Genomic DNA, 144,179 nt, shown 5'->3' on the forward strand with positions numbered 1-144,179 from the left:
AAAAAAAATCGCCAAAAAATGAAGATTAAAAAATTCGATATCTCCTAAAGTAATTGGAATTTTTTATCTCCGCAGGCGGTTCTGAAGAGAGGACGTAAGATAGCATATAATGAAAGTTATTTCATATTTGTACGATTTTTTTTGGCGCTAATCCGTACAATACATATTACCTAAAATTTAACCATTATTGAAGTTTTTAACAATTTTAACATTATTCATTGTTGTATTAGACCTCAAAAACTCTGCCCGAGTCGTTTCCGCGCTCTGTGTGCTTCGCGCGGGAAACGCGGCCTCCTGTGGGGGCAGCTGCAAGAAGCGCGCCAGTCGTCGCTTGCCCGGTTCAGAAGCTGCGTCCGCGCGACATGGGTTCCTCACCGCTTTGTTCGTCTGACTTAGTTTTAATAATGTAAGTACATCCTAATCCTTTTCCATCGGACCTGTGGCCAGCCTCACCTCGGTGCAACTTTTAAGAGCTTACAGCTTAACGTAATTCTTTCCTTCACAACTGCGCATTCGCGGGTTTTCAGTTTTCCCACCTTTCTAGTGTACGGACCGCAGACGAGTCCATCCTCTATTTGTGAACGGCTTGACTTTTGCCCACTCAGGGCCCATTCAAGGACATGTGCAGATGCTTAACCTAACTTAATTTGGATTTTTGCTGTAGGCCACGTTCCCATGTGAGATACCCTCCGTATCGTATTGAACCCCATTTCAGTGCCTATTCATAATGTAAACGAACTGAACTTTTCTCTTAGCGAGACGTGTTAGGTGTCTATTTCCACGCTTATACCCTGAACCCGGTGAATTGTAATTTAGTGTTCGTAGTGTTAATCATATCGTGTTTGTCTCCCTGAAGTGCTCTGTCGTGTATTAGTGTTCATCGTATTACATCATGGACTTAAATGTCTTGCAGAATGTAAATCTCTTAAATTATGTCATATGTTAATTATAAAAAAATACAAAGTTATTTGACAATAGAGCCTTCCGCTCCAATCCTCCCACTCAGCCTCCCCAATGCTTCTTTCTCTTGTCCTCAAGCTCCGATATTTAGCTCCGCTCATACGCTAGCTGCAGCTCATGGCCAGTAGTCCAGCGTGCTAAACATGTTTACTACGGAGGCCCCTTAAGTTCACCATGGTTAATGAACACAGTTAATTTGCCTTGAGGCTAGGGGTCCTAACAAATTTATGTCACAAGAATGAATCACATAATTACAAGAAAGTCAAATATTAATCAGTGGAGTGGTTACAGCAAATAACGAACAATCTCCAGCTTGATTTATATTTTAGAACTAATTATTTACTTCATAATTACCCAGAGAATTTTTGAACCTTTAGCCTTTTGTTTACCATCTTCAGTCAAGTAAAAAAAAACAACCTTTTTGTACGATTTTGGCGTGAGGTGATCCCCTTCCGGCAGTCTTCTTCAAGCGCGATCCGGGGAAGGTGTTCTGTCTGTGGTAGCATTATCTTTGCGGTCACAGATTCTTAATTTTGGCAGGTAATTTATATTCTCAACCCAAACCTTTTTCTTAAAAAAAAATTTGGTTGTCTGTAAAGTCGGTTTACGGACGATAGTTTAACGTGACGTCATAACAAAACATTGATGAAATGATTGATCCAGAAGAAAAGGAAATATCATATTCGGCATGAGACTGAGCCGTAATAGGTTTTTGCAACCAAACCATTTAGGCATTAAAAATATTATATTCTTTGAGGAAGAATTCTTTTTTAATTTTTCAACCTTTTGCATGATAAAATCTACCTCTGCATACTTTTATGAATAAAATTGTATCATTTTTATTGAGTTATCACTATTTTGTATGGATGCAAAGGAGTTAAAGAAATGTGCAATTGAATTAATAAATTTACTTTTATTTGCATTCATTAATTCAAATATATTTATTACTTTTGAAATGTTGCGTGCCCCATATTTATTTTTACAAGTACAAAAAAAAAATTTCGCAGCTGCCGGGTTTCGAACCGACAAACTTTTGATTAAGTTAGGTACGCTAACCAAACGCACAAGAGGCCATACTAAGGTAATGTAATTTCAAATGTTATATATCTCATATCTAATATATAAAATTCTCGTGTCACAGTTTTCGTTGCCATACTCCTCCGAAACGGCTTGACCGATTTTGATGAAATTTTTTGTGCTTATCCGGTATCTATGAGAATCGGCCAACATCTATTTTTCATCCCCCTAAATGTTAGGGGTAGTCCACCCCTAAATTTTTTTTTATTTCCAGTTTTTGGTAGGAAATCACCATGGCAACGGCTGTTGCTTTGTTGATGCTTCATTCGTCTCTATGGCAACGGCTATTTCATTGTTAGTGCAGTCCTCATCACCGTTGAAATTTTGCAAGTACTTTAAATATCAAAAATTGCCCTTTTTTTTTCAAGTATATATATTTTACAGACTTGAAACTTCACAGTAATGTTCCTTATGTTACACAGGATGACATTTTCCAAAAATTAGATCCCATAGCATAGGTGGTTAAAACCAGGCAACAGTGGGTACTTTGTTTGCATGAGAACAGTATTTTGCATTGTTAATGCCTTCTGCATCTCCATGGCAACGGGAATCGCGCGGCAGTGGCGTACCCACAAGGAGGGCATGTATAATGAGCGGCGCAAGAGTGATATGCCTGTAGACTGCTGTAGCGAAGTACGGGTACATCAGTTTTATGTTGCGTGCACGAGTCGGGAAACCATCGGTATAGCCGTGCGAAGCCGGGTCGGGCAGCTAGTATATATATAAACTTTGTTCACAGTAGGGGTGAAATGTTAACACGATTTTATAACAAATACGCATCCCAAATACACCAAACTTATTTATAATGTGTTACAATATTTTTTAAACCATTGTGCAAAAGATCCCTGGTGTAATTTGAATTATTATGTGTAACTGTAAAACACCATTGTTGGTTCAAAACGTATTTGAATTTTCAACATCACTTTTAAATAACCGTACTGATTGTGCTGAAAATCGGTGGACGATCGTTAAATTACATAATATTAATAATTCAAACGACGAAAATATGATTGAAAAGACAAATCGATGGTTGTTCCAATCGAGTGGAAGAGAGATGCCACGCATGCATACAATGAGCATGAAGAGAGATGCCACGCATGCGTACAATGAGCAAACAAGACACATCCGTAGTGGGACACTTTTTCGTGCATGCAGCCGGCGTTCATCGATTTATTAGACGTTGTCACGTCAAAAACCCCATATGTCGCTGTCACTTTACAGTGCAGCATTTAACCTGGCCGTCTTAGCTTCACTCCGCCTGTAAATCCCAGCACGCAGAAGTGTTGTACAGACAAATTTCACACATAATGTTCACCTTGTCATCACTAGGATCATCCCAGGTCTCAAACCCGAGACAATGGGTCGTGGGTGGTTGCATTTGGTGCCCCTTCATGTAGGACAATTCAATAATATTTAAACAATTTTTCTTGGAAGGAGCTGGACTGTATGCACAAAACGGCCACTTTGTGCCCAAACCCCAAACCCCAAACCCTCCCCTTTTCACCCATCAATCACTAACCCCCCCCCCCCCCCCCCCACACACACACACACAAAATTCCCCCGCAGCTTTAGCTTCGCTGCCCCCGGTGAATACTGGTAGACTTCAGGGGTTCAGCGATTCAGCACTATGCACCACAATACACGTGTGCGTTGTTTTTTTTTAAGCCCCACCGTCTTCCTGGCTCTGAGACCATCTTTGACTACGCGAGCCAGCATCTCCCTCATGGGAGTCTTTCGGTAACGTCAGAAGGTACAATCCATGTTTCTTGTTTGCAGTTTTTTTTTTTGCATCGTAAGTCTCTGAAGAGAACATGGCATATCGTCCTACGAGAAAAAACTAAGATATTTATTTTATTCCATACCAACATGTAGTATTGTTAGAGTATTTTCTGTGGTTGTCTCTTTCACCTTGTACGTGAAACTACTCGTGAAGCAAAACCCTAAATTTCTAGCATGTTCTACTCCTTTATCCACTTCTTGTTTTCTACCACTGCTAGGTTTGGTTCTCGGCAGTAATAGGGTTTTCCCAGTATAGGTGATGGCAGTACCTTTTTGCCTCAGCTCTCTTACATTCTGGGCGGTCTTTCCCGTGTCTCCTTTGCAGACTCCTGAGATGCGCGCCTTACTCTGCTTGCTGCGGTAGTCTGTGCACTGCTTTGAGACCCCGCTGAAACCCTTGCATTGGCCAGTACGCAGCATCCAAGTCCCAAAAGAATATGATTTCTGTATAATCTTAAAGAACATTTTAAAATCAATCTCGAACGCTCCTACTTACAAAAATTATAGTCTAGGGACATTAAGCAAGTAAGAAGTTAAGTGCATTTTAGAATTTAATATTTACTGTAACTGGCCAGATTTGATAGTTAATAACTAGAGACCTGCAAAATTCGCGGATTCATTGACATTTAGGATAGACTCTACAGTCCTTTAAATACTCGCGGAAATGACACCTGTTCATTGGCTACTGACGCGTGAGACGTCTCAACTAGGCTGTCCGTAATCCGGCACTTTCTTGGTTTAGTGTTTCCCATTGGCTCACAGTTCCCCGTTTAAAATGTGGGCCAATCGCAGAAGCGGTACGAAGGTATAGTTGTTTTGATGCTAGTCTATCGGGATAAATACTTTTTTTTTAAATGGAATTTACTTAAACAATTTATCTAACAACGTGATTGTTATCTCTCAAAGCACATAATTGCAAAAAAACAAAACATATTAAAAGGTAATAGATATACCATGAGATACCTGGTTAATATTTACTATTAGTTAATTTCTATCCCCACTTTTACAATCCACACGTTGTGACCAGAGTTTCAGTTGGTAGCTGTAAATTTTACTTTGTTTCATTACTTTCACCTCCGAGGTGTTCTAGATAATTTAGGTATAGTTTTATTTGTGGCTTATAACCAGTATGCATTTCCTGCAATTTTATAAAAATTACAAACACACACACACACACACCTATATATGTACATATACACTTTGAAGTAATGGGACAAAAACTATTTATTAGATTATTCAAAACTATTTAATTTTTTTAATTGTATATAATTACTAAATTTTTTTAAACAAAAGCATAGAATAAATATATATGAATTGAATGTTAATTTAAAAAGACAAAATTAGGTACGTAGTTCAGGCGATTTTTCGATGATGTATTGAGGTATTGACTTCCATTTTGGTGTAATGCATTGTATTGATTTCCATTTTGATGTAATGCACAGTATTGTCTTCCGATTCGGTGTAACGCAGTACATTGACTTCAATTTCATTGTTATTTCTGTTTTATCACTATTCACTACATAATCTTGAGTCTATGTATAGAATATGATGGACAGATAAAATAACTGAAGCCTTGGTTGTGTGAAGAAACAAAAAAAGTTAAGGTTATCCTACCCACCACTGCTGTGCATAAAAACACAATCCAACAATCTGGGACATAGCAGATGCACAACTTACTTCAGACCCTAATTAACTGCAATCCTTTCGCCTGTGTGTGGCTTGATTGTTGCATTGGCGTTTCGTGTTTTATGGTTTTAGAAATCTACTGCATGAAAAAGATTGCAAAAATACTTGGGTAGAGAAAAATTCATGGTTAGAAATACAATTACTAATTAAAGAATGCACAGTAATAGTAACAAAGAAGTTAAATAGTTTTTAGCGATGGGCCAATAAAATCTCCAAATATTATCCAATCCTTAGTATTCGAAGGATTCAATGTTCAAGGAAAAACATTTGAAAAAAAAAATACAAGAGGAAATAATGTAAATTAAAAAATTCAACACTTATAACCTCCCGAGTTTTATGTGCTAGGTCAATTTTTTTCCTTCAAACCTATCCTGTTACCATTACCAAAGATAGTGTTCTTTTATTAATTATATAAATTACAATATATATTGATTTTGGAAACTTAGTTTGTGAAACAAACATTTTAAGGATTGAATGTGACGTCAGCCGGGGCTTCGCCCCATGAGCCTAGTCAGTCTCCGTTTCCTCAACATCCCCCTCCCCTTCCCTGGCATTTGTACCGCCATGTACGTAGTCGTGTGTTTGAATTGCGCGCCACGAACACCACAAGAGGGCGCTTAGAAGCAGTGCTGCGACCCCCTAAATTGCTACGTTTAATATTAATTGTAAACCCTTTTTGTTTGTTCTCATTCATCTTTGCCCCAGTGTTGTGCAGTTTACTTGTGTTTCTTTAATTTAAATATGTTACTTGAAATAACCACAGACGTTGCCCGGGCGGACCCGAACCGGCACGGACTTGGACGAGGGTAGGAATGTTTTTATATAAATTATCATTAACTAAGTAAATATTAAAAAACTTTAAACTGCCAGTAATTTTTATATATTTTTAAGGTTGATCTGTAATTTGCTTAACTTTCGCCGGGGCACGGAATCGTAGGATGTAATAACGGTAATTGTGTTAGCGCGAAGGGCGCCATGTTGCCACCTGCGAGCGATGAGCTCAGCCCAGTCCATCTTCATCACTGACCGAGAGCAGACGCGCCAGCACCCCGGGGACCTCAACCATTGTGCATCACTGACCAAGTAATTCTGTATCGTTAATTCTTTCTAAATCGCTTTCGTTCGTCATCCTCGGGGCCGCTCTCGGTCAGCGGGCTGCATAATTAATTAATTGCCTCAGTCGAGTTTTTAACCATCGTGTAATAAGCATACTTTGCAGCATGGCCACGTGTGTGGTCCATGCCTTCACCTAAGTCGATTCGTGCCTCAGGCTTTTTAACCGTGTGACGTGTAACGGACGTGGAGAGAAACGTGTTAGTGAAATTAAATCTGGGAATAAATATAAACTGAGTATTTTATTTAACCACGTGGTGAGTGAGCCTACTTAGCCTAGGAGTGTGGCGTGCCCGACGCCTAGAGCGGGCCAGGTCTGGATAGGTAGGGTAGAAAGGGCTGGTAACTCGTCCCCACTTGGGCCACGTAACGCCCTGAGAGAGAGACTCCGCCGGGTCCACGTGCCCTTCCACGTGGTGGCGCCCATACTTAACATCTTAAAATCACCGGGAACGTGCGCACAGCCCTCAAATGCTACAATACCATGGTTGATATTTTTATTATCTTGTATATTTTTTTTTTTTTTTAGAAGAGACCTAGATTCGGATTCGAGGAGTGAGTATATTCCAAGTATTTTTTGGGATTCAAATTCGAGAAATATGATATTTGACCCCTCACTAATTTTAATGAAAAGGAATGGAGAATGGTATGAATAAAACTCACTCTACAATGTAAAACTGTCTGCACAAACATATTTGGAGCATTAATTTAACTTGTAAGTGAATTCAGGGATGGATCTAGGAGTTCCTTCACCCAGGGCAGACATTGTGGGCTTTTCTTCCCCCTTCCAACAGCAATGAACGTACCAGGCATAATTTATTTTGCATCTTGCATACATTATATGATAAATTAATGCTATTTTCCCCCTGCTTGATTTTGCTTCCTGTTTTCAGCTCCTCATGAAATGTTCCTTTCATACAAGTTAAAAATCGGATTAAATTCTGAGTGTAGCAGTAGCATTTCCAGTAACGCACACACAGCATACGGTTGTGTGGCGTTTGATGTCCGAACTCCAAATAACACTCGTCTAACCTGAGCCTGGCTCTACCCTCTCCACCCTTGCTCACTCACTTCTCCCTCACTCGCATCCCTTCACCTATTCCCAGCTTCTACACAAGCACGCCACACAGACTCACTAGAAAAAAACATCACTGACAATGAGCACATAAGAGCAAAATACTAGTAGATAGTTCTGTAATTTTTGTCTATTCACCTTTTATTTTTTTTACTTTCTGTAGTCAACAAAAATTTTTTGTCTGCCCATCCTGCAAACCCCCACCCAATCTGTTCCCAAGTAAGTTAGCACAATTACCAATGGTGATATCTGATATGTGAAATTTAATTTGGTCAAGTTTAAAGAATAGTTTCAAACATAGATAAGCTAATAAAATTTAAAAGTTTATTGCTGAAGTTATCATCAATTTGAATAACATGTTCATGATAACTAGGCCATAACCATCTCAAGACAAATAATGACAAAAATATTTATTTTAACCAAAAAATTAAGAAATTATGGCAAAAACACCAAACATCCACAAAATATTATGCAATTTAAATCAATACAGGCATCATTCACGTAGCAACTACATTAATTTACAACATAGTGAAAAATTAAAATTCAAAAATTATATTTTAAGTTTATAAACTGTAGCCATGCCTCTCTTGAAATATCCTGTTGTAAACAATTTGAGCACTGAAGCAGCTCAAAACATACACTTTAAATGTGGTCAGAAGATTTAGTTTTTAATACAGTACTACAAACATTACAGTATTGCAGAATAATGAAGCTCATTATAATTTACTCAAAATGCTGTAAGAAAAAAGGATGTGACATATTTTTTTTTACCAAAACTAACAAAACTGTCATATAAGAAACATTCCAATGAAGACAGCGATGTTCTAGCAAGGAGTTCAGCTGTTTCCAAAACATTTTTGTCAGATAATTACAGTGAAACATCATTACAACATCATTTTAAAAGATTTCTCGCTTAGAAGTACGTATGGATTTTTAGATTTTAGTACCAGTTCAATATAAAGTACCTACTTTCCATTATGTATTAAATACCAGAACTGTGTAAATAGTACATATACGTAATGTGATTTCACTGTACAGTAACACTTATCTCCTCTGTGCATTTTATATGAAAAAATATAAATCACATTAAAAAAAACATTAAGTTATAGTGTTAACTTTCTTACTATACTTAATTCAAGATGGCACAGCTTAGAGTAGTATGTATTCACTATATATTTTTTGTATTTTATTACAGTTTCCCTGCTTAGTAGGCAATAAAACACAACACATGAACAAAAAAAAGGTTTTACCAACAAAAAAATATAAATACAATAATACTGGCGGGGGGAAGGGGTTAAGCCATGACTGATGTAATCACACCACTGTATGTACATAGTGTATTTCACGTTAAAACAAATGTACACCTTATAGTCTTTGATAACAAACTTAATGCTCCACTGACTACACGCCACTTGCCTAACAGGTTCACGAGCGGGGCTTGAAAGCCAGCTTACGACTCTTCACCACGGACCACTTGTGGCGCTTCATGTAGTACACCACCGCCAGAAGCAGAGAGAAGATCATTATGGACTGCAACAGAATTGCAAGCATTCAGTCCAGTTAACCAGAAAAAACCAGAAGAAAAGGAAAATAATGCAGAGGTAATTAGAGCTGTGCCGATACGAATCTGCATAAGCTGATTTTGCTGATATTTAGTTGAACCAGTGTTTATAAAAGCCTACTAGTGACACAAAAGTTTGGAAAATATTATTTTATTTTTAGAAAAGCAGCTGTCCTTCCGAAAGATTATAAAGGAAAAATGTGGGCTTAAAATCATTTTATGTATATATATATATATATATATATATATATATATATATACACATATACATATATACACACACACACACACACACACACACACACACAGTCAAACCTCTATCTATCGAACTTGCATGTATCGATTGTCCGTGTTTATCGTATACTTTCTACGGTCCCGGAAAAATTGCCATACAACTAAGGTTAAAAAAGTCCGCTTGTACCGATGTTCGAATTATCGTTTTGTCCGCATTGATCGTACAAAATATGTGGTCCCGTCACTATAAATTATAATAGATGATCGTTTAACCATAAAGATTTTGCAGAAATAACCATTTCTTAGAAAGAAACCGTCATAAAAACAGTAACGATAGTATACCGTAGTAAAAATCACCTTAAATCTGCAGCCAAGTAATGGAGCACGTAAATATGAAGAAAAGACAAATGAAAAACAACTTACGAAGAAATATGGATGATTTACCATAACTACAGTACAAACCCAATTGTTATCTTACGATAATTACCATAAAAAGAACTAAAGATTCTTTGTCGATACCATAATTACTACAGAAACACGATAGCTACCACATTTGCACTACAGTTACCGTAACAACCGAGATGTATATTTACCGTGACGGTAATATATTTATTTATGACATATTAAAATTAAAGAACGTTATTGAAACAAAGGATGTTAAATTTTTATATGTATGTTTGGCACATGTTGCGAAGAAATAATGCGATCTGAAAGAATGCAGTACTACTACGAAAAGTGAAAAGAGTAGTCGTGGATTTTTAGGTTATGGCAGTCTCTTGTTTTTCAGTAATATCAGCCGAAAATTAACAAGCGTATCGGAAGTCGGCAGAAATGCCGATTCAACTAAATATTGGCAAAATCGGCTTCTTCAGTACAGCTCTACATTTGATGACATGAGTAAACATATTTCAGACTTCAGGATATTGAAAAAGACTTTAATTTCCATGTAGATTTATTGTGCGTATGTTTTTTTTTGCAAGTGTAAATTGAATTAAGTAAAATACTTCCATTTTTATTTATTTTTCAACTGATTTAACTTTAATGACAAGTAACTGATATATTTCTGACACTAATTTTGAGATTGAAATATTATTTTTTAAAAATTCTTAGAGGGAAGTCCACATCTATTGAATGTCCACATTTACTGAATTTTTTTGTTGGTCCCCTGAAAAACGATAGATAGAGGTTTGACTGTGTTTATCTGTGTGTGTGTGTGTGTGTGTATTTTTTTTTCCCATTTTAGTTTACTAAACCATACAATTTTCCTTGACTTCAAAGGCCTTCACATCTACCGAGTTATCCATAATATAGTGGAAATAAAATTCTCAGTTCTAAAGATATCATAAATTGGTATACAGTAGAACCCCTGTCATACACTTTTCAACGGAGGGCACAAAAATGGTGTATGATGCGGGAAAGTGTATGAAAAGGGAATGGCAATAATAAAAAAAAATTTCAATCTAGCATACCAGCCCAATGTCAGATTAAACTTAAATACATAATGTGTAAATAATTGCATCATATTAATGAAAGATATGAATTCATCATTATATATACATATAATAACACTACCAGAAATGTAAAATACAGTCCATAATCAAGTAAAGCAGTCCTTTCTTGGAGAGGGGAAAAGTCACCAAGCCTAAATTAGAAATAAAAAAATTAGGCTATTGTAAAAAGAAAAACAGAAATTTTTGCTGGTTTGTTTCATTTTACAAACAACTTTATGCAACAGAACAATTTTCAATAAAATTTTAACTTGAGAAACGTAAAATATAAAACAATCCGATCGTAAGAAAACAATAACAAACAAGTATATTCAGTTCAAAGATTAATGAATAGTGATGGGTCGATTCCGATTCCGGAATCGGTCGGTCCCACCGATTCCAGTATAATCGTGGGATTCAGAATACAATGGTTTTGGAATTGACCATGACCGATTCCTGCATTGTTTTTAAGTTTACAAAATACATCTCCTACGCAACGTAAGAAAATACTAAAATGAATGCAAATATAATTTTTAAACTACATAATACAATCTTTTTTACGGAACTGATTTACGAATTACGGTAATTAACGATTTATTTACTTGCACCGCCATTTTCCCTATAGTACAAATGCAGTATCTACTTTCCCGCTTTAAACGAAAGCATTTTTCGGAAATTACGTTGCAGCAGCACTGCATTTAATAGTAAACCTTCAAAACTAACTAGACAAAACCATAAATGTTTAAAGAAAATTATGTAAATGTAAACGGCAAGTAAAATAACGTAAACGTTAACAACTTGATCATGGCAGCTACATTTGCCATTGTAAACAACCTAATTTTTTGTTTGTGCTACCGGCCATGGTAAACCATACGGCCATGAACCAAATCTTTGGTGACGTGAACGTGAAAATTAAGATGTTTCACATCTCTGCACTTTAAACTGTACAGAATTAAATGAAATAATTTTTGAACGAGATTTTACCCAAATTGACAGTGGATTACTGCGACCATATGAAAATAAGTTTAAAAGCAACATAACCAAATTGCTGTAAATCGGCGTTCTTGTGCGTGTTCAGCGATGCTCTTTTTACATTAGATATATTTTGGAAAGGCAGTTGGCTAATCTGAATTTCCAAACATTGCTGCTGAAACGTTCGTAAATTTTTATTACCAGACATAAACAATCTTTTGAAAGTAGTTGTGTTTAACAGAATAGTTTCCGATAAATTTTTGAAATGAATTAAATGTTAACACGCAATTTTTTTAAGAGTTTAATTATTTTGTGTAAGAAAATCTCACCATAAAATGTGGAAATTTTGAGATGCTAAACATGCACAGAATGTTCTTAGTCAAGAACCGAAAATTTATTTTCTCTTTACGGTTGTGAAGAACTGCAAGACTGGATGGATTTATTCTTTTCACCAAGTGAGATGGTCCCTTGAAATATGTATCAACGAGGTTATATTGTCATTTTATTTGGATCATTATTTACTTGCGCTTGAAAATAAAATTCTTAACCTAAACGTACAAACCTCTTTTTTTACAATTAATTAATTGAGTTGATAATGTAAGGTATCAAAAGTTGGTTAAGTTATAACATTATTTACAAAATACCGTATTTACTCGTGTATAGCGCGCACCACAATTTTGGAACAAATTCCAAAGAAAAAAATTTTTTTTCCCCATAAATAAATTTTAATAAAATTTTGTGGTACCTGTTAAGTAATTACTTATGAAACAATGATTATTTACATTGATGTGTGGTGATGTGTCAGGAAAATACTTAAATTAAATACTCTTCCACCTGAAAAAGCGAAACTTTTGTGGCATACTGTACCATCTGAAACGACAAGGGCAAGCTAACTCTGCTGTGTAGACGAAAGATAATGAAGCGCTGTATCGTCACAACTGGTACGATGGTGGGGGTAGGGAGGGAGGCAGGCAGGAACAGGACTATAACCATCAAGTAACTTGATAGTTGACAGGACTAAACACCACCTCTCCCGTCACCCTTGCTAAGCTGGCGCCGACGACTAGATGACTCACCTCGCGTGCGCACGCGTGTGTGTGCGTGTGTGTGTGTGTGTTTGTGAAAGAGAGGCCTTGTTGCTTGTGTGTATGCATGGGGGCTGGCCAGAAAAAAAACACACCCGGCAGTTAACGACTACCACTCCTCCTTCCCGCCCACCCCCCTTTTTTTCTGTGTATAGCGCGCATCCTTGATTTTTTTCCTTTACTTGAGGGAAAAAAGGGCGCGCTATACACGAGTATATACGGTACGTCATAAGACATCTTTGATTATTGGCAGTGTTTGAACACATGTTTCGTCTAACTATATGCAAGGTTAAAAGGCCAAATTGTGCTAGAAATTCAAGGTAGCATAACTTGATGGTAATGAACATACTTTTTAACATTATATAAGCTGTATATAATGTTAATTTCTGCACAGAAAATGAAACACAATTATATCAATAATATATATATTATATATAATTATGCAATTATATTTTTAAAATCATAAACAACCTTTTTTTTCTGAGTATATTACTCTGTTGAACATTGTCAGCTAAAAATTAAGGAATCGGAATCGGATCGAAGAATCGACCCTTTAATTTAAGAATCGAAAATGGAATTGGAATCGGTATATTTTAGGAATCGGCCCAACACTATTAATGAATGCACAAAATATGAGATCCGTGCCTTGGTAAATCGCGTGCACCATTTTCAATATCATTCGCGCCACTAGTCTCGCTTGGTGCTGGCCATAGATGCTAATAGCGAAGTGCACAGTCTTCCCGATACTATTCATATCTATGGTGCGATAAAGTTATTTTCTTACGTTTGCAAAGGTAAACAATGAACGTTTTTCAAAATAAAAGCATTAAAATGTAGTTTATCAGGAGGAATATAACAAAAAAATTTGTGAATTTTAGGACTTTTCCGCTTCGTAAAAACGTATGAAACGGGAAATTAAAGATTTTATAAGTGTATGTTCCGGGAAAGTAAACCATTGTAAATATAGAACTTTCGGCGGGACCAAAATTAATCGGTGTATGACACGGGAAAATGTATGAAACGGGAACGTATCATCGAGGTTCTACTGTAATTGCTTTTACTTATTTACTTGAAACAAATAACTATCATATAGAAAACATATGTGAACTTAATATGCTTATGGTACATCAACAAACAGAAGGAACACAATATTGCTCTCAAATATGGCTATAATAACTCAATCTAAACTAAATTTTTTAGGCTCGACTACAGAAAAATAATCAACTGTGGACTCAACTCAACGGTACTATTGCTGAAGTCTGCTCAACTCCACACAAAAATGTGCAGACTCATCCATCTCTAACTAATATAGTGTTACAAACTGCATCAGTTATATAAAAATAAAACAGTAAGAGTACACAACTTAGCACCAAAAGACAAGACAATCACAATCTTGTAACATATCCATATCACTAAAACTGCATGAATATACTCTTTTGCTGCGATACCTATAGCAAATTAAAACAAAAAACATGCACACTGCAGATATTATCTCACAGGAAAGCTACTCCAAATAAATAAATAAATGAAGAAGAAGAAAAAAAACTAAAAATTACAAATACATACATTTTTTTGTTAGTACAAAAACAATTTATAATAAGTTGAAAACGCAGCCAGAATCACCATAAAAAAATTGAACATCACAAAGACTACTGGTAATCCAAGTTATGATAACGCTACTTGACAATACCTGGGTTAGTACTAACAGCACTGTATCATATCCTTTAAAATTAAATAAATAGATGCACTGCAATAACGCAACTGTAGAAAGTACGGTAAATTTTCCCAAGTACCGTAACACGAATCTGTAAGTTACATACAAGGGACACAGAAAAAGAAACAAACATTTAACAGGAACTTCAAGCTGTTCAACAGGGCAAGGCTAACGAATGCAGTGCCGTGTCCCAAGCGCATACCTTGATTAGTTTGTGCTTTCTCTCGTCGTGTTCGGGCTCTGCGCACCACTTCAGGAACGTGGACACGTCCTTGGCCAACTGGCTGGCCGTGGCCGGGGTCCCGTCGGGGTACTCGATCACCTGTGCACGCCACCTCACGCTCACTGCACTGTCTGCAACCCCAGGAGAGCGGATGACCGGAGGGATCCGGGTGGCATGGAACACCTCCCGATTGCCGTGTTCACCCGAAAATAATGTGACTGAATACAATGCGACCCCAAACTTTTTTGAGTACGAATTTATGAACAAGACTTTTTGGATTTGAAATCACTTTTAAGTACTTGGCACTTGAAAATTACATATTAAAAATATTAAATTTATTCCCTTGACTCTTTCTGGTACCACTTTTGTCATTAGAGTTGATTCACATAGCCTTTTTTTGAAACACCAAGCCAAAGAAAAGTTTTACGACTAATTCAAAGGCAGTTGTTCAGAAAGCAATGTTAATAATTAAAAACGGTAACACCGAAATCTGTTTATAAAACAAAATTGATTTAATTTAAAACCAAAAGATTTTATCGCTACCAATCCGGCATGGCCACGGTCCCGAACATGCTAGATTAAAGACAGTTCACAATACTGTGACTATTAAAAATGCAGGAATTCTCTGTGACAAAGAGCCGACAACTGCCCACCTCATTATACAGCGCCTGAGCCATGCTTATAGCTCCTCCGACGAAGTACGGGTTGTAGTACTGTCCTTCTCTGATCACTGCTCCGGCTGGAGGGTCGCAGTAACCCGTCAGCAAGTGGAAAATGTAGTCCTGCAAGAAGCAAACACATATTCATTTAATACAAAACATATTTACCATTTTAGTGAACCAAATTTAAAAAAAAATTTGAAGAAAATTTGTTGGTAAATTATGACACGCCCAAATTTTACTTGAGAACTTTGTTTGACAATAATAAGTATTATTTTCCCATTGCTCAGACACATATCCAAGAAAAAAATTAAAGTTCATCAGAAATGTTGGCTAGACATGTAACCAAAGAAACTTATCCCTGTTTAAACATAAAATGTGTATGGTTTAAAAAAAGTATGTAATCAGAATACAAACATTCAAAATAAAATAAAACCAGAAATAACCTACTCTTCAATAATTACACATAGTAGGCAAATTAACTGCCTTAATATATAAAAAAAGAAGGTACTACATATCAGTTTCATAACGTTTACTTGAAGAATAAATATTTTCAAATTTTATGCCCGTTATAAAAATCTTTTTTTTTTAAAAATCAATGTTTTATATAAAAAATAATTTTTGTTAGCATAATTACTAATAGAGAAAGGAAATGAATCATTATCTTAATCCATGAACATAATAAATGAGGTTAGTTACACCCTGTCTCGGATGACGCGCCGCAACACGGTCATACCTCGCCGCCGTGACGAGCTAGCGTGATGTAGCTCAGGTCTGGCGGATAGGCTCCGTTGTTGGCGGCACGGGCTGCCTCCTCGTTCTCGTACGGGCTGGGGACGTAGTCAGACAGCTTTCCCGGCCTCATGAAGTACTCTCCCAGTTCATTGGGGCCATCTTTCACCTGCAAATTTCACCAGCTGACGGTTTCAGAAGTACGCGCACACATGTACGCTTGTATTACTCGCCAATTCACAAACACCAGGCATCACAAACAGGTTACCACTTACTGTGGCACTGCAGGGAGGGAGCAGGAGGTCCCAAAGAAACCAACGTCACTCTGGCGAAAGCAACTATCCCATAGCGTTGAAAAAAAATCACTGCTTGATTTTCGACCAAAACAAGTCTATACAATTATGTAAAATTAAAAATTTCACTCATCGCTGAATTACAGAAACAAACCACACCTCAACATTCAGAACTATGGATTGTATTGTTATCAATAAAAACAGTGATAATCTAACGGGAGGGAATATTGATACGCCGAACTATCGACATATTTTTCAGTTGGGAATATAACAGAATAAGTACCAATATAACTATGAAAACCCTGCTAGACGAGTGGATGAGCAACGCCTCGGCTAAGTGCAGGCGACACTCACCATCACCTCAGCGGCCTCCGCCTTGGCTTCCGTCTCCGTGTGGGACACGCCCACCAGGTTGCGGTACGCTATGAACCGGAGGCTGTGGCACGCCGCACACACTTGCTTGTACACTTCGTAGCCTCTGCGAATGCTGCAGGACACACCACATACAAACACTACCACTCGTAGACGTTCACGTGCAGGTTCACTGGCTATCAATTTGAAAAAAATATCATCCCACTTGCTGAAAATATTTAAAAAGAAATACAAGTGTACACAAGCAAAAAATTTCCATCTTATTGGAACTATCCTAAAAAATATAGACGGGTTATTTCAATATAGACGGGTTATTTCGAACAATGATGGTCATAAAACACTAGGTTAGGTGCATTAACGAAACTGATTGACTGCAATAAGATATTTAGTGTACCTGTCTGCAAATAAGTCTTTTCATTAGAGGACTGAGAGTTTTCGAAAAATATTCAATATTTGTAAATAATTTGATGCATAAATTTCAAAATGCATGTTTAAAAAAAAAAGTAATGTGGGGGTAATTAAAAAGTGTGAATGGTTGGTAAGGTCAGAATAGCTTAGTTGCAAATTGGTAATTCCTAAGCAAACATTAAAAATGTTTGAAAGTATTTTCAATGTAGCTAACCTAACCTAATCACCATTTGACTTAAGTTCTCCAAAACATAAACACATGGACCCACACGGGAAAAGCAAAACATGTCGGCGACCACATCAATGCACAGGTATTACAAATGACTTTTTGAGAGTGAATAGAGAAACCTCTTTAGTGTTTGAAAAAAGTATTTTATGAATTTTATTTACAGAAAAGCCATGACATGAAAATTTTACCTCTTGGACTCCTGTGATATGTGTGTGTGTGTGTGTGTGTGTGTGTGTGTGTGGGGGGGGGGGGGGATGTTTCATTTTATATTACAATTTTATCCAAACCTATTCAATATTTGTGAATATTGTGATGGTTGAAATTCAATACAAATGAAAAAAGAAAAAAAAAAAGAAGATAGAAATTCATACTTGTAAGAAGCTATAGAATGTATGGTAATGAGGCCATATACCTTCAATACAAGACAATTGACCTATATATTATGTAACACAACTTTACACTTTTTACTTAAATATCTACCAAAGCCCATTCAAAGGAACCATCCCAGTATTTGACTGGAACAGTTTTGGAAAACCACATGCAAGCCTGCAAACAATTTTTAAAAGATCCAAGATTATATGTTTTTTAAAATTCATTTATTTGTACAGATAATTCTTCATGCAGTGTAAATATTTTTACCCAATTGTCTATGGGAGTTGGGTATCAAATTGTAATATTTTAATTCTTTTACTGTATTGGTAGGAATGTTAGTAAAAACAAAATTTATTAACAGGAATGACATGTGAAATAGGTCAGTTCCAAAATATTGCTTATGAATACTGCATAAAATATTGCTGGCACAAGAACCCAAAAGGAATTACTGCCAATTAGCAAAATTTAAGAAATTATTTGGCCAACAGATGTTGCTTTAACATTGGACTATCCTTATGTCTATGTAAAGATGATCATTGAGTTGCTGCAATATCTTCAAAACTACGAGCTGAAACATCCAATATTATAAAATCCTTCAAGAAACATAAATATACAAATTGCATTCGTCTTAAGTTACCAATACAATTTCCCGTTCAATTTAAAAAATACAAAATAAGAAATTTAAGTGATCTTTTAATTCCTTCGAGAACTTTAGAATTCCATCTCGCTTTTCGGTTTCCCCATATGATAATCCTGTCCGTGTAAAGTACCTGGCATGATCTAGGGATGAAAAGTATCCTCTGTGGCTCCACGGTAGCTTGGGCGAGTGCAGCTCGAGATCGGACGCCTTCACCGACCGGTCGAGAGCAAACAGCAGAGAGCCAGCCCCACCGGTGATCACACCCAGCGTCACATATAACTACGAGCACAAACAGGGGCCATACACCATTCCTGCCTTGATTTAGTTGTGCATGCTGCCACTTGGAGCGCTGAACACTGCCACAGTTGTAAAATATCTCTTGTCTACTCTTTTGGACTTCTCATTGTGAAACACATTTTAACCACATTTACGTGCATAAATTTCACTACATATTGCTATCTCAGTGCTACAACTGAAATACATTGAGGATTAATGTTTACAGGTTATGTAATCTTTTCTCTACAAAGATAAAAAAATGTACATATAAATATTGCAACTAAAATTATGGACAAAACAGTAACTCGTATGTATTTCAAAGAAAACTGAAGCCATGAACTGACCGTTTTACGACCTCTGGTCCAACTCGCGCTGGCGAAGTTCGAAACCTGGAACACAGTGAAAGTTGCACTCTGTACAAAATAATTGCTACAAGCCCACATTCAACACGTCTTATTAATAACACGAACGGAAATTACATTTTATTTATTAAACGTTACTTAATTTTAGACGTATCAATGATTTTTTTATGTAACATATTTCACTAAACCTGCCAATAATCAAGTTATCCAAACTACAAACATAAGTAAAATCAAGTACTACATTTCTGTGTTTACCTGATTTCTAATAATTCCAGAATTAGATTTTAAAAGACCTGCTCTGCAAACCCTCTGTACAGTAGCCGCCATGATGGACAGCAGAAGGCAATCTGGAAAAATGTTCCGAAATTAAAAACGTACTATAAAATTTCAAATAAAAAACAAATTACGTTTGTAATGCAGATTAATGTGCAATGCGAAGTTAATCGCATGAAAGTTTTATTTTACATTTATATTTACTGAACGCCATCTATTTCTTTCATTTCGTGACGTCATGTGTAGCGCCCTGCCATTTCTCCTCGGAAGCTTGAGAAACGCATCAAACGATCAGTGTGCGTGATGAAGTGATTGTTTGACAGCTTGTGCGTAGTTTAACTAGCCTTTCAACATGAGTGCTGGTATGCCGGAGCTGGGAAGTAAAATTAATATTATTACCAAGGCTGATATCAGATATGAAGGAAGATTATTTACTGTGGATCCGGAGAAGTGCACGATTGCGTTAGCAAATGGTAAGCAAAACGTTTTAACATGGACCCCTCCGTATTGTTTTTAATAGTTTCCTTAATAAAAATTTAATTTGTTCATTTCTTTCAAGATTGTTAACAGAAACATGTATTTTTTAAGAGACGTGAAGTAGTAGGTATATAATTTCTGTTCGTGTTTTCAGCTATCTTATTGACACTCATTCTAACGCAACGTTAACGGAAGTTCACTAGCCTTACGTTTCATCTTGCTTGTAGGGAGGAGGCCAAGGGAAACAGTCAACTATTTGCTTCGTTGTTTTTGTAATTTTCTTGCGTGGTTGATTTTCTATTTTACTTTGGGTGCATTTGACTTAAGCTCGACGTTTGCAGTTTGGTAGAGTCAAATGGGCATGCAGTAAAGACCTCGTTTAGTTAGCTCGAACTAACGTCACTGGTTTAGTCATTAGAATTGATAAGTAACATAATACAGTGGGTTTAAAAGGAATTTTATAGCTATTTTCGTTTTATATAGACGGTTCATGTTAACTAGTCAATAAAACTTATCTTGGAGCATTGCCCTTTACAAAAGTATTACATAAAAATCTAGAATGGTTTGAATACGAATGATAATTGTACTAGTCTGCAGTCAAATAGGTTGTTTGCAGTGTAATATTCTGAGTTATGAAATGATTTTTTTTTTATTTTAAATATTTCTTTGGTGGTCAATATGGGTTAGTTCTGTCAGGTACATATTTCAAACATCGACAAAAAAAATTTTTCGCACTACATTTTGGTTCAACATGTTTGCAAGGGGTCACTTAGTTGAGTGATCAGATCACTTTCCTCTTTAAGTGGTGGATTTTGTAAGCGTGTGGGTTTTCTTTGGGTACCTGCTACAGTTTTCCCCACCCATTCATTTCATTAGTGATCGATTCTAATTGCCGCTGGCATTTTTAATATTCAGATTTCAAAGGTATTGAAAGCTGCAGTACATTTTTTTTCTTTATATCTAGGCAGTGATCAGTTGGATATCACTTATGTATCCATATTAGGCTGGAATTTGTCTCACCCCTCAGTAACTTGACTCAGTTTTATTAGCGAAAAATGGCCCTACCTAGTAAATCTGAATGGAAGCCTTTTTTCTATATTTCTGTAAAAAAAAATCTGTTTTTACTGCCTGACAATTTTTCCAATAGTTTTTGGAGAGGTCATATTAATACTAAAGTAGTTTACCATTGAAATGAATGCATAGGATAGGTATAAATATTGCAAAAACTAATACGTATCGTGAGACTGGCAGGTTGTGTTAGCTAAATATATAATTCTTTAAAATAGTGTGGATGGTAGGTAAAACATGATACCCTTTATATATTACCTGTATAATTGTATTATATACTTGAATTCCACCCAGTTTAATAGGTATTAAGTTACTACATTTATATAATTGTTTATTTTTACTATGATAATACAGTGTACCGTAAAGTGTACTTCTGCCCTACATATTCTAATAAAGAACACGATAATGGAGATATATTGTGTTCTGTACCATGTCATTTCCACAAACATAACTCTTGCTAAACAAGCATGTAAATATTCTCTGTCCAAAACACCCAATGGCCTTGTTCTGTATGAACATGTGGGTTGTAATTACTTCAGCACTGTCTTGTTGGCGACTTCATCAGTGTCCCTGCCGTATCACAATGTAAGATTATTAAAAAAAAAGGTGAATATCGTACATCACGGCATTTCCGCAAGGTACAAATAAAATTACTAAAATATTATTTGGCTACACTGTGCCATTTATTGGTGTGTTTGGCACAGATTTTAAATTTTAAGTTAAAATTTTCATTTTTAAAATTTTTGCATTTTTATTCTTATTTAATTTTTGTCAGACTTCTGTACTCTTATCAAACCTTTTTCATCCTAGTTCTCTTTCCCTTGTTTTCGGCGCACTCTAGTGGCCATGTCCTAAGTGTCTCCCTCTCTCTTCTTTGGCCGCCAGAGCGCACTCTTGTTCCTCCCCCCTTTATCTCCATGCTGGTTGCAAGTCACTTAGCGCGTGATTTGCGAGTCGAAGTTAAACTTGGTTCGACTGCGCCTCCGTAGAGCGCGCTGCGCTCGACGGCTATAGAGGTTTTTACCAAGCAACAGACCTTTGTTTTACCTTGCCTCGGACGTCTTCGGCTCCGTTCGGCACTGAGCCATATCTCTCCCCCCCCCCCCCCCCCCTCCCTCTCGGCCTTCCGGGACCCAGCATCCTTTTTTTAGACAATCTAGCCGCCATGATGGAATTAATTCGCGGGCTGTTGGGCTGACTACATCGGCGTCTCTAACGAGCTGCACGTAGGGATGGCAAAATTTTTCCACATATCAGTGTATCGGGTTTTCGATATATCGCTTGAATTTTACTGATACCGATAAAATATCGTCTTGAAAATATTGATATACCGTAATTGATATTTTTGATATATCTGTCTTTTATACTAGACAAACTTTTATCTGTGCTTTACTTATTCTAAAATCATTATTTAATATTTAAGTGAATGTTTTATTGAGTTTTTTGACAGAAGGAATCACTTAATACAATTTTAGCTATTTATAGTCAAAGTAAATTAATCTAAATTTTATTTTTTATTATTAAATGATACTTTCTACATTATTTTTTCGCTCCAACTCTTTTTTTTAAAGTAATTTTCATGGATTGTTATTTTATACACATTTATGAGGATGTTAAGCGAAAAATTCGTAGAAAAGAGAATAATGAACTATAATGATTGAAAATTCATAGATTGTATTTAATTTTGCTGGTAAGAGCAAGTAGGTAATTTTATTATAATTAGCTGACAATACATTAATATATTCATATATTTTGTCAAACTTAGCATTTATTCTTTAGTTATCTAAGCTTTTATTCTTAATTTTATATACTATGGACTCTGCAGGTTTATTTACACACATACATACTTATAAAGACATGCATTTTTAATATAAACACCAAAAATTGTGTACCTCATTGATAATGCCAATAAAATACAACTTAAATCTATGGAAAATATTGTATACAAAGAAAATCCTATTTAAACATTAAGAAAGAAATTGAAAGACCTACTTCCAATATTTTGATGGCAGTCCATTTAAAAATAAAATTTGGACAACAGTTCTCCACTCAGACGGTTTCTTTTTTCCGTGATAGTGTTCCCTGCCTTAGAAAAAAGTCTTTCTGCAGGTACTGAGGTGGCAAGCACACTTAGATATTCCCTTGCTAATAGATATATTTTTAGATAAACATTTTTTTTATATCCTCCCAAAGTTATAATGGACTAGCTTTATGGTTGGCTGCAACTGGTGTGGACAAGAACAGCGATATTTCGGAGTCCAAATCAACACTGGATGTCAACTGGGTTGCAGCCATTTTCTTTGCACTCTTCAATGCTAGGGTCTTATGGTGTGACCATAAGTCTGTGGAATCCGTATGTACATCCACTTCAGGTTCTGAATCCGAAGATGATTGTACATATTCTGTTACTGTGGCAAGAAGCTTTTTTATTTTATTCAGAGCTCTCGCTGATGAGGCTGGTTGCAAAAAATGAATGTTTTTAAATCTAGAATCTAAAAACATAGACAAAGCAAGTAAATGCACCTGCTCTCGGTCTTTAAATCTCTCGCCAAATTTGATCAGAAGACTGGACTTCAGATTGATGCCGATTTTTAGCTTTGGGACACTTGAAGTCATTGACTGAAGAAAGCAATTCAGCAGAGGTATTGCTATGCCCCTATGGCATAGGTTTCGCCAGAGGTTTCTCTTGTCAGATGCTCCAAATAAGACAATAAGTTCTTCACTTCTTTGGCACTTTCAAAGCTCCAAAGCAGTCAACATAGGTGGAGAATCAGGTCTAGAAACAAGAATACTGCTGACAATGTTTGAAAGGATTAAAAAACGGTCTATCATGTAGTATGTGGAGTTCCAGCGTGTCTGGACATGCAAAATAATTTTTAAAATGTATCCCGTAAATATCCCTCTCATCTTTTGCTCCTCTCTCAATTGGTCACTGGCATTTACTGAGCGCTTGATAAACTTTACAATATCTATAATTTTTTTTATCAACTGTTCTAAGCCTACAGTTTTTTTCATGGCAGATTATCATCAAGTTAATTGAATGTGCTAAGCATCGGACATGCTTATTTTTTCCAAATGAGTCAACTGCTGCTTTTACCATTGCTGCCTCAATATCGGTTACTACACAAAAAACCTTTTCTTTTGGTATAGACCACTGGTTCAAGACTCACAATATCTGGCTACCTAAATAATCTCCTGTGAGATGCCCCTAATTCAGATACACCAAGTGTTTCAATATCATGAAGTGGTATAAATGTAAGTAGATACTTAAATACTTTGGTAAAGTATCGGTGCACTTAAAATTTTTATGTATGCGATAAATTAGACTTGGTTCATAGTTTCTCCAGCCATACCTTTGCAAGTCTTACAATTTATGAATTTGTGTATGAAGTTATGTACATATCTGTGGGGTAAACAACAAACTAAAACAAATAATTAGTGTCTAGTCAAATCATTAAATAAAACCTTTAAGTAAAAAATTATGTGAAACAGAGGGATGTAGAATTGATTATACAGCAATATTAATAAGGTTGGATTTGACAGTTACTGAACAGGTGATCAGATAAATTCCTGTGTTAAGACATTGCTGCTTATGTAAGACTGACTCAAGGGCAATGGTTGGTTTCCACCCTTCTCCTGGCTCGCTGCTAGAGGGGTGGGTAATTGATGTGCTAGGGAAAATTTGAAAAGATTCTACTGTTTTTTCTCTCATACATGCATTACCACATAGGCAATACATTTTTTACTACCTTCCAAATACTTACTGCATACTTATTTAAACACTTTCATATTAACAAGATTAACCATTCCACTTATTTTCTGTTACAATTATATTCAAATTTTATGAATTCCTACTTGTACCAAAATTGCTATTTTTGGTCTAAAATTCTAATCATTTGTATTTTCTCTATCAGCATTACAAACTATAATTTCCTTTGTTCTTTCATTGAAGTATGTTATCATTGGCCAGCATCAGTGATGTCATATTATTTCCCCCCCCCCCCCCCCCCCCCCCCTTTTTTATTGGCCAAAAATATGTTCTGCATACAGCTAGATCACAATAGTAAGATAGCATTTTTTTCTTCACAAAAAGTGAAAATTAGTTAATTAGCTTGATCAGAATGGGAAATAACCCAACTGACAATGTTTTCAAACAGCAATTTTTAACAGTTGTTTACAAAGTGACTGCACATCTATTAATCATAGAGTTCTAAGCCTGACAGAAGAATGGACAGAAAAAAAATTTGCTCTTATTGGCTAGATATCGTGTGACTGGCACTGAATGCGGTGAACTGGTTTATTTCCAACTGGTATTTTTGGAATTTAACAAAATTTCTGAAAAATGTTCTTTTTTTAAATTCAGTTTTTGTTTGGGTTGTTAATGATTGACTATCCTGCAAAAAAAAAATATTTTTTTTTAGTGAATTCATTGCTACAACCCCCCTCTTCCACTCCACTCGATTGAGCAGTTAACTGGGTCTCCCTCACATACCTGATGCGTTAATTATTTGAAATGTAAGTTGAAGCCTTTCAGGTGGATGCATGTATCCCACATGCTTGACACACACTTAAGATTAAATAAAATTAAATACCCAACATTTGTAAACATTTTTTTTTTTTTGCAGGATTAAGATCTGCAATGCACAGAACACCATTTTCATATTTAATTTTTTTTCATAGTCAAACCTCTAACTTTACAATTTTAGTCTAGCTAGTAATTGTTAAACTTAGCTGCTTTTTTAAGTATTGATTTGTCCACAAATTATTTTGCTTGGATATTAGTCGCTATATGTACATTCTGTGCAATTTTTTGGATAACTATTGAAGCATATTCAAGAGATTTAAGTGCAATTGGAATTATTTTGAAATTAATAGTTAAATCATTTATATTTTTTAATATCAATTTTAATTATTTTATTATAATGAAGGTTTGCTAGAGAATGATTCCATACAGTGCACAATTATCTGAATATTTAATCAAAGTTGCAATGAATTTTTTTTTATGAAAGTTAATGCATGCTTTAGCCATGCATAGTGATGTCTTAAATTTAATATTTTGTGGTTTTTGTCTAATTCATGTTTTACTAGTGTTCTGTTTGTGTTTTGTGGGTCAATTATTTAAAATTTAAGGTGAAGGTCAGCTTAGGTTAGCCACTTTGAGAATAAGAAATTTATTAAAATATTAAAAGTATTTTTTAAAATTTAAACCTTTATCCTAATTAGAAACTTGCTAGTTGAGAATTGTTTTGAAATTGAAGTAGGGAGTGTTGATTTCCTGCATTTAAAACAATTGAATATTAATGGAAAATTATTAAAACTGCTGTAATTAGTTTTATAGCAGTTTAAAATAATTTCTTTAAGTTTTTCATCCTAAGGTTTTCGTGGAATTAACTTAATTTACTTTCCCACTTAGAATTTTTACAGGTTGAGAGGATTGAAATTGCCCCCTTTGCAGGATAATCAAGCATGTTGGTAGTACTCTAAACTTTAAGATTAGTTGTTTTAAAAGCCCAAACATTTTATCTTTTACAAATATAGCTTTGTCTTGTACATTTTTTTTATAGCAGATGTGTGCGTTTCCCCAATTTCAGTGCGTTCTTACGGAACTGAGGACCGCGAGACACTGGCCCCCGTGCCGCCCCAAAACCAGATCTACGATTACATCCTCTTCAGGGGCAGAGACATTAAAGACATTGGTTATGTGAACAACAGCGTCAACACGCTCCCGAATGATCCAGCCATTGTTCAGGTAACATTTGTTAAGACTGATACAGAACATTTTTTTAAGTGTACTATAATATATTTGTGTGTTTGAAAAGTTTATAGTTAGCATGTTACTATAGCAAACACGGGCTGTAGTACCTAGAAAGTGCCTTGAGATTGGCTGTAATGGTTGTTTATTTTATGGACTAAGACTTTGTTCTTTGTCCTACATTAGTTTAATATTTGTACGTAGTCCACATTAGCTCACGTAAATTTTTAATGGAATTAATGCATCTTCCCACTAAAATGCTGTCTGAACAAAAGGAGACGAATGTCTTAAAATTATAGGAAATGTCACAATCCCACGCTATAAAAATATTTGGGGAGTCTTAAAAATGTGGCAAATATTTAATACTTCTAGATAGGTAGTTTTATTTCAACTAAGGTAAGATGTAGGAAGTTTTTCAATTTTTGTTTCCATTTAGATTGAATTTAAATATACCATAAAAGTTGCTAATACATCTGACAAAAATGTCAAAAATAATTTCAAATATTTTATAGAAGTAATAAAAAAGTACCCATTGTTTATTTTCTAGAAATTATTTTGCATTATTTTATTGTGTTTGTGATATATATAATTTCTGTTGGTTTTTCAGTAATAACTTTTTTTTTTAACATTTAACAAAATATGGTTTTGTAGCCATATACCTTCAAATTACCCCACTTGAAGTAGATTGAAAATGATTTTTAAATTTTTTGTGGTGAAAGTATTTTAAAAATCATATTTCAATACTTCTGTGGATGCTATGTATACCTATTTAATATGTAAAATTTAAATAGTAGAAGTATGTGATTTAAAAAAAACCAAAATGTCACATGTGTTTTACATTTTGAACATTATTACTTTATATTTATTAGGTGGTTAATTTGAAAAGTAGGCGTGTTAAGGGGTAAACATAAAATGAACAAAATTCAATCTGCTACACTTGTGTTTATAGGTTGGTTTTACTCTTTTTTTGCTCCCTAGGAGTTGTAAGAGTCTGGAGCAAATGAACCTAGGTAAAAAAAAAGATACCTCGTAAACAAAGTGAATGTTAAGGTTTTTTTTTAATCTGGCACATAGCAGAGTTCTTAAAAAATTCAGTTGAGAATCTACACTAATCTGAAGACTATACTGGATTTTGGCAATACCTAATATCGTGCCACAAATGAGTGTATGTTTTTTAAAAATGTAAGATCATCACTTACATACCCTATATAACCTGTAGCAATTAAAGAAATACATCTAACCAATATAATTTTTACTAAATATATATAAATAGACTATCATCATTGTTTTATGTAATGCGAAAGTTATTCATTGTAAAATCCGCAATACACTGAACAGTACGAACAGCACAGAAGCAGATGACTCGACCTCCCTCGAGGTCTTGGGAGCGACCTGCCCCCCACAGGTAGAGCCACCATATCTGCACAAGGGGGTACCTCCTCGAGAGTTGACAGGTCAAACCAACCCTATAATGGGCAGTTGCGAGAAGCTCAGAAGTCTCACTTTTTCCCGTACCGTTTAGTTGACACTGTGGAAGTGTTGACTCAGCTGACTGGGGGGGTGCGCTGGCAGATGTCGTGCCCTCAGACGCTGGCGTCGCCCGCGTACCAGCCGGCGGGCTACTCGCTGCCGGTGATGGGGCCCATGGCCACGGGGCTGTCGCAGTACGCGTCGCCGTACGGGGCGCTGGGCGTGATGCCGGGCCTCGCCGGCGCCGGCTTGGGCCTGGGCGGGCACGACCCCCGCTCGCTCGCCAAGCAAAGTGAGTTGGTAAACCCGGTGCAGGCGCAGGACTCCTCCGCCGCCGACGACCAAGGTGTGCAACTCCACACTACGTTCTGCTATCCGCTTGGGCATGACGTTCAAACTGCTTGCCTGCCTGTCTCGCTAGTGGCTAGTTCTGGTTGTGGTGCATGGTGTTGCTGCTTTCATTCAAAGATTTAATGTTAATTACCACTGAATAAGGTATTAAAATTATAACTGCATGGTACTTTTATTTAAATTGTTAGTTTGGACATATACCATCGCTAGAGACCCGTGAATTTTGCGGATTCATTTCGTGTTATGCTAAAATTCAAATAATTATACCTTAGTGCTGCTTCTGTCATTGTTTCTTGTTAATCTGGAGGACTGAGGGCCAATTAGAGACCCTCACTCATAGAAATGTCGAAACACAGGCCACCCAGTCGAGACGACTCACAAGTCAACGGCCAATGAACAGTTGGCATTTGCCAGAGTGTGTAGAGGATAGTGGAGTCTATCCTGGATGTCATTGAATCCGCGAAATTCACGGGTCTCTAACCATTGCTTGCCTGAACAGTTGTCATTGTGAAAACCTGAAGAATGTGACACAAAGATGAACACACACACATACGCACAGTTTGTCTGTATTTAGTTTTTTTTTTTTCCTGCAGTCATCAGTCCTCTGTGATTGGTGGTTTTGGTGATATTTTTCTAATTCCTTCCGTGGAATTCTCTGTTTACATTTAACATTGGCTGATATTTGGTTTTCTTTGTGTTTATGTAGGACATACAGTTCAAACTAGCAATGGCTCATGTCCAAAATAAGAATCTCTATCTGTCCCGGTTTTGGTCTTTGTTAAAATACAATTTCTTGGTCCTCAAATTATAAAAAAAATTTTTTTTTTTCAGTTACAGAATTTGTGAAAGTGTAGTTTTACAGAAATAATTTTATGAAGCCATATAGTTAAAAGAATTATAATTCTGTTTAGTTAATTATATTTAGTTGCAATGTAAGACTTTAGGTGTAACCAGGGGCAGAGAATATGTTTTTAAAATGGAGCTTTGCTCAATTCGTTTTTTTTTACCAATTATATCTCGACAAACTCAAACTAAAAACATTGCAAAACTAATTTCCAGAGCTAAGCTCATTAGTACCTTTTCTAGACACTACTACAGTAAAACTAGTTACTAGGGAATACAAAAATAACAGAAATGTTAAGCACACATTTTTTCACATCTTAATACTATACTAAAAAGGATGCTCTTTGTTCATGGATATAAATTCCAATAATTATGAAAATTCCCTACCCACTGCAGAATTTATCTTCGTCATTTATTCATTGGATACTATAAATTTATATTTGAAACTATTTTGATTAGTCTTGTGCTGTCAGCGAAGACTGTAGTACTTTCACAATAAAACAGCTGCAAGAGTGCTACAATGCAGCTGAATAACCTAATGCAATAACTCTTACTCTTATGCTCAGCATCTGGTTGGTCTGTGAAGGGCCTGAGTAAGGTCAGAAGAGAGGCAAAGAAAGATATGACATAACATGTCATGTCATAATTTAAGGTTGTGAGCTATAATGAAGTAGCAAACATTCAGCAAGAGTGAAACAGGATGAAGAAGTGTGAGACTGATGGGGGAAAAAAAGAAAAAAAAAAAAAAAAAAAAGAAGAGGAATTTGAAACATAATTTTTTTATTTTATTAAACTTTGGCACCAGGAGCGCAAAATTATTTAATCTGGTTGGTGCTTCAACTAAAGGAGCTTGGTTCTAACGCATGCTATGGTTCTTAAAGTAACTTAGCTCAATGTAAAATTTGTACGAGTGTGCTGCTATGAGCAAGCTTATTTGTCCAACTGGATGAAACATAAGTCTAAAATTTATACTCTATAATTTAAGAACACACAATACTGAGCTGTATTCATGTATGAACACTCATTTCTATTTCAGTAGTGCATTATTTAAATACCAGTAAAAGGACAATAAATAGTTAACTGTTGTCATCAGTGGTCTAATTCTGAATTATTAAATATGTTTAGGTGAAATACTAACCTCTGGTAGGACAAATGAAATACTAAGCTCTGGTAGGACAAATAATAATCTGAGAACATGGCCGCACATCCAATGACCGACTATGCAACTGGCCAGGCACTCGGCTACTTGTAGTGCCGAAGCCACAGCACCAAATAAAATGTCCATATTTATAGTTCACACAAACATTAGCAAAATAATTTTATTGAAATAAAAATTTATAGTGCATGTGGCAGTATTATGCTATAGTGAGTGTTATTTCTCCAGTTCACTGTGCTTTAACTGAAATAATTTAAAATTAAAACTGCAAAGTAAGGTGTGTGTTTAGATTTATTATAATTTTTTTTGCATTAAATACACAATTAAAATTTTGTTTAATGTAGTTGCAAGCTGTCGGTGCATGGAATGGAAATGTATATACAGGCATTATTGTCAGTATGTATGTAGTAAAGGAAACTCTCTTGATGGCTCCAGAGATATCCTCAGTTTTCCATTTGTGAAGTTATAGTGACAATTCAATGTTCACATAAAGGTATACATTCTTCTATTAGTTGCATGAAAATTGAATCTTGTAAGTTGATGCAGATTTTATCATAATTGATGCAGGCAGTGATTCTACAGACTCTTGGCTGTCCTTCACCGGTAAAACTACCAAGTAGTCTCGTACACTCAAGTTTCTTGCCACAATATTAGATTTATTTATTACAGTTAATATTTTTTCGTTTTTCTATGATACAAAAAAATACAAATAAAAAATTACTGAAGTTTTAAAAGTTTGGATGACAAATGTAAAGAAACTTGATTACTCGCCTGGAGTTGGGACGGAATACTCGTTACGGAGAGAACACCCTCTATGTGCAGGCAGCTGGGAGTTTCCATCACTTGTAGTGTTTGTCATTTACCTTCATCACTAGTATATTTCTTATTTACATTAACTATTCTTTTAATTACATATAAATTAATTTCATGTTGACAGTTTCAGATAATTTAATGGCAAATGCAAATTGCAGGAATAAATTTACTTATTATAAATGTCTTTTTAAGATGGACCCATGTGCATGCTATAGGACCTCAATTTTACATTCCTCTCATTTACACTTAAGCCTTAAGCTGATGGTTGCTCCCTGACCGACATGTTTACAGTGCATTGCGTTCCTGTTTACACCACAAAGAAATTATTGCTCTCCTCGAGTTGCACTTTTCTGCTGTTTTTAAAATTGCTTAGTACATAACTCTTGGCCTTGCTCAAAGGAAGACATTTATGGAAACACTGCTTAGCAATTTATTGGATATTCAGTCTAATACCTTAAACATTAATGTTCCATGTGTTAAAAATGTTTTACTAAAGACCAAACTTCCTTAACTAAGATTACTGCCAATACATTTATTCCTACCTACCTTGCCTGTGGTCATGTTTTATTACTGAGCACAGACTAATGGTGTACCTTTTTTTTTAATATGTATAGGCAATGTGGCAATTGTATTTAATAGTTACACATTGGTGCATATATATACACAATGATGCATTTATATATAATATATATAATATATATAATTATATATATTTATAATTATATAATTATATATATATAATTATATATATTTATAATTATATAATTATTTATATAAATATATATATATAGGTGTCCGAAAAGTCTTTCCCTGATTACCCAAATTAATAACATCGGCTAGAAGTAAGATAAAAATATGAAACTGGTGATGAAATGTTGAGAAACTATCAAGTTTTTTCAAACATCTGTACACTTCCACATGAGCACCTTTGGTAGCACGTAGCACATCTAGTCGATAGTCGACATTCAATTTACGTCCACACATTAGCCAACATCGTTGGAGGGATCGATGCATTGACACTGGTTATCCGTTGTTGCAGGGTTGCAATATCTGGTACATGTGTTCGGTAGACCTCGTCATTGACATAACCCCATAAAAAGAATTCTAATGGGGTTATGTCAGGAGAGCGTGGAGGCCAAACCGTTGGTCCATCACGACCGATCCATCGTCCAGGAAAGGTCATATCAAGATAGGCACGGACCTCCAAACCCCAATGCGGTGATGCACCATCTTGTTGAAACATGACATCAGGGTGATACTCAAGCAGCTGAGGAACAGCATAAATTTGTAACATGTCCAAATACACTGGAGAGGTGATGGTTGCCTTAGCAAAAAAGAATGGCCTGATAATTCTGACATGCAATAGCGTGCACCAAAAATTCACTTTTGGACTTCCTCTGGTACACTCCATCACCTCGCCAGGGGGCTGTGAACCCCAAATGCGCACGTTATGGCGATTCACTACTCCACTGACAAAAAAAAGGTCGCCTCGTCAGAAAAGGCAATTCATTGGAGATAGCCATTATCGTCCTCCATACGTGATAAATTTTTGACCGCAAATTCATAGACATGTACTGTCATTGGGCAACAGAGCCTGAACGATTTGCACTTTTTTATGCACGAAACATTAAATGCTTGTGTAAGATATCGTGGAGAGAGCATTTTGGCATCTGTAATTCACGTGAGGCCCTTCGCACCGATTTCTTCGGACTTCGCAGAAATGACTGTCTCACAGCTTCCACACTTTCAGCTAAGGTTGATGGTCGACCAGACTTCGGAAGGTCAGCAACCGATCTTGTGGTCTTGAAATTCTCATACCACGTCTTAATGCTCTTGACATCGGGGGGAATCTTTCTATATGTGGTTTGGAACTTTCTATGCACTGTTATTGGTGATCGTGTCTCGTGGTACCACAGGACAAACTGTGCTTTCTCCTGATTGGTAATTATGTCCGGCTTCCTGGGCACCACACCTCGGACAATGCACACATACTGCGAACCTATAAAAAACTTGAGTTATGACCAAACATTTTTACACCACTTTCATATTTTTATTTATCGTACTTCTAGCCGAAGTTATAGATTTGTTATCAGGGAAAGACTTTTCGGACATCCTGTGTATATAAATTTATGTGCCTACACAAAAACCACTTTTTTTTTTACATTATTTTCAACAGGGATTTTCAACTTGTAAAGGCCCAAAGGCCACATTGGAATATTTGGGCATGATTGTGGGCCGTACTTTAATAATAGGCAAATTTTCATAAAACTCGGCAAATAGTTTAGTTAAAATAGAGGTTTAATCATTTTAATAGCTTCAACACTTTAATATTTATAACCAGAGAAAGTTAATTTTGAAGTGAACCATAATAGGAGTGTTTAGTCTTCAGATATTAGTTACATAAATGACTAAAAAATACTTATCTTACAAAATTACCTTATTTCCGCCATTATTTTCTTTTTAAAAATGTAAAAGGGATTCTCCTGTATTTGGTTTATATTGTCACTAATTGTGCTGTTTTTATCAATATAACACATTGTGTGTGCAATTATAGGCTCTTAGGGTTTATTGGCATATTTATTTTAAGATTAATCCCTGCATGTGTGTGTGTGTGTGTAAATCATGTAGGATATTGTTATGCAAATTCTCTTCAGAAATACAGATAATTCATTCACCATGCATTGAAACAGTTTCTTTTGACAAATTTTGTACTGTAATTGTTTCCCTCGTTAAGTGATTTGATTAGTGTTGTAAACTCCAGTAGCTCATGTTGTATTCTGGTGGTGAAGTAAATGTTGCAATAGTTATCAAGTTAAAAAAATATATATATTTACGGTTAATCCAAAGACTATACAGGATGTTAAATGATGTAAAACTATTGTACCTAACCTGTATACTATTACATGACTGATATTAAAAGTATTAATATTAGCATGACTGCTTGATACATAGTTGTGACTTTATAGATAATGATCCATCTAAAGATATTAAACATATCTGAGTAATTGTAAACCCATGAATGTTTCAGAAACTTAATCATTAAACATTTAAGTATTTTGTGTGTTGGTCAATGTCAGTGTTGTAGATACGGGTATAAACTTTTTTTTTGGTTGGTTGTTTGATGGAAACTTTGTGGTAGTCAAAGGCAGCAGTTTACACTATAATGCCCTTGCATAGCAGAAATATTTTATTTCCTGGTGAGCTGTGTGCACACACGCTCATATGCACTTAACACTTAAGATGCCATAACGCTCAAACTTATACCAAAAGTGCCATTAGTCAGTAAATTGTCCTTCTGTTTGGCCATGATCATCTGCTGTAGTTCTTGATGTGCTTTAGCATTTAATTTACACACTCATAAGGCTAAACAAAGAAATATTAAAAAAAATAAAAGCTCACAGAAGGGGGAGCATTTACCTGCATTAATTTAAATGATTACAAGGCAGCAATACCTTATTTAATTTCATTAGTTGTGTATGATTAATGAGTAGACTAGGAAAGATTTTTGCCTTGCAATCAAAATTGCTATTGAGAGGCTGCAAGTTAAATTGCATGTCGCAACCTGCAGGAATGAAATAATTGATGAGGATTCAATTGCAGAGAGGTATGGTTTGATTCGCCATTTGTGTTAAATCGGACATAATTGTAAATTTCATAATTTTTAAAGTTTTATAAAAGTTAAATTAAAAATAGTTGCAAGTTTTTGTTTTCTAATTCAGTGTTTACTCATTTTGTGGGTTTTTGAGGAAAGATGATGCTTATCAAATTTATTTGATAAGGTTTTGAACAGCTTTAGTGAAGGTAAATCATTTACTTAGTGGCTGGCATGGGGGTGGGTTTGCAAGCAGCATGCCACAGTTTGGTACCGATGCTTACCGCACGAAGGCATGGAGTGTTGCATGTGCTTCCGAGGTCGGCGGTGCCTGCCAAGTTGTGTGGCTCTGTCGCGCTGGCGGACGCCGGCAATAGGTTCCAGTCGGGTAGTCTCTTTCCTAGACCTGATCACGGGCTCGCCGCGCTCCGCCACCCCGCTGCTGTCGCGCAAGTCCCCCACGGTGGACCAGGGGGTGCAGGTGAGCCAGCCGGGCGCTGGCCCGGGCAAGGACGAGAGCAAGCAGCCGCCAGCCCGCCCCATACAGCCGCCGTCCGCCAGGGAGGGGTGCGTACCGGTGGTGTCCTTGAGTATTGTGCTTCTGTGAATCAGTTCTCTTGCTCATTCTTTTGAATACACTTGTATAACTCTGGGTAGTCATTCGTAAATGAATTTCTTAAATTAAAAAAAAATTATTGATAAACGTAAAAGCCAATTTAATTTTCAGCCGTAGCATGAAGAGCATGTAATGGTGTGTTGTACATGTGTCCTTTATAGTAAAAACTGTTTATTTGTTGGAAATTATTTTTCAAAATACATAAATTCTTTTTTTTTCCTGAGAAGTCTAGAAACTTAAGGTTTTATTTACCAAAGTTTTAATTATTGATTAATAAGTCTTAAAATAAAGAATTTTATGATAAAGGCTACATAAATTAGTTACAGTAAAACCCTGTTATAATGTTCCTCCATATAATGTTTTCCTTCTTATAATGTCATATTTTTAAAGTCCTAATATTTCCCCCATAAGGACAATGTATTTATTTCCTGCATATAACGTTCATAAATAGTGTAATTTCCTACTTATAATATTTGCTTTCTAACATTCAATAAATGGGGAAAAAATGTTTCAAACCAAATTATTCCAACACTTACGATAAAGTTTCCTTTATGTATGTTTACAATCACTGCCATACAATACATGAAGTTTGTTAAAATACAATTTTGTGCAATACAGTAGAGCACCCCTCAACCGGAATCATTGGGGGGAGGTCTATTCCGGTTATGGGAAAATTCCGGTTAAGGGGAGTTGCGGTAGGGCCGGCCTCCGAGCCGGATGAATGACCTTCATTGTTCATTCTAGCAAGCTGGAAAGCGGGTGTTTCTTATCTCTGTGGGTGGGTGGGTGCTTGCATGCGAAGAGGAAGATGTAGAGGGTTCGGGGGAGGTAGTAGGACAACAGCTGCAGTGTTGTGTTACTTCTGTGTTGACGTGCTAGTGATTCACACTTCCTGGAGAGTGTAAAGTCACTGCCACGCACAGTTTACATTTCACATACACAAGAATAACACTTCAAGCATCTCGTTTAAAAACACAGAGATAGAGAAATACAGATAAATGTAGACTGTTTAACCATATATTAACGTATAAATATATACATAATACATATTTGTACACTAAATTATTGTCTACAAACTGAAAGCATCACACGTTGGAAGTAAATGTTACTGGCTATCACGTGTGTCAGCGTGTGTACACTCGGGCCGGCCGGAATTTTCCGTTTACTTGACATAGTGAAACAATAAAATTAAACTACTTACAGCATTAACATCTTTATAGTAATTCACGTCCGACGCGAAAACCAGCGGTGTATTTACGCAATGCGCGGGAAAGACTGGCTATAATTAGCTCTCTGACAGACGTACGCGCGCGCGCCTACAAGACAGGCAAAAGCAAAAACTCCTCGTTCCAGTGCGGAAATGTTTTAATTTTTTTTTGGAAAATTAGTTCCGGATATCGGGAGTTCCGTTTGTGGGAATTACGGTTGAGGGGTGCTCTACTGTATACTGAAGGTACACAATGTTCATAGTTACGTGTCAGTTGGCACCCTTAGTCAACTGTTCTCTTCCTTGCCATTCCAGTGGGTATTCAGATGCACGTACATAGTCCTACGATATTTAAGTTCCCAACCATTGAGCGAGGGCACAACTAAAAGGGTTTTCTATTGCTTACAAATAATTTTTTTTTCATTCATACGTAGGAATCACAAAATTAAACATTTTCAGGTGGCAAAGGAGTAGACGTTCTCACTCTTAATGTTGTCATCATGAATCGTGAGATAATTTTACAAAAAATGTGGCAGTCTATCTTTAAAGACAAACAAAATTTAACCTGGGAACAAGATGAAGTTGAAAAATTGTTGGCTTGTTTCAGAAAATTAATGTTTTAAGTATACTATCTTTGGTTTTAACATTAAAGTTGTTTACATAGCGTAGTGAGTCCATTGGTACAAAGCTCGAACATTGTTAAGTGCTAAATTGAGATTTTCTGATTATAATGTTTTCCTGCTTATAATGTTTTTTCTTGTGCTCCCTTGAAAAACATAACAGGTTTCTACTGTAATTTCAAAATTGTATATTGCACATTTCAGTGGGGAGGTGTGGGTTGAGTGTGCGAGCAACGAATCGTTACAGACAGTGTGGCCACGTCTGCATGATTACATGGTGACTGTGTGAATTCAATTGTTGTGCCATATTGGTTAAACGCCCAAAACATTGGCTGAAGTGTGGTGTTTGCAGCGTGGAAACCGTTTTAAATGACTTTGATTATTAGTTTCCATTTTTAACAACTGATATTCTAATCCATTCTTACTAACCATCCTTGGACATGGTCTAGCACCATTTCCACAATGTTTTTAGCGGAACCAGATGGTGATGGCAAGGTTAAAAATAATAGTTTAAAAAACTAAAAAAAACATGCTTTTATAGAAAATCCAACTACAAATAGTTGGTGATAGCCTGAGGTGGGACACTGCGCAGGGTACGAAGAGGGGAGGGGGTAGCGAGGACTCTTGTAATTCGGCCACGCACGCCTGGCATGCCTTACGTCAATGGACGCCATGTGACGTCAAGTGGCTGCGTGTGACAGCCAGTCCACTACGAACCTGGCGTGCATCACGAACTTCTCGTGTTCATAACACTGTCTTTGGATTTTTATCACTGTCCAGGTTCAGCATGTTGCAGCATTAGTAGCAGTTTTATATCTTCCTCATACCTCTGGTTACACTTACTAATGCTGGTTTAAGCTGCTACGTGTATGTGCCGTGCTGGTTGTGCAGTGGGAGGGGTGTTGCAGGCGGGTGGCGGGACGAGGAGTGATCGGCCAGCAGCCGCTGCACATGCAGCCCGGCCAGTACCAGCCGCTGCCGCAGCGGGAGAAGGAGAGCAGCGGACAGAAGCTGTCCTCGGGCGGGCAGCGAGACCAGCCCCTGCACTCGCTGGAGCAGCGAGACCAGTCCCAGGTACTTCCTCGTCAACAACCACCGTTCAGCACTTGCACTGTTCCTCCCCCGTGCGACGTGCTGCGCGCAGTCGGACCCTCTCTTCCTGAACACGCGTGCAGGCCATGGCAGCCGTCACCGCCCAGCCGATTGTGCGTCATGCGTTCCCCCGGGGCAACCATTTGTCTACATAAATGTTACATTTTATGTTCATTTGTACAAATTAGGCAAATATGCCTTAATATTTTTGTGGTGTCTGACTGGGTCGTTTTTTTGTTTCTACAGCTGGGAAATATTTAAGAACTGTCACATTTTTTGAAATTTTACTTCATAAAAATCTGCAAGGGAAAAAAATAGAAGCTACAAGTTAACTTTTTCATTTGATTGGGCAGATGAACCACCAGCCTCCAGGACACATGGCCCTTCCTCAGAGAATCCAGCACCAGCAGCACCAGCAACAACACCAGCAGCACCAACAACACCAGCAACATCAGCACCAACAACACCAGCAACACCAGCAACAGCAGCAGCGCGGTGGCTGGATGAACAGAGGCGGCGTGCGCCGGGGCAGGGGACGCGGCCAGAACTTCAACCGCTCCATGCCCCCGGCGGGCAAGCCCAAGAACACCCTGAAGTTCGAGGGTGACTACGACTTCGAGCAGGCCAACACGGAGTTCGACAAGCTCATGAGCCAGCTGGTCAAAACCAAGATAAGTGAGTCTATTCCCTGTTTACATATCTGGTAGGTTGAGATTAAAACCTTATACCAACTCTTACCAATGAAAATATTTATTTTCAGCATTATATCATTTTCTCTCATGCATGTTTTTTTTTATCTGGTAGTCTAGATGATGTTAATGCTGATGAAAATTTTTTTGTGATAAATCATATAGCCTTTTAAGAATACTGTGATCTGGATAAAGTATTGATAATTAGCGAAGAATAGGGAAACTTAACATTTAATATATAGTAGGCCTGTAGGAAAGAGGGAGAAACCAATCTGCCTGGTTACTAAAAATTAATTTTAGTAAAGTGTCATGAATACTAAAATTAATCAAAAACCCTTGGTAACCCTAATAATATACTTACGAAGAATTTTTAAATTAAATTTAAGCCATTTACAGTCTTCTGTTTTGATTTTAGTATTCTCAACTTAGATGAAAATTAGATTTGATACTTTATTATTTTTTTTAGAGCGGTTCTCTGGAGTTGGCTTACTGCTATCTTCTCCCCTGTTATTTTTAATGGTTTTGACTGTTTAGTTTCTTTGCATAGTTTTGGGAGATATAAATTACTGAAAGATTGTTTTGCCAAATGTCTTAAACAGGTGATTGTTTGATATTGAGATCCTCGTGGCATGAGTTGGCGAGTCCTCTGGAGTGCTGAAGTGTGGTGTTGCTGGTGTGCAGCCGTTGAAGCAGAGCCCGGGAGCACCACCGAGGTCAAGGTGAACGGGGACAGCGACAAGAAGGAAGACTCCGGCAACGAGACTGGCGTGGGCGAAGGCGAGACCGAGGAAGAGCACGAGATCTTCTATGACAAGAACAAATCTTTCTTCGACAACATCAGCTGCGAGGCCGTAGAAAGGAGTAAAGGGTTGGTGTTCTCTGCCACATACACATATCTAGTTGATCAAAAAAGAATTTATTAGGTAAAAATTTATCAAGAACAATAGTTTTAAGTACAACTATGATACTTTACTGTTAAATTTGGCATACTGGGTTTGCGTTGCTACGGACGAAAAGTCTCAAGATTTATGTAAAGAAAATTCTAAAATTGATCTGAATCACGTGCTCGTTTAGTTGAAGATTAGTAACGAATAACTTTCAACCACTAACTCAGTAAATCAATTTACATTTACCTGCTAAACTATTTTCCCTTAACTCATTGTTAGTGTTATCTCAATGTTCTCCAACCCCAAAAGGTATGTGTGTGTAACACATCATATTGCTGTACGTTGAGAAGGTACAATGTCAGCATTGGATACTGGAAGCCAGATGCACATGACTGATTTGCCGCCACATTGACATGCAGCAGAAATTGGTAGTTTCTCAGTTTGTCCAGCAAAATTACCGTTGCTTGACAAGCTTCAACCCTGTCTTTAAATCTGCAGTTTTGCACACAATTTGTGGGCCTAAGGATATGAGGACCCTTACTACAGACATTCCAATAAGTTCTAGTGAGTTGAGTTCCAACCGAAGATTTTTGAGGAAATCCAAATAAATGGTCTTCCTGGTTTTAGGAATGCAATCTTTGTATTCATGACAGATTCCGTTTTGCATTGTCATTTCTGTAGACCAGACATTACCAAAAATATTTAGTTTATGCACATGTTCTCATGCACTAACATTTTCAACAGTTCCTTCACATTGCACTAGATGGCAGGTGTCACAAAACTTGTATCCTTGGTGTTGCAGAATCTAGTAATGCATATTAACGACAATTTTTTTTTTTGCGAAGCCTATATTTAAATTACATACCAATAAAAATTGCTTGAGAAAAATGCAAGTATCTGTTCATGAGAGATTAAGTATATTATAAAAAATAAAAAACTAATATGGCAATACATACACCCCAAAGCAATTGCAAGTTTGGTTTTCATAAATGTCTTATGATTAGAGACCCCGAAAAATGAAGCGCGAAATTCACGAAATAACGCGAAAATTTGATACTTTAAACGAATTTTGCGACTTTCCTTACATTTCGACAGTCGTGAAATTCACGCATTTTCGCGCAAAATTCACGTTTTTTCGCACAAAATAACGTCTTTATGTCGCAAGTTCTATTTATTTACGCCATCATAAACATAGGCGTGAAATAAACATAGACTGAAAGACTAGTGCGGCGATATTATCTTCGTTTTGACACGTTATTGAAATCCACGTACATTAGAACCCGTTTATAGTGAACCCGCCTATAATGAACTCCCGTTTATTGTGAATTTCCGTCTCGGTCCCGGCAAAATGATGTGAGGTTATGTATTAATTTATTGGATATAGCGCACAACTTTTGTCAATGTTGATACGTTTTCCCGTGTACCACGAACAAATTTTGCCGACATAATGCACATTTATCTCAAATATTTTCATTTAATTACAAGTTTTTTCACAAAACGTCTATTCTGAATCACATTGAAGTTTTTCTCCGCAATACGCTACTCGATTGTCCACTGTTCATATTATAAACAAGTCGTATTCGAGTGGCCTCGGTAGGCTACGTGTAGCCAAAGATGGTGATCAGTTTGGTGAAAATAAAAAATAGTTTTCCCTTCATAGTTAAAGAATGGGCGAACGCGTGTACATTTAATATGTTATCAAAATTAAGCATAAATTACCGCCACACAAATACGTATGTACATTATAGCAGCAAATTCAATATTTTTAAGTCTCATTTTTATCGTTAACGTTTCGGACATTTTGATCGAGTAAGGTTCGTAAGACTACCACTAGATAGAACTCTGTGGACTAAATTTTTCCATAGAAAGTGAGAAAATTTTGTTCCAGCTTTAGCAACTGCAATACTAAATGATACGTAGTGATCTTTGATGCGCCAAACTCGTTACTTATCGTTTATTTACTTTTGACGGTAAAAAGAATTTCGTGTTAAGCTGCAAATGTGCTTCAATAAGAAATATGTACATAAAAAGGGATGAAAAACGCGGTAAAAAACATAAGGCATTATCTGTGCGAGATAAACTGGACATTATTGAAAAGATATACTCCAACCCCACTGTCCCGCACGTGTTAATAGCAAAGGAACTGGGAATTGCAACATCCACATTAAGTACAATATTAAACAAGCTGAACAATCTTCTTTCTCAAGCTGTGAATACGTCACAGAGTATTAAATGCCTGAAAAATGGAAAATACGCCGATTTTGAAGAACCATTAATAGAAAGTTTGTACATGTGTAGTGCATTAAAAATATCTGCATTTGCTCATAAAACTGTTGCTTTGAGTATTTTCATTCGTTCTTTTCTTGGCTTAGGCCAATGTGTAATTAAGATTTTGCTTTTGAGTATGTATTGTCAATATAAAAGTTTTCCCAGATATAAAGTTTCCCCTCTATAGTGAACATATAAACTACTCCCTTCAGATTCGTTATAACAGGGTTCTACTGTATTTTTATTACTCTGTTTACATGCAGTAAATATTGCCATCGCAAATGAAAACAAAATGTAACAAATGTCAATAGATATGTGCGCACTACCAACATAACCAAATTGACTCCACAGTTTTCGTGTTTTGAATGATGGTCGTTTCTGCCGCAAAGTGCACTGGTGTCTATTTTTCTAACCTAATTTAATCGCATGGAGCTAAGATGGCAGTCATTTTTGCGTGCACATATCTATGAGTGTTTACAAATACCGTCCACATTTTGTAAGTTTTGTGATACAATTGAATTTATGGCTAAGATGCCGAAAACTTCGACAATGTTTGATCGCGAAAGAAATGAAATTGGTTGGATTTTATATTTTTGACCAGCGGGACAAAATTATGATGTGCAAGTTCTGCAACGTGCGGGTTGATTGGGAACACAAAGAAAGACACGTGCAAAAAGCATGTGGCAAATGACACAAAACAAAACAGAAAAGACAATTATTTTATCAAGCAAATTCTACCGTGTCTAAACAAATCTCGATAGGTGACAGCGTGAAAACAAGCTTGAACAAGAATTTGTTTCTGATTTTGTTAATATGATGCTGTAAGTTATCATTCTTTTGGAAAAAGAAAAAGCTATGAGGGAATGGTTTAAAACCCGTGTTGAAGGTTAGCCTTATTTATTTAGAAATGTTTTCCCTCGCTAATAAATGTTCATAAACATATGTAGGCCTACAATATTATAGATTAACTTACCTTTAGGCCCAACTTACCTTTACTTCAAATAAATATGCAAGTACCTCAGATTAACAAACACATAAATAGGATGGATTGCATTGTGAAATGGTGAGCACACCACAAGATATTTTTGACTGATTGATTGATGGTTTGACTCTGTAATCCAGTAGTAATCTTGAAAAGGTTAGGTTAGGCTTAGAATTGTTTTGAGTAAATTAGCCCATTAATATTTTCAGCGATAACCTTATAAATGCTACCTATTTATAAGTATATTGTAAGTTATGTATACATTTTAGGTGCAGGGAATTTGCCATCAGCCAACACTCTTGGAGAAACTTATGTCCCAAAAATTGGCCAGGCAAATAAGGAAGCAGTAAGGCACGGTGTAGAAGACAAACAGATTGTATTCTTGTGTGATGAAACGACAAAGTGGGCCGATGTAAGGCAGTCTGCTACTTTGTAGTGCCTATCCGCTATGAGGTTTTTTTACACCGCCAATGGCATAATTTTTTCACAATTTTTTGGGGTCTCTACCGATTGCTTATTTTAACACAGATTTTTTTCACCGCGTGCTTATTTTTACGCCGATTTTTTGCACGGTTTGTCATTTTTTTACACCGATTTTTTGCACGGTTTGTCATTTTTTTACACCGAAATGAGCCAGTTTTATTTACCATTTTCTGGGGTCCCTACTTAGGAGATAAGTAGGGATGGGATTTTCGAATCTTGGATTCGTCGAATATACCGAATCCTATGGATTCGAGGATTCGTAGGATCCGAGGTGGGTTTTTAAGAGATTTAGGTATTATTGATAATTGTAGTGCTGGGCGAAGTTTGAAAATTTCGAACCGAACCGAACACTTACGTTCGGTTCGGTTCGGTTCGGTTCGAAACCTCTTAAAATATATTCGAAAACCCGAACGTTCGTTAAAAAAAATTACGTTTTTCTAATTTTCTAACCCCCATTTGAGACCATTCACAAAACAGCTCAACAAAATTCTATTACTTGTAATATTCCGACTTTTATCGCATAATCGTCGCCTCAACAGTTTCAAGCGCAGACAAAATAAAATAAAAAATTATTAATCGTCACATAACTCGCATAGCATTTTTTCATATGGACGCGCTTTGTTTTTTGATTACTTTAGAGAATTTTGTATGCATTTGTCGTACTACGTAATATAAACTATCGAAAAAATGCCAAAGGTATTGTATATTATACCTTTAACTATAGTGCGTATATGAGAAGTGTTGTAAAATCACCAAACATTGCGTACCCCATACGTTAAACTAATGCGCATGTACGAGAACTCTCGTATTTCGGCAAAACTAACGTGATCAAGTTAACACAAGACAAATGCGGTAGGAAATGATTACGTAAATTACGTATTTTAAATTACTGGGATGTATTTATTTTCTTTGGCCTTTTTGGTTATAACAGTCAGGTAATGAAAATATTAATTTAATCTTATGTATTAAAAGTACTGGTCCAGTAAATTTTACAGTACGGTACTAAGTTGACTAGCGTAGTCACGGCAGCCATCATTATTTCTCGTGTTTATTTTTTTCCGACGCAAATTTCTATAACCACACTTTTTACGTTACGTTTACAATATTATTGTTCTTGAGGTGATTTGCGATGAGCAGGCTAACGTTTAAGTTTTCCAAATGGAGAAAAGATAATGACGACCCGGATGACCCAGAACCACCCCAAAAAAAACGTCTAAAGTTTCTTCTAACGAGCAGCATTCTTCCAAGAAAACAGCAACTGCAGTCAGCGGGTTTTGTAATGTAGATAGGTAACTTAATTCACATTCGCCTTTTTTTTTGATGTCCTATTAAAAAGTTTTACTTATTAAAAATGTTAGGTTATGTCTACCACAAAAATATGTAGATAGGTAACTTAATTCACATTCGTCTTTTTTTTATGTCCTATTAAAAAGTTTTACTTATTAAAAATGTTAGGTTATGTCTACCACAAAAATATGTTATGTGGCCTTATGCTGAATGTTCGTCATCTTTATAATATTTTTTTTAAATGAAGGTTTGTAGTGTAAACTTAAAAAGGAATATAGATTTTTTGAAATTTAGATGTAACTTCTTCACGAATTAAAAGTTGGTATATATATATAAGCTAAGCTATATAATGTTTTAATTTTACATATGGCTGGAGAACCATTCTTTCTCACCACTCAGTTAAAGACCAAAGTGCTGGTCATCGGTTCATTTTAATTCAAAACAATTATTTCTGTATGAGGTTCGGCTCGGCTCGGCTCGGCTCGGCTCGGCTCGGCTCGGCTCGGCTCGAAACCAGAGAACTGAGGTTCGTCCAGCTCTAGAAAATTGTATACCTAAACTATATTATAAAGGTAACGGAAATGGCACAAACATAAGATAAACTATGCTGCATTTTGTCAATTAGCATAACTACTCTTAACAGAGAATTAGACAGATGCAAACTTAAGTGTGTGGTTTTTGAGGTTATTTGTCTCTATTTTATATCAGGTGTATACACTATGCACTTATTTTATAATTTTATAAATACACATGTGATTTTTTTTAATACATAGGCCTATGTAATTTTTTAAAATAAATGTGTGATTTTTTTTAATAACATGTGGTGAAGTTTAGTGTGGGTCTGGGATTCGAGATTCGATGACAAACACTGAGGATTCGAACAAGGATTCGGATTCGACCAAAATGTGGATTCGTCCCATCTCTAGAGATAAGATTTATAAATGTTCTTATAGCTTATGACATGTTATGAGGAAGTAAGACATAGAGGTCTTAGTTATTTTGTGATGTATAAAATCAATTTTTCACATTGAACATGTTAAGTTTACATTGTGCAATAGACTTCACATAAGTGATAGTACTGAGTAGGAAGCGGGAATTATTACTTATCAAGAACTAGACAGAGCAATGAACCTCGCTGAGTTTCTCATGTACCGTCGAATACGCTCAGCTGGCGCAGCTGAGAGATGTGAATAATCGAACGACACATTCCATTCAGGTTTTGATGCTCTTCAGAATGTATCTTGACTGGTAACTGTGCCCAGCAACCTGATATTCTCAGGCACAGGATGTAACTCTAAAGTTGAAGATATAGACACTGATTTTATTAAGTTAAAAGTTCAAGCCGGGGTTATCTAGGACTAGGTAGTAGGTAGGTACTTTTTCACAATGTTAAAATTTTGCGAAAAATTTAACGAAACACTCAATTTGTGCTCAACCATTTGATGGGGTTAAGTTAGCTATTTTTTTGTAACCTACAAACAGTTAAGTTTTTAGTACTTGCTGGAAATCTGAATTTATTTTCAATACAATAATTAAATTGTCATGATTAATTTATTCCATGTATATGTATATTGATGTTGACAGTATTTTAAACTATATTTGCCAAAGTTTTCACAAATTATTTTTTTATTCTTCTATTAAGACTTGCAATATCTTCTGCTGAAATGTTAAATTGAAATAAGGTTTTAAAAAATGTGATCAAATGGAATGGCTCAGTTTTTGTTTGTGCAAACCATGATTTGCATACTGGTATTTTTGTTAAATTTTTATGAACTAAATATTTGAGGAAAAAAAATTGTATATCATAAAATAAATTTAGGCATGAGTGATAGTTTTGGCTTCTGCATTAATTTTCATAGTTTCAATCAGAAAGGAAGTCAAATTTGGAATAGGAGTAAACTGCAACCGAGAAATCTTTAAATGTTCATTAGCATATAAAAAATGGAGTTATTTCAATACAATGTATTTTATTTCAATACAATGTAATTATTAGTTACCACTGTTGGTTTAAATTAACTATTTGCTGTTAAGCTATAATATAATGGATGGATAACACACGTTAATCCAGTTAATTTACTTAATCTTTTTTTATACTAAGATTCCAACGTACTTTTATTTAGGAATACGGCATTATTTTGTATGCTGAGCGTCTACAGCTTTGGTGTAAAAACAGTTGGGTGTGCTGCTTGTTCCAGCCGTTCGCAGCGCACGGATTGGAGGACGGAGCGCAAGCTGAACTCTGAAACGTTTGGCGTGGCGTCGGCTCGGCGCGGTGGCTACCGTGGCCGGGGCTTCTACGGCAACCGGGGGATGGGCATGGGAGGCATGTACCGCAGCGGGGGCTACCGCGGGGGCTACAGAGGCATGCAGGGTGGCCCGCGCAACGGCCGCATTGGCGGTTACGGCATTCAGGGTGGCACCCCTGTGCAGCAGAGACCAATTGTTGCTCAGAGTAAGTTGAGGTTCCTTGTTTGAATTCTTATTGCAATTTGATACTCTTTTCATCCCGAATTGTTTGGGGTATGGATGGAATATGTGTGATGATAGAAACCAAAATTTTCATACGTTAGAATAGGCGTTAGCAAGTACATACTGTTTTTAATTTGAATAGAATATCAAATTATTCACATATATTGAATATCATTTTATTCACTAATATTGAAAATATTTTGAATACTTGCAGGCCACTACTTTAAATATCTTGAACATTGTGACTGTAAAGGCTACAAGTTATGTGAAAATATCATTTTGGTGGATGGGCCATTCAAATCCTGGAATACCACAGAATCTCTAGTATTTGAAAGATTCCAAGAACAATATTGGATTAAATGTAGTACCGTGTTTTATCGCTTAATGGTCGCACGCGCGTAATCGTCGCAACCATATTTTAGGGTGTCAAAATTGGGATAAAAAAAACTTCTCGCGTAAACGTCGCATGATGTTTTTGGTCCCGCTAGTAGATGCCGAGCACTTTGTGTAGGTATCTTTTCCGTATAAAACAATGTATTTTAAAGTAGAAATCTAATATACATACCTGCCAACTTTGGCCAGTCCAAAAGCGGGAGGTTTTTTAGTGTAGTAAATATTTGTTCCCCCCGGGTAATTTTTTTTTGTAAATTTTGAAATATTTTTTAAAGAGTAAACTAGCATGATCAGCACAAGCAATGGGCAAATTGTGTTCTAAAATAAAATACGTTAACAAACACTCTGCTTTTGTCACACTATCTTCTTTCAAACTTCTTTCACGAAAAACGTCTAATTTCTGATTTGATGCTATATGCATTTATTGACGGCATGTTTATTCGTATTTATATGCTTCACAATGTCGCCCTTTCCGGCATGCGAGACGGTAAAATCACAACGACACAAAGAACAAAATGCAGCATGTTCACCTTTCCTCGATTGCAAAATGCTCGGAAATTCGTCACTAAATGTCTTCTTGTATACAGCAAGATACTTCCAATGTAGACTTACTTAGCGCCATTTCTATTAAATCACTATTGCAGAGTAGGCCTACAACTAAACAACGCGTACAAAATACTCATCACGTAACTGCTTCCACAAAATAATATTTTTACGAATACACCGTTAAATAAATTCGAAGACTGTACTATAATGTATAATGCTACCTCTACACTTCGTCTGTGAGCACAGACGCGAACAGTCGAATTTGTTCGGGGACGAACAAACAATTCACACATAGCCGGCTGACAATCCGAAGCGAATTTGGGCACGAATGAAAACAGTGGTATCATAAACTCATTATTAATCCAGTCCGTCTTTATTTCAAACCAACACCGCCGAAAACACAGTTTACAACGTTGACAAAACACGCCATCTTGGAAAACAAATGAAACCTTTTTCTGGTTGGCTAACAAACACCAATGACGAACGTATACCAAAACAGCTCCGATAATTATCGTAAATAAACTACGTTTCTTTCTTAGATGTATGCTTAACCAAGAGTTTTAGCCGACAATTGTGGGCATTTAGGCTATTAAAATAATTACATGTTATGGTACGAACCGTAGTTACTATACGATTGTACGGAATAATGGTACAAACATTAATTCTATAAATTTATTGCATTAAAAACTTCAAGAGTAACAGAACCAAAAAACGGGAGATTTGAATGACAAATCGGGAGGGCGGGAGAAAGGGTATAAAATCGGGAGTCTCCCGCCTAAAGCGGGAGGGTTGGCAGGTATGAATATATATATTCGGTCATTACCATTTATTTATTTAATTCACGGAAATACAAAGTTGTCTTGACATGTAAATTTTCTTTTAAAGACGGTTTTAAAATGTTTCCTTTATCTGATTGCGTTACCGTGGTGTACCGCTTACAAAAATGTAGCCAGCGCATCATTCATGTTTGGTTATGTTGCTTCCCGTACAGAGCGCGCGCACGTAGTCGAATATCGATATCTCGCCGATTGGATGCAACGCGCGCTCTGTCGAGTGCCGAGTTAACACGTGATAGCCCGCATTCTTTTGTGGCAAGTGTGTACTATGACTAAGCCTGTGCGAATATCAGTTTTTTAACGAATCGAATTCGAATACGAATACCAAATTATTCTCTAATACGAATATTGAGTTCGAATAATTGGAATGAGAATTGAAATCCCATAAAACATGTTATATCACATCACATTACAATATAACAGGTACATATTTACTGATACAATGTATGTGGAATAAAAAAACTGACAGTACTTAAAATGTTAAGGTTCTCCAATTTTATAATTAGTTCGTATTAAAAAGTCTTGTTACATCACTACATATTAGCTAATTTAAATTTTTGTGGAGAAACACAAGCTGCTCTACATTTTCGGGGAGTAGACTCTCTCTCTTCTACACGTCACAATGTTGCCAGCTGTTGAGAAAAGTCTCACTGCACACTAGCGTGGCAGGTATAGGCAAGTACTTTCTTGCTACCACAGCTATGTTTCGGAAACAAGTGCGCCCCTTCTCTGACCAGAAACTGAAAGGATTTTCACTCTTTGGGATTAAGGGTGCTGCCAGATATACGTTTACTTCTCCTTGAATAGTTTCTTCGTAGCTTGCAAGAGTAGACTGAGCTGCTGTTGAAGGTTTCACGTAGGCCCACAGAGATGACTTCTTAATAGGCATTTCACTTGTAGCCTCACTTGTATCTGTTATAGTTTCAGCTACTGTGTTAAGCTTACACAGCTTACATACCTCCCTGCACAAATTTTCAACCCATATTTTTTTTTTTAAATTTTCATCCTTAATTAGTGAATCTTTGAACCGTGGATCTACCATCATAGAAAACACGTTTACTTCACAATCTTGGTACACCATGTAACCTTTATCGCAAGCTTTTAATTAAGTTCTTGGCAAGAGTTTTTTTTTTGACGTGCGGGACAGGATAATTGCCTGAGCTGTCACTACGCGAGGAATTTGGGAAGGGTGGGAAGGGTATAAAGGGGGGGGGGGGGGGGGTGGTTAGCCGCCTGCATCCGGTCGTCTACTGTGTATTATCCTATTGAAAAACATTGACGTAGCATGTTAGGCTTTTGGAGTCTTTGCTGTGAGTATGCGGCCAGATGTTTTCCACATGGTCTGTACAATTTTCTTTCTCCGCCGTCACGTTCGGAACGAAATTACAGTGCCGACAAACCATGTTTCACCCTCTAACCTGAAAACTGTCACCTATAACATCCCGGTTGTATGGATTTTACAGACATTTATCTTTATCAGTATGCTGACAGTTCAAATCTACAGTAGAATCTCGTTATAGCGAGCACGGTAATAGCGAGAACACGGCTATAACGAGGTATTTTTGAGGAATTTACGGCGTGAGAGCTTGAAGCGCGCTTTTGTTATTTGTCTGCTTTATCTCCACCCCTCTCGCTCGCCACTAGACATCTTGCCGTTGACACCTGTCACATTCTTCAGCCTTGCAGTCGCCACCTAAGTGCGTGGCTTTAAAAATAGAATCCCGTCCTTTCTTTATTTTATCAAACTTCCGTTAGTTATCTGTACCGTGTGTAGACAAAGTTTGATATTGGAACAGAAAGAACGTAAGAAAGTGTTTTTTACAAATTAGAAATATGTATGTTTTTGTTTTTATAATCGCGTATATTTTCACTTTTTTTTTTGTTATCTTAAAAGAGATAATATTAAAAAGCCACTCTAATGAGATTTAATTGTTTCTTGGTTAACAAAAACTATTAATTGTTTATATTCTATTTATTATTATTTACGCGACGTCATACTGTACGCGTACGCAATACGACTGGATTCGTTGCTGCAACATAACATAGCAAATTATGCGGTATCAGAAGTAACGAGTAACGTAACGATAGTAACGAGTACTAATTGTTATAGTAACGAATACATACGGGTACACATTTTTTTGTTACTTTTAAACCTCTAGTAGGCACTACCGTTTTTATTTCCGAATCGCTAGGACAGTTTTCTTGTAACTTTTGTTTCAGTCAGTTGTTGGGGTATTTGTCCGGGAAAGGGGTGGTGATGGTTTGAGTTTAATCCCAAATTTATTTTCTAAAAAAGTTGACAGGTTTCTTTAAATGAAAAAGTATAGTTTTACAGCGACTATTTCGTTTGAGGCGTACGTGCGTTGCCGCAGCCGCACTCCTGCTATTTTGTAAGGAATTAAATCGTCGCGCTACACTAGCACCACCTGTTAACATCATCTCGAACCAACATGGCAGACAGCCCGCGTCGGCAATAGATAGCAGGACAATGCTGCGTCGGCCGCGGGCTGAGATGCTATACTTATGTGGCGTGGTAGGGTATTCTGGTTATTTTGACGCAATCGGTGATCGCATCCGTACTTATGGGGTATCGTTTTAAAGAGAATTCACACATCTGCTCACAGAAATTAAGATTTCGTTAATATAACCTGTTATTTTCCAATTATACAGGTTTAAACACAATTTTTATGCTATTTTCGGTTAATTTTTATTTTTTGGGGGCCAAAATTTGTCCAATTTGGTTATAGCGAGGACACGGTTATAGCGAGGATGAAACCCGGAACCGTGACACCTCGCTATAACGGGACTCTAGTGTATTTTAAACAACCTGACTACATTCTTCTACATAAAATACGTTAATTATCGCTCCGAATTACTGTGTTCAAACGGGCTTTACGTGGCCAGATGTAGTGATCACGCTCAGCCTTTTTAGTAAATGACTGAATATTCGTTTTTTCGAAGTGTTAGTATTCGAAATCGAATCGAATATGAATAATAAACTATTCGTCTTGATATTCGAAAATTCAAATATTCGCACAGGCCTATGACATTTGCTCATGTCAGATTCAAGTGGCTTGGGTTCGCATTAGAGTTGGTTTTTCTATTTAAAGTTGAAAAAAGGTTTTTGTTTAAGGAATTATTAATATAGATTGTTTGGCGTGCTCTTGTATACTCCACCTTTTTTTAAATAAACGTACTTTCCATGAACGAGTTTTGTTTTTATGAATAACTTTACCTACAAAAATTTTTTTTTCTCATAATAGTCGCATCCCTACTTTTCAAACTTGATTTTAGAATAAAATGTGCAACGATTATACGAGAAAACACGGTAAATAAATTCTAAAGTTTACTAGGCTTTTATTTTTTACTTATTCTATTACCTTAAAATTTTGTAATTTTTTTATGGTTAGTAAGTAAATCAAATTAAATACACTACAACCTGGTTATAACATTCCTGTTTGTAACATTTTCCCGCCTGTAACACCATAATTTCATGGTCCCGTCATTTCTCCATTTATCACAATGCTTAACAATATTACAATTTCTACATTCCCGTCTTTAACATTCAAATTTGCTTTGATAACTGCCACAATTTTCAGTATCCCTTCCTTCAAAGTCATAATTTAGAGCGAAACCATAGCTATAAAATACAGCACACATATACAAACATCAGAAGTTTACATTTGTGTAGTTCACCATAGACGTGGTACACACGCACTCCACAACTTGCACCGGATTGACTGTCAATATGGCGTCCTGTTCGCGCTCTTTAGCCTATAACTTGTACCGTTATACTTATGATGCACATTTTGTGCACTGATACATCATCGGAAACAGTGCTACTGTATTCTATAGTGCTGGTTTTTATTTCAAAGTTTTAACACCTTGAGATGGTTAAATGTTCTATGGATATATTCACGGCTTTTGTTTGTGGTTAACCTTTACCGTAATTATTTTTTTTCACTTATTATAGTCACGGTCGTATTTAATTAAAATATGCCGTATTTAAATTTTTTCAGGTTATTGTACGGCTATGATGGCTGATGTGATAAATATATGCGAAAATCATATTCTGTAGCTGGAAAAATTCAGTTAATTAACCAAGTGAACAGGAACCCCAACAAAATGCATGTTGCAATTGCAAAAGAGTTGAATATTTCTGTTTCGACTCTGAACTGTATCGTACAAAACATTTTTGTTTAGCATATTTGGTATTATGCTATTATCTAGGGCTGGGCGATTAATCGAAAATTACGATTTCGATTCGATTCCGTAAATAATCAAAATCGTTTCTTCTTTAAAATTAAGATTCGAAAAATTCGAACTTTGTCTAGGTCATTTGCATGGTGACAATTTCCACACATTCCGTTAAATTGCACATAAACTTTGTATGTACGTAAATCCTCAACGAATATTCCATTTAGCGACGTTCTTCATATCTACGAACTTTGGTTCTGCCAAACACTCATGATTCATAAGCAATATTTACCTCCAATCCTCTAAATAACAACACTCATTTTGTTCAAAATGGGGAAAAAAAAATCTTTATTACAAACGGCCGGGAAACACATTAATTATGCAATTGAAAAGTCCACGACCCAATCGTCCAATAAGTTTCATTTCTGGGCTGTGAATATAACCTCAATCACCGAAAGCGGTAAATAAACACTACCTTAGCTTCATAGATATGATACCGACGTGCACGCAACACTTCCACAAAATGGCTGCCGAATTGTCTGCAACTTGAGCGCTAATGGTGGCAGACTTCAGTACCACGGCTTGGACATAAAACAGTCTGATTCTTCCATCGAAGCTGTGCAGTTGTTGCACTATACAGTGGAATCTCAGTACTAAGTACTTACAGGACCTCAAGTTTTTGTACTTAGTACTGAAAGTACTTAGTACTGAAACATACATACATATCATCTTTACAAAGAGAAAAAAAAAAATTAAAAAATACAAAAATAGCGATATTGTAAGATACATTATTTTTTAGCCAACATCTGACTTCAGTTTAAACATTGGTGTGTATGTATAATTTAAGTTTAGTTACTTTTAAAAAATGTGTTATTTCAGTTTGTTTTTGAGCTTGAATGATGCTCTGTTGAACTAAATGTTCTATCTCATATTATGTCTTCGCAACTGCGACTTGCTTTTTTCCTTTGTCTAGTTCTCTGAGTATTTCCACTTTTTCCTTAAGCGTGAATTGCTTTCGTTTCTTTTTATCTCCATTTATCTCATTTTGCAGCACAAATACAATGCGGTGTCTAAATAACGTAACCTGAAAATAAACTCAACAATAACAATAAAATATCTCGGCACAGACGTCAAACAGTATATTAGCGTAGCATAACACTATTGTCTAAATAATTAATACTACTCTCAAAATTCCATGTTTCGATGTATCGAATGGTGTTGTGTTGCTCACGTCGCATACTACGTATGGTATAATCTATGGTAGTGCGCGCAACTGTTTGTAACTTTGTTTTCAGGGTTTAGAGGTTAGATAATACGTTGTGGTGGTATTTGTGTATGTTTGTTCTACAACATTAATCATTTAGCTGGAAATTTATTTACCAGTTTAAGTAAATTTTGGTGTAGTAATGCCACGCTACGAGTAGAATTTATACGTTATAGTGAAAATATGATACTTTAAACTGAAACCATTTTGCATGGTGAAGATACGATTTTTGGCGGGGACTTAAAAAAAATACGTTAAAGTGAAATATACTTTATAATGAGGTACGTTGTACCGGTATTCTACTGTATCTGTGATAACCACTTTGTTTTGATTCTGGATTCCGCTTTTATACGTTTTTTTTAAAGGCCCTGTCACACTGTCAAATTTTAGCTTCCAACACCTTCCAATATGTTGGATCCAATATCTTTGAGGGTTGTGACGTCACGTTAAACGTCACTATCGCAGCCATGTTTATTTGAGAGATTGAATGTCTAGAGTTTCCTTCAAATATTTTACGTATAGGACTGGTTCTAAAATATGTTGGATGTTGGATGGGATCAGCCAATCAGAGTTATCTAAAATAAAGCGGCCGCTTTTGTTTCCGTTTCCGAAGTGTAATAGTTTAAATATCAGCAATGGTGAATGGGAAATAAATGCAGTAATTGAATTAATACTATTTTATTTCCTGCTGGAATATGTAATTGTTATTGTATATTTTCCTCCAATTGAATCTGAATGTACGGAAGTGCAGGTTAATATATTTGACTAAAAGAAGTTACTGTAGTTTTGGAATATTATGGTCCTTAAACAAGAAAACATCTTATATTCAACTTACGATCATTATTTGACTGCTATACCAGTTCTGCTTATGTTCAGGTATTGTTGATACACTAAATTAAAACAGCAAGCATTGCGTACAAAATGTGCCATCAGGAATGAGGTATCAAAACTAGGATATGCATTTCGGAACTTTTACCTGCAAATCCAAATTAATAACACCTAAAATAAATTTTAAAATATTTCAATTCAGACACTTAATGTAACTAAAATTATTTTGGCTTACCCAATCAATCTTTCTTATAAGTCATTGTTCTCCTTATTTCACAATAGCTGCTACTCTGTAAGTATTGTCTGGAATTTTCTGGAATATAGACTCACAATTTCCTGACAATATAGATGGTACTGACTTATGTTAAAGCAGCATCTCTGAGTAAGCATGTAGCTCTGGTGATTTGCAAGAAAGGCCTAGAAATATAAATTCTGCCTACGTGTTCAATTATTATTATTTAAGTTTTGAAAGTAATACCATTTTTCGTGAATGTAAATATTTGTGTAGCAGATCCTTGTCAGTAAGCCTATACTTCCCAGGCTGTACGAAACAAGCATACCTGGTATAATATCTCGTTAAAAAATTATTTTAAAAAGATAATGTGACTGAGGTGAAGTTAGCTTAAAGGCTCAGGTTGAGGTTTGTAACAGTAAATACACGTTTAATTCAAAATAAAACAAAATTGCCAATTTCTAAACATAGCAAAAATTAACACATTCACTTTAAAGTATAGGAACAATTTTGATGAAATACAAGTGAAAGTGTCCATACAACAGCAGCTAGTTGGGTGAGAAAATAAGCGGGAATGAGAAGGGATATGCCTACTTGCAAATTTACATTTAATTATATGTTTTATTCTTACTAAACATACCTTTAAATATTTTTTTTTGAAGAGCACTATAAATTGCACTACAAATTTCAGGTAAAAATTTTGAGATGGTGTTGTGTGGAATACTTGTAGAGAACATAAGGGACTTAAATGATTCCCCTGTCGCCAAAAATCTTAATGTAACTGCCAGCCTCTGCTTTGCTGGTATAGACTGGCACAAATGAGTATCCTTCTTTGCAATGCGAGACTCCACAACTGAAAGAAGAAGATCAAAACTTTCAGAATCCATTATTACATAGTTCGGAAATGAATCGGCATCTTCGTATCGAAGTTCATGACAAAAAGGGGTAAAACACCATTTGTTTGCCGGGAAAGTATCCACTGTCTCGTCCACCATCTGCGTTTCCTTTTCTTAGATTTCTCTTCTAGTTTACTGAGACTTGCTACAATTGCAATTACAGCTACAGCTTTTGAAACACTTTGATGCTCTTAATGCAGGCATTGCAAACACCTGGAAAACGTAAATTTTAAACTGTGTATGATCACAATATACCTAAATTGGAATATAACCTACTTAAAAAAGCCCGCGTTCCTTGACCCAAAATTTGTTTTTGATTCTAAATACTGTCATTTACAGTTCTCTACAGAATGTTTGGTAAAACGAGCTCACTCAAAGAAAATTGATAGTGTGAAATGACTTCAAATATATTTTACATTGCTCGTCAAATAATATTGAATACAATATATTTGAAGACGTATTTCATCCGAAATCACCCTTCAAATTTTGTTGTCCAATTTATTGGATACAATATATTTGACAGTGTGACAGGGCCTTAAGTGAGGAAGTTTGATAGCTACACATGTGGTAGTTGTGTTCTTTTTCTTTGTCTTAACATATATGCCTTCACTGCAGTATCACAGATGCCGACGACATTAATGGAAAATGCAAGAGCTTTAGTACTGTGGAAATGAGAAATGATCCATCATGTTTATTTTATTTTGTCACGTCCAATACCGTGTTGAGTTTCTCGTGTGAAAACAATCTGTGCTGATTTTAGAAATGAGTGAAAACGTGAAAGGTGCATTTAAAGGTTGTTTACCTTATGCATTTGCTCTAGAATTAAAGAATCGAATCGAAATCGAAATTTCAATTTTTTACAGTAATTTGAATCGGAATCGAACCAAAATTAAATCTGTGGAATCGCCCAGCCCTACTATTATCTATAAATAAAATTAACCAATTTTCCACTCTATTGCTGTACTTAGTGTATTACTCCTGTACTTTGTGTTATTTACCTATAGTCTTTAATTTAATCAATCCACGCGTAATTTACATATACAAAATGAAGATGTAATTTTATGATTTCCTGCTTATAACCATTTTTTTAAGTTGGTCCCTTGGAGAATGTTATAACAGGGTTGTACTGTACATATCATGTAGTGATATGAAAAACTTATTAACGAAATTACTAAAGATTTATTTTTGCTCTATTTAGAGACCCTAAAATATGTTGAAATAAATTTGCGGAAAACTATTAAATTTGCCATTAAATGTTTTTTTTTGTAAAATGTATCTACATTTTTGTGGAACGTTTAAGTTACGCACTAAACAGTTGTTGATAGTTGATAGTGCCACTTCTAAAAATTGTCACATGAATGGTATAGAACTTGATTACAGGAAACAAATTTCCTTAACAAGGTATTTAGATACATTTGGAACGTAGTACCGTGTTTTCTCGCATAAGTTGCACTTTTTATTCTAAAATCAAGTTTGAAAAGTAGGGGTGCGATGATTATGTGGAAAAAATTTTTTTGTTAGATAAAGTTACTCATAAAAACCAAACAGATTCATGGAGAAAGTACGTGTATTTAAAACGTGAAGTATAAAAGAGCACGCCAAACAATTTAAATTAATAAGTCATGCAACAAAAACCTTTCAACTTCAAATAAAAAAATAAAATCTGTGATCCAAATGCAAGCTGAACGAATGCGTAACTATCGCCGTATACACACCATCAAAGAGTGCGGGCGATCACATGTAGTTACTCGGCACTCGACAGAGAGAGCGCGCTTCATGCATTCGGCGAGATATTGATATTGGGCTACTTGTGCGCGCTCTATACGAAAAGCAACATAACCAAATCCTTCGACTTCGATTTTCCTTTTGACATTCCTTCGCACAATATAAGCTTCGCTTCGACTTCGCTTCTCAGTTAAAGAGACCTTCGCACATGCCTAGAGATAATAAAAAGTTACAAACATATACAATATCAAAATATATTATTAGTATAGTATTCCAGTTTGAATTGAAAGACAGGACAACGTCTGTCGGGTCAGCTAGTACTTTCAATAAAAATTAATAATTCAAGCAGAAACACAAGTAAAGATAACATTTTGTTGAAAGTAGTTCATCATTGATACTTTAGCAGATAAATTAAATTAATATTTTATCTTCAGAGTGTAATATGTTTTTTGTCTTCTTTAGGAATGTATTAAATATTTTGGTAATTCTGCAAGAAACAGGCTTTTTTGAAATAAGGGGAATAATAACTAACGTGAAAGGTTCGTTAGATTGTGTCTGCTACATTATGTATTACATATTATTTACGTACATATTAATTAGTATGCAAAATTATGTTTTAACTATGTATTACAGTTATATAGGAAGGTGGAGGCTGGATTTTCTTTATTTGAGAAGTATGCAAAATGGGTAAATAATTTGAAGGAAAAAAAAATGTCTGTAAATACGTAACTTTGGTGTTGTAGTCATGGGAAAGCAAGGGGGGAAATTTTGCTAAAGATTTGTGTGGACACCCTTTAAAGTACATGCCAGTTCCGTTCTGTGAGGAAAGTGGTGATGTGTAGGGGTATTGTGTTCTAGAGCCGTGGTAGGTTGGACTGCCTTGCAGCCAGATTCACTCGGTTCTCTGCTGTCATCTTGCCGAGGTTGACATGGTAATCGCAAGGTATTCGCGGGTTTGGCTGGATGTGAGGGATTCCGCTTGCATGGGATTAGCTGCAGGAGGCACAAATTACTAACCTTTAGTTTTGGTTAAGATGGTTCATACGTAACTAACTTTACAGGTTTCACATGGCAAAATCTGACATTGGAGTTTATACTTAGCACAAGAAAATTGCTTCGAAGCTGTGGTGATTGACTCCTGTGACTTAGTGTTGTGACGTTGATATATTTTATGTTCTTTTTGTTACGGAACTGTTATGGAAAACTAAAGATATTTATATTGCATACATCTCGAATTTTTAACTCGGAAGTAATATTAATTTTATTTACTTAATTTTCTATCGACTCTTACAACTGGATTTCTGCATACTTCATTTGAACACGGTACATTTTAAAGCTTTAGTAACTACTTTTGACATACCTAGCTTATGAGTGGAAATTGCCAATCTACTTAAAACCCTGCTATTGATGCAAAAAAATTGAACAAGTGATGTTCATATTAACTTGTCGTGATATATTTAGTTATTTTTGAGTTAATTGTACATAATTTTTTTTTTTTTCATTATTTTCATTTCTGTGCAAACTTTGATACAAATGTTGTAACCTATGTTAGTCACTGGTTGTGGAATAACTTTAAAACTTTTCTTGTTAGTTATTACTAAAATATACTGGGTTTAGGTCTAATGTAATTTTATTGATGTGTGAACATCTTGGCTCTGTACAGCATTTGGTAATGTAATTTTGTGAGTATGAAATGTAAATGTGTAACCACGGTGCTGAGTCAGCATGGAGGTCTTGTAAACTTCAGACGGTGTTCCCACGCGATTCATTTGTATGTGTGTTTATATGTATACAATTTTTATAAAAATATTGGTCACCCATCAAAGTACTGTACCAGCCATGTACAATGGTGGTTAATGTTGATAATAGTCCAAACTAAAGAATACGCCTTTACCCGCTCGGCCACTATGGCGTGGGAAAGAATAGTCTTACAAACTTACATGTATATATAATATAAGAATATCTCGGGTGGGGGGGGGGGGGGAGGTGACAGAGGACGGTCAAGTTAAATTTGTTTTGTTTTAAGCAATCCTCCCTACACCAGTGCACAAACTGCATCATAACTGTTCTGAAACTACCCAAAGTGCAACCAATATGCAGACTTTAGAGAAAAATTTAAAGATATAGGTAAAAAACAGCCTAACCTAGGTTGGGTTAGGTTATTACCATCTTGTTAAACAGAATTGTAGTTGTTTTAAAAAGATGAAATATTTTTACCTTTTTTTTCTCCCTAAAATGAATACTTTTTGTATATGTATCACATTATTTTAAGAATTTTACAATAAATTTTGTAAGTTTGGTTATTGAGGTTAGATGTTTATACATAACTGGTGATTACTAAAAGACTATCACATTTTTTTAATATGTAAATTAAATGTGACCAAATTTCAAATGTTTGGACCTCTTATTGTAAGTTTTATTAGGATTGCTCATGTTGACATGTAGGAAGTGCAAAACTATTCTCCTGCACAAATAATTCAATTTTCTCTGAATGAAATTAATTTCACAGGCTGACATGTTTAGTCAAATTACCAACTATGCATGAGGCCCCACTTAGGGTAATAAAATTTGTCAAAAAATTTAATTGGTTGAAAATTTGTGTGGTATGTTAGGAAGTTAATAAAATTACTAAAAGAATAGTGTCACAATTTTAATAATGACCCTAAAAAGCACTAATATTAAATAAGTTACACTGTGCTAGTAAATTTTTAAAATAAAGCAATTTTAGTATATGTACAAAGTTTGGTAAACATTTAACAGCAACACATGTGAAATAATAATAAAAATAAAAACTGGAGCACTGACTTGAGCAAATAGATAGTTTAATTTTATGCACTAAAACTAAATGCTTTGTTGGGAAGAACCATTTCAAATGTACCATACTTATTCATTCAAGCGTAAAAATTTGTTGAACTCTTGTGGTGGCAACTTCATCATAGAAGTAGAAACTAAATGCATGCTTCTGATTTCCTAAATCAGTTAGTGTGATGGATTAATCTAGTACCTTTGACAAAAATGTTGATTCATAAAATTAATTTGTAAATAATATTTGTTTTGTACATAGTTTGATTAAGAGTACTGTGCTGTGTAGATTGTGTGTGATGTAGCAGTGAATAATGCTGGAACTGTTATGTTGCAGGCAAGTAATATGGAAGGATTCAGCAGTGTGAATCACTTCAGCTCACAAGATGGAAGATGTTTTATTTCTTTATGGAATGTGATAAAACTTATTTGTGCTGAAAGCAGTTTCCTATGTGGAATGCAGTTAGTTCGTATTTTTCTCATGCAGATTTGAGTGTCCACCGCAGAACTGTTTTTTTTTCCCTTATGTATCGTAGAGTATAAAAGTGCATGCAGTGACCACTGGTGGTAGTTTAATAATAAATGGTGAAAAAAAGAAAAAAAAATATTTCAATATCTAAAAATTATATTTGTTGTGAAAAATGAAGTGATATTTTGCCAACTTAACATTTATGCTCATGCATGTGTTGAAAGTAATCAGCACAAGTAGTTTTCATTTGACTCTGACAAGTAATATTTGTGGTTTGTGGTACAATTTAAACAAGATTTATAGTGATTCTAATTTAATTTTTATTATTGAAGTGATTTTTACAAGTGTATTTTTCTTAGTTCCATTGCATGTTGAATGTCGAAATAGTTTTAATAAGTTACTATTAAAAAGAGTATTGATTTGGTTACTATGCTTAGCATTCATGTAAGAAGTGAGACTTGAATGAAAAATGTTATGAACTATTTGGAAAGACTTTGATATACTTGTGTTGCAGTATTGGTCTGGGACATAACTCAAGTAGATTGTGTTGAGCATTTTTGGAATAGTGCTGCTTCCATGTTGCATTTGATTTTTTTGTTAACTATAAACATTTTGTACACTGTCAATCATAAAGTAGCAATGGAAATATAAGTAGCAGCACTCTTTTTTTGCATTTATTTTCTGCTCCATGATGTTGCCAACATAACCTAGTGCCAAAATTTGAAGAATGATTTAAAATACATTCTTTTTGTATTTAAAAATAACTATAATTCTGTTTGTTTAGCTATTCCTTAAAAATTACAAAAAAAAAAAAATATTTTATTATTGAAGCTTCTGTAAAACAGTTTCGTAGTATTTAAAGAAGTTATCAAATTGTTTTAATTTTTTTATGTTTACTATAGTAAAAAATTTACGAATGTGTGATTAAGCTAGACAAATTACTAAAAGCCAGTTTTATGGGCCATTAGAGAAAATTTGCTCAATACTAGTTTTGAAATTTTTTGCACTAAAGCTGCAAAATGGACAGTTTTCAAGATAACTTTTAGCCCCCGGACATGTTTATACAAGCCTTTTGGTATGGGTAAGTAATAGTAAAGTTTGTTTTTTCTAAAATACAAACTATTTGCTAATAAAAATTCATACACTAGAATCCAGGTAACGAAGCAGCGATTTTATAAAAACATTCTCGGGAACTGTTGAAAAATTTGAAGTTTTGACACTAAAAAATAAACTACTCTCACAAACTGTGACAAAAGCTAAAACACCAATGTTGTACAGTCCATTTCCTGTAAACTAAATACTATTTTGAGCCATTTTTGCTGTTAATAAATGCAATTTATTATGGAATTAGACATTAAATGAAAAAATGAATAAGGTGGACAGTTCATTAGTCACACAGAAGTTTTGTGCTGGAAAATCAAACTTTGAAATTGCTTGGATAAAAAAAAATTAGCAGGGCTGTAAAAATATTTCATTGCAAATTACTTGTCTTTTCCTCCACATTAAAACATTTCCAGCCTGTGACCCAAAGCAACTGCAACCTTGCAACGTGAGAGAAGAAAGAAGAGTATCGAATGCTTATACGGCTGGTTGCCGGGAACAGTGTACAATGTAAGTTGAACTGTGTTCTTGTTCCCCTGGATTCTGGTAACCTGGGTAAACATTTTCAATGGTGAGCTGTTAGATCAATTTTTAAAGTCTGATAAGGGGAAATGCGTAAAAAATATTAGAAGGGCAAGATAAATTTTTCTTAGGTCCTGGGCAAGTCTTGTCTAACTGGCAGTACTTCTGTTCTTTTCATCCCTCTCTCCTATAAAGATTCTCTCTCCCGTAAAGATTCTCCTGTAAAGATTCTCTCTCCCGTAAAGATTCACTTCACCCCCTCCCCCTGTAAAGATTATCTCGCTCACCCCCCATAAAGATTCTCTCTCCATATAAATATTCTCTCTCTCCATATAAATATTCTCTCTCTCCATATAAATATTCTCTCCATATGATTGGATACTGGCATGACTGGGCCAAATTCAAAAAGGGGAGGAGATAAGTATCGGTGGTGGCAAAATAAGTGGGGAAAGAAGGCAGAATACGAGGTTTGCTTGTTTGAGTTGTCTAAAATGTGTTGGCCTATAAAAGAATGCAAGCAGTTATTAGTATTACACATGCTGTTCACAACTGGAAGTTGCTATTCACGTGGACAACTGTCGGTGCTCTCCCGGCTCGCACAGGCCGTTGTTGCCCATTGCTGTTCCTCCGGGGCTGTGCCCCGACCCTCACTCTCGCTGGTGCAGTGCTATTAGTGTGTGAATTGCAGCAGAAGGAATGGCCCTTTGGCAGATTTATCAATAGCCGTCCGAGCTACTTTTGTTACACTGTGTGCATCCGCTGTGTATCAATCTGCCGGATTTAAATCTATTGGATGTATTTGTCACAAGTTTTATAGTGACATGTTTCTTTAGTTAAGTCATTTGTTATTGACCGTGCGCTTTCATTCACGCAATTGGCCTGGACCGTCTTTTTCGGGAAGCCTTTTCACAGACGAGAGAGCTAAAACCTGAAGTTCATTTTTTTTTCCTTATTTTTAATGTAGCTATCCTAACCAAATCAACCGTCCACAATGTTTTAAAGTATTTATAATGTAGCTAACCTAACCTAATTGACCATTAGTATAATTTTATCAACACCGCCATATTTATTTACTATGAACAAAGAGAAACCCCCGAAGATGCACGATCGTTCGTTTGGCTCTCTCGTCTGTGAAAAGAAGGCTTGCCGTCTCTTTCCCGCGCACTTCGTGTCCCTGAAGCAGCCCGCGCGGCACGAGTTCAGTCGTCGCTCTCGCAGTAGCAGAGGCGAGATGTGCTCGGAGCCAGCGTCACCGTGACGTCACCGTCCGCCTTGGCTGCAACAGTCGCAAGTCTTGCAGAACCGTCTCTCACATTACAAGAAGTGAGATTTTATTTCTCTGGGGTGTCTTAAAATGAGAAGCCTAAGATGTACATCAAGTTCTGTCCCTGCCATAGGCGTGCGCAGGACTTCAGTAGTGGTGGTGCCAGATTACACAACAGCCCTGTCATTCACGGACCCCGAGCCTAAAGCGGGGGGGGGGGGGGGGGGGGGAGGGGGGGGGGGTGTTTCCGAACAAAACCATTAAATACACAGATGTAAAAATTTTAACATTTTTTATGACAAATTATGGCTTTGAACGTTATAATCACCAGGAAAACTACTAAACTATTTACAGTTTTAAGCTTTGTTGAGCCATAAAGTAAATTGCACAAATTGTTTGCACGGAATTCATGCTGGTGGCTTTGAAAAACCGTACTTACATGTTTTCTGAAGACGTCAAATAAATGCTAGAAAATACATTCTCAAATGTTAAGTTTTAAAATGCAACAAATCAAGGGAGTTTTTGCAACATACCTTAAATATGTAAAATATTAAAATAATAAAAATACACAAATAAGATTGTGGAAAAAGTTTTAACTTTTGGAATACAACAAAAATGTTTTGTCGGCGACTGCATATAAGTCATCGAGTAAGCCTATCCTTTTAACTAACTAAACTCTCTCTCTTTTTTTAAATAAACCCTGGCGGACGGCGGCTATTATTCCGTGCGCCTGCCGAGTGGAGTGAACAGTGGACTCCGAGCGCGCATTCTATGTAATTCGAGGAGAACAATGAGAAGTATTTACATTTCAGAAGTTTCGTAGCCGCGGCCCTCGTGTACAACACACGTAATTGCAACTGGCTTGTTTCCGTGTGTATAGTTGGTTCGATTGATAATTGATATGAGTAGTCCAGTTCCAAAACTCGCCTTGTCCCATCACCAAGGAAAATTGAGTTATTTATTGTTTTGTGCAGCTTTTATAAGTGCGCAATAGATAGCATTATAACACGTTCCCCAACTCCCCATGTCTAATAACAGACACAATTTGAAAACCAGGTACTGTTCCAAAACTCTTCTTGTCCACAAGGTTTTGTGTTACAAAACTCTCCTTGTCCATATATATAAAAACTGTTTCAAAAGTCGCTTTGTCCTATAAGCAGCCATGGACAAACTAACTGCATTAATCAAAAGTGGTTATGTCCACATAATATAAAGTCTAATGTAACATTGTTTTAGAAGGTAAAAACTGTTTTTTTTTATAATCACATAAACATATTCATATTTTGGTATAACTGTATATAAGTATTTATTAATTGTTGTAAAAATTTTTTGACAATGATTACAATGTCAGCTTTCGTAGTCCAGCTACAGATAAGTGCTCTCGTTGCATTGAACTTGAAGGTAAAATAAAAACTGAAAACAATGAGCATGTGAAAGCTTTCTATGATATGCATGATAATACCATCACATTTTCTTTTGATTGCCAAAAAAATATGGTACTACCAAAGGTACCAGATCAAAGTGCCTATTTTAGCAGACAATTCTATGTGTGTAATTTTACTGTTTGTCAAGGATCGTCTAAAACAGAACAAACACGTTTATTTACACATGGACAGAACTTGATGCACACAAAGGCTCTAATGAAATTTCATCATGTGTTCACCACTGCTTGCAGAATAATGGAATCGATTACACAATAACAACTATAAGGCTTTTTGCTGACGGCTGCGGAGGCCAAAATAAAAATAGTACGATGGTAGGTATGGTATCAAAATGGTTAAAGTGTGAAGCACCACAACACATCAAGGAAGTAGGGTAAAGTAAGGTAATTTCGTGACACAGGTAATTTCGTGACATTTTTTATTACGTTTGTAACGAAAATACCAGCGGTTTTTTGGAGCTGAATTTTGGTCTGGTAGTTTCAGCGTTCTCCGCTAAATAGTGTGGTATGTATCGTTCGTGTCTTGGAATGCGTCAACGTCACAAAACAAAAGTTTTCGTAAAAGTGAGCAAAGTTTCGTTAAATATGAGTACTCTTTTGCAGGTTTAACTTCGAATATTCATAAAAGGATCCATGTACATGGTATGTTAGCATTTAATACACAGTTTTGTAGAGAATATAAACCTCTTACAGTGTGAATAATTTTATGATTTTGTGCTTCTGCATACAGTTGTTATTGCTTATGTTGTTCATGGCGTTTCTTAGCATTTTTGTCCTTGCTAAAGATAAATTTTCAAAGCCTTTAATATGAATTGATCTTGTAAGTTTTCTAAGCTTGTTAGAACAAAATTATTATGAGAGTTTGTGTTGTAAATTAAGTTTACAATAACTTAGTTTCACTTAGAAAGCTAATTATAGTGTGTCACGAAATTACCTATATCACGAAATTACCTATATGCTATCACAAAAATACATTGGCTATTTTTTTATTTTAAAGTTGAATGATGAATAAAGCAAGAAGTAAATACAGCAAATATGACTCCAGACAGTTAATTGCAGCTGCTGAATTAGTTAAACAACAAAATTGTTCACTTTATAAAGCCTCCGAGGAAATGGGTGTGCCATGGAGTACACTAAGAGACTATTTAAAAAATATCCCCTGTGAAAACAGAAATGAACCTCTGCCAAAACTAGGAAGACATTCGCTCTCACTTCAAACCTATAAATTAGTCTGTATAATTACATCATAGAGATGCAAGAGTTAGGATTTGGTTTAACTGTTTCTACAGTAAGGAAAGTAGCACATGAACTCGCAAAAAGTGCCGGCCGTGAAAATTTATTAAATTCTGACTGTGAAAGTGCTAGCAAATGGTGGTGGACAAATTTCAAGAGTAGGTACAACCTCTCATTAAGAGCTCCAGAAAACCTTGCAGCATACAAGGCTTCTATGGCAAATGAAGAAATCATTTGGGATTTTTATATTAAATTAGAGGAATTACTGGACCGATTGGATATCAAAGAAGCACCTGATAGGCTATGGAACTGTGACGAAACAGGTCTTTCGTATGTCGCGAAAGCAAACAAAGTTGTAACAGCAGTGGGAAAGCGATATGTTTATAAGAGAGTTTATGCAGACAGGGGAGAATCACATACACTTTTGGGATGTGTGTGCGCAAATGGGACATGGATTCCGCCTATGATTATTTTCAAAGGTGTCAGGTGGAACGATAACCTAAAGAGAGATTGTTTGCCTAATGCAATAGTGAAGTTCTCTCCAAAAGGGTGCATTAACAGTGATCTGTTCTTTGAATGGTTCCAGTTCTTTGTAGCCTCCATTCCTCCTGCTCGACCAGTCATCCTCTTCATGGATTCACACGCATCGCATATTAACCCTGAAGTTATTTCGTTTGCGAAAGAAAATCAGATTTTTTTTTATTTACTTTCCCAGCCCATACAACTCATTTTTTGCAACCGTTAGATGTAGGAGTTTACAAATCCTTAAAATCACATTGGGTCAACGTCTTAACTCCTACATGAAGGAAAATCCAATGGAAAAACCAAATAGAACAAATTTTCATACGATTATGAATACTGCCTTTATTGGGAGCTTCTGCACTAAGAACATTACAAATTCTTTCAAGAAAACGGGAATTTATCCATTCAACAAGTGTGCTATTTCTAAGGAAGCTTTTGAACCCTCCAAACTAACGAACAAGCCTCTACCTCAAGAACAGCTGGAAAAGGATCAGATATTGGTAGCTGACAAGATCTTGGTCCTGCCATCAATGTGAAGAGACACCCTCATTAACAAAGGAAAGAGAAAGCGAGACTCAAGTGCAAGATGCCTTACTCCAGTAGGATAAATTACCATCTTGGGGTCAATAAAATACGCATCATTGAGACCTGCCACTTCAACTTTAGATGCTGCCCTACCAACATCGAATCCTGTAATGTCATCATCGAAGGATATCTTATCAACCACAAAGGCTACCCCATCAACGTCCAAGGCTACCCCATCAACTTCCAAGGCTGTCCCATCAACTACTAAGGCTACACCATCAACTTCCAAGGCTGACCCATCAACTTCCAAGATTGTCCCATCAACTTCCAAGGCTGTTCCATCAAATTCCAAGATTGTCCCATCAACTTCCAAGATTGTCCCATCAACTTCCAAGGCTGTCCCATCAACTTCCAAGATTGTCCCATCAACTTCCAAGGCTGTTCCATGAACTTCCAAGAATGTTCCATCAATTTACAAGAATATCCCATCAACTTCCAAGGCTGTCCCATCAACTTCCAAGATTGTCCCATCAACTTCCAAGGCTGTTCCATCAACTTCCAAGATTGTCCCATCAACTTCAAAAGCTTCGACACCAACATTAGAACCGTCCATATCTGGTCCAGAACTTCGCGAATGCAAGACAAAATCAAAGGAAGTCCAAATTCTTGATGAAGATTGGATCTGTGGTATGTGCGGGAACAGTTATTTCAGAGACGTTCAAATAAGAAATGGCGCTAAATGGCTACAATGCTGTTATTGCTTGATGCCTTATCACGAAGAGTGCAAACCTGCTGATTCTGGGGAACTAGTTTTCATGTATGATAATTGTGCTAATGCTGAAAGTGAGTTGAGCGATGTACGCATCTAAATAAACTAGACTAAACCTAATTTTTCGAAGGTTATTTGAAATTTTTTTTATGATGAAATGAAGAAAAAAGCAATTAGAATGCATGTTACAAGTTAAAATTATATTATTTGTTATTATAGTTGGTATTTGTTTGAAAATATTTGTATTGTTATTGTATCACGAAATTGCCTAACCCCTATCACGAAATTAGATACCCATATCACGAAATTACCTGTCAAACCATTTAAAATTTGAAATTAAATTTTGTGTTGAAAAGATGTATATAATGGTAAGTATATTACTTATAATGTTAGTATTACACAAATGTTAAACGATTTTGCCCAAATACGACAGTAATTGTTGAATAAAACAATATTTATTAGCGAAAAATGAATTTTATCACGAAATTACCTTACTTTACCCTACACATCATTTTCCCCGTACCTGGACACTCATTCCTGCCAGCAGACCGTGTTTTTGGTCGTATTGAAAAGCGGGTAAAAGCAAAGGAAGTGATAGGGTCACCCCAAGAATATTTTGATATATTTGGAGAGTTCGGAACTGTAATCAAGCCTGGCAATGCTGGTTTTGCTTTCTACGATTGGAAATCAGCTATTGCAGAAGTTGTGCGACCTACCAGTTCATGGCACTTCAAATTTTGTAACACGAAGCGGTTCATTTTGAAGAAATCAAAAGAAAGTAAAGTACTTGTTCGAGGGGAACCCAATTACCGAACTGACCTTATGGAAAGTAAAGGTATTTGAAGACGTGGCAAGTGTTTCCAACAAATTAACCCAGTAATAGTTCCACTAGGACTCCACCCAAATGCTGACAAAGCCAATGATGTGAACAAGCTACTGTCGAAGCACTATGGGCCTGAATGGAAGGAGGATGCAAGTTTGGCATTTTATAGAGATGTTATTGCCAGACAATACACAACTGTGCATGAAGAGGATGATGATGAACCTATGGTGGATGAAGATTTGAGAGTATGATGTTTTGAAATAGTTCAACATATTTTTTAGTTGACAATATTGAGAAAATAAGGAGAAACTTCAGTCAGTGTAGGATCTTAATATGCACTAGAAAAAAATATTATATTTTGTTAAAAAATTTATTATGTATCATTATTAAAATACGAGATGTAATCAAAGAGTTGGTTACTGGTTTTCCTTACGAAATAATTATTTTGTATTATATACTGTTACAAAATTCACCTTGTCCAAAGTATTGTTCCAAAACTCATCTTGTCCAATTTATTTTAACAGTTTTAATATTTGTGTATACAGTTACATTCCAAAGACCTCAAGAAACATATTTCAATTTAATTTTTGAAATGATTCATACCTAATGTGTGTTGGCTATGTCACAACCTCTTTGCATATCAGTTTTTCTCGATTTGCTCTGTTCCAGTGAAAGAGGACAAGGCGAGTTTTGGAACTGGACTACTCATATACTGATAGTGTTATGAGCACATATCTGTAACTCGACACGATTGGAAAACATATTTTTTTTGGAAATAATACGGATTTTTGTAAGTATGTATTATTTCTGCTTGTAAAAAACAAAATAACGTTAACCCTAATGGTGGTGCCAAGGCACCTGTGGCACCTACCGTGCGCACGCCTATGGTCCCTGCCCGAACACGCCCGAATATTCACCTTCGGCCAACCTCGGGATTTGTTTTATTTTTGCGCAAGTAAAATGAATTCAAATATTAAAAGTGGTCGGTTAGGTTAGCTACATTAAAACACTTTAAAACACTATGGACGGTTAGTTAGGTTAGTATAGCTACATTAAAATAAACAGTGAAGTATAAATATAAATAAACCCGAGGTTGGCCGAAGTGAATATTCGGGCGTGTTCGGGCACGGACAGAGCTTGATGTAGCCTACATCTTGGGCTTCCCTCTTAAAATATTCAGAGTCCTCTGGGAAACAAATGAACTAACCAAGTTGTGTCTTTAGATACTGATAATTGAATAACGTAGTACACGGGGAATGCAAAATAAAACGGAAATAAATTATTTTTTTGGATAAAAGGCACAGATTCTAAATGCCGAGGTGAAGGCGTGCGCTGTTAAACACCTCACACGCACACCGCATGTTGCTGGCCGGATGTTTAAACAATTGTGCCGTAAATTAGGCATTTCGACACGATATATTTTAAATTTTTATTATGATTTTAAATTTTTTGTGTGGAAATTTTATTTGCTCTACTATAGTGTGATTTTAATTTGTTAGTCTGGTGTACTCCTCTGAGTTAAACTTTGTCTCAGTGCTCTGAAGCCCCTTTCCCATCGGCGTATCGGATATTTTGCTGGCCTAATCCCTGACTGGCAGACAGCTTACCATTTCCCCCGCCTTCAGTCACGCCTCAAGCCTGTAATATCATTTCTCTTCGTGATCCTAACTGCATAGACAAGCCTGTAGCTTGCAGGCGACCAGTTCGCAGAGACGAGCTGAGATTGGCTTTTTTCATCACGTGTTAGTGTTATGTTCGCTCCTCTGCAGCCACGACGGGACGTAGATTCCCATCAGCGTTGCATTTTACCCCACCCTCCCCCCTTCTCAGTTCCAAGTAAGACCAATGACCGGTCGTAACCCCCTGGGCAACAGTGACCGTTCTCAAGGTCTTCTCGCAAAAGCGAGTGTGCCAAAACTGATCACAAGCGCTACCTAGCGACCAAGTCGCGAACTTCTCCGCTAACCTACCATCTAGGGCGCCAGAGAGCAGCACCTGCTTTCCCTTGAGTTATATGGACGCCAGGCGCGAGTCGATTGTTTTCAACTCAGACCCCTCCGACAGAGTTCTCTACTGTCGCCCAGTGATGCCAACTTCAAGACTCCTGCTAGAGTTTTTTTTCTCGCCCGCATTCGGGCAAGTTCGGAATCGTTCGGCGGCCCAGACCTCCCTCCCCCTGTAAGAGCCGGCGGGCACTTTTAATTACGAGACGCGGTTTGCCGCGACACAGATCTACTCGCGTCGCGTCTGCAGACAGATCTCCATCGAGTATCGGCGAATCGGCAAGACTTCATCCGACCGCTAACGACTACGTAGTCGCTTTGCATAAGGGATGCTATCCCTCAAGTTAATCCTAGTAGATTAGTCTGTCTGCATAGTTTAATTATTTGCCTTCAAAATTTTTTTTCTTTTAATCGTTATTATGAAGAAATCATCCGCGTCCCGCCGCGCAATTCGCGAGCTCCAGATCCTGGCTGACTCCACGACTGCAGCGTGCTGGGCAACTCCCCTGTTTTGGTGAGTGATAATTCGCGACCCCCCCCCCCCCCCTTTTTTTTTCCTTTAAATTTTTTTTGGGCATTTTCTGCCCCATAGACTGCCTGTATACAAGTTCTAATCAGGTTTGATTTGGACTGTTGCAGACAGGGTCGATGACAGGGAGAGACTGATGCTCCCATCTCGTGGCCCCCCCCCCCCCCTTTCCTGTTCCGTGGGTCACATTAGAAGAAACATTTCTACTACCCGACGTGATCGTTTTGAAGACCCCGGGTGGTAATGTAAATTCAACATTTCCCCCTTACCTAGCTACGAACTATCTTAAGCAGATGACCAACCCACCAGCGACCAGTGTTTTTCTCAAGAAAATGTAAAACGAATAGAACTAATTATCAATGTAACCATCGGATCCATCCAACTTTGGGTGTGAAACTCATAATGCAAATGTTTATATTTCAAACTAAGAATGTAAATTGGTTTAAGTAAGCGCGGGCCGGCCCATTTTCGTTTTTCTTTTGTTAATCTTTGAAAATTGTTAAAACCTTTTGTATGTAAAATAATGGAAACAAGATAATTCATCAGGGCAAATAAAACAGGGAAACTATAGATCAAGTGAATCGTGTAGTTTTTATTTATTGATTTTAACGATCCCCCAACTTCCTCCTTGCTTGTTACAGGAAGTTCCTAAATTTTGTTTGTTCCCCACCTCGTGTCGTCTCTGGTAAATCAATTTATTTAACTTATTTTTTTTATCCAGCATGTTTCCAAGGCTCTTTTTTAATTAATTCCAAATAATTCTATTTTGAGGCACGAGGGGTGTTACACAATGACTTTGGCGGGTTTAGACGTTGATTAAGAGGTTTAAGGTTTTGGAGTTGCATCTGGTTCCAAGGGGTGTAGACCCTGAACGTCAGCGTTAATGGTCATGGTACTGTGTGTCACTGGCGGATTCTGAAACGTGGGAGGGCGGTGTGTGTGTGTGTGTGTGTGTGTGTGTGTGTGTGTGTGTGTGTGTGTGTATACATAGCGGCATCCCCCTCCCTCTGAACCCAGAATAATTTTTAATTTTCTCCTAATTCCTTATTATAGTTTACCAAACTTACTTGGGTATTATTTTTACTGCAATGCTGTGGATTAGAGGACTTTTTAAACCACAAATAAAATGTACTAGGTATTTCAATAGTACATGTACTAAAATTGTATCAGAAAATTTAATTCAGCCTTACCCTGACCATCATTGTGGAACTGCCCTTGCTGTGTGTTCAGTACTGCTGGAACTGGTTTTGGTAGTTAAGACTTGGAATTGAAGACTGGCAGCACTATTTCTAGTGAACTTGGTGGAAGCAAACAGTTATAGGTAGTGTATTTTATTGTCATCTGGATGGAGGGTAGAACATGTACTTCTTACCTCATAAACGCACTACTAAATATAAAATTAAACTAATTAATATATACACACACTCATCACTGACTCTTGACTCTGTAATACCGTATGAATTCTGTTTTCATGCGCTTACAATGTAACGGTGGAGCAAATATAGCGTCATATTTTGACGAGGCTGATAGTTTAGCATTTTTCAGTGATGGTTTATATACATCATTTTCCAACTGCTGCCTTAGGCACCGTACAACTACCTTACTAGTTTTTAATGTTATTGTTATTTATATTATTTAACATTAGTTTATGAGTATCAGCATACTCTTTGTAATTTATAGTTATATCCATGCTTCTGATCAAACAAATTCATTCTGTGGTGCTTTTCGAAAAATTAAAAAAAAAAAAAAATTAATATAAACTAAAAAGTAATAAAATTATATTAAAAGAAACCATCAAAAAATGTTTTCTAAGTTGCATGAACTAAAAAGTAAATCTTAATATTTTAGTAATTTTTCGAAAGCGAAAGAATGAACTACAACACAGTATAATGTAATTTTTTTAATAAGCTTAAAATAAGAATCACGTAGTAAAAAAAACAATATTAGCGAGAAAAAAAGGCATTGGGGGGGGGGGGGGGGTGGGGGGGGGGGGGGGGGCGCTTGATGTAAGTTGTCTCAAAATTTTCCAACAGTAATGTCTATTCGTTAGAATAGAGTCATTAAGAAAATGAAAGAAGAGAGCAACGCATGCTTCGTATCAGATGTCTTATATTTTTTACCACAAATGGCTATTCTCTATTACAGTCATTATGAAAATGAAATAATAAGAGCACCTCACATTTTTTTCCATTAAAATTAATTGTTTTGTTTACTACTTATTGTTATTTTAAGCTTATAAAAAATTATGTTATACAGAGTTGACGTTTTTTTTTGATTTTGAACAAATTACTCAAATTTAATGATTATTTTTTACTTTTTAGTTCATACAACATAGAAAGCATGTTTTTTTTTTTTTAATTTTTTTAAACATAATTTTATTACTTTTTAGTGTTGGAGGAACTCAATAACTTTTTGAGATGAGGATGGCCATATTGTCGCAGGAGATACATGCGGATTATACATTAGGCGTGAAAAACAGAACAGTGAGGATAAATAGCTCGTGACATTACTGTGTACATGATTGTGTGCATGTACGTACTGTCGACGTTAGGGCCGTTCCCGTGGTTCGGAGTCGCTGCCCAGCTGCTCCGGTAGAGAGGGTACGTGCCACGTGGCAAGGGAACTACCCTAACTTAGGTGAAATGAAAGAGTTTTTGACGTTAAGGTGTGTTTAATGCACACGTCACACACTGTACATGGGCTGTCACGGCTCCCCTCTGTGACAGTCCATCAGGGCGTGGCCCGGCTCCACGCACCTTGAGCGCGACACGACACTACCAGTGACCTGACTGGCGGTGACACGACAGTGACGCGACTGACAGTGGCGTGGATGACGGTGACGTGACTGGCAGTGACGCGAATGACGATGACACGAAAGACTATGACGTAACTGCCGACGCGAACGACGGTGACGTGACTGACGGTGACGTGATTGACGGTGACGTGACTGACAGTGACGCGAATGACGATGACACGAAAGACTATGACGTAACTGCCGACGCGAACGACGGTGACGTGACTGACGGTGACGTGATTGACGGTGACGTGACTGACAGTGACGCGAATGACGATGACACGAAAGACTATGACGTAACTGCCGACGCGAACGACGGTGACGTGACTGACGGTGACGTGATTGACGGTGACGTGACTGGCAGTGACGCGAATGACGATTACACGAAAGACTGACGTAACTGCCGACGCGAACGACGGTGACGTGACCTTCGCGTCCGCGCTCTCTCATGCCACTTGGCGACTGACTCGACCCACGCTCCGCGACGTCTCAGCGGCCTCCCCCCTTGCCGCGCGCACATGACTCCCCCCTCTCCCTTCGTGTGCGAGTGCGTGGAGCCACATGGTCACAGGCGGGGAGACGCGACTCAGTCGCCCGGGAAACACATTTTATCCGTTTTGAACTCAACACAATATCAACACAACAAGACAAAAGATATTCACACCCTCACATAATTACATAAACAAAACCTTTGTTACACTTTTGCGCACGGGCGCCGGCGCACACGCAAGCCTGAAGCAGCAACGGGCAATAATGGCCTCAGCGAGCCGGAGGAGCACTTGGGACGACGTCAGTACATACTTGTACACAGTACAAACCCCTACTCTATTATTTCCCCTCATATTTGTTTACAGTGATTTTCCTGCTATTTACCACCATTGTCCTAGAATACTCAGCACTTTCAAATGTTGCCCATCAAATTGGAACGAATGTGGATCTCTGAATGCCTGCAGGTAGGTACCAGATACATAAAGCCAAAGTGCACAATTTCAGATGGGTTTGCTGCAGTGATGAAGAATAATTACACAATTTTGGACTTAAGCATCATTTTAAATGAAATTAAAAATGTGTACCTACTGTTGGGTCTGACTAATATTTAAAAAAAAATCCAACTTGATGGACATTAATCCTCCTCGTAGCTTTAGTTTGTGTCGTGCAACTTGTCTCAAATGTGACAGTTCTCATAAGTAGTGCGGATAGTAACTATTTCCCAAATGTAACTTGCAAAACAACACATGATATTTGTTTAATCTTTTAAGTCTATCCGTACACTGAATATTTTAAAAAGTTTATCAAACTTTTAACGTTTGGGTCAAGGTGTACGTTCTAGTTGACATAACCTGTATGACAATGAAATACTACTGAAATATAATTTATTAGAATTTAATATATTTAATAGAATTATAATAATTGCTAAAGATTATCATTACTTCAAGTATGAAAAATTCATTACTTAAAATAAAATAAAAATTATATCTTAATAATTGACAGAGTGTGACCAAAAGGGTGAAGAATACTGACAACCACGTGAATTGTTTACGCTTGTTGACAGAACAACATTAGCGGAAGGATATGTAGACCATTGTCGAATGCCATAGCCGGCTAAGTAGGGGTGATCGGCCCACACGCGCATTCGTTGCAAAATTTTGGCCAAAAGTTGCATCCGATTTCAACCTTGTAGCTGCACTAGGAACAAACCACTAGTATTTTTGGTGAAGATTTTTTTTTCTCAGGATCTACTGGACCGATTTTTATGAAGAAAAAAATATATATGTTGTAAATATATTCAAGGCGATTCACAGTAAAAATCAATAACCTAATCCCACGAACGTAACTACCCGAAAAAAATTGGTTGTCTGTAAAGTAGGTTTACGGACGATAGTTTAACGTGACAACGTCATAACAAAACATTGATGAAATGATTGCATACTTTATGAATAAAATTGAATATTTTTATTTTAATAATAAAAGAATAAATACTTGAAATTATACTAGTAATCAGATTTTTTAAATGCAAGAATAATTAACTTTTATTGCCGAAATTGTTGTTGTAATAAGTAATGAAAACCACATTAACTTTTCACTTCACTTTATAAACAGTCGAGTGGAAGAGAGATAGATGCAGCGCAAGCGTACAATGAGCGCAACGGGACACAGCGTAACGGAACAATGTGCGTAACGGGACACTTTCGTGCGTGCAGCCGGCGTTCATCGATTTATTAGACGTCACGTCAAAAAATATTTTATGACAAGTTGCATGTCTCGAGTACCTGTGTACCAAGTGGCAGCTGTTTAAGGCATCAGCCATCAACCGCACAGTCGGATCATGATGCGCTCGTAGCGACCAATCACGAGGCTACAGTTTCAGTACTTTCCAGTTTCCGTCGCGTCAGCCTCGAAGCTAGCCGGTGTGTTTCCGAAACCGCTGTGACTGCCAGACGGATACAGGGTTGAATGCGTTGTGTGACTCCACCTTAGCTTGGTTTAAACCGAAATTTGAGACGAACTAAAATGTATGGAATTTCCCTTAAGGAAACCAGTTAGAAATTATGCACCTTAAAAATATAGTTTGGAAGATCTGTCGATAAAATATATTTATATCTTCTTACAATTACAGAAAGCAAAATAAAAAAAAAAACTGTGCATGGTTTTTTCTGTACAGAATATTTTGCCCGACTAGAAGTATTGCGACGTCATTTTCCTTTTATCATCCATCATATTTTCCAGATTTAATTTTCCAGATTTATTTTAACAGCAAGCAGTGATAAATTATTTTACGACCAAGTATTTACCAGCTAGTCTTGTCAGAACTCTCTGCGGTTGTGCGTATTGTAGAAAAACCGCGCGCGTAATTATCGAAATGGAGTTCGCCTCGCGTGACAGGCGGGCAACACGGTATGGCACTTGAGTGATGGTCGTCGTCACGTACTGGGCGCGGGTCTGAGTCAGTTTTAGCTTCTGTGACTTAGTGTCACATCTGGACTTGCTGCTGGCATGCTGGCTATTGTGACCAGGCGCTGATACAGACAGCATTATTTTAGGTTTTGGTTTTATACATTTTTGTATTTAGCTAAAATAGATTACATATGGCTAGAGACCTGTAAAATTCGCGGATTCATTTCGCGATAGGATAGAGTCCAAATACTTTGGACATTATTTTGCTTCAGTGATTGGGCCACAGTTTATCTGAATGACTCTGGGCCAATGAAAAATCTTTAACAGAAGAATTAGCGAATCACGAACATTCCAGTCAACAGGTGTTACGAGTCGGTAACCAATCAGCAGACGTAATTTGCACGAGTGCATAGAGGATAGTGGAGTCTATCCTTTAGGGATTTGAAATCGCGAATTTTACAGGTCTCTACATATGGCATATGCCAAGAAATGCAATAACAATATTAGTAAATAAATAAATTTTAGGCACATTTCAAAGAAATACTACCTACTGTAGCCGTTACCATGGTGCTATATATACCTACACACACACACACACACACATACACACACACACACATATATTTATATGAAATTGTGTGGACACGATAGCTGTGGCAATTTTTCTCAAATCACTTCCAAACTGATAAATGAAATCTATTAGTGGAAAATCTCGGCCGAGTTCGTTAATGGGCAATATGGAAATGGGAAAGGTTTTTTGAAACAACAGGAAAATCGGTTAACTCCCATAGTATCGAAAATATCACATACGTCTGAGCGTATCATAACTCGTAGGATTAATGCCAAAATCTTTTGTCTGTGTAAATTTTTGATACGACCTACAATAACTGCAAGGGGTTGGAAAAACAAGGGCTGGTGGACAAAAAAAAAATCATAACTCCCTTTTTAAGCACAACATCGAATCCTTACAAATTTTATATTAATCTTATAATTTTTATCTAAAACGTTTGTTTGAAACAATTTTTGATAAGACAAACCATTGCTAAAAGGGGTTGAAAAAATAATGGGTAGAATATATATATATATATATATATATATATATATATATATATTCTACCCATTATTTTTTCAACCCCTTTTAGCAATGGTTTGTCTTATCAAATATATATATATATATATATATATATGGGTTTGTCTGTAAAGTAGGTTTACGGACGATAATTTTACGAGATAACGTCATAAGTAAACATTGATGAAAAATTGCATACTTTTTAATTTTCAAATATTATTTACAGTTTTTGCAAATTTAATTTAAATAATTTGTTTAAATATAATCACGAACAATTAGTTAAAAAGCCCACCTTAACCTTTTTGATAATATAGAAGATTTTCTCGCACGGTGGTTGGCCGTTTCTTGCACGCTCGGCTCAGGCGGAACGTGACAAATTTTCGTGCGTGCAGCCGGCGTTCATCGATTTATAAGACGTTATCACATCAAAAAAAACATAGCTCCCTTAAATCCGTTAAATACGTTAAAATTGTTTATAATACTTATAATTTTTATCTAAAACTTTTGTCTAAAACAATTTTGGAAAAAAAAAAAAACTTTCGTCTAAAATAAGTTTTTATACGACCAACCATTAATGCAATGGGTAGAATAAACAAGGGTTGGCACAAACATTGAATTCGTACAAACTGTGTATTGATCTTATAATACGTATTAGTGCAAGGGATTAAAAATTGTGTTTGAAGATAAAAATAATTGTATAACTCCCTTAGGAGGCATAATATGAAATTCGTTAAGACATTAAATGCTGAATGCATTAAGTTAAAACATTCAAAATATTTTCGCTGCATGTAATACGAGATAATGTTAAATCGATCTTTTTATTAATATTGGCGAACGTATAGGATGTTGTAGGCTACATTAACTGCTTAAAATGTTCCAGAAGTTTATAGAAGTTTCCAAAATATTTCCAAAAGAAATGGTGACTTTGAAATCTACCTACGCCTGTAGGTTGTGCCGAAAGGGACTTTTTTTAAATTTGTGATTTTTGTGGGATTGGAAACATTGTTATGTTTAAAAGTGAATCGATACTTCGTGCATTGATTTTAACGTCGTAATATATATTTTCTTTACGTTTTCATTCTCAATGAAATAAATGTGATTTTAAACTGAATTAAATAAGGCTGTGTTTTTTTGATTTAGGAATTTACAAACTTTAATAAATTAAATTAAAGTTTGGCAATTCGTGGCGCAGTAGCGGATCCAGAGGTTCACCTCGGAGGGGGCACTCTAGGATGCCAGAATAGCCAGAGAAAAAATGTCTTAAAATTACTAAATTTGTATTTAATCTACTCACACTACACATAACATCCAACCACCAGATTTTATGATTCTACAAGAAATCCATTAATTATATAAAAATATTTTATTGGTTTAAAAAACAATCATTTTTGTCGGCAATATTAATGTAAAAGACAACTGGATTTTTTTTTGGGGGGGGGAGGGGAGACTTGCCCCTGGTGCCCCCCCTTGGACCCGCCACTGTCGTGGGGGAGGGGGTGATTTATCCCACCCCCTCCCCCACTCTCTGGATACGGCCCTGATTGTAATATATGAAAGCTCATCGCTTGTAGGTGTACGCATTGTCACCCAATATAATATTTTACTAAACAGCTGAGTCGTTTGCACACGCATTCTGCAACAAAACATCACGCAGCTCAGCTGAACCGTAACGTACGACGACGGACGTGACGTCGTTGTTTACGACGCGCGTACAGGCCACACGCGGCGATGGCGTCGCCCGGTATAGTGGATAAAAATACAACGCCGGCGCTCTTATTGATTCCTGCAGTAGGGTTCGGAAATAGCTGTTTGCACAGCAAAGATAAATATGGCCCGGATGGAAGTCCATTAGCGGCGCTTCGCTGGCTGGACGCACGTGTGTGGCGGCCTCTTGCGGCTTGTGTCGGCGGCGGCGTGTCACACGGGCCGAGAGCCCGGGCGAGTGACGCCTGCTTTGAACCGGCCGCGCGCTCGGAGAAACAGCAGCAACAGCAGGTCGCGCCATTGGCAGATCCTGTAGGAGGGGGGAGGGGGTGGTAATAGTAGCACACTTCTTCCCCCACCACCCCACCTGAACCCTGAATAATTTCTGATTTTCCTAATCATTAGTAGAGACCGGAAAAATTCGCGGATTAATTTTGTGATAGGCTGAGATCCAAACACGTGTACAATTCTGCTGGTTTTGCTATTGGCTAGAAGTTTAACTTGAGCTCTCTGGGCCAATGAGAGATTATCGACCAAATAATCATCTAATCACAAGCTACCTAGTGGAGACGCCTCACAAGTTAACACTCAATGAACACACGTGTTTGCTTGAAAAATGCAGAGGATAATGGAGGCTATCCTAGAGGTAATTGAATCCGCGAATTTTTCCGGTCTCTAATCATCAGAGAGCGGAAAAATTCGCGAATTCATTTCGCGATAGGCTAAAATACAAATAGTTATACCTCAGTGCTGCCTCTGCTATTGGCTCACAACTCACCTGGATGACTCTGGGCCAATGAGAAACACTCAACCAAAGCTGTATCGAATCACAGGCTGCTACGTTGGGACGTCTCACAAGACAGCAGCCAATGAGTGGGTGACATTTGACCGAGTGTACGTAGAACTATGTAGTTCATCCTACAGGTCATTGAACCCGCGAATTTTTCCGGTTCATACTAATCATAGCTTCCCAAAATTACTAAAGTATTATTTTACTGCAGTGCTGTAAATAATTGGCACTTTTTGAACCCGAAATGAAATGCACCCGACTAAAATAACGACAAATTATAGTTCAACATCTCACCTACTGTTAAATAGAGCAGAAAGATAATTAAGACCATTCTAAATTTTTTTTATGTTCGGTGTTACAACCATAAAATATACTAAAAAATTATTAGAAAAATTAATTTGGCACCTCCTTGAGCCTCATTCTGGATCCGCCCTTGGGTCGCGCGCACGAGATATGGCCGCCATTGTTTACACTTTTTAAAATCTGACTTGTGAAATGTTGGTGAAGTAACAAATTTTTATGGGTAAGATAGAAGTAGATTGAATTATTATGAAATATTACAAATAAGTTATCTTCCTTATTTCAAAATATAACTGTTACTTCAGTGTGAACGTAACCTGCTTCTCCGTTACCCAGGCATTGCGCCTCATGTTGGGTTCTTGCGTTGTTTTTTGCTAGAAATATACATTGTTACGATTTACCGCGGGTTAGTAAAGGATATCCCAATTAAAGATTTTATTACACCACACAGTTTCATTTATTGCCACTACTTATGTCACTTACAAATAATCTTCTAAATTACCAAATAATTAATTACACTTAAATAAATGTATGAATATTCCCCAGTCACTCGTTCCGCACATCTCGCTGGGCCGCACCTCTGGCGCATCTCTCGCCGCAGCACCCCTCGTGGGTCTCCGCCGCGGGATTCCGTCGCCGCACTCCGCCGCCGCCGACGCACTTCCCCTTCGCCGAGGATCTACTCGACGCCTCGCTCGCAACTTCGCTCGGGACTCCGCCGCGCCCGCGAAACTATCGCCCGGAACTGAACTCTTCGCCCTGGAACCTTCGTCCAAGGACTTCGCCACTCTATCCTCCGGAAACTCCGCCGCGGGAAAATTCCCGACTTCACTCACTCACTCACTCACTCCCTGCCCTGGAACCTTATTCCAGGGACTTCGCCACTCTGCCGCACCCGCGGCACTATCGCCCGGAGACTCCGCCGCGGGAGAACTCCCGACACTCACTCAGACTCCGACTGACTCGACTCGAGGCCGCCGTCCTCGTTTTATCTATCAGCCGCAATTTCCAGAACTCGCGAGCGCGGCCGGGGCCAGTCGCGTCATTCCGAGCCGACCCGACGGTAGAAATCTCTCGAAACACGTGTCGGCGGCTCGCGTAACTCCGCAGCTGTCAGGTGTCAGTTACGTGTCAAAGGCAGGGCGCCGCGCGGGGAGTGGTGAGAAGGAGGGGGAAAGCGACAATCCTTGTTATCTTCCGGGCGCGCGCGGCGCATATCATGTTGCGGCAGCCGCCAGCCAGCTCTGCACCTGCACGTGTCCCGGCCTTGCTCACGTTCGTAACAATATTTTTATCGGGAGATTATTTTAAAATCGATATATGACATAACATATGACACAAACCCTTAGACAGAATGTCAGTAGGAATTTCTCCAGTAGGAACATATTTAATTTTAATTATGTTATCATTAATGACATTTCTAATATAATGATAACCTACATCTATGTGTTTTGACCTGTTATGACACTGTTGACTAGAGGGCAATTTCATGGCACTTTGATTATCACAATGTAAATGAATAACATATAGATTCCCAGTAATCTCATGAATTAAATTCCTTGAATAAACAGCTCCTCTGGAAGCTTTGGACACAGCTACATACTCAGATTCAGTACTAGACAGACTGACTTCGGTTTACGGCATTGCCAGGAAACTACTGACCCTGACATAAAACAGAATCCGGTATAGGATCTATCTAAGGCATCAGATGCCCAATCACTGCCTACAAAACCTTATTAGGTATTGTAAATGAATAAGGTTTTGCTTATTTTGATAAGTGGGGGTGTTAGTAATTATATCAAAATAAAATAATAGTAACCTGTTTATGTCATCTAAGGAGTACCTACATTTGTAACTATGTGTGACAATCGTTCTTTTCAATAAAGCAGTCTGTTGCGAATATCCAACGAGTCTTAATAGTTATAGTAACGAATACATACGGGTACGCTTTTTTGACGTGATAACGTCTTATAAATCGATGAACGCCGGCTGCACGCACGAAAAATTGTCACGCGCGTCCTGTTCGAACTCAGCTCTTCCTGTACGCGAAATGTCAAAAGCGTAAAATGAGCGTAACGTGACACAGCTTAACGAGACAATGTGCGTAACGGGACACTTTTTCATGCGTGCAGCCGGCGTTCATCAATTTATTAGACGTCATGTCAAAAAACAATTCACTGCTTCATCTAATTATTGCGACTTAACGACCAATAGAAATGCAGCAATGATAAGGCGTAGGTGTCGAGTTGAGGCTACTCGGACGGAGCGAGTGGTTGGACGAGATAAGCCCGCGCTCTGAGGCTGCTGACGTCACTCGCCCCACTGCAACGGCGAGGGATGCAGAGATATGCAGTGACTTACTGCGCCACAAGCCAAGAACATAGCAATCTACTGTGGGGACAAACACACCCCTCCTGCTTATTCCGTTCAATACGTACCTACATTAATTTATTAATGTTTATTATTCACGTAAGATATTATTGTCCTTACTTATTTGTTTTTAATTTCATTCCAAATATCGGCGAGTGAAAATATGTCACCACAACGTTGTCTTAAGCGTGAATACAATTCATGAACAAAAAAAAGGTACATTTGAATAAAACCCCGAGGAAGTGAGCCCACAAGCAGACAAACCCTTCTGTCCGAGGTAGCGCTTGGTAAACCTGAGTGCGAATTTGTAAAAGGCGTATAGTTGGTGTTGGAGGAGTGGGCAGTTTGGTGCGGTTAGGGGAAGGGGGGGGGGAATTCCCCGCCCAGGAAACTTTCCCAATAACGCTGAGCAAACTGCAGGATGGGAGGATATGTCTGCCGGATGTGGAATTGTTCTGGCGGCGGTCTCCCCGGGGTGATAAGGGGGGAGCGGGGAGAGGGGAACAAGTGAGGGCCTGTCTCCTGGAGGGGGCAGCAGAACTACAACCTCCCCCCCTCCACCGTACATAGCTCGGCGGGGGTTTCTTGCCAGATACACGCTGCATGCTATCCACGATTCCTACGACTCCTTAACTTCCTTAAAAAAACACCATTTTAGATTTTTATTGCTTAAGAGCCCTCAAGTTTCCCCTAAATTTTACTTAAGCTCCTATAAAACTCCCTAAAAAAAGTTTTATCCCAGACGCAAAAGAACAAAAAATCTTGACTCCATGGATTTAAATGTTTAGTTTTGGTATCTGGCAGCAGGCATAAGTTCCGCCGCGTGCAATCTTTGTATGTTTCGCAAAGCTGCATGCGTAGTGCTTAGTCTACCATGTTGTTTGCGCCTGCGTTTCTTTCGTCAGGAGCGGAGTTAAGGATTTTTATAAGTTTAATTTTCTAATACTTGTTTAAATGTTTAAATTATTATGAGCAACGTGGTAAAAATAAATTTATTGATATACATATGTATACATCTGAAGTAAGTAAAACCTTTAGAGAGCTCCTTAAATAGTCCTTAAATTTATTTATTTAAAAAGGTACGAGCTATGTTGTCCATAGTGACGTGCGAAACTCATGTTATTATTTGGCGAAGGGGGAGGGGAGAAATGCATTAAAATAAATATACAACCCGATGAAGGCTCATTGATTGGCCTATGGCCTATGCAAATGCTCACCTACTTTCATGTGAGTTAGGAACTCGACATTTGGTTGGTTAATACATGTTGGTCTGTATCCAACAAGGAAATTCTAAAACTTTTTAAAATTGTTTATTTTTAATCCCCGAAAAAATGTCAAATTTGTATGAAACTACAAACAAGTATTTGCGGGCGTGAAGATACCAACGGGAATGTTGCCAGATGGCGGAATAAACCTACGGTAGGTTCAAAGGTTCAAGGTGCAATGGTATCTTCCTTGGGGGCAAAGTATGCGAGGACTGGGGGTCTGGGGGCGAAGCCGAGGCCCCCTCGAGCGATGAGATTATCTATATAGACTTGAACTGCGTACTCACTGGACCATATGTAGTTTCGAAATGCTCTTAAGCAAAGAAACCAATGAAGACGTTACAGACTTCAGATGACCCAACCACTTACAATCATGCCGGAAGGTAAAATTTGAACCGTTTTTTCCGTCAGAAAGTCAGGCACGTGCGAATGATTAGAGATTTTCGTTTTACCGATTGCATCGTAATAATTCACTAAAATATTTTTTTTTCTGTTTCCACAACTGGTTAATGAAAATAACTTAGCTTTTATAGTATTACTAACTAATGTCCGGCATGTCTCTTTCAATTTTTTAAAATTTGTTTGAAGAAGGTACACCTATACAATGCATCTCTTTCTATCTCTCATATATGTCCCTCTATAAATGTCATCATATCTCTCTATATATAAATCTCTGTATACCTCTCTCTATATATCTCTTTCTATAGATATATCTATATACCGCTCTATATCCACATCTCTCCATATCACCTTATTTATCTCTAAATCTCTTTATGTATATATGTTTCTGTCTATATCTCAATCCATCTCCCTATATACATAGCTCTACATCTATATCTCTCTCGCTATATCTATCTATAAGTTATATGAATATCTCCCTCTCTGTATCTTTATACCTCTATACCTCTCTCTATATCTCTATATCTATGTCTTCCTATCTATATCTTTATCTTTACATAATAGAAGACGGTCACACACACATATTCATTTATTTTTATTTTTACCTATCTTTATTTTTATCCATCTTTTTACCTGTCACTGGTGTGACATATGTGTATAAATCACGCGTGTATTCAAATGCAACGTTGAGGAAAAATTTCGTAGCATTCTGTGAATAACTTTGGGAAATTTAAGATTTAGAACAAAAGAGCATTTATATTTATATCGATTTTAAAATAATCTCCCGATAAAAAATATATTTCTAGCAAAAAACAACCCAAGAGCCCAACATGAGGGGCAATGCTTGGGTAACGGAGAAGCAGGTTAAGTTCACACTGAAGTAACTGTTATATTTTGAAATTAGGAAGACAACTGATTTTTAACATTTCATAATAATATCAATCTACTTATATCTTACCCATAAAAATTGGTTACTTCACCAACATTTCACAAGTCAGATTTTCAAATGTGTAAACAATGTTCCTAATTATACTTTCTGCTAACTTCACATTGGCTACCGACTCTAAGCACACTTTAAGTAAGATATCTCAATTTACCATATTTTTGAGCGTCTAAAGCCGACATGGGACAAACACACTAAACATAAACAATGCCATCTAAATATATTTTACATTTTAGTACTGATACCTCCTATATGAACGAAGTTTTTCACCGTTAATAAACCGTTACAGCAAAAAAGGGTCGCCATTCAAATAAACGAAATAATTCAGACCAGAATTCTACCCTTTTTAAATACAATGTGTTTCTGAAATGAACTACTCAGTCCTGTTATAACCTCCCTGTGCTGAGTTGTTATATATACTCCTAGTTAGTTTTATCACTACACAGATGGAAAAAAAATATGAATTTTCTTTGAAGTAAACCGAGAACACCAGTTAAAAATGAGTGTAGCCTATAGGTCTTAGTGAATTCCGCATGATATGCATATGTGCACTTCTTCCTGGTACGTATACAACACGCTTTACTGCTGAGCGGAGTGTATAATCTGCAGGCGGTCAGTATAAACAGCAGGAAAACGGTTGGCTTGCCAGTAAATTCAGTTACTCTTTTCTGTAGCCAGGAGACAGGCAAAAACTGGCAAGCAATCAGGTTTACCCGCTTAACACAAACGTTAAAATGTTTACAGTTTTTTCTTCTTTCGGAAACACGGTCTAGCTGATAGTATAATAGCCAATTAAAACAAAAAAAAATTGGTTGTCTGTAAAGTCGGTTTACCGATAATAGTTTAACGTGACGTCATAAAAAAACATTTATGATATGATTGCATAGTTTTATGAATAAAATTGAATCATTTTTATTGAATTATCACTATTTTGTATGGACACAAAGAAGGAGTGAAATGAAATCTACAATTTAATTGATAAATTTACTTTTATTTGCACTCATTAATTCAAATATGTTTATTACTTTAACGAAGAGATTATTTTAACTATAACTTTTATACATGTTTGCTATTTAACTTCTTCCAATCTGTGTAATTCTGTTAAGGATAGGACGATGATAGGAAAAGTAGGAAACGAATGGGAGTGTTTCAAGTTTAATGTGCCTCGAAAAAGTCAAATCGATGGTTGTTCCAATTGAGTGGAAGAGAGATAGATGCGGTGCAAGCGTACAATGAGCGTAACGGGACAATGAGTCATCCTTTTTCGTGCGTTCAGCCGGCGTTCATCGATTTATTATACGTTGTCACGTCAAAAACAATTTCGATAATGATTCAGGAAATTGACTTATTTTTCGTTGCTTTCTACCAACCTAACCAAACACTTACCAAACAACGAACTCGTTAATTTTTTCAGAGGAATAACGAAGGAATTTTAATCTTAAAACTGTTTGTTCTAACTTTTTACAAATTGGCGCGATTGCAATATACGACAGCTGTCCCTTTCAATTGCATTCTAATACTTGAGCAATGTAACGGAATGACTTTTAGTGGGCTTGCACGATGTTGCTCTCATGCAGGCGCACTTTAAGGGGCACAACCCTGCACTATCGCACACCTCTGTGCATATACGCGCGTAGCCTTGAACTGGAGCGAAGTAATTCTGTCGCCATCGATCCTGTTTAGGACACCGACTGGTGATTTAGTCACATTTGTGATGCAAGAGTTTAACAAAAAAAAGGGGTTATCTGTAAAGTCGGTTTACGGACGATAATTTTACGTGATAACGTCATAAGAAAACATTGATGAAAAATTGCATACTTTTTTAATTTTAAAATATGATTAACAGTTTTTGCAAATTTAATTTAAATATATAATTTGTTTAAATATAATCACGAACAATTAGTTAAAAAGCCCGCCTTAACCTGTTTGATATTATAGAAGATTTTCTCGCACGGTGGTTGGCTGGTTCTTGCACGCTCGGCTCAGACGGAACGTGACAATTTTTTCGTGCGTGCAGCCGGCATTCATCGATTTATAAGACGTTATCACGGCAAAAACTATCGATCAGTTGATTGGCTAGGCAGAGCCCCGGTCCGGGTGCTGCAGCAGGCGTCCAGGCACACACACACACACACACACACACACACACACACACAGCCCCTGCACGGCGCCGGTAAGCGGATCAGCCCGCCAGGCGGGGCGATTACCGCCTCAGAGTGGCGGATTGGACAGCCCTGGATCCACCCCCTCCACCCCCACCACGTCCACCCGTCTCGCGCTGGATGGTCGCACCTGCTGGTGGCTCGCGGCGCGCCTGGAGTATTCCGGCCCAATGAGAAACATCCAACCAAAGCTGTATCGAATCACAGGCTGCTACGTTTGGACGTCTCACAGGACAGCAGCCAATGAGTGGGTGACATTTGACTGAGTGTACGTAGAACTATGGATTTCATCCTACAGGTCATTGAACCCGCGAATTTTTCCGGTCCCTAGTTATACAATCACAGGCCACTGCGCTGGGACGTCTACAAGTCTGCAGCCAAGTGTAAGTACAACTAAAGAGAGAGAGAGAGAGAAAGAGAGAGAGAGAGGTCTTTGAGCATGCGAATGTTTTCAAAGTACCCGAGCATTACCTGAGTTTGTGCAGATCTGTGGTGGCTAGGAGATCATTCAGCCCACGAATGTTCCCCATATCACGTCATCAGCCAACATGATTGACAAGGAGCGAGGAAGATCTCACTGCTTGTTAGTATCTAGGGGGTTCGCGAATTTTTTTTCGAGACCAGCTGTGTGTTAAAACATTGCAGAATTGTCTATGTTTCGTGGTTGATAGAGTTTCTCTAACGTTCAAGCATGCTGGCGACACACGGAACGCAGAAGTAATTTCTTGCGGAAGAAAACTCGTCCCTATTTTCCTGGTCTAAGTTGGCAGTGGCTTCTCTTGCAGAAGGCCGCAAAATACAACGTAGAAACTGTTGGCATGGCCATACTTTATTACTAGAGACATGAAAAATTCGCGTATTCAATTCGTGAAATGCTACAATTTAAATAATTATACCTTAGTGCTGCTTCCGCCATTGGTTCACTGTTAATCAGGATTAATGCGGGCCAATTAGAGACCCTCACTCATAGAAGTGTCGAATCACAGGCCACCCAGTCGAGACGACTCACAAGTCAACAGCCAACGAACAGTTGGCATTTGCCCGAGTGTGTAGAGGATTGTGGAGTCTATCCTGGATGTCGTTGAACCCGAGAATTTTTCCGGTCTCTATTTATTACAGCATAACGAGTGCTCAGACTCTACAAAATGTATTAATTATATACGGAAAAATAATCAGGAATCAATAGAAATAGCCTTGAAACCTAAAATATAACATGGAAGTCATAAACCAACATGACAACGGACACCGAGAATATTTTTTATAACTAGAGTCTTTATTATTTCGGGGATTAATTTCAAACCAGCAGAGACTCAATTTGCCTGTGTATAATCAAAGCATTCTTAGAGGGCTCATTGGTCGATAACAAAATCACATCCTTTGGCGGGTCGCACGTAATTGGGTAATCAATTCTTAGTCTCGTTTATGACTGGCTCAACGTCATTTAGCGCGTGTCAAGAGCACGGCAGTCCCACCTGCAACATGAATCAGTCTTCTTCGCCACCCAATTAACCCGCGAAATAATCGTGGCTCTGTTTTATATCGCTAGAGTCCCGGATATTTCGCGGATTCCTCTGGCCTCAGGATAGAATTGAAAGTTATAGGTGTGCTCGACCCATGTTTACTTTCCCATTGGTTGATTTCTTAGCGAGAACATTTTTATCCTTGTTATTTGGCACTACCTGATTCGCTTACTTCTCTCCTAGCTGGACATCGTTGGCTCACGGTCTCGGAAGGGCGTGTCCAGATAACTGCGGTCCAATCATGAACACAGTGCGAGTGTGTGAAGGTTTGCATTCTAGCTTGCGACTAAATGAATGCGCGAAAATTCCGTGGCTCTATATATCGCATAGTGACAGTTACATGCGTACAAGGATGGTTACCAAAACACTGTAGGTCCTGAAAAAGGTAAAGTAATTTTGTTTTAACAAGGAGTAGTATTTTTAGGCTATTTCAAAGTTTCAGCTGTACATTGTATTGTTAAGTGTTGAGTGAACAACACTTCATTATGGTATTGTATTTATTGCGAAAAGATCTCCACACCTGCCGTGTGTTGAAACTTTGTAGAATTTCCTGTGTTCAGTGGTTGGTTGGGGTTCTCTAATGTACATGTCTACTATCAGCACATCAATATTAGCCATCGAGCGCGGAAGCAAACGCGTATTTAATGGTCCTGCTAAATAGGGCAATTACTTCTCTTGCAGACGGCCGCCAATCACAAAGGAACAGTCGCTAGCGCGAGCATACCTTATAGCTAGAGACCGGAAAATTCACGGGTTCATTAACACCAGGATGGACTCCACAGTCCTCTTCATACTTGGGAAAAGTAACATGTTCATTAGCTGTAGACCTGTGAGACGTCTAAACTGGATTGTCCGTGATTAGTATTTATTTGTGTAGGGTAACCGTTTTGGCTCACAGTTCTCCAGATGACAGTGTAGGCCAAATCGCAGAAGCGGTATACTTGTTTGATTTCAGCTTATCGCGAAATGAATCAGCGAAATTTTTTTTCGGTCTCTACTTATATCAGTCTAATGAGCGATCGGATACTTTTTTCACAAAAAATACATTCCCCTATTTATAGAGACCTGAAAAATTCGCGAATTCATTTCGTGAAATGCTACATTTCAAATAATTATACCTTAGTGCTGCTTCTGCCTTTGGTTCACTGTTAATCTGGAGTAATTAGGGCCAATTAGAGACCCTCACTCACAGAAGTGTCGAATCACAGGCTGCCCAGTCGAGACGATTCAGAAGTCAGCAGCCAATGAAGAACAGTTGGCATTTGCCCGAGTGTGTAGAGGATAGTGGAGTCTATCCTGGAGGTCATTGAACCGGCGAATTTTTCCAGTCTCTACAAGCTTGTAATCACGAGCAAACCCAGTTAAAAGGTGTCACGAGTCAGTAGCCCATGAGGAGGCGTAATTTGGCTGAGTGCATAGAGAATAGTGGAGTCTATCCTAGAGGTCATTGGAACCGCGAATATTTCCAGTCTCTACCAATGAAGAAATGAGTATGTCAACTGCGAGCCCACTGAACAGCCAACTCCTCGGCGGTGCCGAACATGGCGGAAAGGGCGGCTCGCCGGCGCGTGGGCGAGCATGCGCGGTCGGTGATCAATAGCGGGCGGCGGAGGCGAGGAGCTGGCAGTTCGCCGCGCCGCCGCTAGATGACAGCGCGTGCGGCCCGCCCCCTGCCGCGCCACGCCCCTCCGGGCGGCCGCGCGCCCGCGAGCGACGCCATTCGCCCCGACGCTGTGGCGGTGGACGCGCGCGCGGCTCGCTCCTCAGACGTCCGACGCCGACCGGCACACATATATATATTAGCCTTCGTAGAGCCTTAGAAGTAGAAAAGGGGAAAAAAAAGGGTTTCGGAGGAAAATAATAGAGGTTCGTTCGTTCGTCCACTCGGTTCCGTGGCATCGCGGTTATGTAGGCGTCGAGGTCAAGAGAAGTTGAAGAGATCTTCTTTCGACTACAGGTGAGTACACGAACCACCAGTGACAACATTTGCCGAGGGCATTTCATGTCCTCCAATTATAGAAGATTCCCTCATCGAGTGGCTTCGCATCTGCACGATTTGGGGGGGGGGGGGGGGGGTTCCCCTTGCAGTATTTACTTCGGCCAAGTGCCTCGATGGGACTTTTGAGAGAATAAACTGTCATTCGTTTTTTTTTATTGCAGACCAATAAAGATGAAATCGGTCCTTTACCGACCCTGCGGTTTTTCATACCTCAGTTTAAACGTTTTACTGGTAAAAATTTTTCTTTCTTTCAAAGACGAGACGGAAAAACGAAACTTGTTTAAAGGGAGGTAATTTTTCTTAAGTGCCAATCATAATTCGACGTCTCCAAATTATGGAGCCGTTTTCAATCTGAAAGTTTTCTGCCGAAGCTGTGTACACACGCTAAAGATTCTTCATAAACTCTGATTTGCAATGTGAACTACGTTCCACAGACTGAAAACTAAACATTTCAGGTCTGGCAGTCTTACCGAATAATAAGGCCACTGAAAATGCATTTTTCCCCCCTGCTAGGATATATTAAAAAAAAAAAAAAGCAATAACTCCCTTTGTCACTTTTGACTGCTGCTCTTCAGGTCAGTCAAAGATGTCCAGTTTAATAACAGTTAGTCATCGCTTTCTCAGTCGAATGAGGACGTAGCGTAACACGTCACTTGAGTATGAGAATAATAAAGGTGTTATCCCCCATTATTTAATTAAAATAATTTTGCGACAGTGACACAATTTCCGGAGTTTGTAGAAAGTCATTCGAATAAACATAATACGCTGTTCTATCTTAAGTACTTTCTCGAAGTACGCTAGACTATAGGTCGTGGATGTATGTATATATCCAACCTATTTTGTTGGTATGAATCTTCAGCCGAAGCTTGTGGGTCGAATTCAGACTCAGCCTGTGCAGTCTCATTTTCAGCCGTATGTTCATGGTTGCTACATTTGTTAGGTTCTCGAGTTAACAGTTTGTGATTTGTAGAGACAGGAAAAATTCGCGGATTCGTTTCGCGTCATGCTGGGATCCAAACACTCGTGCCTTCATATTACCTCTGTGATTGGCTCACAGCTTATGTTAACGACTTTGAGCCAGTGAAAAACCTTCGACCAAAGAATTATCGAATCGGAAGCATTCTCGTTGACGGTTCTAGGAAGTAATTAGCCAACGAGCATGTGGCATTTGCCCGAATACGTAGGGAATCGTGGGGTCTATCCTAGAGGTCACTGAACTCGCGAATATTTCCAGTCCCTAGTGATTTGGCACTTGTTTAGTTAAGTACCTCTCGGTGGCGCTGAGTCCTCCAGATAAACTGTGGGCCGGTGGCACCGGCCGCACAGGGGCCTGTCATGAATCGACTCCGCGGAGTTTCGTGAGTTGTTCTTCCTGCTACATTACTGCAAGCCTCGCCTGAACTTCCTGGAAGATATTTTATGACATCGCAAAACTCGTGATGTTGTTTTGTGTCCCCTTGAACAATTTTAACGACTGTTGTAATTGGATCATGATGGCGTAGGGACCGGAAAAATTCGCGGGTTCAATGACCTGTAGGATGAACTCCATAGTTCTACGTACACTCGGTCAAATGTCACCCACTCATTGGCTGCTGTCTTGTGAGACGTCCCAACGTAGCAGCCTGTGATTCGATACAGCTTTGGTTGGGTGTTTGTCATTGGCCCAGAGTCATCCAGGTGAGTTGTGAGCCAATAGCAGAGGCAGCAATGAGGTATAACTATTTGTGTTTTAGCCTATCGCGAAATGAATTCGCGAATTTTCCGGTCTCTAATGATGGGTTATTTTACCCACCCCGAAAACCAATAACTGGGGGCATGTATTTTTTTCGCAAAAAAAAAAATATTTCGAGATAAACTGTGCGTTGAAATTTTTTTTATAATCGTCTGTGTTCCGCGATTGGTTGAGTTTCTCTCGGGTACAAGTACATATGCTGTTGACACACGACTCGCAGCGGTAATTTCGTGCGGAAGAAATTTCGTACCTATTTGTCTGGTCTAAGTTGGCAGTGTCTTCTCTTGCAGGAGGCCTCCAGTTACAACGTAGAATCTGTTGGTGTGTCTTCCTCTATTGCAGTCTAACGAGCGCTCAGATTGTTCCGCGAAAAATACACGCCCTTATACCAACATCAAATATAAATAAAGTAACATGAGCTAGCAGCCAATGGGCAGGTTACGATGACTTGATTTACGTACAACATTATGCATTCTACCCTGGCCTGGTCTTGTAAATAATAACAAATGCTACAGAATTTAAAAAATGCGATATCTTAAATTTTTTTCAATAAATAAAATAATACAGCTGGCTACATGTAATTGTTATGGACAATGGAAGAGAAATATTCATGTAAAATTACAGATGTTTGTTAATTTGTACATTCACGTGAAAACAACTGTATCACTTCAAAATAGAGTTTGAAGTGATACTGGGTTCGAATTCTTACCCAGGAATTTATGCTTATTGTTGTCCCAGTACCTCCAAAATTTTAAGTTTTTTTGTAAACCGTTCCCTGAATAGTTTTCCAGTATTAACTGTGCGCGTTAAAAAGCGTATTAAAACAACTTAAGGCCCCTAATTATTAACTGCTCGATTATCGTTTCATGCTTTGAAAAAAACAAATGCTTGAATGAAACATTTATTAAAAATATATAAAATTATGTGCCACTTTTCGTAAGAAATACCGAGTATTATCTCGAAAAAAAAAACTTATTTCATAAGTACAAAAAAACCATAGCCATGTGTTGTAAAGTTACAACATATTTATTGCGGTATACAAACTATTTCTTGTCAACTGATGTCTAAAGGAATCTCTTGTAAAAGTGAATTTTTTTTCTGCGTGTGTGAAACTGTGTGTTCAAGTAGCAAAGGGAATGGAGAGGGGGGGATTGAGCGTTCAGCGTTTCGCTCGCATTGCGTGTGACGTTTCTTTGGTGCCGTAGCTGTCGAGAAACTTCTGGAGCGAACCATCCACATGTCTCTCCTCCTTCCCACCCTCTACCCCGGCTAGGAGGGGAGAGACGCACAAAGAGCGCGCGGTAATGAGATGGAAAGACGGACTACGCAAGTTTCTGCTTGTTCTGGAAAGACTCGGCTTTGGCGCCGGCAGAAGGAAAGTAGGACCGTTGACGCAAGAGAGACAGACGTGCAGTGGCGCGGGTGTGACTGTAGCGAGCCCTCAGGTGCTTCGACGCGTACCAGGTGCACGTTTGTTGTCCCCCACATCTGGATCAACGGCTTCGATCAGTGCAGCGATACGCTATCAGTAGAGACCGGAAAAATTCGCGAATTCACTTCGCGATAGGCTAAAATACAAATAGTTATATCCTCACTGCTGCCTCTGCTATTGGCTCACAATTCACCTGGATGACTCTGGGCCAATGAGAAACACCAAACCAAAGCTTTATCGAATCAAGGATGCTACGTTGGGACGTCTCACAAGACAGCAACCAATGAGTAGAGACCGGAAAAATTCGCGGGTTCAATGACCTGCAGGATGAACTCCATAGTTCTACGTACACTCGGTAAATGTCACCCACTCATTGGCTGCTGTCTTGTGAGACGTCCCAACATAGCAGCCTTGGATTCGATACGGCTTTGGTTGAGTGTTTCTCATTGGCCCAAAGTCATCAAGGTGAGTTGTGAGCCAATAGAAGAGGCAGCACTGAGGTAACTATTTGTATTTTAGGCTATCGCGAAATGAATTCGCGAATTTTTACAGTCTCTAGTTTTACACCACTACTGCTTCTGCCATTGGCCCACAACTCGTCTGCAGGACTCTGAACCAATAAGAAACACTCAACCAAATCTGTAACGAATCACAGGCTACTACGTAGGGATGTCTCACACGACAGCACCAAAAGAGCGGGTGACATCTGCCCGAGTGTACGTAGAACTGTGGAGTCCATCCTGGAGGTCATTGAACCCGCGAATTTTTCCGGTCTCTAGATCAGTCATCGCGGAGTCATTTGGCGGTGGACTAAAATACAAAATCCTGTGTACGCCTTTCCACTTCATTATTTGACTACAAGTTCATTAATCATTATTAATATTTTATCAAACCGTGCATGATTCGCTTTCTTCTCGGACGGTTAGTGGTCAATGGACTCTCGGTCGCAATGTGGCATGTCCCAGTAGTTGCCTCTTTTTTGATGTAACACTTAGTGACCAGTCGATACTGAGAGATTTCCTGGTTTCAAAGGATAATTAGGGAGTCCGTGCCGTTATACTTTTATTTATGTATTATTACTTATAATTCTATATTTTATTAATTTATAACGGAGATTTTTTACATGTATCAAAGAACAAGAAACTAATTAAAAATTGGGTAATTCGTATTACCCAATAACTTGTAATTCGGACAGAAGGGAAAATGTTGAATGAGCCCATGGACAAAACAAATTTCAAAGCAGTCATGAGGACTTCCGACAGAAGTGAAAACTTAAAACTATAAACAAACAGTTGTTTATGTAGTCTGAAGACATCTTTAACGTTTTTCACACAGAATCGATGATCTAAAAAAATATTAAAAATAGATGTTTAGAGAGAATAACAATATAATGTACATAACATTGTTTCCTAAACTTCAAATGATACGATAAATAATAGAAGTAACTATTGTACTATCACAAAGTGTCCGTACAGACATTTAATTCTTATTTAAATGTATTTACGGTATTATTTATATACTTTCCTATTGTTTGAATTAACCTCCTCTCGTGTCAATGTATTTTTACGAGCACGCTATTGTTGTATTACCTCAACTTGAAAAACACTATAGGTCTAACCTGAAAACAAGAACTTATAATATTTTAAACCTTATTATTATGAACTTATTTTACTATGTATTGTTGGAAGTCCTACTGATTTTTTCATGTATATTTCATCCTGTTCACATTTTCATTTGAAATCTTATTGTTTTTCGAGCTATTACTTACCTGTGATTTAACACTATTGTTGTGACCGAAGGCCATGAGATGCTGCTCTGGATCTCCCAGACAGGGTCTTCACGGGATTCGGCAGCACCGGAACAGGAAGTAGATTAAAAAAAAGAAAGAGACGTTTTCTGACGCTACCACGTATAGGCTGAGGTCTAACGCCTTGGCGATTAAAATTTGTAAACATTGATTTCTTGTGTTGTTGCTTATATGGTGTAGTGTATAATTGTGCATCTCGACCCAGACATCGACCGTGAGTAAAGTTGTTTTGGTACTAAGCAAATTATTTTAGATGCAAATTGACTTGAGTTTCACTACTAAAGGTACGCCATAAGCAAATAGCGTCGCCATTGTACCAAGCAAGGGGCTTATAGTAAAAGCGATTTTACGCCCGCATTAATTGTTGAACTGTACCGCCACGTAAACTTTGTAACTTTAAACATTATTTGGAACGAATATCAAATATTTTTGGTTATTTTTAAAGAAAGAGAAGTACGTTTTCCGAACACTCAGTGGTCCCTCATATTGATTTAAAATTGCTTCTACTGAGTAATGCCGTGTGCCTTAAGTAACTAAGATTGAACATGTAACTATTATTTTAACTAATTTGAGATTCCGTTTTCATTAAAACTATCTCTTTGAAGTTAAACTGGATTAAAGTATCTACAAACATTTGTAATATATCTGTGCCTCCGTATCTCCCAACGAGTTTAGCTACAATTAGCCTCCATTAGGGATTGATCACACGTAAATTTTAAATATTCAAAATAATTATAATTTTGTTTTGCTCAGAAATAAAGCCTGTATAATATAATAAATCTTCTACTAATCCCCAACTACGTCATACACCAAAGTAAACTTATTGTAAGATTTTCAAGTTTATTAATCTTAATACTGTTTAAATAAGATTTTCAAGGTTTTCAGTAATCAGTGTTTGGTTTTAGGTGTCAGTGTTTTGTCGTTAGTGAAAGTGTTTGCTGTGTTTTGCCTCCTGTTTATAGTAATTTTATATACCATTTCCACCTTCACAACTATATTTTCATTCAGACTGCTCTTAATTTTAAATAATAAATCTTCCACCATTAAATATTTTTTTCATCATAATTCTTTTGTTGTTATTTCTTTTTCTAACTGCATTCCTACAAGTATACTATAGTCTAGGGTTTCATAGCATACTGACCACATCCCCTACAGTTAATCTGCAACAGGAGTTATTTGTTGTTGGCTCATTTATTTTAATGTATCTAGTGTTCAAGGGTTTTTGTATAAATTAGTTTTAAACGTGTCAACGAATCATCAACACCACGGATTAAACATTTTCTTCACCTCTGCGGCATCACCAACCGTACTTAAGTATTACTTCTGTAATTTGAATAAAGGTGAAGTGGAGTATAAGGTTAAGTTCCGAGCTCAGAGAAAAAAAAGGAGGGGTTTGCCCACTATTATTAATATTAATAATAGAATTAAGAAGATAAAAATATAATTTGAAATAAGAAATGCCTACTAACTTTGAAAAATATAATTGTGTTACATAAGAAATTTTTTTTTTTGATAAAAATCAGTGACTTTTTCGCAATTATTACGAAAAAATATTATCACACAAAAAAATTTGTCTTATCACGTTAGTAAGATAACGCCTAAATTGCTATAAAATACGCATTGCATAATAATTGTAGGTATTTAAAAAAATAAATAATGATGGTTTTAAGGTTTAGGTTATAATGCTACAAAGACTCCGTTTTCTTCGTTATTCAAACTATATATCTATATGAGAATATTAATATATTTTATACTCACTTTTTACTGCACAGTAATCGTAAACTTAAGATTTAAAATTAAAATTGAACAAAAACACAATTTTAACAGACATAGTGTTATCGTTAACACGTCACGTGACCATGTCGATGACGACTTACATGAATTTACTCCCTATCCAAACCTTCCTAAAAAAGTTTTTACTTCAAAATAATACACCGAGTTGATTGTGCATAACTTTGTTGAATCTAGCCTGATTCCACAAAATAACTAGGGAGAGGAAAAAAAATGCATGTTTGGAGAACGGGAAAATCCGCGGATTCATTTCGCGTTACCTTGGAATCCAAACACATGTGCCTTCATATTGCTTCTGCGATTGACTCACAATTTTTCTGGAGGGTTCTGAGCCAATGGTAAACCTTCAACCAAAGAAGTATCTAAGCGCAATCATCCAAGTCCACAAGTCAGTATCCAATGAACAGGTAGTATTTATCCGAGTATGCGGAGGATTGTAGAGTCTATCCCAGAGGTCATTGAAACCGAGAATGTTTCCAGTCACTATGTATGTCCAAAGACCTCTAGGATGTACTCCACATTCTCGTACGTACTTGAGAAAATGTCAGCTGCTCATTATACATTTACTGGCCTGTGAATCATGTCAACTGGAATAATTTTTACTCGATACTTATTTTTTGAGTGTTTATCATCTGCTCGGACTCCTGCCGACAAACTGAGGCCTGATAGCAGAAACGCTAGGAAGGTAAACGAAGCTTGAATCCTAATTTATCGTGAAACGTTTGTGTGCATTTTTCTGGACTGTAAATAAAGTGCGGATTTTGTGCCATTTCACTGTTTATTATATTACAGGCTACCCTAAACAAACACTTGTGCGTTTCTACGCTTTGTCCAACAGTAAGGCATTATTTTTCAAAAATCATCCATACCAGGTAACATTTTCGAAGTAAATCACGGGCGTTGAATATTATGTGACAGAAACTCGTTCTGCAACAACACATACGACGATACCATGTTTCAGCACACGGCTAGCCACGAAATAAAATACATTTTCCTACTAATCAGCACGAAATATTTACGGGATTTTGTTTCTAAGTTTTTAAAATATGATTTTAAATGTAATAAATAAAAAAATGAACTGATTAACTATTAAAAAAAACGAATTAGCACATATTTCAAAGTTACCGACGTATTTTAAGAGTCGAGTAACAAGCTGTGAAAAACTTTGAACTCCTATACCAAGCAAGGTTTGCCAACTATAAATTCTTGATTTAATCCTTCGTTGAGCCTGAATCTCCAATCCCTTGGATAATGTGACATTGAGATTAACCGTTATGGAACGCGATGCAAAGGGGGTGGAGAACCAAACTTGATAAATTATTAGAACAAGAAATTAAATATGGCGAAACTGGTTAGAGATGGAGTTCAAAGGGTTTGTAAGATATCTTAATTAAAGTTTAAACACTTGCATTTCGAGAAAAAATCATATTTTTATGTATTGGTATTCTTGTCGGAAAAAATTTCGAAAAATAGTTAAGTAGTATGTAAATGGGGCTGCGGGGACAGGGTTTAAGGAGTGGAGGCAGTGGAGCCTACCGCCATCTTCGATTGTGACGTCACGGCAGCCATATTGGACTCATAAACTCCTCAAAATTCCTAAAAAATGACTCAAAATGGCTAAAATTGACTCAAAACCTTGTCCATAAAGCTTGTCTCCGCAGCCCCATTTACACACTACTTAGTTACCAAAACAAATAATGCCGAACTGCGGATGCTATAGGAAGTAATCCGGCCTTGTTTTCCTTCACACTGCCTCTGCGACCAGGCCAGAGTTTCTGTGCCTACAGGATCCCGACCGAAGAAAAGCTTCTCAACGGAATAAGGATCGAACCAAAGGCCTCCCAGCTAACGGATCTCGCAAGTCAGTAGCCAATGAGCGGGTGGCGTTTTGCCGAGTACGTAGGGGATTGTGAAGTCCATACTAGAGGTCACTGAATCTGCACATGTCCCCAGCTCCTACACTGTTAACAATCACTTGTGTGTTTGTGCTCCTCTCGCATTGAACTACGAGTCTTATAAAACGCCTTTAGGGGAATCAAGCCAATTACTAGGGACTGGAAAAATTTGCGAATTCAATGACCTCTAGGATAGACTCCACGATTCCCTACATATTCGGGCAAATGCCACATGCTCATTGGCTAATTACTTCTGAGACCTGTCAACGAGAATGCTTCCGATTCGATACTTCTTTTGTTGAAGTGTTTTTCACTGGCTCGAAGTCCTTGACATAAACTGTGAGCCAATCACAGAAGTAATATGAAGGTACAGCTGTTTGGATCCTAGCATAACGCAAAACGAATCCGCGAATTTTTCCGGTCTCTACCAATTACTAGGGCCATGCATTTCAGCGAAATTATTTCCAGTCCAGCTGTGTGTTAAAACATCGTATCATTGTCTGTGTTTCGTGATTGGCTGGGTTTATTTAAGGTACATGTCTACTAACAGCTCACCAATCACAGCCAACCATTGCGGAAGCAAACGCGTCCTGACTGGCTCGGTTCAATAGTAGATTGCAGACGGCCGCCAATCACAAGCAAACAATAGCTAACGTTGGCATTTCATTAATGTAGTCTAAAGAGGGATGAGATATTTTTGCGAAAAATACATACTCCTACCAATTACAGACCTTCAAATAATGAAGAGACTGAATATTTAAAAGGTCACCCAAATAACACATGCTATTGACCTGATTATAGGCTTTTGGAACCCAACAAAACGTTCGGTGAACCAACATAATTTTTCAGTCCCTAAACATATACGTTTACGAGTATTATTGGTAAGAAATTATCCACTGATATTCGAAAATCTTCAGAACTTTCTTAAATTTACGAGTAGCTAATGAGATAAATTACTTTAAACATGAACTCAGAAGAATCATCTTGGAAATCTTCAAAAAATTGTCTATTTCCTCTATCAATAAATTTACGGTAATTAATAAAAGTGTAGTCATGATCATGGCTTGTAAGAATCTTTATGGTGATTATTTAGGTGCTGATGATACAGAAGCTGGGATGCTGCTATATTTCAACACCATTAGAGACGTACCGAATTTGCGTTATAATTTGTAGTAAGGCTATCGTTAAGGACTGGAAATATTCGCGAGTTAAATGACCTCTAGGATAGACTCCACTATTCCCTACATATTCGGGCAAATGCCACATGCTCATTGGCTAATTACTTCTGAGACCAGTCAACGAGAAAGCTTCCGATTCGATACTTCTTTGGTTGAAGGTTTTTCACTGGCTTGAAGTCCTTAACATAAACTGTGAACGAATCACAGAAGTAATATGAAGGTACAGCTGTTTGGATCCTAGCACAACGCGAAACGAATCCGCGAATTTTTCCGGTCTCTATGAATACCAAAAGGTTGAATTTCCTCTGATCGAAAACCACGTCGTCGAAAAGCAGATTGGCATCTCGACATCTCGATTTGGTGGTGGGAAGTTCCAGGAGGGGGGGGGGGGGGTGGGTGCTTGCGAAACGCGGCAGATAATTCAAATGGCGGCGACCACGCCGACGAACCCACCGCTAGTCCGATCTGACGCACAAAGCCCGCTGACGGGCAATACGTTTCACGAGCCTTAGCGCCGACATTTCAACGAGCCCTTTATCTCTGTTTGCGAGGGGATCGTTCACGTCACTTAGCGCCAGAGAGCCGTCCACGGGGCTTAACGAGGCATCCTAAAAGGGCAGACTCCATATTCGGGACAGGGTGGGTGTTTCAATGAACTTATTCGACGCGAGCGCGCCAGATTATAGCCTACAGGACACAAAAGAACACAGCGAAGGTTTTTTTTCCTCCCCAGTATTCTAGCTTATAAAATTTATCGCTAGAGACCTGAAAAATTCGCGGATTCATTTCGTGATAGGCTAGAATCAAAATACGTTTGCCTTTTTACTGCATCAGTGATTGGGCCACAGTTTATCTGAATGACACTCGGCCAATGAAAAACTTTCAACAAAAGAAGTATCGAATCACAAGCGTCCCAGTTAACATGTGTCGCGAGTCAGTAGCCAATGAGCAAAAGTAATTTTCCCGCGTGCATAGAGGATCATGGAGTCTATCCTACAGGTCATTGAAATCGCGAATTTTTCCGGTCTCTATTTATCGCGTATAGCTTCTTCATTCAATTCAACATTTTTTTGTGGCCACACTAGGAGTGCGAAAATATATATTTATTGTATGGATCTACAAGATAACATGTGTTATCAGCAAGTTTTCAGTGAAATTGTGTGCTTGGGGATTCGGGTCCATATATGATTCGCGTTGGTGAAGTGATACGTTCGAACTAAGCCAACTGCACTGAATTAGAGCGCAGATGGAGTACGATAGTCACCAATAACCTCTCGGTACACTGCATTTGGTGGGAGTAACTTCGTGAAAGCGACGTTAGTACGGGATCGGAAATGTGTTAACAACAACGGTGCTGCCATCTGTGGCGGATGGCGCGAACCAAATGTTAAAAAATTCAAAGGGAAACTTTATTGTATTAACTGTTTAGTTCATTTCGGGCAGTATTTTAGTGAAATTCCTTGTCGAAAATCAAGTCCAAAGCAGGGATTTAGTATATATATTTTTTCAATTAATTTTTCGCTTTTATCGGAGCCGTTACATTATGTATAGTTTAAAATTTCTGTCTGCTAATAAAATGATTCAATAGTCTACGTGGCTGCTCCGGCAGCGAATTCTATTGGCGGGTGCGAAAACTACGTGTGATCTGCGTTCATAACTGAAGTTGAAAACACAATATGCGTATATTTATTACGCTCGGCACTATTTTAAAGAATTCTATGTAAAGTTTGATGTCAGAATTTCGTATTATAAGTGTATTTACAACATGAGAACACATGAATTTGCTCGTTACCAGGGTTTTGATGTTACACATCTCTGGCGAGTACTAAAAGACTCGCTCTTTTTTTATTTTATTTATTTGATGCCAATACAGATGTTCAAAGTAACATCCGCCTCCCTATTCCACACCCAGCAAAGTGGTGGCCAGTAATTAACCTGAAATGTTGTTAGTTAACACACAAAGAAAATTAATCCGGAAATATTTAACTTGAAATCCTATATTATCAACCTCAGAAATTACAACTTTTGTGACTACTTAAAACCTATAGGAGCCAGTGAAAAAAATATATATGTGATTCACGTCTGCTTAGGAATAAAAGTTATTAAATTTTGTTTCAAATTGAACAGCTTTAATTTAAAGATGTCTTCTTTAAATACAGATAAATAATCTCAAGTATAGTTAAACTATTTCAGGCTGAACTATTTTTTTTTCACACATAAACGGCGTCATCTGTAGACTAAGAAAGAGCATAAAAGTAGTTGTTTTACATCGCCCAGCAAATGCACCATTCTCGTTTGGTCTTTTCAGTTCAACACGTCACACGAGTCGAGTGAATGTGAACGTGAGTAGTCGCAGATGCGCTGGCGAGTTTATGTGCAATATGTAATTACTTAAAAAGTCAACACATAACAAAGTGAAGTCCGTAGGAGCACTAATTTAAGTCTTAGTTTCAATATTAATAGTCGTATTTTGAGAGATTAATTAATAAATAGAGATAAATTAAATTATATCATTGTAAAGAAGTAGCTTGGCTTCTGGGCTGTAGCCGCGTCCTTGGCGAATAATTCACCGACGTTTCGGTAGACATTGCAGTCGCCATCATTAGGGAGCAGTTACCCACTACTAAAAAATTGGTTGTCTGTAAAGTCGGTTTACGGACAATAGTTTAACGTGACAACGTCATAACAAAACATTTATGAAATGATTGCATAGTTTTTAAAATAAAATTGAAACATTTTTATTGAATTATCACTATTTTGTATGGATACAAAGGAGGAGTGAAATGAAATCTACAAATTAATTGATAAATTTACTTTTATTTGCACTCATTAATTCAAATATTTTTATTACTTTAACGAAGAGATTATTTTAACTATAACTTTTATAAATGTTTGCTATTTAACTTCTTCCAATCTGTGTTATTCTGTTAAGGATAGGACGATGATATGAAAAGTAGGAAACGTATGGGAGTGTTTCAGGTTTAATGTGCCTTGAAAAAGTCAAATCGATGGTTGTTCCAATAGGGTGGAAGAGAGATAGATGCGGCGCAAGCGTACAATGAGCGTAACGGGACACAGAGTAACGGGACAATGTGCATAACGGGACACTTTTTCTTGCGTGCAGCCGGCGTTCATCGATTTATTAGACGTTGTCACGTCAAAAAAAAAAACTGCTAAAAACTATTTCTAAATGAAAATGTTCAGCAGTCAGTATTGAACGTACAAGCTATATGTGACGGAGACCTAGGAGCTCTGGCCCTACATTTCAGACACAGCACCGGCCTCGATCTGGCTGAAGTAGTTGGGGTTATTTGGCGCGACTACAGCGTGTCTCAGATGACGAATGAGTGAGTTCAGAACAGCAAATATCAACGTTATTTTGTGGTGCGAGCTATACACTCACACACTTGTTCACGAATAAGTAGATGTCCGACTGTCCATTGTTTCCACGTTTTACGTTCCACGTCATTAGGACATTTTTAGAAGTTAGTTTCTTGTGCTTCGGGGTGTTTCATAATCATAAAATACCTGCGGTTACAATGAAAAATGCAGTTTCAATGTTTATAAGACTCTCTCTGCACAATCAACGTTGATTACTCTGGTCTGTGCGGATGAGTTTTGGATTCTCGTCGACGTAGAGACGACGGACGGGTGACTGAGTGAGAACGGATCGTTGAAGGAGTGGATGGGCGCGTTTGACGTTCCCTGCTTGCCAAACATGCGGGCCTGGGGGAAGGGGGGGAGGAGGAGGTAGGTGTGACTGCGGCCAGTGTCGCCAGGGCGCAGCGCGGTGCGAGTGAGCCGCCATTAGCCCGGGGCTGGTCGCGACACGCCCTTTTCTTCCCCGCACTCCGCCCCAACCCCCCAAGCGTCCACCGCACTCTGCGTCATCAACTTACACATCTGTAGGCGCCGCATCAACTAATGATGAGCGTGAATTCTTGCGATGTGCGCGCACCATGCAACTATATTTTCACACGATTAAAAAAAAAGGGTAGATACAAATAAAAACAAAATTGGTTGTCTGATAAGTCGGTTTACGGACGATAGTTTAACGTGACAACGTCATAACAAAACATTGATGAAATGATTGCATACTTTTATGAATAAAAATGAATCATTTTTATTTTAATAATAAAATAATAAATATTTGAAATTATACTAGTAGTCAGATTTTTAAGATGCAAGAATAATTAACCTTTATTGCCGAAATTGTTGTTGTAATAAGCAATGAAAACCACATTAACTTTTCACTTCACTTTATAAACAGTCGACGAAACAGTTCACGTGTAGATGACTTGTAATTAATTTTAAAAACTGGCGTTTAGCTATAAAGTTTAAAAATAATTATGAACAAGTTTTCATATAAATAACCTGTAATCAAATATCTAACATAACCTATTATTACTGCACTCGCCGACAGATGCTACTTTTTTTTAATAATAAAAGAATAAATACTTGAAATTATACTAGTAATCAGATTCATTTTCTTACGTACATTTGACGTAAAAATTATTTCACATTACAAATTTATAAAAAAAGGTTTTAAGTTTTCACTTCTGTCGGTGCGGCGCAAGCAAACAATGAGCATAACGTGTCACAGCGTAACGTAACAATGAGCGTAACGGGGCACAGCGTAACGGAAAAAATGTGCGTAACGGGACACTTTTTCTTGCGTGCAGCCGGCGTTCATCGATTTATTAGACGTCACGTCAAAAAAAAAAAAAGAAAATATAAAATTTGTTCTGATGACGAGGACACGTGTCCTCCTGGATGCGCGCGCCTGACGTGTCTTGTCGCCGGGTCATCGCCTCGGCAGACACGCGCCGCGCGCTTGTTTACGTTATTTCAAGTATACGCGGGCGTAAAGCTCCGCCCCCTCCCTCTCCTCCCCCCTTCTCCTGCGGCGGGGATACGGCCGGCCCGGGCTGGGTCGTACGCACGCCGCGAAATACGACCTCCAAGAATAGATACCCCAGTGTTCCCGTCTCCGAGCCTCCAGCCTCCAGCCTCCAGCCTCCAGCCTATTCTTCCTCCGGGCGGCGAGGACAATTCCCCGCGCAATCGATCACCCCGCAAATACGCAGCCAATCCCTTCCCGGATTAAAAAAAAAGGGGGGGGGGTTTGTCTGTAAAGTAGGTTTACGGACGGTAATTCTACGTGATAACGTCATAAGAAAACATTGATGAAAAATTTGCATACTTTTTTTAAATTTCAAATATTATTTACAGTTTTTTGCAAATTTAATTGAAATAGTTATTGTTTAAATATAATCACGAACAATTAGTTTAAAAAGCCCGCCTTAACCTGTTCGCTATTATAGAAGATTTTCTCGCGCGGTGGTTGGCCGGTTCTTGCACGCTCGGCTCAGGCGGAACGTGACTATGAGTCATGATTTTATCTGTGTGCAGTCGGCGTTCATCGATTTATAAGACGTTATCACGTCAAAAAAAAATGTGAAGACAGAATAAGAAATTTATAGCAAATTAGCTACACAAGGTTACAGAGTAATTAATTTGGAGGGATTGTTGTAATCCTTAGTGGGTTTGAATAATGTGTTCCCTCCCCCCTTCCAGTCCATGTCTCATGCACAGAAACAGCAGTATGCTGTTTTGCACACGCGTTGTTTTTTTAAGCATGTGTTTCGTACAAACATGAAACGTGTGCTTCTCGTACGTATTGAATAAAATTAATATATGAACTTATGATTTGTTTTGAAGAAATCATCAAACAGTTGATCTAAGAAAAAAAAGTATTAAAACAATTAACTAGAAGCCGCAATATCAAATGGTCAGTTTTCAAACCTCAGGTAAATGCATTACTTCAATTTATATATGTAAACGTTGGACTTCTAAAAAATCTACTTTTTCCTGAGCTTTTAATGTGACAATTTTCATTTAAAACCAAATTATAAAGAAAACTTACTCATCAGAAATGATATAATAGACGTACTACACCTGCTCTTTTTCAAAATCCCGGATACGGCCATGCTCCACGCCATTTTTATCATCGCAATATTCCACTAATTCTTCTAAGGTGGGCCGCGTATTGGCTTATCAGTAATCAGATCCTTATTACAATCAAATTGACGTATAAGTAGAGACTGGAAAAATTCGCGATTTCGATGACCTCTAGGATAGACTCCATAATCCCCTACACACTCTGGCAAATTCCATCTGCTGATTGGCTATTGACTCGTGACACCTGTCAACTGGGACGCTTGCGATTCGATACTTTTTTGGTTGAAGGTTTTTCATTGGCTGAAAGTCCTTCAGATAAACTGTGAGCCAATCTGAGAAGCAATATACAGATACAGTTGTTTTAATTATAGCATATCGTGAAATGAACCCGCTAATTTTTCCGGTCTCTACATATAAGTAAAGAGATTCGAAAAAAATTTAAGAAGATTTAATCAATTCAAAAATTTAACTTTAGAGTACTAAAACCGCTCCTGAATTAATTAATTTATTAAATTACTATGTAATTATAAATAAAAAATACTCTCTGTATTGTTACCGGGATACTTGGTTTTTGAAAAAAAAAATCGTTTCAACGCCATAGTAAATATCTTTAATTTATTGAAATTATTTTATTTATTTTTTTACCCTAGAGAAGTAGTTTCGGATTCAAGGAATATATTCGAGGTACTCTATAATGTTCTAATTAGATATCTGGCTTCAAGAAGATCTGGTATCGACTCATCACTACTTCTTATGCAATCACGTGGGTACTAACAATACCTGTTCCTAGCATCTACTGCTTCATGCCGGGGTCGGACTAGCGAGATGCGCTATTCGGTGGATGCGACGCCAGATATATAGGCTGTTGTTCTTAACTACGGCCGTAGATAAATGTGTGATGTCAGGACTGCGGGAATAGCGGATTTAATTGACTTTCCGACAAGAAAGTTTTCCTGACTCCATCGCGCCGAGGGAGCGAATTTACTTGTCTTCTGCTGGATAGCTTAACTGGTACACCCGGTTTGCACCAGGGACTGCTCGCGATTTGAAGACTGTCCAACTCGCAGCGGGCGGAAAATGGCGGTTGCCTTGCCGTCCCAGAGGTCGCACAAATCTGCCAGGCCTGACAGCTTCTCTCTGTCACCACACGTCTCAGCAGTGGTCGCAGCAAGAGAAGATAGACACTCTCCTCCTCGCATGACCATGCGCTGGAGGCGAACCTCCAAGGACGTCTGAGTTAGATAAAAATAAGTATGTAGTCTATCTGAGCCGCGGTGTTGTCCCAGCAGACTTCCTGGATAAACCATTAACGATACAAAACTACTTCGAATTGGAACTAAGTCTGAAAACACCTTCAAGATGATTCTGAGATTACACAGAGGAGGGGGGGGGGGGAGGATGTGGTTATAAAATTGCAAAGTTAATCTTTGACGTAACAACGAGGTATAGATATAAATTTTATTTAGTATTTTATCATATACTATTTATTAAATAAATATTATTCTGAATTCTTTATTTTAAATGTCATTTGCTTTAATCAGAATACTTATAATTTATTATATTTGGAAACCTTCTTATGGTATAAAACAAATTGTTTCAAATTTATTTTCACGGGTCTTAATTTTTTTCACTGGTAAATAATTGACATTAAATAAATTAAAAATACTGTTTTATCTGACTTATTCAAGTTTCCAGGATATAGCTCTTCCGTCATCATTTTATTGTTTTTTTTTTTTTTTAAAAAAAAAGAGAGATCTGGTTGGTATTGCTTGTTTAATACTCCTTATACATTTCCTTTCAAATGCAAGAAATTAAATTCAATCCGACTGTTCGATTACGCGTACACAAGAAGAACAGCCAAGAAACTTGTGTAGGAATGCGCAGATAAATTTTCGTAATTATTCCGTGTGGGAAAATAAATCTTCCATCAATGATTATTCGTGTATCCAGCTGTCAAAACGTTCAAGCCTCTATGATAATTCAAAAATGTAGCTTCGCCATATATCATAGGTCTTCTTATTTCTTACTATTTGAATAATGTTCTTGATGTCTACATCTTCCAGGGCCATTTTTCAAGTATATAGGTCTCGAATATCTTCTGTTTTGATGCATTCATTTAAAACATGCTCTGCCGTGTCTTCTTCCGCACATACTGGGCACAAAGGGCTTTCTACAAGATCAAAGAACGCAGACAGGACCGCGACGCGCGCCAGGTTCGCAGCTGGCTGGCGGTCTCGCACGGCCACTGACGTCACGCGCCGTCCATTGACGTAAGTCTCGCCACGTGTGCCTGGCCGGTTTACAAGGGTCCTCGATACCCACCCCTCCTCTTCGTTCTCCGCACAACGTCTCGCCTGGGGCTATTGTCACCTTTAGCGGCCTGGGATTTCCGGGCTTACAGAGGCCGCGCTTGGAGTGTCGTGAATAAGCGTTGCTGTTCTGGTTGTTTCGAGCGTCGGGTCGGCCCGGGATGACGCGACACCTCATGGCCACTCTCGTCCCTTCGAGAAGCACGCCACGGGTATATAAACGACGCCGAGAGTTCGGAGGGTTTCGCGAGTGAATGGAAGTGCGACATGGGCAAAGAGGGCGAGAGATCCCCCTCGAGAGTGGCGCGACGAAGTGCGACGGGACCGTTGGAGTGCGTCTGAGTGGTACGAGTATTTGTGTGTGGACAGGCGCGAGATAAGGGGCGAACCACTGTCGAGCCTAGCTCCAGTGAGGAGTGCAAACTGTGTAACTTGACAAACGTTGAGTGACTTGCAAATAAATATTTTTAAATGCAAGTGATTGGTGATCAAACATTTTTAAGTACAATTATTTATTAGTAACGTAAATATGATTAATTAATAAAATTGTAATGAAACTTAATTGGGATATCCCTTACGGACCCAGTTCCGCCACTTCATACTCGTAACAATATATTCTTTGATTATAAATCAATTTACTTATGTTTTCAAACATGGGACAGCATTTCAAACTTCCTAAGCGTTTGAATACACTTTTTTGGCTCGGGAAGAGCTTTGCATTGTTATCATAAAAATCCACGGTGAGTGTGGTAAATGCCCTGATCGCGTGGTGTTGACATGGAAAATACTCCTATTCGACGGGTAGGCAGCAAATGCACATGGACGCTGTGCGGGTTGCGTGAGCAGACACGAAGGCGCAGACGAGATCGTCAACCAAGTAATGTACATGCGCGAGTTTGGGCGCTGCAGCTGATACACGCTTAAAACCGACGTTTGTGGCAGCCCCTGCTTAATATATTATGTACTTTCTGTATCTTTCCCGCCACGCGCTCGGATGACTCTGCAACGAGCTGACAGGCGCACGGCTTGTTCGAGCGGCACTGAGGTGGTGACTTCCCCTGTGACGTCACTCATGCATGCGGCCTTAGCGCTGAGTCGCCCGTCTAGACTTGTTTCCAGGAAGGCACAAGTCGTCGTCCCGACTTCAGAGGAAATCCAGTCTTGTTTCAGCACTCGAGGAGAAGTTATACCTTCTTCTTCGAGTTATTCAATTATATATATATATATATATGTGTATATATATGTATGTGTATATATATATATATATATATATATATATATATATATATATATATATATACACACTAGCTTTTACCCGCGGCTTCGCTCGCATTGAGGCCATTAAATAAGTATCAGAGATCATTACAATAGAAATGAATCAATAAAATATATTTCTCTGTAACAAAAATAAATAATTTTGAATTTTGACCGTCGATAATTCAGTGCAACGGTATTACAGTACTCAGGGTTGGAACTTCATAACTGGAATTCTAGATGGCGTTAAAGTATCTAGATTTTGAGATTTTTTGACAAACATTTTTAGATCTTTCGTAAAAAAATATATATTTTTTCCAATAAAAAGTATTTTATGTTACTTCTAATACCTCCAAGAAAATGTGTACAAAGTTTCATGATGATCGGTTAAGTAGTTTTCGCGTGAAAGCGTAACAAACAACTTACATTCACATTTATAATATATATGTATATATATGTATATATATATATATATATATATATATATATATATATATATATATATATATAATATGAGCGTGTCTTCTAATCTCCGTTCACTCTTACCAGAGTTTTGGAATAAACAAAGCCTCTTGTAAACAAACATTTTCATTGGCTGCCGGCCGCCGCGCACATTATTCGTGCGCAAGAAATAGTCCCTTAGTTACGTACCATTTGTAAGTATTTTTACACTGTCTTTTTATAACAATTGTTGATGTATAGCATTATAGCGATTCATCATTAATTTCCAATACAATTTAATGTGTCAGCAAGTATGTACTTACAATTATGTTAGCAGACGCCGTGTGTACGGTGGCATAGACAAAAGGTACTGTACAGTGTATAGTTGATGCCCGGCGCAACAGTTGCATTTCGGATTCGCGCGCGCACGGTTTGTTATGGCTGACGTCGGACCGAGTTTTTTTAAACACAGAACGGGAAAGCCTTTGAAAAGTGCACAGAAAACTATTGTGTTGAATGTTTTTAAAACATTTTCAGACAAATATACGGATTGTCGTGTGAACGACATCGCGAGTTTAACTGAGGAATTTAGGCGTGTTTCGAAGAGCAGTGTGCTTCGTGCAAGGAAATAATTACAGGACACCGGGACATTTACATCTTCCGGCAAGAAAAGGAAACTTGAGTATCCTGTTATAAAAACTTGTGATGATTTTGTGAAGACGGTTATTAGGCGTAAATTGCATAGTTTTTTCTTCGCAAATGAACCACCTACGCTGAACAAAGTGCTACGGTGCTTCCTGTTATATTACGTCTCCGTTATTTTATTAGCACCGACTGTACTGAAGTGTGTGTGTTGCAACTAGTGCTTGGCGCGCCAGATGAATTCAGCCTATCACTTGCTGACGCGGCGCAGTGATACGGCGGTGTTTGTTTATTTCAGAACTCAGCTAAGAGTGAACGGAGAATAGTACTCGCCAGTGATGTTTAAACATCTAAACTTGGTAACGAGAAAATTCATCTGTTCTCATTTTGCAAATAAACTTAAAAATATGAAACTCAGAAAACACCAAATTATTGAGACGATTCAAAATGAGTATAATATAATATTATTACAATATAATGTTGTAAAAAAATGTTTTCGAGAGGCGAGAGTTGAACCACATTTCTTTAAATCAGCAAACCCGCGCTCTACCACTAAGCTATCGGGACAATGCGAGTTTAAGATAGGAGACTTCATTATCAACAGTGTAAAGATGTTTTTATAACCCAATTTAAAACTTGAGACTACTTTTTATATAACTATTTTTAGTTTACCAAATATATTTCAGGGTAGTTTCACTCGCATAAAGATTATTTTGGCGCACCAATACGTTTGGTATGTTCCTATTTTTTTTTTTTTTTTTTTACAAAAGTGACTATATATAGCTACACGGGTTTTTGTTGCTACACGTGGATTCGGCTTCTTTTTGCCACATTTCCGTTCATCGAATTCAGTTCCATTTTCACGGAATCATTCCTACCAAATGCCGTATACAAAGAGCTAAGTTGTTTTTACATCAAAAATTCATATTCGGTTTTAAGAAGAGTCAGCATATCTAATAAACGTTTCTGATATTTAAACTGACCGAATTTGTTATTATTTTAATAAACCGCGAACTTATAGTTATATTTGAAGTGACGAAGTTATATTTTCGTACCTAAAGTAGTAAAGCAGTAAAAACTTTTAAGAAAATTAAAACAAATGTAGAGTCTCACCCACGAAAGTGTGCGTTTAACCCCTACAAGTGTTAAGTAGCAGCGTAAGCGAACTAAATCTCCGATTAATTTATGGTAATACCAAGCTGAACACACATAAAATTTTTTAATCTCGTCAGTGATTGAAAGTAGTAGTCACGTTATAGGAAATTGCACGCCTGTGCAGCCCCTTGAAAATATTTCATGTTAAACAAATTAATTTACTCAGAAGGAAATTAAGTTAGTATAATTCGTTCAGAAAACAACTTTTAAGATTTTCTATCTCAAACTGCACAAAAATGGACAGCTTTGTACAAAAGAGAATATTTAGTTATAAATAGAGTCCCGGAAATTTCGCGAATTCGTCTGGCCTCAGGGTAGAATTCAAAGTCATAGGTGTGTTAAACCGATGTTTGCTTATCCATTGGTTGATTTCTTAGTGAGAACAGTTTTATACTTGTTAATTGGCACTAGCTGATTCGCTTACTTCTCTCCTAGCTGCGCGTCGTTGGCTCACGGTCGTAGAGGGGCGTGTCCAAATAACTGCGGTCCAATCACGAACACAGTGCGAGTGTGTGAAGGTTTGCATTCTAACTTGCGACTAAATGAATGCGCAAAATTTCCGTATCTCTAGTTATAAATTACTTATTTAAATTATGGGATTATGTACTAGTTAATATAAATAACATTCCTATGCTATACTGTTGTACTAGTGCAATTGATGTGAATTTTTGTATCTTTATATTTTTATTTATTTATTGAATTTCGGAATTTTTCCATGACAAACGGTGCAAAACTGCAATGGTGTATGTCCAAAAAGTTGCATCAAATAAAAGTTGATTTGAAAGTTTGAGAGACCGTGAGTGACTTAGCCCGACAGCTGAAAATGTGTGTTCGAGGCGGAAGAAGAGCCAATAACAGGCGTGGTGCGAAGGGTGAGAGAGTGAGCAGTACCAATCAAATTAACGCTAGGAAAAAAAAATACCTGCACGCTGTTCCAGAGTTTCGTAGTATGTCGCAGAAATCCCAGGGCTTGACAAACAATCAAATAAACAAATAAACACAAACAACAGCCGTATAATGTTCCCGAAAGGCATTATAAAACAACACCAAGGTATCCCATCATCGGATTAAATAATTATAAATAAAGAAGGGCGAGATGTCGAACGGACAAACTAACAGTATCGATATAATAATAATAAAAATAAAACTGAAAGAAGTAGGTGGTGATAAATCTAAATGCGTTGAAAAGACAGAAAGATTGAATGGTTTCCCGCTGAGGTTTCCTTCAAGACCCTGGATTCTGATTGGGTAGGACTCTTACTAGACAGTGGTGCTCAGATCGCATGGAGCAGGCTCCAAGGGTTCCCTAGCCCGATGCGGAGTCGACGTGGTGAGCGACGACACAGCTCCGGTGCTAGCCTGGACAGCTAGCAGAGGTTGGATAGGCCTCCACCGGACCACGGGTTCACTGGGTGCTTTGAAGGGTCCCAGTGTGATGTGGGAGATCGGGGAAGGCGCCGGCAGTGCTGATAAAGTCTCAGGGCACAGGACACAGCCAGCTGTCTGGTTAGCTGAGTGTGGTAAAGGGGCTGAGGCGGTGACTATACTGGGTTGGTGGCCCCAGCCGCTGGTCATTGCCGAAGCCCTAATACCCTCCCAATCAACAACAGGGAGCGATCCCTCACAGTTATGTTTTTTCTTAAAGCTCTGGAATGTTATATATAAAAAAACGAACTGGAACGCTACTCCCACCCTACCCTATTAGGGCGCATATGTGGGAGGGGAACGTGATAATTCCGGCCGTAAGGTCGGAATAATCTGTCGCGCGTCCTGTTACCTGTTTCCTGGCAGTCACCACAGAGGCTTCGCTGTTCCAGAATTGCCCAACTGTGTCCATTTTATCATGATTCTGTTTCTTTGTGCTCGTGTCCGTCTTTGAAGCTAAACTCATCAAATAACTACATTAAAAAAACCGTTTTATCGATTCAAAGAGTTATCTTTAAATGAAAACAATCAATTTTTCAATCCCAGTATGAACAGGCAGACTGAAATAAGTGAATGCACAGTTTTGAATTAACTGTTTGTATGTGGCCTTCTTCTTAAACCTCTTCTGGTTTTGGAACTGCCCTGTATTTCTCCAAATATTAGTTTCACCAAAATTCTTAAACACAGTGATTTTTTTTTTAGTTTTGAGACAAACAGATTTTTTTAGTATTATGGACAATATCATAAAACTATATATTTTTTTATGGCAAACGCTACATATATCAGACATTACTTGCTATCAGATCATTATGGTGTTGAAATCATTCAAAAATTTCCTGATGGATTATTCAACTGGTTAATAAACAGAAAATATTTCTTCTATTATAAATAAAATGTAAGCATGTCCTTAACAAATAACTATTTAAATATAGTTAAAGAAACTAACATCTAAGCTGCAAACGTTGGCGGTTAATATATCCAAAACTTTATGTGCTTTTTGTAAAAAACTAGGCATGAATTCGCAACCCGGACCGACCATATCGTTCACTATCTGTCTGCTTATAAATCTTGGAGAAGCAAAACACCAAAGATCTGGCTAGCATGAAAGGGAAGTTCGATCCTTCGCAAACAAGCAGTGCGCTGTTACCTGCGGGTTATGCAACCAGGGGCACAAGACATGCGCGACTAATTGAAGCGTACCTCGGCAACTGGCACAATAGTCGCAAGAATGATATTCCAGTTTTTTTTTCTAAGAGAAGAGTGTGTAAATACGTATATTAAACGTAATTATTTTATGAAGTTATTTATCCATTTAATTAATTACACTTTATTTTTAACATAAGATTAGCTAATTTTAAATTCCGAAAATTTTCCAAAACTATTAAAAAATATCGGTGAATCTTTGAAAACCACTATATATTTTTCAAATACCTGAAAAATAGAAGTCCGCATAGGTGAGCTAAAAATTAGTTCTATAAGAATCTGATTATTGTGATGAAAGATGTAACCAAAAGAATTATTTCAGTAACAGAATTTCTGCTAGTTTAAATATATACATGATGGAAAATATTTATTTGTTGCATAACATTCTTACAGTGTTTTTCTTAAGTGCAATTAATGTAGTATCTTCGTGACTAATGTGGCAGCTGCTGTAATAATTTTTCCCCAGTTCCGTCTGGTTTGTTTTGATGGCTGCTGACCTTTTCAAAAGAAATTAGCTCTACTTTTACTTCAAGAGATGTCCAATTTTCGTGCCGCAAAACCTCAGAGCCTTTACCAACTCGCGATGTAACACGTCTTCATCGTTGCTCTCTCGACCCGCTCGATCTGCAGCGTCTGTCGCGACCCTGCAAGCTCTGGCTGAGATGCCTAAGATGTACATAAAGTTCTGTCCCTGCCCGAAAACGCCCGAATATTCACCTTCGGCCAACCTCGGGATTTGTTTTATTTTTGCGCAGGAGAAATGAATTCCAATATTACAAGTGGTCGGTTAGGTTAGCTACATTATGTAAAACACTTTAAAACGCTATGGACGGTTAGTTAGGTTAGTATAGCTACATTAAAATAAACATAGAAATATAATAAATATATATAAATGAACCCGAGGTTGGCCGAAGGTGAATTGTTCGGGTGTAATCGGGCAGGGACAGCACTTGATGTACGTGTTATGGCTGCGTGGCGGTCAGGGCATGCAACTGCCTGGCCGCGAGGCACGAACACGCGCCCCAAGTGCTCGGAGCAGCATCGCAAACATGACGTCAGGCCCGGCGGCCGCGCGCAAACACAATCCGCGGAGTGCCTGCAGCTCCGGTTACGGCCATTGTTCCCGGGCTTCCCTCCTCCCCTCCCCGGCGACACGACAATGGACTCGTCCGGCCGTAGCCTCGCCTGCGGTCGCAGTCGGGCCCACCTGCCGCTCGAGGTGTGGTCGGAAGAGTGCCGGCACTGGCGGGCGAGCGTCTGTAAGGGAAGCCTAAGATGCACATATAGTTCTGCCATTCCCGATTACCCCCGAACAATTCACCTTCGGCCAACCTCGGGTTTATTTTTACATATTTATATTTCTCTGTTTATTTTAATGTAGCTATACTAACCTAACTAACCGTCCATAGTGTTTTAAAGTGTTTTAATGTAGCTAACCCAACCGACCACTTTTAATATTTGAATACATTTTTCCTGCGCAAAAATAAAACAAATCCCGAAGTTGGCCGAAGGTGAATTATTCGGGCGTGTTCGGGCAGTAACCAAACTTTATGTGCATCTTAGGTCTCCCCGTCTGTAAGTGCAGCCTTCTAATGGCTACTCACTCTCTCTTTCCAATGCACTATTCCTACCGGTAGAGCTGTCCTTGTGTGCTCTGTTGCCAAATATACGCCACAGAGCGCAACACGTTTAGTCGAACTTTATAATGTAATGAAGATTTTTCAATACGTATCTGAAACACTGTATTTCGTTAACGAAAGACATTATGAAAATAAATATCTTATTGAATTTAATTAAGATGATCATCACCTGAGAATAATCAAATTTGAGTTCTCAGGATAGGTAACTGAAAAAAATGTCATATTTATTTCAGCCGTTAATGTTGGTTGGATTTGAGCATTGCATTCAAGTTAACGGAATTCCTGCTATAAATTGTTTCTTCTTTGAAATAATAATAATTGGCGTTTAGCATTGAATTATTTAACTTCTTTTTTCCAGAATGTCTCCGAATGTAATAATACTGTAAATATACACTTGTTTTTGGTGTTAGAAAATCAAGAAATAATACAGTTTAAAAATTAAAACATATTTTTAATGATTTTAAACATTGTAATATATTTTTAATGTTGCGCTGAGGAGTATGAATGTGGCAACTGTGGACGACATTTACTCTGTACTGCAAACAAAGAGTGGGATTCTCTATACACCAGCGCAGAAACCAGTAAGTTAATTCACAGTGTGCAGTGGCGTTTTTGAAACAATACACCCTGTCAATAAATAAGCAGCTTGAAGAGATGAAACACCAGTGCGAATGCGTGCAAAGCCAGGAGTTAAAGGAAGGTTTTAATTTTCTGTACACGCTCCAAAGGCCACGCTAACGGTGAAACTCTGCAATTGTTACGAAAAAATTATTAACTGCAACACTTACAACTTTAAAGTCTAATTAATCACATTTCTTTCATAACACCAATCCAATACAACTTTCCTCTTGGCTCTTCAGAAGGTTTACAGCATTAATTATATTTATCAACGAGTGTACATCTAAAGTGTACATATTTTTTATTTGACTGCCAGTTTTTTAAACGTGCTAGCCCAATTTGGGCGTCCAAACTTCTCGTTTTTAAAGCTTTAATTGTAGGATGACGCTCAGCGTAAATATAATCTAAAATATAACAAAATAATAACATCGAAATAACGACATCTATAAAACATATCCCGGAGGAAATGAGAGTTGCGCTCTTCAACCAGATCAATGTTTCCATAAATATAGATTTTATGTCCTGTGCAAATTGTTGCGCAAGACGGTACCTAGGATTTCGATCTAAACATGTTTTTAAGTTTATCACATTATTTTTTTCTTCAAAACCGGTGTTTTGTTGTAAATAATAGGCACTCAGCTCACCGAAAATGTTCGTGACAGTTCCAGTGGCAGCGACGTGCGCAGTTGACCGCAACCAGTCTACCTGATCCTCCACGCATGGTCTGGGGCAGCGGGCCTCAGGACCGCGGGCTGCCGGGAAGGAATGGAGGGGGAACATGGCTCGGCCTATAGAAGCACAATGGAGGAACACTCTCCCCTTCTCCCCTCCCCCCTCAACAGCTCTCATGCCAGACCAGAAACTGGGTCAACTGTTCGTTATTGATTTCCAGCAATGATCGCCCTTTTTTTTAGACGACACTGCCAGTTAGAAGTCGCCATCGCGAGCCCACAATCACTTTTACGTTACAAGATTCTAGTCGGTGGTGTTGAAAATAGGGGGGGGGGGGGGGGTGGAAGTGCCTCTTAAGTCAAATTTCTCCCGAAATAAAATGACACCGCACTTTTAGCTCTCCCAGGCTTCTGCACATTTAAATGTTCTTTGCCTTTTGGATACACGCATAACTAATTACCCTGAGATCAAACAACATATTTTGTTCTCGCAGGATGCCCCTATTATTATGGACTTTTCTTCTCGATCACCTTCTAAAGTATGCAGGCAGCAACCTGCCAGCGGCGCATGGCCTGGGTCGGATAAAGGTATTGTTTCAACAGTCCGCGCCACGCATTGGCCGCTGCGCCTGGAGCTCTCGACACAGCGGCCGTGTGCGATACTTTCGCGCGCGACGGATTGCCTACTCTCAGGCGCTTCTCGGAAACCAGAGAACGCATTCAGACCGAGCACTACTACTGAAAGCTTTAAAGGTATGTGTATTTTTAAATATATATTTAATAAATCGAGCAACAAAATTTTGTAGTAGCGGTTTATATACTACGCAAGGCGAAATAACGCGACACAAGTATTTTAAAACTTCCAACTTTCTTATGTTTTGGCTAGCGTTTTCGACAACGTTGAAATTGAAGTGTTCCGAAAACTTTTAAAGACCAAATCGTTATGTGCCTAGAAGGCTTCGAATTTTTTAATAATAAAAATGAGGCCTTCCTTTGGTTGAACTTTCACACAGTGAAATAAATTAACACGCTCGGCATTATTTTTTTAAAAACGAATTCTACTTTTAATTTCATGTCCGAGTTTCGTATTATAAGTATATTTGCAATATGAGAACACGTGAATTTTTTCTTTACTGAGGTTAGAGGTTTACACATCACTGGAGACTATGGAAAAAATCTCTCACATATTTTTTTCTCTAATATATGTACCTCCGTTAGTATCGTTACTAGCTATATTTTAGTCACTAACAATTAGCATTAAGTGACATCATTTTACATATGGCCGGCTGTAATATAAAATAAAATATGCATGGATCTAAGAAAAATGGTTTAAAAGTTAATGTTGTAATTAAATCTAGCTAGATGGTGGTTTGTTCAGTGCATTGAAGATGTCAACACAGGGTAAAAAAAGCTTGGTTTCAAAACGTTTGAATATTGTAGCCCTCTTAGCAAATAAGTTTCACTGCCAAAGACGTTTATATTAAAAAAACGGTAACCCATACTTTTAAAACCGATGGTGTTGATACTGTTTGCTGGTTAGACCTTTCACTTTATAAAGGTTTTATACATCCAAACCATCGCTGTCAATTGCAAATGTATGAACTTTTTTTTCAGTTCTCAGTGCGTGCCTTCCTAAAACGTTACTTTCTTTTGGTATATATTGCAAATAACTATCGATATTAAAATAATTATTTTATTAAAATTAAGTTAGGTTGCCACCACCAAAATTTAGTCAACACGTACAAATTTTTTTTTATGACAAACCAAATTATGTTGATATGTTCTCGAAGTGACTTTTAAGTGAATGTAACAGTCTGTATTCACTAATTTGTTGCGATTGCCCGAGACTTTAAAATTATTTTTTGACAACACAAAACACTTGGTAGATTGTATAGTAATATAATATTATGTGACGGCTACTAAAGAGTTCTTTTAGTGAAAGTTATACATCCTACGTGTATATTATATATGTTGGTGTATGTTATAGGTAAATCCAATGTGTTTAGTATATAGTTGAGGTTCGTCATTTGACAGCAGCAACTATTAGAGTTAATGCTATTTCACATGATTCATTATAATTTTTTTTTGCTCTGACTTTTAAAGAAATCCAACTTCTCGTGAGATCACGAATTGAGCCCTGCTAAATTTTCGCTGTTTTCTGGTACCAGGTTTGACTCCACAGAATTTTGCATAATTAAGTCTCTATCACGTGTTCATTAGTTTATGTCACATTGTAATTTTTTTTCCGTATAGCGCATGGTGTAAGTCAGTTGTTTTTAAAGATTTGGTCTCTGCTCACTAATGGAGCTAGTGAACACAACTCGCAACACGCCAATGGGAGCAGCGTCTACGTGTTTCAATATTTTATTAATGAATATAAATGAATAAGCCACCAAAGAGATGTATTAAAAGATGTTAAAGTTGATGAAGGGGCGAAATTAGATTATCAGTATTATAGTTTACAACGTTTATTTTAATGACCAAATAAAATTTAAATCGAGTAACTGTATACTGAATAGATAAAAAAAACATTGAATTAGCGGTTCCTTAATAATTATTATAAATATTTAAAAAGCCAAAATAAAATAAAGATACTTTGCTAGCGTGGACGCCGACTAAAATCCTACAAACTAAGACATAAAAATTAATATAAGAGCCAATAAAATTCCAATAAAAGGAGAGTAAACGTGCCAGAGGTTTTGAAAGGGATGGTTTAAAGTATTTTCATGAATCTATAGTTGATCACATAGCGGGATTGACAGAACTCTGGGTATAGTTTCGGAACAGTATATTTGGCCATTGTCATTGACTTCTGCTCTTTCAGGGCAGGGTTTAATAACCCATGACCCAAAGAGAAGGGGCTCACTCGTATACAGACATTTGAAGCCTAGCCTGTTGTCAAGTTACTACGCGAATTTTACAGATCTCTACTTATCAGTATAAAATTTTATTTAATTAAAAATGTGTGCATGCACTAATGTAAGCTTGGCGTAATACAACCCTAACTTTTATTTCGTATGCAAATAGTTAATAGAGATAAAATAACAAAAGGACTGGAGTGATGTTATAAATACGGTTATTAAAGTATAAATTCAATAAAAGTAACAAAATTAAATAAGTTTTAATTAATTAATATTCATATAAAAAGTGTATAAAATTAATTATTTTATTTAGTAAAATAATCGAGATGAATTTTAATGACTGATGAAAACCAATAAATATGTGAAACGAGATTGATAATCGTAAACGTCAATACTATGCTTCATGTAAAACTGTCTGCATATTTTCAAGTTCTCTGCTTATCGCATGCAATGCAGGCCAACATATGGGCAGTGTACAAACCAAGGCGCCCTATCTGAAGATGACTCGTCGGTTCAAACACACGCCCAAAACTCTCGGGTCACGCGGCCCCTCCCTTGCGAATGCTACAGATTTGCGCCCCTGGTTACAGGACCCTAAGTACAAAACGTAAGTGCAGCCAGACAAACGCAAGTTCAGATACAATGTTATGTACTTGTGAGTATTGTAAAAAAAAGTTCTCCATTTGGAATAAATTATTCACGAGTTTCTTTCTTGCCCGCCACATGCATACTGAGGTTGAAGGATAGCAAAAGGTCCAATGAAAGAAAAGTTTTATACTCGCCTGTAAAGTTTCTTAGGTTCATTTCGGTTGTGAAGTACGAAATTAATATTCCGTTTATATATTGTTTAATATCGTATCTAAATATCTGACTATAAATGGTTTTTAAGGAACATTTCACCGTATTGGACAACTGTAACTTTTCAGTTTCGTCGTTGAAAATTAGGTACTGGAGTGCGCGAGTTTGTCCAAAGCAGAAATACCAAATTTACAGAATTAAAACAAAGTTTGTTGAGATTTTTCTGCTCCGTATTTTTTAAGAGAGAAGGAAAGTACAAGCGTGGCTCCAAAAGGAAAAGGGGGGGGGGGGGGGGGTCGTTGGGGGCTATAACCCCTCCCGATCACGAATTTTACTTATCTTTTTTTTGGAGGGGTTTATTTGTGTTTCCTGAAATAACTAAGTTCATGTGTTAAGGATTTCCGTTAAAAGTTGTATAAAACTATCAAGATTGTAATAACTAATTAATAATAAATAAAATAAATAACTTATTATTCATTCCAAATTTTAGTAATTATTTGTTAAACAAAACATTCAGAACACTGAAATGTGCAAGTACCTTGAGTGTTTCCAAGAATCTCTACCGGGTAGTACAGTTTAAGAAAAAAAAAACGAAATCAGGAAACAGAAACTACTCTTACGCCCTCATGGGGTATTCTCAAATGCTTTCCGCTCTGAAGTCTTGAGCAGTTTCGATACCTCGTTGTTTTCTCCCGGAGCTCTGCGCGCCACACACGTGTCCAGGCAGGCGAGTCCCGGCCAGCCATTTGGCTCGACCGTCGCGGCTCGAACGCGGCGGCACCTGGAGCGACCACGAAGAGAGAGAGAGAGAGAGAGAGAGAGAGAGAGAGAGATAGAGAGAGAGAGAGAGAGAGAGACAAAGGCGTCGCGGCAGCAGGAAGAAGAGAGGACAGGAGCTGGATGGACCGAGAGGATCCCGCGCTCGGACTGTGTTCCCGAGGGAGCGGAAGAGACGCACCACAACGCCGAAATACCACAACGCCGAAATTCATTAATGCCGAAAACTGTCATTGCAGGACTGCCACAAAGGTTAGGTTAGGTGAGGTTAGGTTAGGTTAGGCTATGTTAGGTTAGGCTACGTTAGGTTAGGTACACAAATTCATTCAGTTGTTTTTCATTTTGCTCCTGTGCCCTCCCCCCCCCCCCCGCAGAAAAATTTTTCGGCGTTACTGTATTTCGGCGTTGTGGTACACAGCAGTTTTCTAGCTGCCGGCGTTGCGGTCAATTTGGCATTCGGCGTTATGGTATTCGGCGTTATTGAACGTTCGGCGTTGTGGTATTTCGACGTTGTGGTAACGACCCGGGAGGGAGAGGACCAGCTGTGATTACGCCACGGGACATATTCCCGCCGCGCTGTGGGCGGCTCCAGTCGAGATTCCTACGTAATCGTGATAGTTATTTTTTGGTGGGTGACCGATAATCAGTGAGAGTAGGTTGTGAGATGTGCTAAATGTGTATTCCATAGCTTTTAAATTCACTTTACGTTCACTGGAACGACCGTCATCTGTTAGAATAGTTTCCGTTCGAGTCTAATAATTGTGTTTCTGAATACCGCCCCTCCACCTGCCCGGATGACGCCAGACAAGCTTACCTCAGAAGACTAAAGAATCTTTGAAAATTGCATATTAAAGGATATCACTTATCTTTAGGGGAGGCATTTTTCTCGAATAAATCTGAACGCCTACTAGACTGCAACACGGTATACGTGCACCAGCGGTTTCTTCCTTGTGATTGGCGGCCGTCTGAGAGAGAATTCGTTGCCTCATTTGGCTGAGCCACTCAGGACGCATTTGGTTCCGCAATGAATTACTGTGACTGGTGTTTTAACAATCGTCATGTACCTGAAAGAAACTCACCCAATCGCGAAACACAGACGATGCTACAGTGTTTTAACTTTCAGCTAGTCTCAGAATCTTTTCGCGAAATATGCATGGCCCTACCCATGGCATTATGTCAGGCGAACGTGGAGGCCAGCGAGAAAAAAAGAGCTCTGTCGTCTCGACCATTACAACCAATCCATCGGTCAGAGACTTGGTCGATCCACCACTCTCGTACAAAGAGATTCCACCGGGGAGGAATTCCATCCTGCTGCCAAACAAAGTTCACAGTTTCACCCTCTAATAATTGGGGAAAGAGCCACTCTTTCGCGCTGCAAGCGAGGAAACAACAAAGCAGTATTTGCTCATGCGCTTGTCTAAAACGGTTTGAGCTACTTTTTGACGTGACAACGTCTAATAAATCGATTAACGCCGGCTGCACGCACGAAAAAGTGTCCCGTAACGCACATTGTCCCGTTACTCTGTGTCCCGTTACGCTCATTGTACGCTTGCGCCGCATCTATCTCTCTTCCACTCGATTGGAACAACCATCGATTTGACTTTTTCGAGGCACATTAAACTTGAAAAACTCCCATTCGTTTCCTACTTTTCCCATCATCGTCCTATCCTTAACAGAATAACATAGATTGGAAGAAGTTAAATAGAAAACATGTATAAAAGTTGTAGTTAAAATAATCTCAAATGAAAGTAAATTTATCAAATAAATAGTAGATTTCATTTCACTCCTTCTTTGTATCCATACAAAATATATTGATAACTCAATAAAATTGATTGAATTTTATTCATAAAAGTATGCAATCATTTCATCAATGTTTTGTTATGACGTTGTCACGTTAAGCTATCGTCCGTAAACCGACTTTACAGACAACCAAAATTTTTAAATTGTGACCTCGAACCAAAAATTCTACATCGCTTACAGTTGGTACTATTAAATGTTATAACTGAGGCCTTCTGCTGTGTGACGTAGTGTGTTTTTGAAGGCAGTATCGGCGAAATACGCACCAGTAGTCCTCGAGCACGGCCTGAACTTTTGTTCCTGAGCTGCTGGACGTCTCGCTGTCGCTCGGAGGCGCTAGACCCGGGCGGCGAGGCGCGAGGAGTCGCCGCGAGCTGGCAGCGGACACGTGTTTGTGTTTGTTGTCGCTTCGAGCGATACATGGGCCAGTGGGGCTGGGGGGTGGGGAGGAAGGGGGGGACTCGGCCTGGTCCAGGCGGAGAGAGGCGACTGCCCCAGCGCGAGTGTCGTCGGCCTGCGGTGCTGGTCACCCCTCGCGGAGACCTGCGGGCTGATGGTCACCCCTCGCGGTACTGTCCGCGCTCCACAGACACGCTCAGCGCATGCAGAGCGTTATCGTTGAAAGATTCGTGCAATGGGAGTGCACGACTTCATGTAAGCGTTTGGACATACGCCATTGCTAAGCATTTAATTATTATTATTATTTTTTTAAATTGGACAGCTTTCTTGAAGATGAATTAACGACAGTGTTAATGTTCTGTGTTGTGGGATGTGTTTTTGTATTCGCCATACTCGTCAGTTTGGCTAATTTATCTTTTTGCTTCTCTTTGCACTGTAGAGACTTCTTTTGGACAAGATTCGTGATGGACTGATAAATGCAATTGGAATCTTTAGTATTAAGGATGGACTGAATTTCAAGCTGTAGTGCCGAAATTTCATAGTTCAAATGTGATTTTTGACAGTGATATGCGGCAATTCTTTCACTCAGTAGGTTTTGACTGGCTTTCTGGGTTATTTGTTGAGCCTGTTTGCTGTTGACCGGAGATTTGACTGTGAGTCCCCTAGGAATTTGCTTAGCAAAGGCATATGTCCAAAAGCTTACATCAAAGCATGCAGAGTGACTACGAACCAGCATGCGGCGTGCTTTTTCCTCACGATCCGCGACACTCCTGGGCCACGGGGTACAAATCAGTACACGTCAAAAGGATCAGCAACACACCGAACAATTAACGTGTGCGTTCAATAAACTACCGTGTCAGTGAAATAATAAAATATTTATTTTATTTTATTTCGGTCATTTAAACTATCGGTTATTTGTTTGATGATTATTCAATTTAAAGATGGAGTAACGTTAAACTGTATCGTTAATGTTACAATACCTGTTTATTGCCATAGAAAAATTATAAACATAGTTAAAAATACTACCAGTTCTTAAATCAACAATTTTTAACGTTGAACTTCATTGTAAATAGGTTTGGGTCCTCAATAGTCCCAGCTATGAAAATTAGAAAATCTTGGCCACTAAAATTTCACATTATTTAATACTTATTATAGTAAAATTACTTCGCTAAGCTCTTATTCATTTCACATCACCAGCTCTTGGTATATAAAGCAGCACCGGTGCGATAAATACCGTCCTAAACGTGTGTTCATTCTCAAAGGTTTGCCACACATGCCGCCAGAACGTCATCAATGGCCGCAGTTTAACGGAAAATGTCGTGATCGTAATAACGCAGCTTCTTCCCACGGTAATCTTCACGACCTTTGTTGTTCACCGCGTCTTGCGTCGCAGAATGTGTGTTCATAATCAGCCCGCTGGTTCAAAATAGCACTGCGATCGTGCACTGTTTCGAATTTTCACCTTTAGTCTACGAAGAACGCTGGTTTTAAATTATCCAGGGATCTTAGTAAATTCACGGCTTTCTCCCGTAAAGTTACAGACTCTGAGTTCACTTAGTTTAAACCTGAATCCAGAAGAATATTCCTGGTATACTAACGAAACATAAATACTAATTGTTAAGACTGCAGTAATAAAACTTTTATTTTGTCAATGCGTGTGTTTACCTTTGTTAGACACGAAACATATAGCTCGGAAGTTGAAATACGTCGTAAGTAGGCGGTCCTGGAACAGGCTTCAGGCTGTGGATTGTGATTGTCAGTCCGCCATATTGGATTGTGATGTCACGGTGGCCATCTTGGATGACCATGACCATGACCTTTGACCTTGACCTTGTCCCCGGTGGCCATATTGGATCCGCCATCTTTAAATCGAGCGCCCCACTCATTATGATGAAATTTTCTTCTCTGTCGCCATATTGATTTTTTCTGTTCCACTGGAGGCCACCATCTTGGATACCGTCGACTTTGTTTCTGCTGTTTGTTCCTAGAGAGCGCCAGCTTCGCTCTTGATTTTTTTCTGTTCCACTGGAGGCCGCCATCTTGGATACTGTCGACTTTGTTTCTGTTGTTTGTTCCTAGATAGCGCCAGCGTCGCTCTTGATTTTTTTCTGTTCTGCTGGAGGCCGCCATCTTGGATATTTACACTTATTTTTGAAATAATGAATTTTGTTTGCGTAACAAATGTCAGCTACCTTCCACACGGTGGCCAACCTCTGTCCTGATAATACACCTTTCACTTAGTTCTGAAGCAATGAAATGTAAATTTTCACATAAAATAATATAAAATCAAAGTTTAAAAAACTTTTTAGGTGTAAAATTCTTAATGTTTTTTGCGGAGACAGGAATACACAGCTTCGACGGTATGTGATTAAATTTAAGTTGACATGTTCAGAGAACAGTAATGTGCTGGAAATTGTTCGTTGAACTGTTTTGCATGAAAATCGCAAATTATATATATTTTAAAATGGTAATTAACTAATTCGTATGATACAATTATTGTTGGTTAAAGTCGAATCTCAAGTAAATTGTTATTTACTAGCTAATATTTGGAGGACACCAAATATTCATACATTATATTTAAATATAAAAGCATGGAGGTTATTTGTTCATTAATATTACACTTGATTTAAAGTTACACTAAACCTTATCTATAGATCACGTTTACTAAGTTGACCTCCAAAAAGTTATTTTCAAAAATATTTTTATTTTCCAAACCTAAAATATTATTAAAAATGTGACCCACTTTGAAAGTCGGTACCAACCTTAATTCAGAGATCCACAGTGGCTGAAAGGTAAGATGTATAAACATACCAATTCTTCCATCGAAACGGATTTGATTAGATATATTATTTTAGCTTTTAGAATAGTCGTCTTAACTAAGTGTTTTAAACTTCAGTTTAAACCAGATAAAATGTGTGTATTTTGTCACAATTATTAATAAATTTTATCTTATTCTCTACTCTTAACGAACAGATGCAATCTTCAAGCCTGACAAAACTATATCTTTTTCCTTCATAACTCCATCAGTTATACTTAGGAAAGATTTATAAACATTGTTTAAGTGTATTTTTTACATTATTGTACGCTTTTATATAGTTGTATGACAGCTAGAATTATCAAATTATACAAAATTGTGGCGAATGAATATACCTGACAATTTTCATGAATTGTAGTTTGTTAAGTGTGTATAACATATATTGCTCTCTGTGTGTAGACGTTATAAAAATAAAATAAAAAACACGTGGGAGTTTAGGAGCCAACCCTCCCAACATAAGGCGAACTTGGGGGCGAAACCCCAAACGAGTGGAAGTTTGGGGGGTGTAGCCACTTCGATGGGAATTTTGAGTGTGAAAAACTCTACGACGAGAGTTCTGTGTGAAAACCCCTAAAAGGGCATCTATTGGAGGCAAAACGCCAAATAAAAGCCCCAACGAGCAAAGCTAGTCTATATATAAAAACCACTGAAGTTGGGGGATAAAGCCTTTAGCGGTGGCCGAAGATCCCAACGAGTGTTAGTTTGGGGACGAAGATAAGCCTCCAAGGAGTCGGGGTTAAGGAAGTTTGGGAACGAAACTCTCAAAAAGTGGAAGTTCGGGGTCAAAGCCCCCAACAGGAGGAAGTTTGGTGGTGATATGTCCCTCCGAGGGGAAGTTTGTGACAGCAAAGCCCCAAACGAGCAAAGCGAGTTTATAACATATACACATGAAAACTTAGCCTGACCAGTTTTCATTATGATTAACAACAGAAAAGAACTGTGGTAACTTGACTCGCCGTCCTATGTTTTATGGTAAACTCTCAACAGTACAAGAAGAAACTATTTCACACGCAACCGGGCAAAGCACAAAATTAACTTTAACTACGTGGTAACTGCCAATAAACCGACTGCATAAGTTGCGTGAAATGAAATACTGCGAAATACAATCCGTTGGCGCGACTGAGGCGCCGCAGTGCTGAGACGGGGAACTAGCATTCAGGCGGACCCTGGTCCGGCCAACCTCATTAAGGCGTGGTCTATGAACCACGCAAGGAATGCAAAGACGCCATAACGCAACACGCGGTCAATGCAAGAACATCACGGTATTTTATTAGTGGTTTATTGGTGCCGCCCCATTAGGGAGTATATACCGGCCCTCACGGGCATATCTCGGAGTGTAACAAATCCTACACAAGTAATTGTAATTAGGTCGTTTATTAGCACGCAATTCGCAAGACGTCAGCAAACAGACAAATTGAAACCGTAAAACAGTTGAAAACTAATATCTACCCCAAGCTTCTTTTGTTCATTCATGTTTATCATGAAAAATTATGAAATTTTCAATGGAGATATTAAAAAAAATATTATTTTCTTTTACTGTGTGAAGGTTTAACAAGTGGACACGACTTGTTAAAAAAAAAAAAAAAAAAAAACAATATCGTGGTCTTCTATGCGCATAACGTCTGCGTCTTTGAAAGTTTTTGGAACGTTCACTTCACATGTGGCCGTCCGAAAACGAAAGCCAAACAGGCAAGAAAGTTGGGAAGTTGAACGTTACTTGCGTTGCGCTATTGCGCCTTGCGTAGTTTATAAACCGGGTACTCTAAAATGTGGTTACTGAACAGTTTGCATCTTGCGTAGTTTATAAACTCGTCCTCAGATCTCGTGGCTTCTTGAAATTATTCGAGGTAAATTCTGGGGGTAGTTACTATAGGCCATAGTCGACCCTCTGTAAGTTTCTGGTCTTCTCCAATGATCTTGCGGTCGGCCAAATGTCTAGCCAAAAAAAAAAAAAAAAATTGGCTGTCTGTAAGTCGGTTTACGGACGATAGTTTAACTTGACAACGTCATAACAAAACATTGATGAAATGATTCTATACTTTTATGAAAAAAATTGAATCATTTTTATTGAATTATCACTGTTTTGTATGGATAAAAAGAAGGGGTGAAATTAAATCTACAATTTAATTGATAAATTTACTTTTATTTGCACTCATTAATTCAAATATGTTTATTACTTTAACGAAGAGATTATTTTAACTATAACTTTTATACATGTTTGCTATTCAACTTCTTCCAATCTGTGTTATTCTGTTAAGGATAGGACGATGATAGGAAAAGTAGGAAACGAATGGGAGTGTTTCAAGATTAATGTGCCTCGAAAAAATCAAATCGATGGTTGTTCCAATCGAGTGGAAGAGAGATATATGCGGCGCAAGCGTATAATGAGCGTAACGGGAAAAAGCGCAACGGGACAATGTGCGTAACGGGACACTTTTTCGTGCGTGCAGCCGGCGTTCATCGATTTATTAGACGTTGTCACGTCAAAAAAAAAAGTTTTATATACATCCTATTGATCGCTGGAACTAAAAAAAAAATATGGTCTCTGTTAACTATTTATTTTGTAAAAACTTGGTGTAGGAAATATATGATTGGGATTCCACTGAGTGTATATCCCACATCGGCACAACTTTTCCCTCTCAGTTTTCTTCTCGCGGAGTTGGAGTATGTTGGAGAAGTTTTCCAACCTCTCGACCCCCCCACTCCCTCTTGGCCCTGGAGAGGCATCCCAGGTCTCCGGGGAGCTGTTCCGAGAACTGTCCCTGCTCGGGCGACACAGCGAGGAATTACTTCACCCGCGAACGGAGAGAGGGAAAAAATATATACGTCCCTCTCACTCTCTTTCTCCATCTCTCTCTCTCTTTAACGGCGAGCGCGTGGGACGGCGCGCGTGAATGTGTTCCAGGTCCATTCGTAAAAGAGAGCGTCTTCAGGGAGGGGGAAAAAGAAAAAAAAGAAGTCCACCCCGGCTCATGTCGTGGGATGAGTTATGAGCGAGGGGAGGACCAAACGTTTTATTCGGCAAGACTGCCGCAACCCCCTTTTTTACCCACGATGTTCTGTTCAGGCAATGAAAATACAAATGTATTATCCGCGGGAAAGGCGTGTAGCAATGAAGAAACTTTACACAGGGTGAGTCAGAATTTGACCGACAAACTTCTTCAGCTGTAGGTTCACCATGAAGAAAAAAAAAACACACATATGTGAGATGTTCAATATCATTGTTTGTAGACACTTGTATAGTCTAAGGACGAAAATGAAATAAAGAAACAAACTCAACATTTCTGGAACAGATTGTTGCGGTCTCAAAATTAATATTAGTTGTGTTGTATTTATTTTATATACAGAGCATTTAACTTGAATACGTATGGAAACGCTAGCGATTCATTCTATCTGACTTACTGTTGGTGTTATTCCAGTAGTCACTTGAAATCAAGTTGTCCTGCCTCTCCAACGAGCTTATCCCAACTCTTTTGTCTTCATCCAGTAGTCCTTAAATTTCTCAAGGTGTCCTTCTCTTGGTTTTCTTACTTAATTCTCGATCTTCCAAGATCTTTCTGATCTTTACTTCACGAGGCGTAGCCCAGATATACTCTCTGTTCTGGGACTGGAAATTATAATAAAATATTAAACCTCAAAAAGTGATCACTAAATAAGACTAGCTTTTTAATAAGAAAACTACATAAAAGTAACTATGCTATATTAAAAGTCTATGCTCGGGTGGCTGGGAAAAATCTTTTAAAATTCGAAAAAGGCAATCCCTAAAAGAAAAACCTCACTGAAGAACAGAATAAAATATTTTAACGGTTCTAAGCGCAAATAGTTCAAATGAATAAGAAGCGTGTGATAAAAACTGTTGACAATATTACTAGTAAAAAGTAGCATGAAATAGTTAAAATTGCAATTTTATATATGAATACCTCATCCCCAAATAAATAAATTCACGCCCTATGTATTTCTTTGTCTTATAATTTTCTATTTACTCAACCCAGCCCCTTAACCACCACTCCATGACCAGCATTACCATTCCAGACTCTAGACATCTAGAAGAAGAAAACAAGTTTTATTTGTTGTTATGGATCTGTGAACCTTTATGACGTCACTGAAGCCCCACTTCCGCAGATAAATGGAATTTATTAGATCCTTAAGGTTTTATGAAATTAGAATGTAATTTTTCCTAGAATTAAGTGTTGCATTTACTGAATTAAAATATAACATCTCGAATAAAGTTTGTAAAATTGCTTTTTTTTAAAGTAACATTTGGAGCAACAGACTTAAATTCATTCGTTAGTGCTTGCTTATGTAAGAAGGCGCATGCTGCGATAGCTCTGTTATTTGTAAAGATTCTGCTCTGCTAGTTCAAATAAATGAATTAAATTAAATTCTTTAGAAGGCAGAAGCTATTAAAAAAATTCGTGCCCAGTGACATGGGCCTCTTAATTGGTAGACGTACTAAAAAAAGGATTAATAGAGCCTGTAAGGGAGTTCAATCAAAATTATATTTTTGAACTTAGGCTTTGTTCCATCCAAGAAGGAGTTCCATCCAATTGTTCCATCCAATACGAGCTTAAGAATACTTAATTAGGGAACCACTATGTTATCTGTAGAAATAACGAATTGAGCTAGATTAAAGCACCTCAATTCCTCAAATTTTATGAAAGTATCTGCCATCAGTTCAAGACCAACTAATCACCGTTAGTCTCAGTTTTATGTTTGGTTGTACCCACATCCTGAGCCTAACTATTTTTATTTTTCTTGTCGAACAATAAAAAATGCAAATTTTTTCTATTATGTTTATTAAAACGGAAAGAAACCTTTTTGACTGGCACTTTTTGTAATTTAACACTTATTTAACGTTATATTTATTGGATATATGTTATGTTTAAGGCACAAAAATCTACAAAAAGAGATATCTTGTGAAGTGAGGTTAAATGTATAAAATTAATTTTTAATTATTTCCAGCATTCAAAACAAATGAAAACAGGAGTAAATAATAAATAAAATATTAGATTGGACTGAACCTTAAAATAGTACGAATATCTTACAGTAATGCTGGGTACAAAATTACTATAAATATCTTCGATTGTGTCTTGCTAGAAAATAAACGCATGGGATATCTAAAAATTGCAGTGAAGTGTAATAGAAGCAACACCATCATGAAATATGACATAACATTTTTATAACCATGTTTGTTACAAGGCAGCAAGACCCTTGTATGCGCGCGAGGGTATATGAGTATGTACATATAAACATATATTATATGTATAGGCCTATATCATGAATCAATTAACATAGAATAAAACTCGTATACAGATGAAAAACTCACAAAAATAAATATAAATAAATACGAAACAACTTTAAAGTTTGATTTCAAGCAAACACAGGACATCTCAAAATTTTTATTTTAAAGCTTTAATTGAACCAATTTTGTTAGTAAAATATGCCCTGTGAGGTTTGAAATTTACATAAGTAAATCGTCGGTGTTAGAATTTTTCATTCCCACCAATTACAGTCCCGCGAAGTCACTGGCAGTGGAAATGTATAAACAATAACGTGCTAATGGGGCTGCTGATTAGCACGCTTTTAGAACCACAGTGGCACAGCAAACTACTGCTGATTATGTATACTAAGCCCTATAATGGGTAAAGCTACTTTGGTCATGCTGGAGCTTTATTACACGCTTGACTGCTAACTCGCACTGGAGTTAAAATAAGGTTACCCCGCTAGTTGCAACAATAACGTAAATTACTGGAATTTTTCCTCATTTTCAACCCAGAAAGAAACACCGGGTGTTCCTTAGTGCATATCTTCCCAGGCCAATATCTATATTTATTTTATGGGTAACTGATGAAAAACTGTTAAATGGTTTTAAATTAACTTAAGTGAAAATTAAATTATATAACTTTTATTTCTTACTTCCTTTAATTGTTTCGTCTATTAATTTATTTTATAGACACTTAATTGAAAAAAAATCTATAACGCCACTTAAAATCTCTTCTCAAAACTTCATACTTTGATACAGTCTAATATTCACTATAACATTGAAGTCTGTTACCGGAAGCAGAAAATAAGTAATTTCACGGGGGACAACCACAACTGTCATAATAAGTACACCAGTCCACACTCCCAAAGGTTGACATCCATGAATCCTCGCAGCTATGTCCTACGCTAGTTTAGTCATGCAATGTAATATACCGTCTCGCGAACGCGCTGCAAGGCACACTAGTCTGAGCAGCCGTGCAGCGTGCAATGCGATAAGGAAGAGATGCACGGGTCGGCACAAGTGCGATGCGCGGGGTTCTCCGTGTGTGTGACGGCTAATCCCTGTGGTGGCAGAGAGACAGACAGGCAGACATAGAGAGAGAGAGAGAGAGAGAGAGAGAGAGAGAGAGAGAGAGAGAGAGAGAGAGAGAGAGAGAGAGAGAGAGATATATGTAGAAATATGTAGGCTCTGAGAAAATACACATTTAAAAATCCTAAAGTATTAAAATTTTATAAACAAACAAAAAATTGGTTGTCTGTAAAGTAGGTTTACGGACGATAGTTTAACGTGACAACGTCATAACAAAACATTGATGAAATGATTTATCCAGAAGAAAATGAAATATAATATTCGGCCAGAGACTGAGCCGTAGGCTAATAGGTTTTTGCAACCAGACCATTTAGGCATTAAAATATTATATTCTTTGAGGAAGAAATTTTTTAAAAATGTTTCTATCTTTTGTATGATAAAATCTACCTCTGCATACTTTTATGAATTAAATTGAATCATTTTTATTGAATTATCACTATTTTGTATGGATACAAAGAAGGAGTGAAATGAAATCTACGATTTAATTAATAAATTTACTTTTATTTGCATTCATTATTCAAATGTATTTATTACTTTTGAAGTGTCGTGCGCGCCATATTAATTTTTACAAGTACAAAAAAAAAAAAATTTCAGCCACCGGGATCTGATCCGTCAACCCATCGATTGGTAGTCTGCGTTACTAACCGCACAGCCACGAGGCCATATTAGAAACAATTGTTTCAGATGTTATAAATTTATTAATATTCCACGCACGATATTTGTTTGAATTTCTTTTAACTAGCATATTCTCTGTTGGACTCGAAATATTTACACGCTTGTGGGCTCATAACTATAATACGGTGTGTGATTTAGTTGATCAAATAATAACTCATGACAAATAATTACTACTGTCAAACTAAAGCGTGAAAAGTATCATACCAGCAATAAATATTTAGTTACACAGCTAACACAATACTCATACAATACTGTTTAAATATACTGATTTACACTAGTAATTAAAATAATACGTACTTGTAATAACGCCATTTCCTGGCGGATATACTCCCGTGGCGCGGTGCACAATAATAACCTCGAACCCCGCTATGTTGTCGTCTGCCCCAAGCCGTGTGTGGTGACATGCGCAGGCGTGATCCAGCCGGCGCGACCCGCCTATCCCTGCAGCATGGCGGGGTGAAACCTGAGCAGTACGCCACCACGTGCCGGCCGAGTTCTCTGTACCGTCCGCAACATACCAGAGAGATGCCACGCATGCGTAAACATCCTTCATCGATTTATTAGACGTTGTCACGTCAACAAGCAAAAATAAATACTTTTAGAATTAAAACAATTTACGAAAGTAAAATCATTACATTAAAAAAAATTGGTGCACTAAAATTAACTGAATGGCAAACTTAATATAAACATAAATTTACAAGAATAATTTGGGATGTATTATTATTATTTTTTCATGTCTACAGTAAAAGCGCTCTTCCTTCTTTCCACTGTGCATGTTACAGGACTTTGGAAGTTGATGGATTCCAAAATTACCTGAAACTACGAAGATCCCTTTGTTTGTTTGTTTGTTTGAGGTTAGTTATCGGTAGAGAAAGGCAAAATTCGCGGATTCATTTCGCGATAGGCTAGCATCAAAACAACTATACCTTCGTACCGCTTCTGCGATTGGCCCACATTTTATCCGGGGAACTGTGAGCCAATGGGCACTGAACACTAAACCCAAGAAAGTGCCGAATTGCGGACAGCCTAGTTGAGACGTCTCACGCGTCAGTGAGCCAAAGAAACAGGTGTCATTTCCGCGAGTATTCAAAGGACTGTGGAGTCTTTCCTGGAGGTCAATGAATCCGCGAATTTTGCAGGTCTCTAGTTATCGGTAAGGTTCAGAAGGCTGTAAGACTACTGTCACCTCCAACAGTGTGCCCGCCTCGTGGCTGGACTCGCGCCGGCTGAATCAATCCACGCGGGGAGAGAAAGGCCCGCCCGCACCCCCCTAGTGGGGAATGTCTCCCCGGGGAGCTGCCTCCGGGCGAGAGGTGAGGGGGGGGGGAGGTGACGCTCTCTTCCCGGCCACTGGTCGCTTCTCAGGGGCGTGCTAGGCGGCGCCCGCCCCTCGGCGAGATTGGGCTGTGCCAGGGCTGCCAGCACACACGTGCCACCGGGAACAATATCTGGAGGAAGACGGCCGTACGCACTGTAAAAAAAAAAGAGGGGGTTGTCTGTAAAGTTCGGTTTACGGACGATAATTTTACGTGATAACGTCATAAGAAAACATTGACGAAAAATTGCATAGGTACTTTTTAATTTTTCAAATATTATTTACAGTTTTTTTGCAAGTTTAATTTAAATAATTTGTTCAAATATAATCACTAACAATTAGTTGAAAAGCCGGTCTCAACCTGTTTGATATTATAGAAGATTTTTCTCGCACGGTGGTTGGCCGGTTCTTGCACGCTCGGCTCAGGCGGAACGTGACAATGAGTAATTCCTTTTTTGTGCGTGGAGCCGGCGTTCATCGATTTATGAGACGTTATCACTGTATCAAAAATGTTGTAACTTTACAGAGAAGTATTTTCTAATTAATATTACTAGTATAACAGTATACATTTTTCAAATGGAATTTCTGTGGAGTATAACTAATTTTTTTTTATTTGAACAAGCAAGCAACATCGAACCACAGCATCCTTCATGTATTTTCTAAATCCAAACATTAGAAAAATATGTAATACTTTAGATACTTTAAGTACAGTGTGTTATGTGCTCTCTTGAGAGAACAAAAAAAAAAAAAACAAAACAATAATAACGGGGTTTGCCATAAAAAAAATTATTTTTTCCACTATCACAACTGAATTGAAATAATACCGACTATGGAATTATAATGAACAGTGACTATTGCCAGAAAAAAAAACATAATGGTAAGCATTGTAATCAAATAGAATATTTTTAAAATTACATTAAAACACATTTCTCCAACAGGCGATTATTATGATTAATAATATTTCCCAGCCAAATAGCAAATAACGACCAAAAAATGTGGTAACCAACATACAGACCGCAAATCACAAAAAAAAAGTGAAACATCATACCAGCGATACAAAGTGCATTCAAAGAGAGATGGCAGCAGGATTAAAAAAAATAAAAGTAAAAAAAATACTCACTGAAATGAAGCGAATTCAAATACAGAGAACATAACAAATGTAACAACAAATAAAAATCATGGAGTGAAGCCAACACCAGATCTGGTGATGATACAGGACCTGGATTTGCTTTCTACATCAGTCGTGACACTGGATGCAACAATGAATTATAGTACCTACTCTGCTACCTCTGTTTTGTGTCCTCATCTCTATCTTTTTACTTACAGCTGACTGTAAAGGATACATAACATATTTTCTGAGCAAGCGCATGTACATACTCTGTCTTATTCTTTTGTTCATCTATTTCTCTCTGTTCTATTTTATTTTGGGTGGGGGACGAATCATCGCACAAAGAGGAGAACGAAAACGAGCCCAGCTACGTACATAGCATAGTGCTCTCTTTATATCTCATTGGTCAAGTACATATTATCTGTCCTTTTCGGGTCAGAAACGTTGCACAACAATGTTTCACGAAAAAAAACTGCATTAAAATTCGGCTTAGAAATTTTACTCTCATAGCGCACAAATAAGTTTTTCATTTCAAAAATGTTTCGTCTCAATCACTGAACTTTTTGTACAGCAATTAAATAAAAAAGGGGGTTGTCTGTAAAGTTGGTTTACGGACGATAATTTTACGTGATAACGTCATAAGAAAACATTGATGAAAAATTGCATACTTTTTAATTTTCAAATATTATTTACAGTTTTTGTAAATTTTATTTAAATAATTTGTTTAAATATAATCACGAACAGTTAGTTAGAAAGCCCACCTTAACCAGTTTGAATTATAGAAGATTTTCTCGCACGGTGGTTGGCCGGTTCTTGCACGCTCGGCTCAAGCGGAACGTGACAATTTTTCGTGCGTGCAGCCGGCGTTCATCGATTTATAAGACGTTATCACGACAAAAAAAAAATAAGGGAAAATCGTAAGTGAAAATACGTAGAGTACGCTCGACGGAACTTGGTGGAGGCCATCTTGAAGTGCCTTCAGTTGGGCCCAGCCCGGAACAAGGCGGATGTAGTCGGTACACGCCGCGGGCGGTGCAGCTGGTGATGGGCGGCATGTGTGGATACAGAGGTGCTGCCCCCCCCCCCCTCCCCAGTCGTCGCACATGACCGGGCACACAGCTGTTGTACCCTCCGACGAACACGACTCCCTCCCCCCTTTACACTCTCGCCAGTAACAGTGTTGCCATGGAGACCAGGACTAGCCGCTGCGTGCGAGTGAGCCGCCTAGCCGCACGCGCTGTCGCCCACCACTTCACCCGCAACACTGCGCCTTTGATTCACGTATCAGGACTCCACTTCACCCGCAACACAGCTCCTGTGCTCTTGGTGGCAGGACTTCACTTCACCCGAGTCTTCCTGAGTAACATCTCAGGTCCTGGTGTAAGGCATTTGGTAGGAGTACTTTTGTAAATGTAACGGTGCTGCCATCTGTGGCGAATGGCGTGTACCAAAACTCACAAAGACAAAGAGACCTTTTTGTATTAACTGTTAATGAAAATTAACAAGAATTGCGGTATGTTAATAAAATTTCTTGTCGAACATCCGATACAGGATTAGTAATTTATAAAAGTCTTTTTCGCTTTTATAGCACCTTTTCATGATATAGTTTAAAATTTCGGCATGCAAACGAAATAATTATATATTTGACGTAGCTTCTCCGGCAGCGAATTCTAGTGGTGGGTGTAGAAACTACACGTGATTGGCGTCAATGAATGTTGTTGGTAATATCATTTTCGTATGTTTACCACGTTTGACATTATTTTCAATGATATTGGAGTTATATTTTTTGTCCGAATTATAAGTTTATTTTCCGCTTGAGAACGCATGAATTTGCTCGTTACCGAAGTTAGATGTTAAACATCTGTGGTGAGTACTGAAATATCGCTCACATTTTACAATTTTTATTTTGTCTTAAGGCCACCTCTCACACAAAAAGTTAGCTTTATTTATTTTTCACAGCGTTGCTATCAATTAAGTTATGTTTCTGTAAATTTATTCCTAAAGCCCTCTTTAATTTGTTACTAGTTCACATATATTCCCACCAGATATGTAGTGAACGCCATTTTGGGTGTGTGAAATGTTGCACAAGTTATCGTAATTACGAATACATGCTTGCGGAACCGTTTACCACCACTAATAGACAAATTTTATTAGTTAAATGTTGAGAAAATTAATATTACAATATAATATTAAATAATATAAAATATAGGACCACTATCGGGTTGGATTGACAAGAAAAGCCCTCAAATAAAAGCTATGTAAAGAAAATTGGAAACCGAAAAAGACATCTTAGTTTCAACATTTTTTTAAATTACAAACATTCATTGTAAATAATTATTAAAAAGTTAACCGTGTCAAGGTGTAACATATAATTTAATGGGTTGCCTAATGTTGACAGTGTTTTGTTTCAAAGAGAATTATATATGTGAAGTCTTTTCGGGTTAAAAATTAGTTCAACTTCAAAGAATAACTTGAACTATAAAACTATAACAATTTTTTTACCATTTCAAAAATATATAAATATATAAATCTACTTAAATACTGTACTATAACGAAAGCTAATTTTAATAAATTAACGAAAAAAAGATGGTTATAACCCATAAACTATTGAATTCATGTTGGTATATTTCAGCTTCTATCCCTCCCCCTTAATATCACGGAAAAAGGTAACTGGGCTACATTTATATGGAGTGATTTAGGGAATTAATGGACAATAGACATTTAAGTGGCCGAGATTCCAATCTGCGAGTACAGTTTGTTACCATTCCGCTATATCAATCCATCGCAGTCATTCACAAACACTTGAAGTTGTTTCGAAAGCATTGAAGTTAAAAATGGCAAATATTTTAACAGTATCTGAAATAATTTTTAATATAAAATTTCTATTTTAGTAATATTATCTATTACTAACTAATTGAGCATAAATTGTTTTTAGTTATTGCAACAGAGTAAGTACTTTATAAATGTATTATTGTTAAAATATTTAGTGCATGTCTTAATTTTTCGACTATAAAGTTATTAAATTTTACGTGAGCATCTGTGCAAGAAGCGGAAAAGCGTCTACCTGAGCGTCACAAATGTAAACGTGGCAAAAAAACAGACCTAATTTAATCACATACTGTACTTGAAAGATGCTATGAAAATGTAGGACGTTTAGTGAGCTAATGTTCAAAAAAAAATAAATTTACAATTGCAATTAGTAAAAAAAAAGTTGAATATTTAATCATATGCATATAATTTGTTTTTAAACGAACAACTAAAAACCTACTTATCATAATGTTTGCTGATGAGCCATAGCGAATACACATAGGTCGACGCACGTAAACCCAACATTTTTCCTTCAAATTTTGTTGCACCGGGGGACGAAACCAGGAAAAGTCAAAACGGGGGCAATGTGCGTGAAATAATAATAAAAATAAAAAACCACAACCCCGAAAGCGATATGTTTATGAACAGTAAATAAGCCATAAGTTATCGTCCTGGTAACGAGGTCAAACCTCCCCCTCCATCAGACGGCTCCGCTTGAAGCCGCGTATCGCTTTATTTATTGGGCCATCATCCGGCGAGGGTTTTTAGCGCGCGCCGCGCGACAGTTCCATTTCCCGTCAGGCTCTGCGGCGCCTGCGCACCTCCCCCCCCCTCCTATCCCAGGTGGTTGCCACCTCGGGTTCACTGGGTCCCAGCGTGATGGAGAAGCCTAAGATGTACATCAAGTTCTGTCCCTGCCCGAACACGCCCGAATATTCACCTTCGGCCAACCTCGGGATTTGTTTTATTTTTGCGCAGGAAAAATGAATTCCAATATTAAAAGTGGTCGGTTAGGTTAGCTACATCAAAACACTTTAAAAACCCTATGAACGGTTAGTTAGGTTAGTATAGCTACATTAAAATAAACAGAGAAACATAAATATATATATAAATAAACCCGAGGTTGGCCGAAGGTGAATATTCGGGCGTGTTCGGGCAGGGACAGAGGTTGATGTACATCTTAGGCTTCCCCAGCGTGATGTGGGAGATCGGGGAAGGCGCCAGCAGTGCTGATAAAGTCTTAGGGCTCAGGACACAGCCAACTGTCAGGTTAGCTGAGTGTGGTAAAGGGGCTGAGGCGGTGACTATGCTGGGTTGGTAGTCCCAGCCGCTGGTCATTGCCGAAGCCCTAACACCCTCCCGATCAACAACAGGGAGCGATCCCCAACAGTTGTATATTAAAAAGCTCTCGAATCTTTTAAAAGAGAACTGGAAGATACTCCCACACGGGTCGTTACCACAACGCCGAAATACCACAACGCCGAACGTACAATAACGCCGAATACCATAACGCCGAATGCCAAATTGACCGCAACGCCGACAGCTAGAAAACTACTGTGTACCACAACGCCGAAATACAGTAACGCCGAAAAATGTTGCTGCGGGGAGGGGGGGCCCACAGGAGCAAAATGAAAAACAACTGAATGAATTTGTGTGCTAACCTTACCTAACCTAACCTATGTGGCAGTCCTGCAATGAAATTTTTCGGCGTTAATGTATTTCGGCTTTGTGGTAATTCGGCGTTGTGGTACACAGCAGTTTTCTAGCTGTCGGCGTTGTGGTCAATTTGGCATTCGGCGTTATGGTTTTCGGCGTTATTGTACGTTCGGCGTTGTGGTATTTCGGCGTTGTGGTGCGTCCCCCTCCCACACTACCCTTTAAGGGCGCATATTGGGAGGGTTAACGTGATAACGCCGGCCGCAAGGTCGGAATACATCTTCCAGGTGCTCGCCGGGCCGAACCGGGCTTCGAACCAGCGACTGCGCCTCGGGCACAGCCTGGCAGTCCCTGCACCCGGTCCCCCGCGACAGCACGAGTGGCTGCGTGCAGAGCTTCAAGGCAGCAAGGAACTGTGGGGATCTACCGTGATTACACCGTGCGGCGTAGCTGGAGACGTGTTTTCTACCGATGGGAAGTGAAATATGCTGTTCACACCACAAGGAACGTGATAAAAAGAATTTACGAATACATTTTTCTGGCGACAAACGAAGAATGTTCATTAGGAAAAAAAAATGTTTGTGTACTTATGAACTATTTTGAATTGACTGTAGCAAAACTTAATTAAATTAATACTCAGTATTAAATATTTATACGAACATATGTGTGAATTTAATTATTTCATTTTGTAAAATAATCGATGTATTTATTAATTAATATTGCTGAATAAATCAATACTCAAAATAGTAATTCGAATTATTTTAATTATTTATCAAATACTAATGTAATAATATATAATTTATAATGCAAATAAATTATACATACAGGAA

General features: G+C 37.8%; 2 protein-coding genes across 9 annotated transcripts; one reads left to right on the forward strand and one right to left on the reverse strand.

Moving 5' to 3' along the window:
- Positions 1–9,012: 9,012 nt before the first annotated feature.
- LOC134532184 (cytochrome c1, heme protein, mitochondrial) lies at positions 9,013–19,656 on the reverse strand. The gene is made up of 8 exons (XM_063368591.1): positions 19,565–19,656; positions 19,292–19,336; positions 18,802–18,950; positions 17,005–17,137; positions 16,362–16,526; positions 15,620–15,748; positions 14,946–15,065; positions 9,013–9,220 (listed from the first exon to the last, which is right to left on the reverse strand). The coding sequence occupies exons 1-8, from the start codon at positions 19,634–19,636 to the stop codon at positions 9,116–9,118; spliced, it is 918 nt and encodes a 305-aa protein (XP_063224661.1). The 5' UTR covers positions 19,637–19,656; the 3' UTR covers positions 9,013–9,115.
- Positions 19,657–19,817: 161 nt separating this feature from the next.
- Positions 19,818–62,557, forward strand: LOC134532150 (protein LSM14 homolog B-like). 8 transcript variants are annotated; one of them, XM_063368542.1, is made up of 10 exons: positions 19,818–20,055; positions 26,719–26,876; positions 28,452–28,695; positions 35,509–35,671; positions 38,456–38,621; positions 38,993–39,314; positions 40,010–40,196; positions 47,431–47,687; positions 59,480–59,564; positions 61,761–62,557. In XM_063368542.1, exons 1-9 carry the CDS (start codon positions 19,935–19,937, stop codon positions 59,488–59,490), a joined length of 1,629 nt encoding a protein of 542 aa, XP_063224612.1. In that variant the 5' UTR covers positions 19,818–19,934; the 3' UTR covers positions 59,491–59,564; positions 61,761–62,557. The 8 variants fall into 8 exon arrangements, with proteins under 8 accessions (XP_063224612.1, XP_063224619.1, XP_063224584.1 ...); XM_063368514.1 differs by having other exon boundaries at positions 19,820–20,055; positions 35,497–35,671; XM_063368524.1 differs by having other exon boundaries at positions 19,820–20,055; positions 35,497–35,671; positions 59,480–59,553.
- The last annotated feature ends 81,622 nt before the right edge of the window (positions 62,558–144,179 follow it).

The sequence above is a fragment of the Bacillus rossius genome, chromosome 1 (genome assembly GCF_032445375.1).
Source record: "Bacillus rossius redtenbacheri isolate Brsri chromosome 1, Brsri_v3, whole genome shotgun sequence".
Taxonomy (NCBI): Eukaryota; Metazoa; Arthropoda; class Insecta; order Phasmatodea; family Bacillidae; genus Bacillus; species Bacillus rossius.

Coding starts and splice junctions, on each gene's coding strand:
- LOC134532184 (XM_063368591.1), bottom strand. CDS start 19,636: ATGGCGGCTACTGTACAGAGGGTTTGCAGAGCAGGTCTTTTAAAATCT. Junction 18,951..19,291: donor GGACCAGAGGTCGTAAAACG/GTCAGTTCATGG, acceptor TTGTGCTCGTAG/TTATATGTGACGCTGGGTGT. Junction 15,749..16,361: donor TAGCTCGTCACGGCGGCGAG/GTATGACCGTGT, acceptor TGCTTCTTGCAG/GACTACATTTTCCACTTGCT.
- LOC134532150 (XM_063368514.1), top strand. CDS start 19,935: ATGAGTGCTGGTATGCCGGAGCTGGGAAGTAAAATTAATATTATTACC. Junction 20,056..26,718: donor CACGATTGCGTTAGCAAATG/GTAAGCAAAACG, acceptor CCCCAATTTCAG/TGCGTTCTTACGGAACTGAG. Junction 39,315..40,009: donor GCTGGTCAAAACCAAGATAA/GTGAGTCTATTC, acceptor GCTGGTGTGCAG/CCGTTGAAGCAGAGCCCGGG.